This window comes from Lissotriton vulgaris, chromosome 11 (assembly GCF_964263255.1).
Source record: "Lissotriton vulgaris chromosome 11, aLisVul1.2, whole genome shotgun sequence".
Classification (NCBI taxonomy): Eukaryota; Metazoa; Chordata; class Amphibia; order Caudata; family Salamandridae; genus Lissotriton; species Lissotriton vulgaris.
In genome coordinates, this window is record NC_141699.1 from 242,385,769 (window position 1) to 242,529,947 (window position 144,179).

Genomic DNA, 144,179 nt, shown 5'->3' on the forward strand with positions numbered 1-144,179 from the left:
TTCCAGTTTCTTTGAGCAACCTGTTGCTTGTGGTGGTGGATCGTGGATCTTCTGAAGGTGAAGTGGACGCAGCTGTGGTCTGTCCAGGGGAGTCCGGTGGCGTGGCTGAAGGCGATGTCCTTGTTGGAGGAGAAGATAGCGTCGATTGTGTGTCCGGCGAGGTGGGTGGGGGTGGTCACCAGCTGCTTGAGTCCGAGGTTGGCGAGGTTGTCGAGCAGGGTGGTGGTGTTGCGGTCGTTGTTGTTCTCCAGGTGGAAGTTGATGTCCCCCAGGAGGATGTAGTCAGCGGAGGGGAGGGCGTGCGGGCTGATGAAGTCGGCGATGTCTTTGCTGAATTGTGTGCGTGGTCCCGGGGGTCGGTAGATGAGGGTGCCTCTGAGGGTGGTCTTGGGGTCCGTGTGGATCTGGAAGTGCAGGGTTTAAAGGACCTGCACATTCCTCCCACACAGGTATCCCATCTGGCGTATGTTATGGTTACAAAATAAATAATACAGATAGATGTAAAACAATTAGCAGTTCTTAGTGTGTTAATAAATCATGGCTTTCATTGTAAGATTGACTGTAATTAGAGAATCTTCAGGATATTGTGATATTGTTTTTAGTTCACATGTAGGACGCACTGTTTTGCTGGTGTTTTTAATTACTAACAACCCCATCACTCTTTTCCACTGTTTGCTAAATGTTATTTTGTATAACATTAATATAGAAGGAACAACATGGTTAACGTCATCTTTTCCTCGATTTTTTCTTGTAATTTTCCCCTAGATAGATAAAGGCCAAATCAGGGTCTGGTGAGAATGTTCTCATGTTGATCTGAAACCGCCAAACTGCTCAATGTTTCAAACAGTAAACATGGACGAGTGAACTGTTTTTTGGTTCGTCAATGACCAGTATTAAGTTTAAACACCTGTAGAAATCAGTCTTCTCTTATTGCCTGCAGGGTGGATCAAAAGGTTGAAAGCTTTCTGCTGATACGTGAGTCATCAAGTCAAAACTTAAATCCCTTTGAGGTAGGGGAGAGGAGTTGTCCTAAAGGCTAGGGCGGTCGACCTTGAATCTGGGGAACCAGTTTCGAGTCTCGGCCATGACTCTGAATACCCTGTGATTCTGGGCAAATCACGTGGGGCCAGATGTAGGTAAATACTATTTACCTATACCGAATTTTACCGATACAGTATTTAAGAATAGGTAAATAGTATGTAGGTAATTTTTCGGCAAGTTTTACCGAATCTGTAAAAATCAGTATTTACCGAATCGGTATTTACTGATTCAGTAATTGCCTTTCATTCCTATGGGCCTGGAGGCCCATAGGAATGAATGGCAATTACCGAATCGGTACATACCGATTCGGTAAAAGGGGGAAAACATTGGAGGGTGGCAGGGTGTCACTTTGACACCCTGTTGCACCCCTCAATTGTGCATGATTGCACATGTTGCAGACATACATGCCCTAAGGGCATGTGTGTCTGCAACAAGGCACTGAAGCAATTTGCATAAAATTGCTTTTTGTTTTTTTTCTCGTTATTTGCCACCAACTTGTAGTTGGTGGTAAATAACGAATCCTAACATGGAGAGAAGCACTCATTTAAGTGCTCCCTACATTAGGAATTCGGTAATATACCGAATCGGTATATAGGAAATCGGTAATTTACTGATTCCTTAAATTACCGATTCGGTAAATTACCGAATCCTTAATTAAGACCTTTACATCAGAAAAGCCTATTACCGGTCGGTAACGGCCGAAATTCGTTAATTTCGTCCGTTACCGACTGGTAATAGCCTTCCTACATCTGGCCCTTGATCTTCCTGTGCCTAAAAAAATGAATGTGTACTCAGGTAACGCAACTGGCGCTATATAAAACTCTGTTTAAATAAAACTAACATTTTATTAGAAGATTCTTATTTGTATAATGATGATTATTTTTATTTGGAGGAGTAGTTGCAGTAGTAGCAGTAGTGGTAGTAGAATACTGCATAAATTACCCTATATGCACTTCAATTAAATGTTTTTTATTATAACTAGGGGTGTAGGAAACTCACTTAATCTGCTTTCGCGTACCTACACGTAATATTGAGAACATGATTTAAAATTATGAGTAACTACATGAAACGCAAATCCATTACTGACAGTTTTATTTTGCGCAAATTGTTACCTTGTGTCAGTTTTTGACATTAGGACATATCTTTCAATAAACAAAATCTCGAAAATCACAAGAGGCTCTAGCAATAGTAGCTCGCATTGTGGCTGTTCACCTTAATCCCGAATGCATAAGGTAACATTTTACAAAAATCTCTGGAGCATCGCATAATTAGAAATTTCCAGAAATTACCCAGGTATAATTAAAATTTCAACTTGGCCCTAATCCTAACTCTTCTTCCACGTGACTACAGAGATTTGTTTTTAGAGGACCAAAGTTAATGTTTCTGTACTAAAGCTTTTTTTAAAGATTCTATAAAATACCAAAACACATTAAGGGTGTCAGGCACCCATTGTATTGTGCTTCTCACACAAGTGGCGTTTATCTGGCTCCATCAGATCTTAGCATCACTGTGCGAACCGGCCAGGTTCCCACTGTGTGAATGTGCGCACACTCATGCAGAAGAGCATACACACATTTGGGCACACACACAAGCAGTATCTGTTCTACAGGCTCCTTGGATGAATATGAGCCATAGTATTATGTTGAGGCTTTCAATTTAGTTGTATTTACTTATTGTTAAACTTGGTGATATCATGAACAGCTGTCACTGGACATTTCAACAAGGATATACACCATACATGTAGCATATCTGCAAATGTAATTATGGCTTACAACCAAGAGCATATTAGAGCGGATATCAGGCATTAGGAATCCGCAGCTGTTGTTATCATTATTCTGTGTATTTACTGAGATTTAAAGCAAATGCGTAAGTATGTAATACAATCCTATCGTATTTCCTGCTACCAGAGGAGAAAATCCTCTTTGTAGCTGTGTGGGTGACTGCAAAATTAATTCTAAGTAAAAATGAAACCGATCACCATATTTATTTAGACTACGGTAACGGAGAAATTCCTTTGCAGCATATTCCAGCCTTGTAGTCGGATCTAAAAAAGTTGTTAAAATGTACTCATGTTTCTCGGTGAAATGCGCATAACAGATTGTTCAATTATGTTTCCAGTGGAGCATTAATTGTTAATTATGTGAAAAAGACACTTTACCATCCTTCTTTTATTATTTTAAAATAAGTTGTAAAGAGGACATGATTGAACATGAAATACAAAGGCTGGGCATGCTGATGTTACTTAAACTTGCATTAGGTAATCATTGTCTGCGACCACACATTTAAACATGCTTATGTGTGAATGCAAGGAAATAACTCCTGATACTAGGGTGGGTGTAGTTCTGATTTCATGGCCAAGCTGGGAGGCTTCCTATTTAAATCTATAAAATGGTATCTCTCAAGACATACCAAAAATGTAAACAGATCATGCTGTAAAACGTTTATATTTGATATGCGAAACGTGCTTTTATGTAGCACAGGTTCACCAATTTCTTGGCCTTGCTGGGTTTGAGCATCATGTTCTCCGATGTCAGTTGTCCTTTTATTGAAAGACCCTGATTTGGTCGCTTGTTTGTGGCATAGAGTAGAATGTTGGGGGTTTCCTACACGTGTTACACTCATATATTCCTAACAACCTAGAATGCACAGTGAACTCTTCCTCTGTTGCCTCCAATCACAACAGTCCACATACGTTCCTTCCACATACGTTCCAGGGGAGATGCCTTCCTCCAGGGTCCCCAGCAAGTCCACAGTCTACTGTCTCCAAGAAGGCAGCGCTGGTCTGAATGGACATTTCTAACAGAGTCCAAGTCAGTACAAGTTCAGAGTGTCCCTTCCCTCCAGACAGGGGTTTATCCACTCAATGTTTTTGATCAGTCTACAACCGAAGTATGCATCAATACTCCCCTCAATGGCTGCTGGGCTTGATTCCCTCTAAAGACCTCCCCAGCAAAAAAAAAAAAAACATAACAGCAAGGCACACTACGGTGGACACTTTTCTTCATGTAATCATGAACACTATTTCCAAGCCTGGGCTTTCATGTAACGCCAAGATGCATTCTGATTGTTGTTGTCCTGGTTTGCTTTTATCAAACTAATTAGACTTTAAAACATATATTTTTGGTGATTGGTATATTAAAAAACCAGGGCTCTAATGGTGTGTGATGACATGGACTGAAGTGGCAAACCAAATGCACACCCACACTCTGGCCTATCATTGCTAAGAACTGGGGATTCTGGTCATAGAGCAACCGAAGGGTGGATGAACCAAACGTTCAAAGGTGTAATGAAGATGACCAGTATGTAATAAGTGTATTACCTTCCCATTCATTAGTTATCTCAGTCCTTACATTTTTGGGAATGTACCTGAAGAAGAATCCCATGACCCAATACCCCATTCCATCCTGTTATATTGTTATGGCACCATTTTAAATCCCTAGTAACTAGTGGCATTTCTCCCTCAGGGTAAAATGCGGAAATACCCTATCAGCTACCATTGGGGCAAATGACTGAAGTGCCACTTTTAGGTGGGTGCATGGCCCAATGCCAGTGTGGCATTTCCACCTCTTGTTTTGCCCAAATTAAAAATCTGTGGTGTCTAGTGTTTTTTGTATCCCCTCAGGGGTAGATTAGGGGCAAAGCCCCAAATAGGGGCAAACCTCCTATCTGCCCACCAGGGGGAAGAAAGAGTTTGTTCCGCTTTGTGGGGTGGAGGAATGGCTTTATGCCAGGGTGGGCTATCCCATCCTTTTGTTTGTTGTGGCACAACATTGAAATCCCTGATGTTTAGTGGATTTTCGACCCCCGGGTTGCAAACTTGGGTGAAAACCCCCCAATAGGGATACATTTTCTATCTCCCTCAGAACAACTGTATTGCTCCTTTTTTGGGATGGAGACATGGTCCGAGGCCAGGATGGGTCTCAACTACCACGTTTTATGGTTTTCTTATTATCTAGTAGGCTTCCTGCCCCCGATATTGCCATCAATTTGAATCCTGAGACTCTATTGCCCCCTTTGGGGATGGGGGGATGGTCCAATGCCAGGATGGGGTGCACATCCCCTTTTTTCCACTGTGTAAAATCCCTAACAACTAACAGGCTTTTTACCTCCTCTTGTGCAGATTATGGGCAAACCCTTCTGTCTGCCTTGGGGTGGGTCAGAAAGGGTCCGTTGACCCTTCTCGAGATGGGGATATGGCACAATGCCAGGGGAGGCTGCCCCTTTCCTTTTGTTTGGTAGGACATAATGTTGATATCTCTAGAGTCTAGTGGACTTTCTACCAGGACTGATTTTGGAACGATTCCCCCAATCTGCCACTCAGTGGCAGAAAGACTGATTTGCCTCTTCAGGGGTGGCGAGGCAAAGCGTTATGCCAGGTTGGCTACCACACCCCTGTATTTTGGGCCAATGTAAAATCCCTGGTGTGTAGTGGGTTTACAACTTCCCCTAGGTTGAGATTTTGGGTAAAACTGCAATCGGGGTAAACCTCCTTTTAGAAATGGGGTCTCTTGTTGACAGAGGAAGGTACCTTTGTCCAAGTAGGGACCCTTGCTTCTTGTCAGGGTAAGGGGGATACACAGTTTAGATAACCCATGCTCACCCACTTGGTAGCTTGGGATGAGCAGACAGGCTTATCCCAAAAGCAATGTGTAAACTATTTGTACTCAAAACACACAGTAATACAGTGATAACACCACAAATGGACACCACACCAGTTTAGAAAAATAAAGTATCTTTATCTAAGCTCAACAAGACCAAAATGATAGAAATCCAACATACATGTAATAAGAATATGTCTTTTTAAAAGGTTTCAAGCAAGTTTGTCCATAGGAAACTTGAATGCTTGATTTTTCACAGAGTACCTGTAGATGCATCAAAATTCACAAGGCCAAACAGCTGCAGCGCAGGGATGTTTCAAGAAACAAAGGGATGCATTGGTTCCTGAGCCTTGGGGAGGGGATGCATTAGGTTCTGCTGTATACAGGAGAAGTGATGCTTCGAATCTGGACTGTAAGTGGAAGTGATGTGTCGATTCCAAGACAGTTCTGGTTTGCAGGTGATGGGTTGGGAAAAATGTGACCCACAGGTGTGATGCATGGAAATCCAGGATGCGTTGGTGATCGATGCAGCAAGCGGTGCTGTATCGGGTTCTTCAGCCACGATCCCGTGATGCATCAGTTCTTGCAGTTGCAGGCGCTGCGCCGTCTCTGCAGCAGCATGGCGGCAGTGTATGGAGATTCTCCCTGCACAGCGGTTCTGTGTTAGAAAAACACTGCAAGAAGGGTGATGCATAGATTTTCCTAGTTTCTTCAGTTTCGTCTAGCTTCAAACAGCAGTCACAACCTCCAGAGGCCCAAAACTGAAACAGGCACCTCGTGGCAGGTCAGAACTCTCAGCAGTAGAGTACAAGGGAGTCAGCACACGCAAGCTCTTGGAGATTCTTCTTCAAGCAGGTTCTCAACAAAATTCCAGTCTTTGTCCTTTCCCTAGTAGAAACAGCAACTGCAGGCCAACCCCACAAAACACACAACAAAGGGGCAGTACTCCTCCTCATCGCTCTTCAGCTCTTTTCCTTGGCAAATAATCCTCTTGATTCCAGAAGTGATCTAAAGTTCTGCAGTACTTATGGAAAGGGGCGACCACTCGGTCCCCCCGAACGTATGGCAGAGTACCACGATCCCCCCGGGAAGCCATCTTGGGCGGGAGGCGAGTCTCGGCTGGTATGCCCGAAGCGGCGTAGCCGGGGCGCGCCTTTTCCCGCCCTAGAGTGGGTTGGCCTAGACACTGACGCGGCTGGCCACGCCCTCGGGGCAGGCAGGGGCGGGTTTACGCCCGCCCTGAAGACGGATAAAAGGAGAAGCAAGATCCGAAGGCATCCTCTTGTTCCTGTGCTCTGAAGCTGCACCTCCTCGCTGCACGTGAGCTCGAGACGGAACGAAGAGCCAATTTTGAGCGTTGTAATCGTTCTTGTTTGTTTTGCAGATACTCTGTTGGAGAATGTCGAAGAAGGCGGGAAAGCGCATGACTACTGAACAGATGCTGCGCGTTCTCATGAAGGAGATGACCGAACTAAAGAGGCGAATGGATGAGAACGAGGAAGGGGGACCGAACCGTCCTTTGGCGGGAGCAGCCCCGGGAGGAAAAAATAAGAGGCCCAGGAGGGGAGCAGCGGGAGACGACATCCCGGGTCCCAGTGCCCCGCTCGAGGCACCAACTCCCGTGCCGAAGGAAGGGAATCCGATTCCCGTTGTGGTCACCCCCGTGTCCGAGGAAGATATGCCGCCCGAGCTGGCAGCACAATTGGCAGCGTGGTTGGGAAAAGGTAGCGAGGGCGCCACGGCTGTCGACGCGCAGGAGCTAATGAAGCAACTGCGTGAGTCACGGGAAGCAGCGAAGGTGTCCACGCCGGCTGCAGCAGTAGAGAAGCCACAGGGGACGGGTTCAGTAGCAGAGACAACGTCCGGTGCAGGTAAGCGGCCATTGCCGATTGCGAGGGATGAGTCGGCACCCTCTCGTCGGGAAAAATTGGGTCAGCATGTTCCTTTGGCTATTAAGGAAAAGATATGGGCAGGGGAGTACGTAAACATATTCTCGTTGCTTACTGATCACTATGAGATGGAGCATGTCAAGGGCCAGAAGGAGCTCATGCATCCGAGTGTTTGGCGCGCAAAAATGGCCGCCTTTAAGGTAAATGAAAACATTGGCAATTGGGGCCAAGCGTGGGGGGTTTTTACATCGATCTTGGGGGAGCGAAGGCCCGATCTGTTACCCGAATTGCCGATTTATCAACAACGAATCATGGGGTACTCGGTATCACACGAGGGTAATCATTGGTTCTGCTATGATAACCTGTTTAGAAAAGCTAAAGAACATGATAAAAACTTAACATGGGATTGTTATGATTCTGTGTCATGGTCCAAAATGAAGGAGACTGGTATGTTAAAATTGCCATTAGTGGGGAGTATCGTTGGCGAATCTTCCCGCCAGTATGCGGGGACGCCCTTTCGGTCAGGTGCGGGTACAGACAATTACTCGAAGCCTGCCGGTAACACAGGAAAAAGGGGGGTTTGTTGGAACTTTAACAGGGGTAAATGTACTAGGCCCCAGGGATCGTGCAAATTTAGACACGAATGTAGTGGGTGTGGGCAATCATCCCATCCTGAGTCCACGTGCAGAGCCAAAACGGGTGATAACGGGGGTAGAGGAGGCGCCAAACAGGTCTAACATAGTCCGAGGGGCGCCTTTACCTACCCCGATTGATACCTTGGCAATGATTCCTTGGCTCAGCGAATACCCGGATCGTGCTTCTGCTGGGGTGTTGCGGAACGGGTTTTCTTATGGTTTCCGCATCCCAGTGGGGGACTTTCAAGGTGCAACGAAATGTAAAAATCAGCTATCGGTCTTTCAGCATACGACTGTGGTACAGGATAAGATCAGGAAGGAGGTTACTCGAGGTCGAGTCGCCGGTCCGTTTAGTGTACCACCGGTTCCTAAGTTTGTTTGTTCCCCTTTAGGTGTGGTCCCAAAGAAGGACCCGGTGAGTTTCGGCTGATACATAATTTATCAGCCCCACGTGGTCTTTCCGTAAACGAAGCGATAGACCCGGAAGTGTGTTCGGTGCGGTACGCATCCTTCGATGAGGCCGTAGCCATTTTGAATCGCCTGGGGCCCGGGGCGCTGATGGCAAAATCTGATATCGAGTCAGCGTTCCGGTTGCTCCCGGTACATCCAGACGATCAGCGTCTCTTAGGTTTCATGTTTCAGGGTCATTATTATATGGATAGGTGTATGCCGATGGGGTGCTCTATATCTTGTGCCTATTTCGAAAAATTCAGTAGTTTTCTACAATGGGTCTTCACAAGGAAGACGGGTTTTCAAAATGTGATGCATTACCTTGATGATTTTTTGTTCCTGGGGGCAGCCGGGGACCCGGAATGTGGGCAGGCTTTGGCACAGTTTTGTGTCTTGATGAATCAGTTGGGCGTGCCATTGGCACCAGGTAAGACTGTGGGGCCTTCCACTTGCCTCGAGTTTCTGGGGATCGAGTTAGACTCCGCAGAAGGTTGTTTTCGTTTACCAGCTGATAAAGTCTCAAAGTTCAGGACATCCTTGCAGATGTGTATAAGGGGTCCTAAGGTTAAGCTGCATCAATTACAGCAGTTAGTTGGCCAGTTGAATTTTGCCCTGAGGGTTATACCAATGGCCCGCCCCTTTTCCCGTTCGATCGCTCAAGCCATGGTCGGCCTGAAGGAGTGCCATCATCGCACAAGGCTCTCGGCAGAGGTACGCCAGGACATGCACATTTGGTTGGCATTTCTGGCGGATTTCAATGGTCGAGTCGTCTGGAATAAACCAGCAGTGTCCTCTGAGGAGCTGGGGCTGTGGACAGATTCGGCAGGGAGCATAGGTTTCGGTGCCATATTCGGCACAAAATGGTCTGCACAAAGGTGGCCGACATGGTGGCATGACAGTGGACTGACAAGTAACATTGCTTTCCTGGAACTTTTCCCCATTTTAGTGGCCCTGAGAACTTGGCCCGAAGGGTTCAAAGATCACTCTGTGGTATTTTGGTCTGACAATATGACCGTGGTCGAGTGTATCAATAGCCAGGCAGCACGATGCAAATGGATTTTGAGACTGCTCAAGGAAATTGTTTTACTTTGTATGCAATTGAATGTGCTATTCAGAGCAAGACATGTCCCAGGGGTAATGAACCAGGCGGCTGATGCACTGTCTCGTTTTCGTATGCAGGCTTTCTGGGGTTTCCTTCCAACAGCGGACCCGGAGCCGGCACCCTTTCCCGAAGCTCTCTGGTCTCTCGGTGCCCCGAACTTCGTAACCTCGTGGGAGAGAGTTTAGCACCCAGGACGAGGAAGGCATATGAAGGGGTGTTCCGGTCCTATTTGGCCTTTTTGGGTACTGATAGGGAGGAGCTTTGGGGCCAGGAAGAGTGGGTGGTGGATTTTCTGATGTCCTTACATCGGGTCGGGAAATCGGTGGCCACGGCTCAGAGGCATCGGGCTGCCATTTCATTTGTTGCTAGGGCTCACGGGATCCATGACCCGACAGCGTCTTTCGTTGTACAGAAAGCGCTACGGGGGTGGCAACGCCTTGAGGGTCGCAGAGTAGATGAGAGGCGCCCGATAGGTTTGGATAGGCTGGCCCAGTTATTATCCAGACTCCCTGCTACGTGTTCATCTCAGTTTGAGACAGTATTATTCCGAGCCGCTTTTACGCTGGCATTCCATGGGGCTATGCGGGTAAGCGAATTAGTGGCGAGGAACAAGCAGGATGTGACAGGAGGATTGTGCCAGGAGCACGTCCAGATCAGAGGGGAGACGATGACGGTCTCATTTGTCAGGTCCAAGACCGATCAAAGTGGGATGGGTGACTGCGTAATCATACGCAGGATTCCCGGGTCCTCCATGTGCCCGGTAAGGTGTCTAGAAGATTATTTAGCACGAAGGGTGGCATCATGGGGGGGGACCTTGTTGAGACACGCTGACGCCACCCCACTGACAAAGTTTCAGTTTCAGCGGGTGCTTGCGATGTCGATTGCCGCTGCGGGCTTGAACCCGGGCGAGTTTGGGACCCATTCCTTTCGGATAGGGGCTGCTACAGAAGCTACAGCCAGGGGTCTGGATGTTGAACAAGTTAAACGGGTGGGGCGTTGGTCCTCCAATTGTTATAAAAGGTATGTGCGGTTGCACATGTTGTGAAGCTGTAGCAATGTACTCACGCTTCTTGTTTTTGTTTGGTTTTCAGTTGCGCAAGCCTACGAGGCGGGGCGGACTTTGCAGTCGACCCTACACCGGGCCAGCGGTCAGACATCACCGGCTGTGAAAAAGGAGGTGTGGGTTGTGGGCCACTCATACGTGAGACGTGCCGCAGACGTATTCAAGGCAGGTGATATGATTCACGTAGCTGGGGAATACGGGTACAGTGTGTCCTTCTACGGAAGAGGCGGTCTCTGTATTGACCAGTTTCAATCATTTTTTGAGGGTTTGCTAGGGCGGACGAGGTCACCGCCGTCTGTAGTGATAGTACATCTTGGGGGTAATGATTTGGTTACCACTGGTAGACGACTTCTTCTTGAGGCGATGCTTTCCACTGTAAGTTGGTTAGCGAGGAGAGTTCCAGGGTGCACAATTGCGTGGTCCCACATGATCCCACGAAAAGTGTGGCGGGGGGCTATTTCGGTTCATGCTTTAAATCATTCTGTTAGGAAGCTTAATAACAAAGTGAGTAGGTTGTTCCGTTCCAAGACACTGCATGCTATTTCACATGGGTGTATTAATGATGACAGTATGTATTTGGGGGATGGAGTGCATTTGTCTCGGGTGGGGAATGAGTTACTCATAGGAGACTTCTTAGCATGGCTGAAAACGTTACACCATGACCTTTAGGTAGGAGTGTTGTGGGGGGTCCGGATAGCCGGTCAACTATCCGGCCTGTGGCGGTAAGGTCATGATCGGTGAGCACTAATTGGAAGATCCCTATGAGTGGGCGTCACCCAGCACGGATGGGAGCGCTCGGGGGAGGTGGCCATTGGCCCCTCAACGGGGAGGCGGTCCCTTCTAAGGATGGGTCGCCGAAAGAAGAGGAAAGGCGGTCAAGGCCCCTTCCTGGGTAGGAGTGGTTACAGCCCCCTCCTGGGGAATTTCCCGGGGCCAGGACGTCTGCGACGGCAGATATGGTAAGTTGTGTGGGGTTTGGGGGGGGGTCTACGCTACCTTCTAGATACCTCACACGAGTCCTCGTACGACCTCTAAGTGGCGTCGAGTTTTATTGGGGCCCCCGTCAAGTCAAGGGAAATTGGTAATTGCACTTGAGGTACGCCTCTGGGCCGCCCCTCACAAGTGAGGGCGATATTTCTGGGTTAGGGATCTTGACACCGGTTACGACCTTGCCGTTGGCCCTTAAACGTTAGGATGTACAATTTCAAAATTTCAAGTAAATGTTTTGCAGGATGTTAGTTCGGCTAGGAGAACCTTTGTATTAGAGAATCTGTTAAGGTTAGCCAAACATCGCAATGTGGTAATGAAATTGTACATAATATGAAACTGTTTATTTAATGTTTTAATTTTGTTTCATATTTTAATAAATACGGCCGGGGGGGTTACTCCCTCCCGTCTTCCAAAGACTTCAGAACTGTTTCCGGTTTCCCATCCTTGGGGAGTGTGTTGAGAGGGGGTGGCGGGTATCTCAGCCATATGGAAAGGGGCGACCACTCGGTCCCCCCGAACGTATGGCAGAGTACCACGATCCCCCCGGGAAGCCATCTTGGGCGGGAGGCGAGTCTCGGCTGGTATGCCCGAAGCGGCGTAGCCGGGGCGCGCCTTTTCCCGCCCTAGAGTGGGTTGGCCTAGACACTGACGCGGCTGGCCACGCCCTCGGGGCAGGCAGGGGCGGGTTTACGCCCGCCCTGAAGACGGATAAAAGGAGAAGCAAGATCCGAAGGCATCCTCTTGTTCCTGTGCTCTGAAGCTGCACCTCCTCGCTGCACGTGAGCTCGAGACGGAACGAAGAGCCAATTTTGACCCACCCTCCAGCCCCTGATGACAGCAAGTGGTTTTTGAATAAAGTTGATGGATAACTCTGATTTTCGTTTACAGGTTGTGGTATTATCGTGATGATTTTGAGTATGTAATAAAGAATGTCGATTTGTGTTACGTTTTGCAAATAAAGAAATTCTGCTTTAGTGTTCATTGGTAAGCATGCTTTTAATAAAAGTATAGTTGCTACTGTATTTTTAGTTTAGTCATTTAGTTAGCATTGTCGTATTTATTTTGGTCGGGCGGTAAGGTCATGATCGGTGAGCACTAATTGGAAGATCCCTATGAGTGGGCGTCACCCAGCACGGATGGGAGCGCTCGGGGGAGGTGGCCATTGGCCCCTCAACGGGGAGGCGGTCCCTTCTAAGGATGGGTCGCCGAAAGAAGAGGAAAGGCGGTCAAGGCCCCTTCCTGGGTAGGAGGGGTTACAGCCCCCTCCTGGGGAATTTCCCGGGGCCAGGACGTCTGCGACGGCAGATATGGTAAGTTGTGTGGGGTTTGGGGGGGGGTCTACGCTACCTTCTAGATACCTCACACGAGTCCTCGTACGACCTCTAAGTGGCGTCGAGTTTTATTGGGGCCCCCGTCAAGTCAAGGGAAATTGGTAATTGCACTTGAGGTACGCCTCTGGGCCGCCCCTCACAAGTGAGGGCGATATTTCTGGGTTAGGGATCTTGACACCGGTTACGACCTTGCCGTTGGCCCTTAAACGTTAGGATGTACAATTTCAAAATTTCAAGTAAATGTTTTGCAGGATGTTAGTTCGGCTAGGAGAACCTTTGTATTAGAGAATCTGTTAAGGTTAGCCAAACATCGCAATGTGGTAATGAAATTGTACATAATATGAAACTGTTTATTTAATGTTTTAATTTTGTTTCATATTTTAATAAATACGGCCGGGGGGGTTACTCCCTCCCGTCTTCCAAAGACTTCAGAACTGTTTCCGGTTTCCCATCCTTGGGGAGTGTGTTGAGAGGGGGTGGCGGGTATCTCAGCCATATACTCCATTTTGTCTTTGTTCTTCTATGTGCAAGGGTCTCTGAGCCCAGTCCAAACCAGTTTTGTCCTCACTTGCGCAGTATGACCACAGGGGGTAGAGATAGCATTATGCAAGCGAGACAGGCCCTATTCACTCTACTCTAAATACTGCCAAGGTCTATTCATCTAAGTTCTGAGTCATCCAGGAAGGGCAAGGCACACCTCAAACCCCCAGTGGCTATCTGTAGTGAATGCATATCCCCAGCCCCTGTTACTCCAAAACCAGACTGACAATACACAAACAGGCAGAGGCACACAGAATGATTAAACAAGAAAATGCTGACTTTCTAAAAGCGGCATTTTCAAACAAACAATTAAAAAACCCTCTTTAATAAGAGATGTGTTGTTAAATACTGAGTTCACAGAGCCTAAACTTTATTTCTCTATCTTGTCCCAATGGGAAATGTTACTTGTAAGAAATTACAACGTATTTCCCATGTTATCCTTTGGGGCAGATAGCCCTCTAATAGTGAAAAACGAAATACATTGTATTTCACTATCAGGACATGTCACACACACCAGTACATGTCCTGACTTTCACCAACACTGCACCATTGCCCATGGGGGTACCTTGGGCCTACCTAAGGGTTGTCTTACATGTAAGGAAAGGGAAGGTTAGGGCCAATTGTAATAACTATTTACACATAGAGCACTTGCACTTTGACTTTGATCAGCAGTGGCAAAGTGCCCAAAGCATTTAGGCTTGCAAAAGAAAAATCCAGCACTGCATCAAAAATTATTATTATTATTATTACCGAATTTTGTACCGCGCACGGTTACCCAGAGGCATCCCAGCGCTTATAGAGAATCAGAGCAAGCTGCCTATGTGAAGCATAAAATACTGGTGGTGGAAGCAAAAAGTCAGGGGAACCATGCCAAAGAGGCTTACTCTAACACATCTGATCTGTCCCCTGAGCCATAAATACTCTATTGCCCCTTGAGGGGTTAAGAGCATGGCCCGATGGCAGGTAGGCTTCGCAACCTCTTTTTTAATTTAAATTCCATTGTGGCTAATAAGCTTTCTGTCCACTTTGGAAACCAATTTAGATAAATAATTGGGGGGACAGAAGGAGTCAATATGCCCATGGGGCGAGCAAAAGCCTATGACCCAGTGTGCTGCACCTCCTCCAAAAATAAATCCCGTATGTCTAGTGGTGTGGATCCCTTCGTCTGGCTCAGCCTCTGAGGATGAAGGGAATCACTAGGTAGGGATGTGTTTGGTAAGCTAAGATTCTCCCCTTTCCAATGATATCTCCTCCATCAAAATCAGTGCTCATGGAGCTGTGATATGCCCCCGAGCACTGATACAAGTGAAAGCTCATTTCAGTTTCACTTTCTTTCTAATGGTATCAGTGCACAATGCAAGCTGATTTTCATTACAAAATAAAAGCTTGTGCTGCTGAGGTCCTTGCCTCCAGCATCCTGACCTTAAAAATGAAAAATCCCTATGTTTCCAACACCAGAAGGATTCCCTGTCTTTAGTATTTTGACCTTAACTGCGCATCAACAGCATCCAGCTTGGTGTGCTGGTGCTGTTGAGGTCATTTCAATTGTGTCCTGTGGTCAACTCATATGAGGGGATATTTTGGTAAAATATATTTAGGACACAATGCTTATGTCAGATTATATTCTGATAACAATATTCCAGTACTACACAAGCGAAGGAACATCCAGGGATAAATGAATTGCACAGTAATATCCAATTCCCACTTGAGAGATGCCAGTACGTCAGGAAGGCACTACAATGGAAAACAATCCCACCATGCAGTCATATCGGAAAATGCCACTAAATTAATACATGACAGACTCAGCACCAAGGACTAGTCTCACAAGGTGTTCTAGAGAAGGGCACCATGACTTGACAAAAGAGGGGCAATGAAAGGAGAACCCAACACATTGCAGCTAGCTTCTCTAGGTTGAGGATTGGAGCTGCATTAAATACATCAAAAGCCAATCATGATACAGGCCCTGCAAGTACATCTCAGTTCAGCAAACTGGCAGCCATTGTCATCCTAACAGGAACCATGAGGAAGCCCCTACCAAAGGGAGCACCACCATGAGACATGCCAGACAGGCATTTCAACAGTCACAGTACTCAAAACATAGGAAACAGATTTCACATGTAGGATGGTATGGTCAAAGAACAAAGGCAAAAGCAAAACCAAAGGCACACACTCAAGAATGAAACCCAAGAACTGGGACAACAGATCTACAAGGAAATAATTCAGGGTATTCACAGGCAGGGGCAAATAAGGATCACTAAATCCAGAAGGAGACCCAGACCAGGTCCTGAGCTTGCACCAGCATTCAGACATGAGAAGACACCGACAAGAAACATAGACAGACAGCCCCCAACTGAGCCCAGAAAGGAGCAAGGAATCCTGCACATTATAGAAAGTCAGGCAACACCAAAACCCACAAAAGCAAAGAAAGAGGAACGTTTAGCCTGTAAGGAGCTGCCTTTCTGTGCTCCCCACAATCCAAGCCACAAATGCAATGTGTGTAGCTGTGTGATTACATAATCGTATAGAGTGTGATGAATTGGGTACTGACCCGATTCAGCCATCTAGATTGTTTGCTTTTGGAACACCTAGTTGTTCAGTCTCTGCTGTGAATGAGTCTCACTAACTTTGCCATAGTCAAATGAATTTGAGTGGTAAAGCCCAGTGCTTGCCTTTTAAAATGAGTGTTGTCATTGTGCCACTGGTGGAAAAAGTGTCTGCACTAGTTACATGTGATATAACGTGCACACATAAATGTGCACCTGTGTGCTGGCTGAGCAAGTGGGACTACTGTCTAACTCAGCTTGTTATCTGCACACCGTTAACCTGTTGCAAATGGCGCCTTTAATACATTGATTATGGTCTGTACAATCCTTATAATTTAACTGGCTAATCAAGAGAATGCAACCTCATTGCTTTTTGAGTAATGTGTGAGTCTATATTGCGTTACTGCATTCACACAATTGGTGAAAGTTGAGCCAGAATATCAATTTCACATTGGTTTCAACTCGGAGAATAGGTTAACAGTTCATTCTACAGGTAAACAAAACCATACGTGCAATATTCATTTGCCCATATTTGCACTCCTTCCTTTACTTTGGAAATTGCACTGTTTTCCAGAGTCAGCCCCACATGAGATTGGACTTTGAACTATCATGCTGGGACAGTATAATTACTCTTCTTAGGGGCAGTTAGATCAAAGTCTTCCCTCTGAACAGGCCAATTTGGAGGGGATTAAGTATGTCCATAGGAGAGGGAGAGTTGGAAATCTGCAAGGGATAATTCATAACCACTCACTGACAAGCTGGGCATGCAATGCCCCAGAGAAAGAAAAGGGAGCAGCCAGACAACTGGTACCACTCACAGGTCTAGCTTCTTTTGATGTTTTAAATGAAGGAACAAGTTTGCTGCATCAGTTAGGTGAGGAGTTAAGAGCTCTAGAGGAGTTGTGGAAAACCAAGAGATTATTCTGCCAAATTGACATAACCTATCATGCAGTGCAGGAGGATAATTGTTATGAAGAGACAACCAGGATAAATTGACCCTTCACAGTTGCACCTGTGTTTGAAGTAAAGTGACAATTTTCACTTGTACTGACTTGGATCTTGTTGGACTGGTCTCTCCAGGGCTTGAAGCTCTGGCCTCCTCACTACTTATGAGGGACAGTAGAGGGTGTAATGAATACCTGGGAACCCTGTGGGAGAGGGTCATTGCCCTTGGAGGGATGGCCCAGAATGCTGAAAGACGGACAAGTAGCATGCAAGTTGCCAGCAAGTCATCAACACTAGAGAGTGCAGGCAGACAGTCTGATGTGCATTGAACACCACAGTGTACTATTGCTGGAGACCCTGGGCCAAGGTGACCATATTTTGGAGCAGGGGGCAGGAGGGAAAGTCCCATTCTAAAATCAGGCTCCTGGAAATTAAAAATAATTTGAAGTTGGGAGGCCTTGTATAAACACTCTGGGACGCCGCAGAGTACCCCCAGGAGCAAACACCATGTGTGTTGACCCAGAGGCTAGAGAAATACTCATCCAAAGTTTTTGCTATTGTGCAGCATGTTTGGTCCCTGGAGCAGTGCACTGAGGCTCGAGGGCACTGCTGTGTGTGATCAGCCCCATGTGAAACTTTGAAATTTCTCTGGGGTAGGCCAGGGCCCTGGGGTTGGGAAGTATGGTGCTTCACACTATGAGCATCTATTCCTCTATCCTCTGGGAAGTACCAGTGCCCTGGTGGTAAAAAAAGCCCTTCTCTAGCACCGCACAGTCTAATCAAACATTGCACCTTGGCAATGCCAATCACCAATGATGTAATGTAATGTAATGTGTCTTGGAAAGCGCACTGCTGCCCTGAGGCGTCGTGGCGCTGTAGACCGCTGGGGAACCCGTCCTGGCTATCCCTGTGAGATGGTCCCTACTGGGTATCTCCAAGGTGAAACCAGGCATCCCCGGCGAATGTGGGGGGCCGTTATAGAGATAAGGCAAGCTAATGCCCAGAGTTGCCGAGTGTGATCCCTGGTTAGAGTAGGCACCAAGGCAAGAATTATCGAGTCCCCTGACCCTGGTCCACGACCCTGGCACGTCGGGAATTGAACCCTGGTCCCGGGCTGTTCTCTGCTTCCGGGTCTGCCGCCTCTAACCAGTGAGCCACACCACTCCGTGATCTGTTGCCTAGGGAGGCACTGGGCCTCAAAACGCCGGCCATGAGTAATCTCTGTAAAGCGGTTAAAAAAACTCTGCAACCCTACACAGAGTTCCGCGAGCATACGGAGTTGCTTGTTTCGAATGCTCACGCATGCTCGTGAGACATTTCCGGAGCTCTACAATGCGGATTGCGTGTTCGGGTGCAAATATCATGCGAACTCTACCATGCGGTTGCCAATGTGCGCGTCCATACTCTTTGTACGGTTCTGGGGTCTGTTTTTCATCCCTCTCCAATCTTTTCAATCCTTTGCTCTTACACTTTTTTCTGATCTTTTTTATTTATTATCTATCCCTCTCTCTCCTTAAGTGTATATTTTGTATTTTATTTCTACTTTTACTTCGTTTTTTGTACTGTTTTTCTATTACTTGCTTCTTTTTTTACTTCCCTACTTCTTCTCCCGACTTTATTTTTTACTTCTACATTTTCTTTTCCACCCCGCCCCTCCAGAACCATGGCTAAGGGTTGTGTGACCAGAAGCGGCCTTCCTTGCGGAGAACGGAGCCTTGAAGGGGTGCAGGCCCTGGCCCTGTTCTCTGGAGGAGGCAGCACTTGATTTTTTTGTACAGCACCACCTCCCCTCAACCTTGGCAGCAGGCCAGCCACAGACTATGGGATCCAGAAGCATCACTGCCCCTGGACGAGGGTGGGCAGAGCAGTGTTTCAGTGCTCTGAGGTCTGGCACACCCACCACAGTTGACTCACCGGTGGTACGGCATCCTGGACCAGGAGCAGGACCTGCTGGACCTGCTAGGTGTTGAAGTCGTGGGGCTTGGTGATTAGCTAATTATAATAATATTGTGTGTTCTGTTCTGTGTTATTGCAAATACTATTTTTTACCAAAAAGCGAGAATGCTGCTGCTTACATGCAGGTAAGTTACATTTGAAAATCTTATATTATGTGATTGTTATTCTTCTAGACAGGTGCTCAGCACTACTAATCTTACTTGTTTGCAAATTTGCGCTCGTTTGAGGGGTTGATTATGTAAGAGAAGTTAGAGAAACTAAGTTAGGTAATGCTACAGAGACTCCTTTCCTTTGTCCTGTCACTAAGGTAGTGGTGGTAGGTAGGTAGTTATTATAGTTAGTTACTTAGCATTAGCTGGTAACTCTTTAGCGGTCCGCGTGACATGTTCTCTGTAACTTGCTGCTGATTCCAGTCCTTAGTAGAACCTTTTGTAGTTTGTTAGTGAGTGAGTAAGATAGCAACTCATCAGCACATCAGGGGGAAGAGCTTGCCTGGCTCCAAGATGGCCACAGTGTAAGAACGCTCCACTAGCCATTTCAACAATCCGACATATTTCCTTGCATCCCCGGATTCCTGGGCTCCAGTAATTACTGCCACCAAGGCTGGTGCTTACAGGCTACCGATCGAGCCCAGTAAAGAAGAAAATGGGTACTCCTAACTGCGGGTGTGGAGAGTGACACCATGCAGCCCACGCCCCCTTTTACCCCAATTAAGTGGTGCGATTGGATGCTAATAAGTTGTGAGAAAGGGGTGGTACAAGCGCTTGAAAAAGTAGGAGTCTCTCAGACAAATGGCCTCTATTATATATTCTAATACACAAAATGAAAGGGGGCACCAAAATACTAAAGCTAGACTAGAATGGCAAACTGATCTGGGAGCTGCGCTAGAGGATAACGTGTAGGACACTAAAAAAGTGTCACTGAATGGCAGGCACCGATTAATCCATTTCGAATTTCTCCAAAGTATTTATTATACGCTTGAGCTACTACTTAAATATGGACTATGTGATTCGGCAGCCTGGAAAGGTGTGGTGCAGACCCTGCTGGGTTTATGCACTTGGGATGGACGTTCCCCCACATAGCTAAATATTGGGAACACATCTTTCAATCATTGAGCGAAATCTGTGGCCTAGAACTCACGCTAAACCCGCTAATGGCTTTACTGGGATATATAGGAAAGTTGCCCTAATGTGTCCGAAGATTGATTGATATAGGATTACTGCTAGCTAAACAGAGAATTGCCATTAAGTGGGCAAGGGGACCAATTCCAACTGTTTCTGATTGGTCCAGAAACATGATATATTGCAATTCGCAATCGGAGGTATACAGCGAGCTGCTCCCACCCTGGAACCGACCGAAGAACTTCTGGGCCTTTTTTCAGCAGTATTTGGATGGAAAGGAAACAGGAGAGGCGGAGAAGCATGCGATAAAGTCACGGAATTAGGGGGGCTACAATAGCCCTCAAATGGTGATAAGTAACAATAGAAATAGTTAACAGGGAAACATCACTTACAACGCATTTATTACAACGCACTACCATTACAACGCAACCATTACAACGCAAACCATTACAACGCATTGCGCTGGGGGGCGCTCTACGATAGGGAATATATTTAATTTACTATCCAACACCTTCCCTACTATCCACGGGGACTGGAGTTGGAATAGTAAATTAAATAAATCACTATCCAGCGCTTAAAAGCACTATGCGTTGTAGTGGTATGCGATGTAAAAACCGCGTTGTAACAGCAGGCGTTGTAATAGCCTGCGTTGTAATGACACCAATCCAGTTAACATAATTTGTTTCTGGTTGACACACATACTACCCCAGACGGGGAAAATTGCATGCTTGAAGGATGTAACAAATTATTTGTCAATTGGCTCTCTAGGTTGGAAGTGGAACTTTGCACTGACAATGATTTTGCAATCTCACTAAAGCAGCCATCTAACCCCTCTCTGTCCCCAGACCGGCCATCAAGGATCCTCAGCGCCAAGATGCTCCTTCCGGAGCGAACGCCGCGCTTTACAAATACCCATACAAATACAAATACAAAATACAAATTACCCATTATAGCTTATTTCTATGCACTGTTTCTACTATATTATATTGTTCAATAAAAAAACAAAAAACTCCTCAGCACATCAGCAGCAACCAACTTACCAACTAGTGTATGCAATGTGCATTTTTGAGGAATAAAATAAATGGAAATGCAGACTGAGGGCCATATGTAGGTAATCTACATTTACCGATTTGTAAATACCGAATTTTACCGATTCGGTATTTACGAATCGGTAAATGCTATGTAGCTAAAAATTTGGTAAAAATGACTGAATCGTTAAGATTTGGTAATTACCGAATCAGTATTTACTGATTCGGTAATTGCCATTCATTCCTATGGGCCTGGAGGCCCATAGCAAGGAATGTCAATTACCGAATCAGTAAATAAAGATTCGGTAAAAGGGGATAAACGTTGAAGGGTGGCAGGGTGGCACTTTGACACCCTGTTGCACCCCTCAATTGTTTATGGGTGCACATGTTGCTGACATACATGCCCTAAGGGCAACATGCAACATGGCACTGAAGCAATTTGCATTAAATTGCTTTTTGTTTTTTTTCCATTATTTACCACCAACTTGTAGTTGGTGGTAAATAACAAATCCTAACATGGGATAAGCACTCATTTAAGTGCTCCCTACATTAGGAATTCGGTAATGTACCGAATCGGTATTTAGGAAATCGGTAATTTACAGATTCCTTAAATTACCGATTTGGTGAATTACCGAATCCTTAATTTCGGCCCCCTACTTAAGAAAAGCCTATTACCGGTCGGTAACGGACAAAATTTGTTAATTTTGTTACTGACCGTTAATAGTCCACCTACATCTGGCCCTTAGTGATCAATTGGCCCATCAAAGGGGGTTGATTGCGATTGAGATCGGAACTTAGAAGAAGCAAATATAATTTTTGGCAGTTCATTCTAATGTCTTTGGAATAGGTAGGCAAAGTGGTACTTAGGTTTAGGATTCTGGAATCGGAATGGAACACTGGATTAATTAATAAAATAACTAGACGGTCCACGATCTCGATACTACTAGTCGGTTAGATAGGTAAAGTTTATTGCAATTGTCTTTCCTGTCAAAAAATCTTTTTAGAGTGTTTTTAAAAATATTTTATTTGTTTCACACCAATCAATTTTTGACTCTTTATTATATCTTACATGATCAGCATCTAGGGGCAAGAAGACAACGGGGTCTGAGGCAGGAGCTGGAGATGCCGCCCAGGGCCAGGATCGCTCCTCTATAGAAGGCTCTGCTACTGGCCCCAGTAAGTCCTCCTGTTGGTAATATTAATAATTATATTTCCCTAACTTTTACTGCACCTTCTTTTTTCGAACTATAATTTCCGTTTCCTAATTCAATTTTTACCAAATCTTCTTGAATCTGTTTCTAAATTCTTGTCCTCCATGCATTACCTAACCATTTAGTTATTATTATATTTCTAGTGTCTGTAATTTTTTTTACATCAATATAACTGCCTGAGACTCTGTGCGACTATTAGTCTGTCTGTAGCTTGACCGGTTGGCCACTTTTTCTTTTTTAAAAGTTTTAAAACTCAGATTTACCAATAGCTCTAGCCACTGAGTCTAGTCCTTTGGGTTGTCCTCTTTTTGAGAGGCTTTTTGAGAATTGCCACCAACAAAGTACCCAACCAGATATTTTACTATTTTTGATAGGGGGCAAACATACTACTGTCTATTTCTACTCTAGGACCCAATTTGTACTAGTGATGTGTGTGGTGTATGTATGTATTGTATTTTCAATCATGCTATTGAAAAAAAATTAGGGGGAGGCGTATATGGCATCCAAAAAAATGTGTCATGTTTTTTTCTAGGCATACTGACTAGGCCTGGGTGGTACATTTGGTTCTGTTCGCGGAATTTGCGGAACTTGGGTAATTTCGCGTTTCGCGGAGAATGCAAAATTGCCCAAAATTCTGCGTTCCGCGACTTCGTAACATTCTTTGCTTGTTCGCGCTCGCAAATCCGTATTCGCAAGATATTTCCCCCCGAGCACGCGAACAGTAAAAAAGCATTGCGAACAAGCAATTCTGCGTGTTTGTGGAAAATTCTGCATGTTCACGGAGATTTTTTACCATTTCGCCGAGATTTGCGGAACGGGATTACGCAAATTCCGCCCACCCCTGATACTGACCACCAGTGCCGGGGCCAGCGACGGGGCAGGCAATGCCAGACAGGAGGGAGCAAATGCTGCAGCTGCTACATTGGAGGATGAGCCAGCAGAAGTGGCGGGCAGTGGTAAGTTATATTCTTTATTTACTGACAATACACACTCGCTGCAAGGGTGTACACCATACTGTTGAGAGAGACTAAGTTGTTGTGAACAATGGTTGAGGAAGACACCCTTTACTCAGCATTAGCAATAGTATTAGTGGCATGAGTTGAGTAATAGATGGCCTCTTCTATCTGACTTCAACTTAGCTGGGAAGGTTTTATGAAGAAGACTTTGGGCCCGATGTAGGTAGGGCGTTACCGATCGGTAACGGCCGAAAATACCGATTTTTGGCCCTTACCGATCGGTAAACAGCCATCGAGATGTAGGGAACGAAAAACATAAAGAATCGGAGTGAAAACCGAATCGGAATGAGTACCGAATGGGAAAGAATCCGATACGTACATACCGAAAATCGGATATGTAACGAATCGGAAAAACACCGATTCGGATGCAAAGACCGATTCGGTCCATGTACCGAATCGTTAGTGACACCGAATCGGAAAATCACCGATTCGGTCCATGTACCGAATCGTTAGTGACACCGAATCGGAAAATCACCGATTCGGTCCATGTACCGAATCGGTAGAAAGACCGATTCGGACATGAGCCGAATCGGAAAACATGCCGATTCGTATGAATCGCCGATCGGGAAATTCCCCGATTCCGACAGTTGGGGAGATGTAGGGAGGCACAGAAACACCGAAATCGGCTCAAAATCGGTAGAATTCACTCGGTATTTACCATGGATTGCAATCAGGTGGTAACCAACTCCAACCCATATAAACAGTCCCAAAATGCATTGCAACTTGCAGGATGGCAGCTTTCTATGTCATTGCGAGGCGGCTACGGCTACAGCAGGAAGGACAGAGGGAATGGCTAAGAAATGAACAGGTCTACAGACAGAGGATAACCCTGTTCATGCTCACAGAGGCAGAGATACTACAGAGATACAGGCTGGACTCTGACACCATACTTGAGCTCATCAGGGATCTCAAGCCATTCTTGGACCACCACACCCCAAGGGCACACGCCATCCCTGCGCACATCCAGGTGCTATGCAGCCTACACCTGCTAGCGTCTGGCAGCTATCAAAGTGGTGTAGCAGCAGCAGGAGGGGTGAGCCAGAGCAGCCTGTCAAGGTTCTTCCACACATTCCTTGACGCCATGATACACAGGATGGACCAATACATCTCTTTCCCTGCAACCCACGCAGAACTGCTACAAACCAAAGCTGACTTCTACCAGATGGCACAATTTCCCCAAATCATCGGTTGCATAGATGGCACGCACATTCCGATTTGCCCACCAGCGGACACCGAATACATATACCGCAATCGCAAGTCTACACACACCATCAACGTGCAGGTGATCTGCAATGCAAAGTGCACCATCACAGACCTGGTAGCAAAATTTCCAGGGAGTACCCATGACTCCTATATTTTCCAACAGAGCGGCATATATGCACGGCTGATGGCTGGCGAATTTGGAGAAGGATACCTCCTAGGTGAGACACATCATCAGACCCCCATAACACATAGTAGGTAGGTGGAATACATGTATGCATGTGTCTAATGTGACCCCTTTCTCTTCCAGGCGACAGTGCATATGCCCTCCGCTCATTCATACTCACCCCCTACCTCAACCCCTCCACACCCAGCCAAAGGAGGTATAACCGGGCCCACATACGCACAAGGAATGTTGTCGAACGGACCTTTGGCATCTGGAAAAGTAGATTCAGATGCCTGCACAAGAGTGGAGGTGCAAGGCAGTATACCCCCATCACCTGCTGCAAGATCATAGCTGTATGTGCAATGTTACACAACCTTGCGGTGAAGAAGGGCACTGAGGTGGAGTTGTCTGACTACGAGGACCATGACGACGACGAAGCTGTGCCACTGACACAGCCAGCTGGGGTGTGTACGCCAAGTGATGGCAGATACAGACGTGAGGAGATCACTGAGAACTATTTCTGACTGAGTACAGATGCAAAGACAGCTAAATGTTGATTGGAAAAAACAAATTTTAATAGTGTTGCAACACAGTTACAGCACTGATGTGCAACAAAAAATGGTGTATGGTAAATAAAATAAGTCCAAGGTTCTGGTTTTTTTGCCCGCTTGCCAGACCCACTGGGGTGTCCCTCAGCCCCCTCTGAATGCCCCGCAGCATCAGCGGAGCGCCTGGTGCTCCTCCGTGGCTCAGACGCAGCGCTGGCCGGGCTGCTGCGGCTGCTGCTGTCCCCAGCATCACCCAGGTCCAGGGCAGGATTGGAGGCGGTGTTTGAAATAATCATGGCCTCCATAGCCGTGGTGATCCGGGCCATCCCCCTAGTAAGCTCAGCCGTATGCTGACTAAGGACAGATTCCTGGTTGGCGCTGTGATGGCACAGTTGTGCCGTCGCCGCTGCAAGGCGGCCCATGGCGCGGTTCAGCACCCGGGCATCCCGCCTGCGCACCAGCTCATGCTCCTCCTGTCTGCTAGATGAGTGGGTGATGGCAGTGGTTAGCCTGCCTAACCCTGCTGCCACCTCCTTCTTCGATTCCACGACGGCCTGGAATCCCTTGACCAACTCTCCCATCTGCATGTTGTGCTGCAGGAGCTGGCGTTGGCAGGCCATAGTGGATCTTGCCTGTTGCCTCTGAATTTTCACCATCTGTCCCTCCAGGCCCAGGAATACACTGCCCTCCCGTGCTGGTGCAGCAGTGGTGGTGATGTTACGGCGCCGGGCACTGCTGCTTCCGGCCTGCTGAGTGGGCTGGGGTGCCACTGGTGGGGGTGTGAAGCTGGCCGGTCCCTGAGCCCCTGCTCCCAGGACAGGTTGAACAGGTGGCAAGGCCACGGTTGTGGCAGGAGCTGGTGTAGGCGGAATGGTGTCCCTTGTAGGGGAGTTCTCTGGGGAGAACTGCAAGGGGGGTGTGCTGGCCATTACTGGGGAGTGCAGTGCATCGAAGTCAATGACCAGGACTCCCTCCATACCTAGCCCTGGGGTGTCTCCTTCCTCCTCCTCCTCCTGGCCAGCCTGGCTGGTGCTCGGCCCTGCGACTGCAGTGTCGGACGGTGCTGCTCCCTCTGATGCCACTGTTGTTCCGCCTGATGGGGCCCCTAGGTACAAAGAAGCATTTGTAAACTGAGTGCCGATGTATTACAGTCAGTACAATTATAGCATTCCACATGTCCTTGCATCTCCTTACACTGTGTCACACTGTTTCCTGTCTTGTGATTCTGCACTGCCATATTTAGCTAACTTCTGCTGACTACATGTACCATGATGCTTGTCTCTTGTATGTTGGTGACAGTACTGTGCTGGGGTTTGCCTATGCATTGTGTCTAATGGGGAGGTGTCTGGTAGGGTGTGTCATGATGCGCATGCTTCTTACCTGTAGCTTTAGCTCTCGCAGAGCTGTCCAGGGTCCCGATTCCACTGACACTCTCCCTCTCAATGGTGCTGGAGACCAGGTCCTCCAGCTCGGTGAGGGGTGGCGCTGGGTTCGTGCCTCCTCCAGTGAGTCCAGCCTGCCTCTGTATCTCAGCCATCTTCCTCTTAGTGAGGCTGCGGATGTCATAGTATCTCTTTTTCAGTTCTTCTACAGACCTGGGGGTGACACCCGCAGCATTCACCTTCTGGGCGATGTCGGCCCAGATTCTCCTCTTGGTGCTGTCTGGCACGTTGAGGGACAGCTTGCCAAACAGCTGGCGGTGCACCCTCACCACCTCCTCGACCAGCACCTGAAGTTCGGTGGTGGTGAACTTCGGCTTCCTCTTCTGGGAGGACTTCTGGCTTTCTGACTGCTCTGCCATGTTCTCCAGTTCAGTTGGCAACCTCCTACTCCCACTGCTGCTAACTGTGAGTGTTGAGCTCAGGCTGGCTCTCCAGAAACTTCTTAATTAGCTGCACCTGCCAGTGTTGCCACTCCCTGTTTGGGTGGGGGAGGGGGAGCCACCTCATTGGCTGAATCGGCTTTTGCCGAATCGGCTTTCACCGAATTGGTAATATCCGATTCGGTAGAATCCGATTCGGTATTATCCGATTCGGTAAAAGCCGAATCGGTTCCTTCAATGCATTCCTATGGGCTTTTTCGCCATGGGTGTGTTTTCATGGCTACGAATCTATGATTGCCGAATCGGATTTTACCGAATCAGCTTTTACCGAATCGGTATTCGCCGATTCGGGACTATCCGATTCGGTGGTAGCCGAATCGGTAATTTCCGATTCGTTGTTAGCCGATTCGGTACTTTCCCATTCGGACCGAGCCGATTCGGAACGTACCGATTCTCATTACCGATGCCGACCGATTCGGTATTCATTCGCTTTTTTTTCCCTACATCTCGTTTTCCGATTTCAGAATACCGATTCGGCCCGCCTCGGTATTTTGAATTCGGAAAATCGCGTTTACCTACATCGGGCCCTAAGAGTCTCATTTATGTGGTTGTGCCGTAGGGAAGCACAGCAGGCCTTCCTGCTGAGCTTCCCTATGGCAAATGAAAAAGGAAGGAATGCGTTGTATCTATAAAATAACGTGAGTCTGCGACATAATTGTGTCTGTCTAGGCTGCAAGCTGATTGAGCTGGCATTCCTACAAGGTTAATTTAATTAAACAAGAGAGAGACGAAGAAGAAGACTTGACTACTCCATAGTGCCTAGAAGTAATGCCTGAAACACCCACAAATTTTAGAGGCCGAGGAAATGGGAGAATACCAAAAATGTTATGTACTGTGCTTGCTAGTGCTACTGTGCTAATATAATTAATTTTGTCCTCTGTTTTCTAAGAGTATTGGTTACAATTGTCTTTTTTCTTTCTTGATATAGCTACACCTTCCCAACTGAAACCACTACCAAACAGGAAGGAGTTAGCAGCTATGGCCCGGAAACAGAAGCTGGGGGCTGGTAGTTCTTACCTTCTGGCAGAGGAGGAGGAGGCATCAGCAGGTGCAGCCTTATACAATGCCCCGGGCCCCAGCCAGGCCTCCCAGTGCCTCCTGTAGTATGGCGCTGTGGCCTGGCAGCCACCCGTCGTACTTCTTCTCTGTACACTGCTGTCCACCCCTGTGCATGGAACTGTAAGGCATTTAAGAGCCACATGCTCCTCCAGATGGCACGCCTAGAGGATCGAATAAAGGCTCTGGAGAGTAACCGGCGAGCACGCCGCTAGAACTCCATCGCCTTGCCCCCTTTTTTTAATATGTTTTGGTGGGTGGGAATTGGGCATTGGGGAAAAGTTGGGGTTTGTTTATGTACAGTGTAATGGACATTAGACTCTTATGGACATTGGTTGGGGTTAGGGAGATGGGTGGGTTAGGTGTTATTGTTTTTATTCATTAGTTTATTTGTAGGAGAATACATTTTTTATAGTTTACAGATGATGTAAATGTTTTGTGGGGGGTTACTCTTTTACTTCACACAGTTTTCTTTGCTGCTGCAGGCCAGTGCCAGTTTTTGATTGAAATAATCTGCCAATAGTGTAACACACCAACAGATAGATACGGTACCCTCACTTGTGACTTGTCCTACTCGTACTGTCAATCTCTCTTCCTAGTCTATGCAATCTGCAACTAAAACCCCTATAGAATCAGAAGGGTGTGGGTGTGTGAATTAATGAATTAATTTGTAACTTCTTCTATTACCTGTGATCAATGTTTATTTATAAATAGGTGAAGCAATGGCTGCATAGTGATGGTTTGGTTTCCCAATGTGCCATGGTGGTGGTGGTGGTGGTGGTAGTAGTAGACACTGACAGTAGCATTTGCAAAAAAAAAAAATGAGACAGTCAGTCACCTGAGGGAGACTCGGGAAAAAGTAGTAGAAGTACAGTACACAAGAAGACTGCCAAACGAGAAACCATGATGATAATAAGCAATGCTAAAGTAAAATAAACCAGAAGGGCTAGCCTATGACAAGTTACAAACGGAAGTCGACTCTAGCTATGATGATAAAGCAGACAAGCGCCTTTGTAACCTTTAGTGCTGAAACTAGGAATATGATTGATGACTCAATGATGGAAGCCAATCATTCTATTATGATGGATTCTTTAAGTTCCTCTGGAAAAGAAAATCAAATATCAAATACTGTGTATGGGTGGGCAATTGAATATTGCCATTGTGGGTTAAAGTGAAGTATATATATAGATATACTTAATGCAGAAGATCTTCACCCTGCCTTGAGTTAGCGTTGCTTTCACCACATCCGCCCCAGCAATTGTGCGATCAATATTGGTGTTAATTGAATGTAGTCACACCTCAATATGAATCACACAGCCCTGGGGAAGAGGGTTAGGGTTGAATGAATGGTTGGGAAGGGGGTTTGGGGAAAGGTTTGACAAATACAAACACTACACTTGGACAAAACACAATCTTGGCAGCCAACCATCATAAATCTGTTAAGGGAGAAAAAGGTAATGCATGCATCATGATGATTTGATGAGTAATACTAGACCAGTAGTACAGGGCAGTAGTATATTTATATTATTATGCAATTGCCTTGCCTGTCTGCCCCAGAGAGACCCAAGTTACATACATTTTATGTTCTGTTGTACCAGACTTCGTATTCATAAAATATCAATAGGAGTCAAATATAAGCAAACATAATAGTCATCAGTCGTAATGATTAGGAGAAAAAATTAATCAATTGAAATGACGATACAATAATTATGGTCAAATTGGGAGTTGCATCTCGGCATTCCTCTTGGTCCTACCATGAACTGTCCGTCCATCAAACTTGGGAGCCTGCCTGGTGGATGCAGTTTGGTAAGGTAAGTATGAGTTGTTTTTCCCGCTGTAGCACAGGGTAAAGGTCAGCCTATAAATGTAGATGGAAAAACAAAAAGAATATTGAGAAATCAAGAAGAAAAGTAAAGTTAAACAGCATAAATTAAGGAGGAGTGCAACAAGAAAACTTTCAGAAGCAGTCTGGGTAAATCATGTCTCCTCTGTTTCCAGCAGTAATCTACAACAAAACCCACCCAACCTCCACTTAGCTTAGATTTGAGCCAGACATCACTGAGCACACATACACAGCAACATATTAAGTAATAAAATCAATGCACCGCTGTCAGTCATACCACCACACTCACCTCCACCACTTCACAGACATGTACGTCTGGTCTAGTTGTTTACTTTTATGCCATTTCATGAAACGTCCGAGTTATTCCATCAATCATCTTCAATCCTACTGACTGACTGCGAGAATGGCATGGTCATCATGGTGTCCAAATCTGTAGTGTCCCAAATGAGTCTAGAATCAAAAATACAATGGATTGGCCTGCAGTAGTACAATTTTGTTATTGAACAACAAGAAGGGAAACATTGACTTAAGTCACTTTTTTTGTGTGTCAATTAAATACTAGTAGACATCAAAGCAACAATATAAACACCAATCACTCAGAGTCAGCGTGCAATGCATGCAATCATCATGTACCTGTTCTTCTGGGGCAGTACCTCTAGGCTTGGAGAAGGAGGATACATACATAGTAAGGTTCTTTGGAGGGACTCAACAAGGTAGGCACATATCTCACATGTGATGTACAATTCTCCATCCAATGTCTGGCTTGAGGAAAATAGATTTAGGGCGAGTCAGGACTCAGATGAGTGGACTCACTTCTTCACTGACTGCACACAGTTGCAACTCCACTCCAGTAATAAAAGAGTAAGATGGTGGCTTTTGTTTTGTTATGATTCAAACCAGAAAGACAGTGAGACACAAATAATAAAAGTAAATAATATTCCTTAGCTATATATTTTTGGGGGGCTTTTATTGGGACGTCAAAGTAAGAAAGAAAGTAATTCGAAAGCCTAGTTGTCAGGGAATAAGAGCTCATCCTCAAACTCAGGTGGTGCACCCAGAAACGGGTCATTTATCCTGCCGTGCTACTTCAGGTATGGTGTAATCCGGATGTATAAAGTGCTGATTCATTTTGATCATGATACACCTCTACACGTTTTGGGGAGAGAGACTGTCTGAACGGGCCCAGCAGCATTGAAAAATGCACAGAAGAGACACTTGCGACAGGGCAAGCCGGATAGTTTTTGCCAGACTGCTGAGCACCGGCCATTGGCACCTTTTCCCATACCAATACAGCAAAGTAGACTACTGCTGGGTCATCCAGATATGCCTGGACCATCTGCTCAATGCTCATGTGTGCTCCACTTTGCTCAGCATCTTTTGTCTTTGCCTCAGCACTGGACTTAAGCCCTTGCTGTTGAAAACATTCCTGTGCCGATATTGGGGCTGATGCTCCTGTTGTTGTTGTTGATGTTGTTCTTGGTGTTGGTGGTTTTGGCTGCTGTGAGCCAACTGCACTGTCCTCATGCACTGAAGTTGAACTTAAAGCTGGCTGCCCTGCAGTACTTGTTGTGCCCTGGGGTAGCGTGCCTCTAATTCCCAGCCAATATTTTTCTAAGTCACTGGCTTTCACAGCTATCCAAGTTTTGTAGTTGGCAATATCACTGTCTGAAAAAGGAATGAAAGTGTGCAGTAATGGTTTGTACCTTGGATCCAGAAATGTGGCACACATGTAATGGTTGGATGACACAATGCCTCTTTGCACCCTTGTATTTTCAGATAAGCGAACGGTTAAGCTGTCCACCAACTCATATGCTTCTTTTTTTCATCCACACTTGTGTACATTGCAGACACCCCCTTCAGCTGTTCCTGTTGCATGTGCAACAATGGGCTAGCTTGGCTCATAGTAGAGTCCTCCTTGCTGACTTCACATGTGAAGACCTCAAAAGGAAGTAGCATCTCTGTCAGGCTTTTAACTAGGCCCATTGGCCTATCTCAATGATCATACCTTGCACAGTAGCAACCCCTCTTTGCAAGACGTATTCATTGATTGGGCTGTACTGCTCAAACAGACGTTCAAGCATGTAATAAGTTGAGTTCCAACGTGTTGGCACCTCCTGGATGAGGGCTTTAACTGAAATTCTATTATCACATTGAATTATGCTCAGCTGCTGCAGGCTTTAAAACAATGGCTGAAATGTGTACAGATTCATCTGCAGATGGTCAGTAAGTTGCTGACTCGGTCTTCTTTTTTCAGAAAGTCTTGAACAATGATGTTAATACAGTGCGCTAAGCACAGGACCCTGATACAGCCACCATTGGCCATGGCCTTAACTATATTACTGCCATAGTACGTGGCAACAAAACCAATTTTAAACCCTCTTAGTGGCAGCCATTCAAAAACCTTCCTGCCAAAGTCTTTCAAAATGTTTGCAGCAGTATGTGGTTTCTCCATGGTGAACTTGGTTAGCATGTTTCTGAGCGACATTTAAAATCTCAGCTGTGTCAATAACACCTGCTACAGATATCTTTTGTCTAAACCTCACAAAAGAGATCTATTGTGCAGTGATGCACATGTAATCAGTGGCTTGGCAACTGGTCCACGTGTCTTTTGTCACGTTGATATTGTGAACAGTACTCTGCTGCAAAGCTTGTCCAAGTAATTGAGCATGTTGTGATGTAGTGCTGGAACAGTAACTCTGGTGAAATAGGACCAGCTGTGAACCTTCCATTTTGGGCAGATAGCTGCCACAAATTTAAGTTAACCCACCCCTTCCACAAAAGAAAAAGGGAGGAGGTTCAGCGCTACCATGTTAGCCAGCTTTGCATTGTACAAAAGTGCGTTGGGTGGTTGCGCTCGTAGTGCCCCTCCGACCTAAAACATGCTGAGAATGGTAGCCTGGATTTTTCTTTTCTGGTGCCAATGATGCAGGTGACTTCTTGATGCCAGATTATAGGCTCAACGCACGTTGCGTTACTCTATTGCCTGGGACCCCTAAGTGTCTCAGCCTGACTCTTGTGTCATTCCGATGTTACTGATGATGTGAGCGGTACCACAGCACTACTGGGGACAGGGCTGCTTTGTGTAACAGAGAAAATGTCTCCCTCTTGTTGACCTTCCACCATGATCGGATCTTCTTCTTCATCCCCTCCACCAACAATGTGTACAGTTTTTAGGCTGCTAAGTTGCGCCTCCCACTGGATCAAGTGGTGTTTTCTCAGATGGTCTGTTTGGTCTCCGGTATTAAATATGGCTGCAAAATCTGTTCCGCTCATAGAATTGGCAGATTTTCAGCAATTTCGTGATCCGTGAATCTTGCGAAATTGCCGAAAAATCCGTAAATCCAATCGTGGTTGGACTTACATTCTAGCAGGATGCTCCTGTCACCAAAATTAAACCTCCACAGGAAGCACTTACAGAGTTAAGGCAGATAATGGCGCGGGCAAGCTGCCAGAGTTGAAGTTGCTTACTTGTTGCAACTATTCTCTGACCCTGTCCTGACCCTAAACAGCCGGGTGCCCGAGGCAGGGTCTGAGAATAGTTACAAATGGCGCGGGCAAGCTGCCAGAGTTGAAGTTGCTTACTTGCAACTATTCTCTGACCCTGTCCTGACCCTAAACAGCTGGGTGCCTGAGGCACGGTCAGAGAATAGTTACAACTAAGTCATGCCCGAGTTGAAGCTCAAATTCAGAAACACATCCATCAGCCCAAAACAATCGTGAGCCTTGTCGAGGCAGGGCAGGTGTGCTTTCTCCCCATATCTACTGTTGAAAATTAGCTGTGATGCTGGATTGAGGCCTTTGCATCCTTGACTTTCACAAGCGCAATCCCCATGCAGTTCCTGTGACCAGCCGCCATAAGTGTGGCAGGGTATGCTCAGACGTGAGTCCCTTGCTCACTTTGCCACTGGATTCAAGCAAGCCGGGCTGAAGACGGATGGAATGCCAGAAACCGGTCCTCGGAAGCTTGTTTCCGGTCCAGGGAAGACATGGCTTGGCAGTTCGGGCTGGACTGCTCCCATGAGACACAGGGTCAGACTGATTTGCATATAGCCATGTCTGAACTGGGGTGGCAGAGTGGGCTAAAGAACGGTGATGGATTAAACCCAGATCTTTTGACTGGGTGTGAGTGTTTGATTGATTCAGATGCTCCGTCCATCACCACCCCCTTTTGTACCACCTGACAAAGTCAATAGGCATAACTTCTATTACCTTCACTCAATAGTTTGTGTTAGGAATTTAATCGGTTAATGTATATTTCAGGGTCAAGGTTTGGTGTACACAGACATTTAGAGATGTCATTATCTCAGAATGTACTGGGTACATTTAGTGCAATACATGAGCTGTGGAACCTTTCTCATAGTTCACCACTAGTTGTTTACAAGGCTCTTGACAAGGTGTCACCACATACATTTCCACCTACCATCTGTGTATGCATTTGTAATTGTGTAGTATTTATTTACATTTGTAATAAAGTATTTTTCCTTTTTTTTAAAAAAGCACTGCCTTGTTCAGTGCTGAGTCTCTATTCCGCAGCACCTTCCCTGTATTGGGTTCCTCTGACCCTGATTTCTGACATAGGGAAATAACTCTAGTCATCTATGTACACTTATGGGAGAGGCTAGGAAGAACCTCAAATAACCACTGTCTTACCATAAGGAATGGGCAACAGTTAATGTTTTTGGGTTGGCAAAAATGTGGTGTGCCAACTTAACGAGAATAAATGTATTGTGTGATTAGGTTCAATAATAGCACTCATTTAGGATGTCCACATACACTTTATACCATATACAGACTCATTGCGGGAGTCTTTTCCTTATTTCTAGTATTCAGCAGCTTTAAAGATGGCACTTATACCGGACCTTAAATTGGTGAATATACCATAAGACATGGGCCAATGCTAGTGTTGTTTTCTGCTTACTTATTTTGTTTTTGGGTTGGCAAAAAGCTGATGTACTACCTTAATGAGAATAATTGCATTGTGATTAGACCGTCCTGCTCATCAATGCCGCTCGTTTAGCATGCTAACATACACATTATATCATATACAGGCTCATCGAGGGCAGTCCTCTCCTTATTTCTAGTATTCACCAAACAGGCATTCACAGAATTCTGGAGGTATGCACATGGACAGATGAAGTAAGTGTAACGCACGCTTTGGCTATTTACCTGTGGGAAATCTAACATTGTGTTTACTGAGGTAGATACTTATTGAATGTTTTTTATTTATTTTCAGCAATACTCTTTTCCTATGGTAATCTCATATTTGATTTGAATCCATGTTCTTTTGTGACTTTTGAGCCGATAAAGTAAGTGGAGTTAAGAAACATGTCTTTGGGTGATACTTGACTATTTATATACACTTGTTACGTGGACAGTTTGTATAATAGTGCCTTTCATGTTTTTTAATTTGAGATACATTATTAGATTGGAACACCATTGGTGTGAACAGCTCAGACATATTGAGATTCGAGTTTTGAGTAATTTGAGCACCATAGGTTTCAATTATAGTGATGAGACACGTGAAGTACGCTTTTTGTTTTGAATGAACACATTAAATATTTGGTTCATTTCACATTGTGGGATGATTTATTTTAAAGTAGGATTCATATTCTGGTTTTTCAAGCACACTTTGGTACTTATAGGACATAGTATAGTTGGTCATTGATGGATCTGAGGATTCACCCAATTGTGTCATACACTTTAGTTTACTTAATATATTTGTTGACAAAGCTGTTACAATCCTGGTGTTTGGGAAAGAAATCTGACTATAGGGAATCTTTTATTTAAAAAAGTTTGGAGAACCTCTGGAGTCTTTTTAGACGATGGCTGCGAATTCTTTTGTATCTGGACATCCGATTTTAATGTGTTATATTTGTTTATGTATTTTTCAGCCCTGAGGAAGATGTGTCAAAAGGAGCCTGACGAAACACGTGTTGACTAGAGGAAACTGAAGAAAATAAAACACCTACCTTTTAATACTAGGAATAAGTGTGCTCATGTGATCTTTTACTTGCTAAAAGAGAACTAATATTCGCTTAGCTTGCTGCTAGGAATTTTTAACTTGACTGCATTCTAATTTAGAAAAAAAAGATATCCTTGTGCGTTACTGATATTTGTACCTAAACAGAAGTAATGGAAGCAAAATAAAGATCGTCTCCATTTTTTGAAATTAGAAGACTTGCACTATGCTCCAGTTAAATAGATACAGTGAGACTCCTCCAAATTTGTTGGCTTCGTCTTTAATTGCAGGAAGTGTGGAGGGTGGATGAGGAGGGAATATAGATGTATCATCCACATAATCAGCAAGTTTACAAGAGTGGCCATTTATAAATGAGGGATGTCAGAGAGTGATCTAGATAATTCAGGTAAGGTTCAAGTTACAGTGCAAAGAGCTGGGGTGAGGCACAACAGCCTTTCCGGGTGCCTCTTAAAACATTCCCAGTTTTTGCCCATAACAAATCAGCTAGCTGTTATTGCCCTATGAAGGGCGTTAATCCTATTGATTGTTAGAGGACCAAATCCTAGATTGTCCAAGCCCTAACGAAGGAAAGACCTTGGGACAATGTTGAAAGCCTTCTTGGCATTGTAGAGTATAATACCAGCTTTTGTCCCTTGTACAGTTGCTATCTCAAGCAAGGAGGGGACCTGAATAGCATGATGCTTGGCATCTCTTTGGAGTACAAAGCCAGGTTGCTTGGGATTGACCAGTGTGGGATCCAGGGTTATATTTTTGCAGATATTTTAAGTCTTCATGTATTAAATGTCGAAGCTGGCCCTCTCTGCAGGGCCACCCCAAACCTTTTGCCTTAACCTTCCATTCTTTTGCTGAAATTGTTTGTGTTAGCCTTTAGACTCTTTGCACCTTACTACTGCTACCAGTGCAAAAATGCTTGTGCTCTCTCCTTTAAATGTGGTAAGATTGGCTTACATATGTTTGGCCTATTTAAGTTATCCCCTTGAGGATTGGGATACCACATACTCAGGGCCTGTAAGTGTATTGCTAGTAGTGGGCCTGCAGCACTTATTGCGCTAGCCACTTAAGTAGCCCCTCTAATCATGTCTCGCACCAGGCCTAACATTGCAGCCTGAATGCAATTTAAACTGTGAAATTGACCTGGAATATAACCCCCTTGCCAAACCTTAAACTCCCTATTGATGACATATACAGCACTCCTATTGTGGGCTCTAGGCAGCCCATATGGCAGGATGCATTGTAATTAAAAGGTTGGGCATGTACATATTTTACATGTCCTGGTAGTGAAAAACTCATAAGTAAATATTTTACTACTGTGATACCTGCCTGTCACTGGCAGGATGCATTGTAATTAAAAGGTTGGGCAAGTACTTTCATATTTTACATGTCCTGGTAGTGAAGAACTCATAAGTAAATATTTTACTACTGTGACACCTGCCTGTCAGTTAGGATACAATTTTGTTCCCATTATTACATTTAATGAGCGCTAATGTCTGATCGGGGACAGATAATCATTTCTTGTTTGGTATCCAATTGTAAGTAAATAATACTCTTTAATAGTAAAGTTGACTTTTATATTTTAAAAATTCCACTTTTAGAGATTTAATAAAGTAGATAAGAGTGCCCACAAGGGATTTATTTACACAATTACATTTATCCTACTTTTTTAAATTAATTATGTCAAGTTATGACATCAACAATGACATTCTCAATTATTCAAAGGTCAGTCCAGAAAAAGAATTATTACTTAAAGGAAAATAATTTTTCAGAAACTGGTGTGTAGATTAATATTTTGTATTCAAAAAGTTAATATTTATGTATTTATTAATTTTGAAAGTTTTATAGAGCGCGAACAAGATCCTTGCGTATATCAGAGCGCTTTACATTGAATAAAGTTCTTTATACACCAATTAAAAGCAAGTTAGAACAATCTTAGAAACACATTGACAACGGTTATGAACACATTTTACATATCTTGAGGGACCACAAGTCAATGTGTTGTCCATCCCAATTCTAAACTCGGTATTTGAAACTGTCTAACAAAGTAGAACTTAGGGGCTGATTAGGATGGCGGTCGGACTTCAGTCCGCCCGTTATCCCTGGACCATCCACCATACATGCAGCCCTGATTAGTATGCAACCACCACCCTCGTGGTCGCATTCCACAAGTTAACTATGAGGCGTTTGCTGCTCACTGCAGCACCCACCGCAAAGTCCAAATGACATGATGTGCATTCCCATGCACAACGTGGCAGGTATCGCCCGGTGCCTGCCACCTTGTGCATGGCAATGTGGGGGGTACCATAGGTACCCCCAAGTGCAGCCCCCCCGTGACCTCACCCCCCCAGGGGCAGCAACGGGCCCTCAGAGCGATTCACCGCCAGTCTTTCCATGGCGGCCTCGCCACCATGGAAAGGTCTTAACAGCAATACATCCTGATATGGATGGCGGTGCACCGCCACCATACTAGGGGCCAATTCCGCCCAGCCATCAATCGGAACAATAGCCGACCGGCAGACACACTTTGCATCCACCGCGAACCCCCCCCCCTCCCGCCGTGGCAATATGGCAGCGGGTTTGACTTGTTACAATGTTGTGACGATTGCCACTGCCGGCTTGGTGGTGGCGAATGTCACAACATCATAATGAGCCCCTAAGTTACAAATCGCACATTTGACAATAGCTTTTTAAAGGAAATTGGGCACTACACTGACATTTCGGTCTCTGTAGATGTTAGTCAATGAGATCATCTTCAGGACAGTTATTTTTTCAAGAGGATGGGAAAGACTCCTCCTATGAAGTATTAAAAAAATATAATAGCTAAAACATTTTGATTTAATTGAACATCACCTGAAAAAATCATACAATGCCTGCAAAGAAATAAACATGCTTAAAATAACGTGTACATAGGAGACCCATGTCCCAATTTTAAAAGACAATGCTTATTTATGGAAAAGGTACATAGAAGAGAAATATTATTTTCTAGTGGAAAGAAGATCACCCTTCACAAAAAGATCAGAAAGTGATACTTGTTCATAGTCAGGCATGGGTAAAAGTCGCTCACCTAATATTCCAAGAATGAAAGGTAGGAGGTAAAGGGTTGCTTCAAGAGGAGTCACCAATATTTACTGTACTAAAAATGAAGAATTGGCAGAAATACATTATATAGTCACCAGAGCATGGCTGTAGACGGTCCATATGTTTAGAATACTTACACAACTGATTACGAAGTCAAAGGGAAATGTAGAGTCCCTTTTGGCAAAAATCACAGGGACAAGGTTTCAGGATTTCATTGATTTTAATTACTCATTAGATTAGCCATTTTCATATCCTTATCGGTCCAATCAGGCACTTTTTCATGGTTGATTCCGCAACAAAGTCATTCATATCATGATTAATAACAAAGATTTTTCAGAATCAGTAGACATCATTGCAATTTGTTGGATGGTTTGACCCGTTACTGTAAGATGCTTTCAATATGTACACAGTCCAAAACAATTTAAAAAAATCTGCATTCTCCTTCTATGTAATGTCATCATTGTAACAACAAGCAAATTACAGTTGCTGTTGTCTTTTGTTGAAAATTCTGTCAATCATTTACCTGGTATTGTACTATCTTGTTTGACAGATAAGGATATAATAATGGCTAATCTAATGAGTCATAGAATTCAATGAAATCCTTCATTGTTTCTCACATATATTTCCTACATTTGGGTTATTAATCTTCCACATGTGGAGGTATATATTCAAATATTGTGTGGCATCTAAAGTATGCGAAGAAAAATCTGCTATTTTATCAGTAATGAGCATAGTTGCAAGTGATCAACTATGGTCTCACCATGCAGCTGTCCATCACTAGTGAAAGAGATTTCTAAAGGCATTGTTTTTTTACCAAGATTTAAATTGGATTAAATACTGATCACAGAGTTAAATAATGGAGGTTCTTGAGCTTGGACGATTGAGCTGCTTGAAAGTAATTGTCTAATATAAGGGCCCAAATTTATACGAGTATTTGTTTCTAAATGTGCTTTTGTGAGTTGCTTACTTCCATATTACATTATAGCCTTATAACCTGCCGTATAGAGCTATACCAGCTATTAAAGGCCCTCTCCAGTGCTTTATAAGGGAGAGGGACTTTAATAGGTGGTATAGCCCAGCTACGAAGGGCTATAAGGCTATTAGAACATTCTGACACTAGAGGGCAGAATGTTCTAAAAAAAAGAACAAAGCCTTATGGGAGCGTGAAGGGATTGAAATCCCCTCAGGCTCCCTGAAGCCTTTGTTCACAGCCACGGAATGTTGGAGCTCCAGGCTTATACCAGCCATTATAAGCCCTGAGCACTCCATTGTTTTCAATGGAGCTCCCAACATTCCAATGTTCTAATTTTTATTAAAACATGAATACGATTTTCGTTCTGTATTTTTATTGATACAATTCATAATACCTTTTAAGAGCTCGAAAAGGATAAGCGTAATATGCATGACTGTATTTCCTCATTAACAATTAGGCTACATTCTTGTTTCCTCAGTGAGTAATGCAAAGTTACAGAGTCTGAAAGTCTGACCATCTTTACAAGCAATCCTCTGGCGAAGTGCTTCCTGCATACAAAAAACATATTTTGGGGGGTGAAATTCTTCCACAAAAAGTGGATTGGTAAGCCTTCCTTTCAGCAAAATATGTAATTAAATTCATCTAGGAGTATTTTACTTACTTTCTTATATTTACTATCTTCCTCTTCCCTTGGCTACTGTCTATTGTAATGTTTTTTGTAAATCTTTATTACAAACGAATGGAGAGGGTTGAAAAGAAAGATGAATAGAGGGGGTTGAAAAGATAAATAAAAAGTGAGGCTTGCCAACTCAGATAAATAGCTAGATGTGCTTAGGTAGATAAATAGATAGAAGACAGGTGGGTATGTAGCTGCACCTTTTGGAATTATACGGGGATACTCGTAGTAAGCGATTTGAAAAGACACAAAGGTGGTAGGCAGAGTGTCATTGCCTGGTAATGTAAAACTGTAAGTAAAAATTGGTTGCATCCGTAATGATGTGACCATGTCGCAGTCCGACGCTGCAAGAGCCTCTTTGATATCGCAAAAGGTTGTGATAGGAGTGAAGCACCACTCATTCAGTGCCCTTCACAGGTAATATGCTTGCTCCCTTGCGTTCATAGTGGAAACAATGCTTTTAGGCATCCCTCATGTTTGTGGAGGGTTGCATGCAAAAATTCGGTAAGGATCTTTAGTGCAGATCTAAGAAGCTAGTAGTCTAGCAAGGCAAATAAAGTATAAGGAATCATCATAAAATGTAAGAAACTTGTCAACAAACTCATTAGACTGCCATGTGGCATTTGTGAATCGCATTCTAGCGCTTGATAATTAGTTAGATTAGACAGCGTTAAATGTTCCTATTTTGTTACTTTTCTGCATACAAGTGTTATCATAAAACTGTTGACATTTATACATCCTATTGATTCAGCAGTTGTTTATCTATGATGTGTGAAATACTAGTTTATAATTGAAATTATTTTGAAAGATTTCATGCGTGGGCTGGAATTTGTTTTAATACTCTGTTCCCATTTTATCATTTTAAGGTTCATGAACATCTTCTGTTTATGAATACTTTTGCAAAATGAATAGCTCTATGGTTGGTTCATTTCATTTAGTATAATAATGGGCATACAATATGTGCCAAGATGAAATGACACTTGTCTTTACTAATATAAAGTTGTTCATTTTACTATTACATTGATTGGACTAATGGTATTAAATTACAAAAATTGCAAATTGCTGCCTAACGCAAAGCCATAATGTACTTAGACAAGAAAACTGACAAATATTGCAGGTCAAACATGGGAAGGCTCATATTAAAACATATTACAGTCACAGCAGGGATTGTAATTAGTGTTGTATACTCTTGTAATTGGGTGTATGTTATTATTACAAACAGATTTCCCCATTCCGGGATCAATGAACCAATGCGTTTAAATATTCAAATGTTTGTGTTCCGTTTATACATCAAAATCCACTCTCATGAATGTAGCATGAACCTTGTCAGATGGACAACAGGAATAGATTCACATGGTCTCTCATTAGGTAGACTATAAAAGGAATATTGTCTGGATCACAGCCATCTATATGATTCAAATTAATGAAGAGCAATCATATTGACTTAATGGTTATGCAAAGTTGTGTAAACTGTAAAAATCTGGCTAAAGGTATATACAAATGCAATACTATATATGTATTACCTACTAGCGATGGCCACTAAGTAGTTATAGTGAGGATGTAGTTTCCATAGGAAGAGCGTGTTTTTTCATTTTGCAATAATTTTAGTGTTGCTTGTCGAATGCTCTGCAAATGTTCAAACCTAGTATGACCCTCACTCCAGTTGCTGTCCTAAAAGTATTTTGGTGATACATCAAGTCGGGGGAGGAAAAAGGGTGGGTCCCAAAATGCATTTTTCCTATGTTAATTCTTATAGGAAATTTAGACACAGCTACAGCCTGAATTGCTGAATGGTATTACATCAAATTTGGCAGGAAGATTGTTAGAAATGTGGGTCTATAGTTGGCAAGGGTTTGCACCTTTGTCCAAGTAGGGATCCTTCCTTCTAATCAGCAGAAGAGAGTTACACTCCTAAAATAACCCCTGCTCACCCGCTTGGCAGCTTGGAACGAGCAGTCAGGCTTATTTTAGAGGCAGTGTGTAAACAATTTGCACATAACCAACAGTAACAAAGTGAAAGCACTGCAAAAGGGCAACACACCAGTTTAGAAAAATATCCAATATTTTTATATACTTAAGACAAGATCAAAAATGATAGAAATCCACAACACAGTACTTAGAAATCTTTAGTTATCAAAATAGACTTTAAATAAAGTTGCTTGAAGTTGATAGCACTGTCTGCGGCTATCACAGCATCATGAACAACAAATCCAAACAGGACTGGCTGACCGCAGTGTCGCGGGCCAGCTACTGTGTTGGGGAGACTAACAAAACAGTACCTTTAAAAATGCAGGGCAGACCTCTCATTGAGCTCTGAAAGCACAATGTCCATATGTGTCAGTTCTGGAGGTCGGTGCAGGAGTTGTCGAGCCCTGGAAGTCACACGCGTTGCAGAATAAACTCCTCGCAGTTGAAGTCAGGAGCGCTGGCACCGGCAGGTCTTGGGGCTGCCATGTGCAGTGCAGTGGTGCAGAGTGCAGTCCCATCAGGTCACGGTGCCGGCACCGGCTTGGTGATGGTCGTCCAGCGGCGGCAGTGAAACTAGGGCTGCGATGCAAAGTGATGCGAGGCTCGTCGCATTGCTGACAGGTCACGGTGCAAGCAGCTACATCGTAGTTGCTCAAGTGCTGTCATCAGCTGACGAACTGGAGTTGATGTACCGGCGATAGCAGGCCAAGGATGTGTTGGTGGATGAGGACGTTGCACCATGTAACTTATGAGCAGTGCCCTCGAACCACAGTGGATGCAGCAGCGTCGATGTTGGCGTGAAGCAGCAACGATGTTGGCACAAAGCGGTGTTGTTGGGAATGACAGGGCGATGGTGTGAAGTGAGGCGGTGTGGAGTGCGGCTGCCGAGCAAGCAGTGGCTCATTGGTGGCGTCAGGTCGCGTCATCCGTGAGACCAGGTCTGTGGTGCGGCATTGCTGCGGTGCCCTCTGCAGGTCCATCAGGACAGGGAGTCGGCAGCGGTGTCGTAGACGGTGTCGGGTTACTTTTCTTCTATTGCAGCACAAAACACACAGTCCCAGAGCTGATGGCAGAAGAACTTGAAGTCTTTGCTGTTCCTGAGACTTCTTGAACATAGGATAAGCTCTACCTCAAGCCCTCGGAGAAACTCCAAAAAGAAGTTTGTAGAAAGTTCAGTCCAGTCATTTCACTGCCCATGACAGAATTAACCACTGCATGCCAACACAGCAAAGCACACAACAAAGTGGCAGTTCCTCCTCACAGCTGTTCCAGCTCTTCTTCTTGGCAGTCTTCTTCGTCCCAAAAGAGTTCTAAAGTTTAGGGGTTTGGGTCCCACTTTTTATAGCCCAAAATCCTCTGTTCTCTGGGGACAGAGAGTGTCTCTGCCCAACCAGAACCTGTTCTGTCCTCTATGGTGCAGCTTCCTGGCAGGAGGTGGAGACAGCATTGTCAGAGTTAGACCAGAACCATTCAGGTGAAAGGAAATCTCCTCCCCTTACTCTAAATGCAGCCCAGATCTATTCAGCCCATCCCTGACCCATCAAGATTCTCTGGAGCCATTGCTCCTCCCTAGCCCCTGTCATCCGAAAGCCAGACAGTCAATACGCAAACACAGCAGAGGCACACTGAATGGCTGAGCAAGAAAATACCAACTTTCTAAAAGTGGTATTTTTTTAACACAGAATGTAAAAATCACCTTCACTAAAAGATGCATCTATAGATTCTGAGTTCAAGCATACTAAACTATATTTTCTGACCTTGTTCCATGGGGTAGTTATGTTTATAAAATGTTATAAGTAAACTCCCTATGCTGTCCTATGCGAACAGGTAGCCTTGCAATAGTGAAAACTGATATTGGCAGTAATTCTCTATCAGGACATGCCTCACACACCAGGGCATGTCCTACCTTTCACTTACACTGCACCCTGCCCACAGGGGTGCCTTGGGCCTTCCTTAGGGGTGACTGACGTGTAAGAAAAGTGAAGGTTATGGCCTGGCAAGTGGATACACTAGCCAAGTCGAAATGGCATGTACCAGACTGCACACAGGCTCTGCAATGGCAGGCCAGATTTATTTACAGGCTGCTTGAGTGGGTGGCATAACCAGTGCTGCAAGCCCACTAGTAGCATTTTATTTAGAGGTCCTGGGCATACAAAGTGCACTGTACTAGGGACTGACTAGCAAATCAAACCAGCTAATCATGGCAACATCAATCCATAAAATAATTTACAACAGGAGCACTTGCACTTTTACACTGAAAAGGCAGTCAGAAAGTGAGCAGAGATACTAAAACAGCGAAAACAGAGTCAAAACCTACCCACAATTGGGATTTGTACCTCAGTTACTAGGAAATATTCAGAGTGATGACCTCTCTCTATATAGGTTCTACTGTCCATAGTCTTGAGTGACCCTCCTGTTTTTGTGCTCTTGCACTGAAGAAATCATATGACTACATCGTAATATGCACACAAATTTGTGTGAGTTTCAAAATGGGCCAAGACAAATACCAATTTTGTGACTCACTTGAGACAGTTTTATGGACCAGTACTGTGTTTATGTGCATTTGTGACACACTGATGGACTGTTCAATTCACAATAAGTCAGAGGTTGTCAATACCCAGCCAGAAAAAAAGCTTAAACAATTCTCAGAAGTCAAAAGGGTAAAGCAAATAATCATTTCAGGCCTTTGAAATGTAATGTGAAAAACACTTAGGAAATGTACCATTCATTATATACCTTAGTGTAGGAAAACTGCATTAGATTTTTCATTGTGTAGTGTGAGTACTTTATTGAATGCATGTTTTCAGGCATTTTTGAGCACCTTCTTAAATATTCTTATGTACTGAAACAAACTTTTTAAACGGTTTATTGTTGTGGCTAAGCAAATAGTATATTTTCCATAAGTAAAACTGGGGATGGCTAGGATAAATAGTGTACTATTATTTCATCATTTATGTTTATACTTGTATAATTTCCAGTCAACTAAACCATTACTATGTATGTTCGCTATTCAGACATTTCTGCTAATTTTTAAACTTGCACAAACCGATTCCACATATGAGTTGGATGTAAATGTTGCAGAATTGAAGATGTGACTGATTGCTTTTAAGATTCAACATATGTTATCATATAGATAATAAATCAAGTAGGCATCACTGAGAGATAGCACAGTTTTAGATCCTGGGTCTACAACAAATGTACTATTATATTTGTAATTTGTATTTAATTTAAATTTTAATTTGATTTTTTTGTGATGTAATTACATTTTGTATTCTATATTTTTTAACTATTTGTTTGGGTTGTAGTGTTTATTGCGCCATTGTGTATGGAGTGCTTTCTTTTGGTTATGTATTCATATGATTTTAACAATTATTAACTCATTAAATTAGTCTAAATAAATTAAACAATTATTAAATAAATGTTGGGTTTATTCACATTTTATGAACTGTAAAAGCAAGAATATGGGTTTCCATTTTGGAAGGGTGTTGTAGTTTATTATCATTTAGAGGATGTATTTATATACTTAGTGAGGGATTTAATTGTCAATATTTTATTTTCATATCTATTTGTGACAATTTAAATTTAAGGAAAACAATTTGGGGTTCAATATTTTACATGTCTAAAGCTTCTATTTAAATCAATATTTAATTGTTTACATTTAATTTACAAAAAAAGTACAATATCATGAGTACAGATGTATATTTAAAGTTCAATATCAATATATTTATATTATTATATTTATGATAAATAATAATAAGCATGTTTTCGATGGCATATTTATTTAAATATTTAACATTTGTATTAGGTTTTATGGCATTTCTGTTTCAGTTAGGGCAGGAAATGCACTCCCTCTCCTAATATTTGAACGGTCCTTCCTGTCGATGGGACTGGATTTAGAACACTAATTTAGAACCTCCAAATATATTCTCTTTCCCCAATTTTGTGGTACTGAAGTAGATTGGTAAATGTGAGCACCCAAAATATATGCACTTTTTCCAATGTTAAGAGGACTAGAGCTAGAATGGTACGCCTGACAAACCAAATATGTGTAGAATAGTAAATCATCCCCAACTCCTGTCCCATTGCATACTGATCTACAATTATGTGCAAAATTGGAGCTAGACAATTCAATTTGCCATTTTAATTTCTTGACTTTTCTTTTGTTTGGAACAGTAAATTAATTCTCTGTGGCTATTTTTAGATCTGTAGATTATGAGTTCGATTTCTAGCAGTTATAGAAGTGTCATGCTCTTATATGAAGATGAGGAAATGTCCTTCCTCTCTGAAAGCTTTGATAATTCCATCAGTCTTTCTAAAGAACGATCATTGTCTCTGAATTTCAGCACCACACTCCACAAATGTGTTATATTGCTATCAAAGGTCCTTTGCATCACTAATGTCCTTTTGTTTCACATAAAAGGCCTGCTGTACTCCCTTCTTATTTATCTAATTCCGATGTTCATGTTACCATTTAAATCAATTTTGCAGACTGTGTTCGGTCTTGACTTCACAAAAATCACATAAAAGGAACTCATTAAGCCAAATAAGTAATAGCCATGTTTTCAAGTTATTCAATGATCCTATTACATCCTGTCATCTAAAGTGACTCCTTTTAGCCATAAGTGATATCCTTCTCATCGTCTTGAACAGCTTCTTGAAGTTTGGCATTTTTACAGACCTCTGAAATGTAGTGTTGGGAGACCTCTTCTAAAGAATCCTGTCCTGGTGGTCAGTAACAAGAACAGTCTTAGACAGATCTTATTTCATTGCATGGGCACAATTCTGAAATAAGTATACCAGCATCACCTTCACCAGATTATTGATGAAAGGGAAACTGCCATGCTAGTCCTTTCAGACACATTTTTCTGGGTGGATTTTTTATATAGCACAAACTCGACCAGAAGGTATCAGAGCGGTTTACATGAGCATCATTGATCTACAGATGGACACATTCATTTTGTTAGGCACAGGAGGCTTCATTTATGAAAAGTGATGCATCTCTGCGTGAAAACAGTGATGCATCACTTTTTATTGCGTCCTCCTTGCGACATGCTGGATGCGTCATATTTACAGTATGACGCTTCATGTCGCAAGGAGTTACAGATACGTCAGTATTTCTGACGTATCCGTAGGTGCAAAAATGACGCATTGCTTGAGTGTGTCACAAAAGTGACGCAACTCCATCAATGGGTCATTTCACACGGGCAAGTCCCATTTCAAATATGCGTGCGTCAGTCTTTTGCCTGCTGTGATGCAGGCGTAAGATATTGACGCATTTGCGTCCTAGAATTGATTTCACTGTGTTACTTCTACAAGGCTTACTTGCGTCAGAACACCCACCCTGCATACATTATACCTGGCACAGGTATAATGTGGAGCAGGGGTTTACAAATTGATGCATCTACCTAGATGCGTCACTTTGTAAATATGACGCAACATGGCACATTTTTTACCCTGCTGGTGCGTCACAAAAAGTGAAACTACGGCGGCAAAAAAGGGACGCAAGTGCTCATAAGTAGGCCCCAGAAAGATTAACCACTTCAGTGCTGATGACGAGCCCAGGCTCGTCATGCAGCATGGTGCTCGTGTGCTGGTGATGAGCCTGGGCTCGTCATGAGCTGTGGAACGCTCACACGCGGGGATAATTCCCCCGCTGTGCTGAGCGTTCCATTGCGCGGGCGGGCTCATGACGAGCCCAGGCTCATCAACAGCATACGAGCACCGTGCTGCATGACGAGCCTGGGCTCGTCATCAGCACCGCGGTGCCGTGCACGGCCCCCTCCCCCCGTGCCGCAGGGGAATTAGCCCCGCGGCGAAGGGGTTAAGTGATTTGTTCCCCAGCTTCAAGGTCTGTAAAAATATTTTTGGGACATGGATTATAGCGTGAACTAAAAGTGCATTCATTTCATATTATAGGCCTACAAATGTCGTTCAACTCAAATACAGCACCGCCTTCAGGAGAAAAGCTTCTTTGCTTCTGAGTTTGGTCCAGTCAGCAACAAACTTTGTACATTTAGGCAACTCTTTCTTGAACACCTGGAAGATGAAACCGTGTCCCATAATTTACTTATCTGTTTATGATATGTAGATATGTAGATATAGAATGCAGAACTAGAAGGTCTTTCTACTGATACTCAAATCTTATCTGATGAGATGCAATTTTTGAACTGACCTCCAGCTGATACGAGGAATTTCTAGAGCTAAGCAATTTTGTATGAATCCTGCTTGAGTTGTGTATAAATATGGCAGAGTAACGTTGATCCATTTGCATTGTACAATTGCCTCACTTTGTGCAGGTTGTATGGTGTTTCCCGCCAGCGTAATAAATGGCTTAAAAAGTCTGCCTCCAATTCCTCGCACTTTAATTTGTTACTAAAAGGTAAATATTTAGTTTTCTCAGGTCAATCGCTTTAGCCACTAGGCAACATCCACAATTTCATTCTATTCACAACAACATCCACAAATTCTTTCTTAAAGCCCTGGAAGCAGTGATTCCTGAAGTGGATAAAATCAATCATTTCAGAGAGGACATAAGTGGTCACTGTTCTCCCAAATTCTTCCAAGACATACAACATATACTGCTTGGCCCTGCATGAGTTGATCATTGTTACAAAATGGGATTTCGGGTTGGCTAAGGTTTGCACTGAAGCCAGGCAGGAACCACCACTCTAGTCTAGTAAGGATAAGGGAGTTACACTCCTAAAATAACCCCCTGCTCACCCCCTTGGTAGCTTGGCACTAGCAGTCAGGCTTATCTTAGAGGCAGTGTGTAAAGCATTTGCACATAACCAACAGTAATACAGTGTAAGCACTACAAACGGACACCACACCGGTTTAGAAAAATATCTACTATTTTTATATACTTAAACAAGACCAAATACGATAAGAATCCACAGTAACGTACTTTAAAAATAGTTGCGTTGTAAGATGTCTTAAAAACAATCAATCAATCAAGCATTTGTAGAGCGCACTACATACCCGTGAGGATCTCAAGGCGCGGGGGGGGGAGTGGGCTGCTACTGATCGAACAGCCAGGTCTTGAGTAACCTTCTGAAGGTCAGCTGGTCTTGGGTCTGTCGTAGGCTCAGTGGGAGGGTGTTCCAGGTCTTGGTGGTGAGGTGGGAGAATGACCTTCCACCGGTGGTTGTTCTGCGGCGAGGTGGGAGAATGACCTCCCGCCAGTGGTTGTTCTTTGGATGCGTGGGACAGTGATCAGAGCGAGGTTGGCGAAGCGGAGCTGGCGGTTGGGGGTGTAGCAGGAAAGTTTTTTGTTGAGGTAGGCTGGGCCGGTCTTGCGGAGTATCTTGTGTGCGTGGACGAGAAGCTTGAAGGATATCCTCTTGTTAACAGGCAGCCAGTCCAGGTTTCTCAGGTGGGGGATGGTGTGGCCGTGGCGTGGTATGTCAAGGATCAGTCGTGCCAAGGCGCATTGGATGCGTTGCAGTAGTTTGGTGAGCTTGGTCGGGGCTCCTGCGTAGAGGGTATTTCCGAAGTCGAGTCTGCTGCTGACGAGGGCCTGGGTGACTGTTCTTCTTGTATCTGTCGGGATCCACCTGTCGCTCTTGCAGAGCATGCGGAGGGTGTTGAAGCAGGAGGAGGAGATGGTATTGACTTGCTTGGTCATGGAGAGCGTTGAGACGAGGATGATTCCAAGGTTGCGTGCATGGTCGGTGGGTGTTGGGGCTGCCCCCAGTGCCGTCGGCCACCAGGAGTCATCCCAGGCTGAAGGGTTGGAGCCGAGGATGAGGACTTCCATTATGTCCATGTTAAGTTTCAGTTGACTGGTCTTCATCCAGTCGCAACAGCCTTCATTCCTTCGTGGAGTTTGGCTTTGGCGGTGATGGGGTCCTTGGTGAAGGAGAGGATCAGTTGAGTGTCGTCGGCGTAGGAGATTATGTTGAGGTCGGGCGACGTGTGCGAAAGGGGCCATGTAAATGTTGAACAGTGTCGGACTGAAGGTGGAGCCCTGGGGAACGCCGCAGATGATCTCGGAGGCTTCGGATCGGAATGGGGGAGGCAGATGCTCTGGGTTTTGCTAGAGAGGAAGGAGGTGGTCCATTCCAGGGCTTTGTCTCGGATCCCTATGGTGTTGAGGCGTGCCTGTAGTGTGCAGTGGCATACGGTGTCGAAGGCAGCAGAGAGTTCCAGGAGGATGAGGGCTGCAGTCCAGCAGTGTCCTGATGTCGTCGGTGGCAGCGATGAGGGCAGTCTTGGTGCTGTGGTTGCTGTGGAACCCTGATTGGGAAGGGTCCAGGATTCTGTTTCTTCAAGGTATCGGGTTAGCTGTATGTTGACGATCTTCTCAATGACCTTGGCTGGAACGGAAGCAGTGAGATGGGCCGGAAGTTCTTGAGGTCCCTAGGGTCTGCCTTGGGTTTTTTGAGTAGGGCGTTGCTCTCAGCGTGTTTTCAGATTTCTGGGAAGGTCGCGGTCTCGAGGGAGAGATTGATGACGTTGCGCAGGTGGGGTCTGATGGAGCTGCTGGCTTTGTTGAAGATGTGGTGCGAGAATGGGTCTGACGGGGAGCCGGAGTGGATTGTGCTCATGGTCTTGAAGGTGTCATCGATGCTCATGATGGTCCAGGCTAGCAGGGGGTTGTGGTGGATGGTGTGCAGAGAGTCTGTTGTGTTGCTGTCTGTTGGGGCTGTCTCGGTGTTGAGGTTGTTGTGGATGTCTGCTATCTTGTGGTGGAAGAAGGTGGCGAGAGAGTCACACAGGGCTTGCGACGGCGGAATGTTGTCGGTGTTGGAGCTTGGTTGGAGAGTTCCTTCACGATGTTGAAGAGCTCCTTGCTTTTGTGTGCATTGTTGTTGAGGCGGTCTTTGAAGGAGGTCCTCTTGGCCGTCCTGCTGAGGTGATGGTGGTTGCGGGAGGCATCCTTGTGGGCTGCGTGGCTGTCCAGAGTTTGTTCGCTGTGCCATTTCTTCTCTACTTTCCGGCAGGCTCACTTGGAGGCTAGAAGTTCTGGGGTGAACCAGCTGGCCCTCCTGCTGGTGTCTCTGTGGTGGGGTTTCTTCAGCAGGGCGAGGGTGTTGACGCAGTCATCGATCCAGCATCTGAGGCTGTGGGCAGCGTCGTCGGTGTTGGTGGGCTGAGAGCGAGGTTTGCATGTAGTTGCCCCACTGAAGACCCCGCCCAGGAGACCCGGCAGCAAGAAGGCCCCATGGTTCACCGACGAACTCAAGAGCTCCAAGAAGAACTGCCGAGCCCTCGAGAAAGCCTGGAGAAGGGAGCCAACACCGGACAACATGACCACCCTCAAGCTTGCCACCCGGAAGCACCACCAGCTGATCCGCGACACCAAGAAAACTGCATTCAAGGACCGACTGGACAGCAACGCACACAACTGCAAGGAACTCTTCAACATCGTGAAAGAGCTCTCCAACCCCAACGCCGGAAACAACGACATCACCCCATCGCAAGAACTCTGCAACTTCCTCGCCTCCTACTTCCACAACAAGATCGCGGACATACACAACAGCTTCAACACCCAACCGACGAACGCCACGTCCGACACGACCGAACCACCGCCCCCCACCACCACCCTCCGCGCCTGGACTCCTATCAGCACCGAAGACACCGTCCGCATGATGAACTCCATCCACTCCGGATCTCCGACCGACCCCTGCCCTCACCACGTCTTCAACAAGGCCGACGCTGTCATCGCACCCCACCTGCGGGACATCATCAACACCTCATTCGACACCGCCACCTTCCCTGAGAGCTGGAAGCACGCCGAACTCAGCGCTCTACTCAAGAAACCAACAGCGGACCCCACCGAACTCAAGAATTACCGCCCCATCTCGCTCCTCCCGTTTCCAGCCAAAGTCATCGAGAAGACCGTCAACAAGCAACTGGCCGCCTTCCTCGAGATAAACGGATCCCTCAACCCCTCACAATCTGGCTTCCGAGCCAACCACAGCACCGAGACCGCCCTCATCCCAGCCACCGATGACATCCGAACCCTGATGGACAACAGAGAAACAGCGGCCCTCATCCTCCTAGACCTCTCCGCGGCCTTCGACACCGTCTGCCACCGCACCCTAGTGCAGCGCCTCTACAACGTCGGAATCCAGGAGAAGGCACTGGAATGGATCATCTCCTTCCTCGATGGAAGAACCCAGAGAGTCCGCCTACCACCGTACAAATCAAAGGCCACCGAAGTCATCTACGGCGTACCCCAAGGATCTTCGCTGAGCCCAACCCTCTTCAACGTCTACATGAGCCCCCTCGCGGCCATCGCACGCCAACACAACCTGAACATCATCTCCTACGCCGACGATACCCAGCTGATCCTCTCCCTTACCAACGACTCCGCCGCCGCCAGAGCCAACCTTCACGAAGGAATGAAAGAGGTAGCCGAGTGGATGTCGACCAGCCGCCTGAAGCTGAACTCGGACAAGATGGAAGTCCTCATCCTAGGATCCTCGCCCTCCACCTGGGACGACTCCTGGTGGCCCCCCGCCCTAGGAACCGCACCCAAACTGACCACCCACGCAACCTGGGCTTCATCCTGGACTCCTCCCTCTCCATGACCAAGCAAGTCAATGCAGTCTCCTCGTCGTGCTTCTACATCCTGCGCATGCTACGGAAAATCTTCCGGTGGATCCCCACCGAGACCAGGAAGACTGTCACCCAGGCCCTCGTCACCAGCCGACTGGACTACGGCAACGCCCTCTACGCCGGAACCACCACCAAGCTCCAGAAGAGACTCCAACGGATCCAGAACGCCTCAGCCAGAGTCATCCTTGACATCCCACGACACAGCCACATCTCAGGACACCTAAGAGACCTGCACTGGCTCCCGGTCAACAAGAGAATCACCTTCCGTCTCCTTACCCACGCACACAAAGCTCTCCACGATCAAGGCCCGAGCTACCTCAACAACCGCATCAACTTCTACGCTCCCAAACGACACCTCCGATCAGCCAGTCACGCCCTCGCCGCCGTCCCCCGCATCCGAAGAACGACAACAGGAGGAAGGTCCTTCTCCTACCTGGCCGCCAAGACCTGGAACTCCCTCCCTCCCGACCTGCGCCTGACCCAAGACCACCTCGCCTTCAGGAAGAAGCTCAAGACCTGGCTGTTCGGGCAGTAGCAGCACCCCCCCCCCCCCCCCCCCTAGCGCCTTGAGACCCTCCGGGTAAGTAGAGCGCTCTATAAATGTCTATGATTGATTGATTGAGTTGGTCTTCGGTGATTTTTATCCAGCAGCGGCGAGGGATCTGTTGGGAGCGGTTTTGTGTGGTGAGTTTCTGGAAGTAGAAGTGGATGCAGCGGTGGTTGGTCCAGAGAAGTTCAGTGGCGTGGCTGAAGGTGTCATGGGGGCTTGCGGAGAAGATGGGGTCAATTGTGGGGCCGGCAGAGTAGGTAGGCATTGTGACTAGTTGCCTCAGTCTATGGTTGGTGAGGTTATCAATCAGGGTTGTCGAGTTGCTGTCGTTGTTCTCCAGGTGAAAGTTCAGGTCTCCAAAGAGGATGCAGTCGGTGGAGGTCAGGGCATGCATGCTGAGGAAGTTCCTTGATGTTGATAGCTCCGTCCGGGCTATCACAGTGTCGTGAACAAACAAATCCAATCAGTTCTGGCTGTCTGCGGCGTCACGGGTCAGCTGCTTTGTCAGGAAGACTCGCCAACAGTACCTTTCAGAGATGCAGGTCCTCGATGACCTCTCTTTGTCATGCCCGTTGCAGGTCGATCTCCTCTCTGATGGAATCAGGAGCACTGGCGTTGGCAGGCGTCAGGTGCCTGGGGTGCAAAGTGCAGCGGCGTGGCGAGCGCTGACCACAGGTCACGTTGAGAGTAGCGGCTCTGTTGCGGCATCAGATGACATCGTCTGTGAGACCAGGGTCGCGGTGTGAGATGAAGGCGGTGCTCATCACTGTGCTGGCAGGTCGCGGTGCAGCAGCGGTGTCACTGTCGCTAAAGCGCTGTCGTCTGCTGACAACTGGAGTCGATGGCACCAGCGTCGGTAGGCCAAGGCTGCAGTGTGGAATGGTGCATCGTATAACTTTACGAGTGATGCCCCTGAACCACTGTGCAAGCAGCAGCATCAAGTCCGGTATCGTCAAGAATACCAAGGCACCGTCATGAAGAGAGGCGGTGCTGAGTGCGGTGCCCAGAGGTTGCTATGCGAACAGCGGCTTGGTGGCAGCGTTACCAGGTGTTTGCCGGTGAGACCAGGGTCATGTTGCGGCAGAGATAGTCCTATTTCTATGAAGATGAATATGTTGTGCTGCCGTGTTTCGCATTCCGCATCACGTAACTCTTTTGCTCCGTTTTCCAAGTGAGTCAACAGCTATTTATAGCTCACAGACTTTTCAGCCGGGTAGCGTATTTTGACTAAAGACATTTGTATCCTTGGAAGCAGGTGAGCATGCCATGTGAGCAGGAACTTTCTTGTTGGGGTATATGACTGCCCATGACCGTTGTGTTGTTACGGCACGTACTTTGGTCCATGTTATAAGGGATAAGGGCCGGGGTTCAAACAAGAACCAAAGGGGTTAAGGGAGTATGGTAATTTAGATCCGTAGTATCCCGGCAAGGAGGTTTAGGTACATAACACTAAAGATATCTTCAGACGATATTGTTGTTGTGAGGATAATTTTGCCCCTGATATTTGGTAGTATATGAAGTTCTGGTCAGATATTAGATATATCCTCATTGGTAAATGACAGGGGTACATCTACCTGGTATAAATGATGGCACACTGCCGTTTTTTAGAAGAACTATACTGGGTAACAATGAGGTTACAATGTGTACCCCTTGCGATGAGGTATTAAAATGGATATTCTTTCTTTTTATTCTATTTCAGCAAAGAGGATTTGTTGGGCAGGAACTCCAAAATTCTAGTGAATGATATTTGAAAATTCAACTTTGGAAAAGAAACCTATGAGGCAAAATGATAATAAGGTCTCCGTCTCTATTTTCACACTACAATCCTTGGTTAGTATCCATGGAAACAAGTGGCAAAACTGAATTACCTTAGACACAGAAGTTAAGTTCTGGGGGCCCGTTGTTGAGCTGCATTTTGACAGTGTGATGCTTTCTTTTATTTAGAAAATGTTGGGCTTTCTCCCATACGTGTTGGTAGGAACAAAACATGTTGAATTGCGCACTTTAAAAGGAAAACGCCTTGGGTAAGAATATGAGGGTGTTGAGTACAAAGTATATTTTTTAGAAAACCCTTATATGCGGATATAGCATTAATGGCACAATTTATTATCCACAAAGAGAGAGCGGCAGCACTCTCTGTGAGTAAGGGTAGGTGCCTCCTTTGATAAAAAAAAAACACATGAATAGCAGCTTTTGGCCCTGTCTCTACAAATCCTCTGATCCTGTGAGTAATTATGAGGATATGTTTTATAATGAATTATCTGATCACGAAAAAGTGTAAGGATTTATCAAGGTGATAGGGTCTACTACACTTTTCTTCTTCCCTGTTTTGGGGGGTATGATTAGTCACTATAATGTGATGGTTGTGATATATATTTTACCAACATTGGTGGCTGGTATTCTGTTGCTTTTCCATTCTTTTCACTTCTGGTCACAATGCGTTATCCTTTGTAAATGTTGGCATGACGGATGTTTTGGACTCCCATTTGCGAGTAAAGGGTGGGATAAATTGGGGGGGAGTTCCTGATTTAGAGATTTATAGTATGTTTACATGTTCGGTCCAATCAACAAATGATGAGTTTAAATTTGGGACTTACAACCGTGACTTTTTGTATGATATTTTAGATCCCCCGGTTGCTGTTAAATTGATGTGGGTATCTGGAAAGGCCCTGATGAAGGTGGTCTAACTACTCTTCATATACCGCCAAAACACGCGTCATCCCTATGCTCAGCCTTGTGCGTTGAACATAAGAATCAATCTGGTCGTGCAGGCCCTTTTTGTCAAACATAACCTCCACCTTGTTCAGATACTGTCTGTATGAAGTTTGTGTGAGGGTGTATGTCTTTGAATGGTTGTGATATGGATGTATTTATTTGAATTAGTCCAGGGGGTGTTTTTCTTTATGTGGATTTGTATATATGAAGTTGTTTCATGTACATGTTATGCAATTGTTGAAGTGATTTAGTTTTTTTGTACAAGCTCTTATAATCAGTCTTTGTCTATTTATCAAAAAAATATAGAATGAAAAAAGAAAAGTAAAAATGAAATGCTATAAAATATAGAAAGCAATGAAATAATCAAAATAATAGGACTTGAACTGTTAAGTGTCACTGTTGTGATTATATGTATGAGATACCCCAAGAGAGATTAAGTCTCTTATATAAGTAATAGGTAAGCTACGAGGGAGCATATGTAGTGCAACCTGCTCATTCTGGCCTACGGGGAACAGGTAGCCTTGCTATAGTGAAAAATGAAGTAGGCTGTAAAATTCACTATCAGGACATGCCACGAGGGCACAGGGCATGTCCTACCTTTTACATACAATGCACCCTGCCCGTGGGGGTACCTTGGGCCTACCTTAGGGGCAACTCACATGTAGAAAAGGAAGGTTGGAGGACTTGCAAGTGTGTGCGCTCGCCAAGTCATCACGGCAGCCCCAGGCTGTGCACAGGTTCTGCGATGGCAGGCCTGAGTTACACTTTACGGGCTGTTTGTGTGGGTGGCACAATCCAGTGCTGCCGCCCGCCAACAACATTTGATTTATGAGCCCTGGCACATGTAGTGCACTTTCCTAGGGACTGATACATAAATCAAATATACCAATTATGGAAACACCAATCCATTACACATTGTATACAGAGCACTTGCAGTTTACCACTGGACCGCAGTGAGGAAAGTGTGCAAAATCATTACACCAGCAAAAACAGAGTCAAAACCGCGAGGTCAGAAAGCAAATATTCAGGGGAAACATGCCAAAAGATGCCAAGTATAACACATGTCCCCTCCAGCTGAAAGTAGGGAGAACTACCCACCCTCCTAGGAGTTCTCTTCCCTAAGGCGGAAGAACCTGGACAGACCATCTGCGTTGGTGTGTTCTGTACCAGGGCGGTGTTTTTATCTTGTCTCCTTATGTTTTTATATTGTAACACTTGGAAGAAATGTATATGTTTGTATCCGTATAATACTTTATGTACTGTTTAGCATGAATACTTGTATCTTCCTTTTTTAATAAATGTGACTTTCTGATACAACTTTTTGGTTTTGTACATACATATGTCTCTGAGGATATTGTAAAATTGTTTAAAGCTAAAACTGTTTCACAACAGGTGTCTGATACTATTGGTCTGATCTACTACACAATTACTATAAAATAACCACAGAAAGGAAACCCGCCTCTTTTAGTGTTCTGCCGTAAAGTCCATCCCCTGTAGGGAAATGGACCACCTCAGCAGTTTTAGATTCTCACCCCTCATTTGCATTAACCATCTGCGGACCTGTGGTCTGTCTGCACCCGGAAGTGAGACCCAAACAGGTATGGTCTCAGCTACTTCAGCACCCAGACTACAGCAAAAACTTCCCTTTCTATGGCACTCCACCTCTGTTCCCTGGGGAGCAGTCTTCTGCTAAGGAAGACTACATGATGATCTAGGCCCTCTTCGTTCAGTTGTGAGAGCGCCGCTCCCACACCATGCTCTGAAGCGTCAGTATGCACAACAAATTCCTTGGAGAAGTCAGGTGCCTTGAGCACGGGCGCGTGCACATGGCCGCCTTCAGGGTATCGAAAGCTTTTTGGCAAGACTCAAACCTGATCACCTTCCGGGGCTGCATCTTGGGAGTCTGCTCTGTTAAGGGGGCAATGATGGTGCTGTAGCCTTAGCAGATCTCCTATAGTAGCCGGTGAGACCTAAAAAGGCCCTCACCTCTGTCCGGGGGGGCTCCCAAGCCTGAATGGTATCATTGTTGGGTTGTAGGGGCGCCACCTGGCAGCTTTCTACCTGGTATCTGAAGTATACCACCGAAGCCTGCCCAATCTGGCACTTACTAGCCTTGATCATGAGGCCTGCACCTTGCAGAGCCCTCAACACTTTCTCGAGGTGCTGTAAATGTTCTTCCCAGCTCTAACTGAACACAGCAATGTCATCCAAGTCGGCAGCACTGAAATCCTCCATTCCAGCCAATACCTGATTGACCAACCTCTGAAAGGTGGCAGGGGCATTCTTCAACCCAAAGGGCATCACCCGAAATTGGAAATGACCTTCTGGGGTTGAGAACATTGATCTCTCCTTGGCCCCATAGGTTAAGGCAATCTGCCAGTCCCCAGACGTCAAATCAAACGTGCTGAGGAACTGGGCTGCTCCTAATTGATCAATGAGCTCATCAGATCTGGGGATGGGGTGCGCATCAGTCCTGGTGATGGCATTGAGCCCATGGTAGCCCACGCAAAACCGAAATTCTGGAGTGACACCGGGTGCAGCAGCCTTTGGGACCAAGACCACTGGGCTGACCCAAGGACTGTGCGAGGGCTCAATCACCCCTAACGCCAACATCTTAGAGACCTCCTCCTTGATGCTGGTCCTGACCCGATAAGTCAACCTGTACATTTTGTGCTTTACAGGAAGGCTGACACCAGTGTCCATGTCATGGGTACACCAGTGAGTAACACCGGGGGTCAGAGAGAACAGTGGGGTGAACTGTCCCAGCAACTGACGACAGTCCCCCTGCTGCTCTTTAGCCAGTGCAGGAGAGAGGATCCCACCCTCAATTGACCCATCATGCCCCTTGGTAGACAGGAGGTCAGGGAGAGGCTTACTCTCCTCTTCTACCCCATTATCTGTCACCAAGAGCATACTCAATTCGGACCTCTCGAAGTGGAGCTTGGACGGTTAACCTGAAGGACCCTCAGAGGGTTCCTTGGAGTCTGCAAATTCACCAGGTAGGTGACGTCACTTTTGCGCTCCACTACCTTGTATGGCCCAGTCCACTTGTCCTGCAAGGCACAAGGTTCCACTGGGGCCATGACACACACTTTTTGCCCAGGTTAAAATTTGATCAGAGTGGCATTCTGGTCATACCACTTCTTCATTTCTTCATGGCTTGCTACTAGGTTCCCCTGAGCGAGTTCCGTGAAGCGGGCAGTCTGGTTTCGGAAGGCCAGCATGTAACTAAAGACATCCTGGGGAGTTTTCCTGGAAGCTGCCTCTCAGCCCTCCTTCACCAATCTTAGAGGTCCTCGGACAGGCTGACTATACAGGAACTCAAAGGGGCTGTACCCAAGAGATTTCTGGGGCACCTCCCTGTATACAAAGAGTAGGCATGATAAAAGGACGTCCCACTTACGCCTCATGGGTTTGGTTAGACCCTTGATCATGCCCTTCAAGGTCTAGTTGAATCTCTCCACCAGACCGTTTCCTTGGGGGTGGTAAGGAGTGGTGAACTTGTGGGTTACACTACACTCCTTCCACAGCGATGTCATACACTGGGATATGATATTGGTACCCCGGTCATAAACCACCTCTCTGGGGAATCCCATTCGGGAAAATATCCCCATTAACACCCGGCCCACCACTGGCAACGTCATTGTCCTGAGAGGCATTGCTTCCGGGTACCAGGTGGCATGGTCCCCCAAGACCAGGATGTAACCATGGCTGTCTTGGGATCCAGTGGCCCCACAATATCCATCCCTACCCTTTCAAAGGGTGTTCCAACAACAGGAAAATGTTGGAGAGGAGCTTAGACCTTCCTCATACTTTTACCAGTTGCCTAACAAGTTTGGCAAGACCTACAGTGGGCATCTGACTGCCTTCGCATTTGGCGCCAAAAGAAGCGGGTGACAATCTTGTCAAAGTCTTGTCCTGCCCCAAATGTTCTGCCAATGGCACGTCATGAGCCAGACCCAGTAGGAAGGTCCTGAAGCACTGGGGTACCACTATCACACGGGCTAACCCAGGCCCAGCGGCCTTAGGCTCACTGTATAGGAGACCATTCTCCCAGTAGACCAGATGTGACCCGGACTGATTACCAGCTGCCTGGTCTGGAGCCTGCCGCCGAAGACTCTCCTGAGTAGGGCACTCGCTCTGCTCCCGGCAGAACTCCATCCTGGTGGGAACCCCTTCTTGCTGCCAATGGGTCAGCTCAGAGATGTCTCCCAGTTTGGCTACCTGTTCCCCTGTAGGCCCAGGGGTGTCCCTCTCAAGGTCCGCCTCCTCCTGATCCGAGGGAACATCAGGGGACGGTTTCCCGTGCCCCCTGCCCTTTCTCTTGGCAGGGACTTGGGCCACTGTTTCAGCCTGCAAGTCCTCTCTATCACCCTTTCTGGCCGCCATTGACCGAGTAGACACGCCTGCCCACTCTGGAAACCCAAGCATATCCAAGTGAGACCTGAATTCAACATCCTTCCATAAGGAATGTTCCAGGTCATTACCTAGCAGACAATCTACAGGCACAGTAGGGCTCACAACCACCCTCAAGGGACCTGAGAACCCCCAATTCAAAGGGAACCTGTGCCACCTTACACCGGTGCTCAGAGTTGTCTTCAGCAACTACTTGGTGGAATGCCCCTGGGACTACCTGCTTCTCAGAGACCATGTGGCACCGGACTGAGGTCACACTGGCTTCAGTATCTCTGAGAGCCTCTACCCTTTTCCCATTAAGGGTCACCCAGGTGCTATATTTCTTTGTGTTAGGGGGCACCTGGTCTCCTGGGACCATCTCACTGTCCCCTAGTAAGACAAGGGTCATTTCTGCGGGATACCCACCCTCCAGTCAGCACCCCTCCTCCCCATGCACTACACTAGCCAACACCTTGGTCTGTACAATGGTGGGAGGCTATATCCCCTTTGGGCACCTGGGGTCCCCCTTCATGTGACTCACCTGGTCACATGCATAACACTTGCGGGGGCCGGTCTCAGCAGGTTTCCCTGTAGAGACCCCTTTCTTCTTATCACCTGGGTGATGGGAATCTTTACCCTGGGTACTAGTTTGGAGCCCTTTAAGGAACTCCTGACTTTTACCCTTGCCCCCCCCCCCACTTTTCTGCTTGGGACCCTGATGGAGAATGCACCTTGACCTCAGAGGTCAAGGAAAAGAGCAATGAATAACAACAGAGAAGCCCTCCTTGAACCTCCTACTCCAAAACCACTGTTAGAAAGACTCACTTTTGTGAGTAACTTTAATACTAGGAGCAACAGTATTCAAAAAATCGTGAGGCGACACTGGCGCATTCTCAATCATAGTAAGGACAAGATAGCGCAGCCCCTATTTGCGTTTAAACGGGCCAGCAACATTCGGGACCGGCTTGTGCACACACGCCCCAAAGAAACCATGAAGAAAATTGGCGATACCCTGTGGAATCTCCCTCCGGTGGTGGGGCACCACCCATGCGGCACTTGTTCTGTTTGCCCCCAGACAAAAGATACAAGTGAGATAGACATTGGTACCAATAGACCATGGGTGCAGTGCACTTTTAGCAACTGCAACAGCAATAACTTAATCTATATGTTGACATGCAGCTGCTCTACTAGATATGTGGGTATGACAACCCGAAAAGTCCACACGAGAATGTTAGAGCGCAAGAGCTCTTTTCGCTGCAAGAAGTCCCACACAAAACTCACAAGACACTTCTTGGAGAAACAACACAATGAGACTGACTTCCAATGGACAGTCCTCGAGAAGCCTTTTATACCTGGACATATAAGTGATGTATCAAGTTACCTTTTCTTAAAGGAACAAAAATGGATTTATAAGCTCCAGACTGATACCATCGGATTGAACGACGATATTCCCTGGACTCTGTTATAGGGATCCATTTGAGGGATCAGTGTACTCTAACATGACCTCAGAATAAGCCCCCGCTTCCTATGTACTTAGACATACATTTTACCACCTATTAGAGATGTCATAGATCAATGCGGTGTGGCTTTAGGTTCATTACCATAGTGAGGACCTAAGTGAAGAGATACAGCGTCATATACCATCATGACTATTAGTGACCTCATTATCATGACATTCTACATTAAAAAAGGTGTATATGTACCACAGGGATAGTGGATTCTGTACCACCAGGTTTAACAAGAGGATGCCCCTCTCTTTATTTGGTGCCCTTTGCTGTGGGGATACATATTGAGTGGGCATTTGTACTATGGATGTAAATATTTAACAATGCCTAAAACCCTATGGGTTCAAATACCGTATTTGTAAGACTGTGAGCCACAGAGCTGGGTTGCTAAACATTGCTAGAAGCGTTATTTATAATTAAACTACCACAATGGCCGACATGAGGTCATTGTGTAGTTCAGAGTATAAGAGATCTCGCGAGATCTCGACACGAGACAAAGTCCCTTGCATTTGGGAAAGCGCTGTCCCTAATGCGAGTGGTTGCGCGACACACCCAGCGCAAATGCCGAGTGCATCACATTATTGGTCACGTTGATTGGATCGCTGCCATCGATCGGAGCTGGTTGAACGACCGGAAGCTGTAATAGACCCTCGATCATCACTGTATAATATCATGTAACGAACTACCAAAATGGGGCTGATGACCTCATGCTGTAGTTTAGAGCGCAAATTCCCGCAAAATTTCGAGTGTAAAGTAATGCACTTTTAACTTTACAACAAACGGGGTTAATAATAATGCTTTCTGGTTATTTGCTACCAATTCAGCAGAGATAAGCACTGGGGATGGTAAAATAATCGCTCTTGAGAGTAAAGAACTGCCATTTATTATTGCTATTCTGACAAGTGAGGCGAAGGGTTACAATACCAACAAACCCCGAGTTAATTATTTAAGAAGAGACCATCTACAGGTCGGTGCCTCCCCCAAGACGCAGATGTGAGCTTTGAGGTACCGACGGATAGGTGAGTCTATAGCGGATTCATTGTATGAGAAGCCACAGGAAGCTCAGTATGGATAACACAGCAGAAAGAATGTTGTTGTTAGAGTCTGCAACTCAGTAGTAGTCCCACTATGAATAGATAATTAACCTCTATGAGGATATATTTGTGTTGGAAGGTAGACCTGGGAGTCCAAGGGGCTGGGCACACATAGTTCAGTTACTAGAGTCTCCTCACATGCTGGTCCCTAGATGTAAGGGGATCTAATGGACAGGAATGTTGGCCACTGGAATAGACTGTGTAATTATGCTCTATGGGTGCTCTACTTCTGTTTTACCTCTTATATTTATGTAGTGCGGGGCCTCGTAGAACCTGAGCAAGGTCCAGGTGAAGTGAGGTCCATTTCCCTACCATGAAGGGTGAGCATAAATACAATATTTTCTTTGAAACTGTTTTTGGTTAAACACATTGTATAGGTGATTGACATAGTAAGTTTATAAATGACTATGCATTTTCCTCCACAGAATTCGTATTTCCTATCTGACATGGAGGGTTAATGTCATTGGTTGGTACAGGTTGTATCGTACTCAACCCTTTTACATCCTACTTTTTCACTTTGGTGGTGGTGGTGTTTCTTTTGTTTCATCACTACTTAGTGCAACTATTGTAAGAACAGAGGCCCTGACGAATGCCATGGGATAAAATACCCGCTAGGCAGAAACATGTTGGCCCGTTATTAGACAGATATTTGTTGACTGTCCTTTTTTTGCACTGTTCTATGTTTTTAATTAGGAGGTGTGGTTCGTCCGTAGAATAAAGTTAGAAATAGGAGGAAACTCCATCCTATTTTAAAGTCACTATTTTTTCTGTTGCACGGTTTCTCACTTTACCATCAAAGATCAGCCATCATTGTTGGTCTGTTTGTATGGGTGGACCAAATCCTTGACCAGCAACTTATGGTGCGGCGCTTGAAGTCCCAATGATCAGGGGACTAGCCTGATTTGCACCGGGGTTTGGCCATATGATAGGACTGATCATTGAGTCAATTTGATGGTAACCCTTTGCTAATTGTTTTGGATTTGTCAACCATGTATGAATGATCTGTACCGTGTTGGTCTTTCCTATACATTTAGTGTTCACCTTGTTTTGTAATAAGCTGTCTTGATGTGACTTATCCACCCCGAGATTCTGTTAACTCGGATTGACAGTGCAGCCACATAACTAAGCTGGTAGACCCCCCTGTTTTTTGTGTTATACATGTGAATCTCAGTAGCCAGTCAAATATTCCCACTTCTAGGCTGTTTATGTAGCATGCTATGGGTAAGAGCCTTTTTGAAGGCGATGTGGAAGTAGATGGAACTTTAAGCACTGCCGTGATAAGTAAAAATGGGCTTAGTACTGCGCTTTGGAGCTTTTAGGGAAATTTGTGTTTGGTCTGAAATTAATTTCTCCATGTGGTTACAGACTGGACCGATTCACTAATGGTTTGTGTATGGTAGTCGTAACGGATAATTTTAGAACACCAACAGCCTCTATCCAAGTATATATGCTCATGGCATTAGCCTCACTCTTTGCCCTCAAATGTCCCTCAAAGTAGAACATGGTGGAAAGTGCTAGTGTATAACTTGGGAGTAACTCTTTTTCTGATAATGCAGTAAAGTGCACAATACTCAATTGCGCGTAATTTTTCACTTTTATACAATTAAGTCAAAGGTAGACAGTTTCTGTCACTTTATAAAGCCGACTCATAAGAATATGTATGAAGAACAAGTGCTCAAGAGTGCCCGCTTCTTTAGGGATCTCTTTACTGCCTTTGGGGCTGCTTTAGTCACAAAGACCCAGCTTTCCCAAAGGCTGCTGCTATCATCTTCTTTGTGGTGCTCATAAAAGACTGCCTTGCATGACATACAGCATTGCACTGTGGTGCCGAGGTCAGTATGCACTATCTAGCACAGTATTTGTACTGAAAGCATCCCCTTCTAGTAGAAATTCCTACGTGCAGGCAAACGCAGAACCATCCCACAAATTGGATGTGTGCTACACCCTACAGCTGACATGCAATTCATCATTTTTTTGAGAAATTAATGGACAATCTATGACCCAGTTTGCATCGCTTTTGCACTATGCAATGTGGTGCAAGAGCAACGCAAACCATACATCAGATTTTCGAAGCTGAGGCTCCACAAATATAAACTAACGCAACGCAGCGCAAATCGCTGTGTTGCGGTAATTTGCTCTGGGCAGTCAGTCCATGGGCATTGTGTGAGTGTTCCCAAACAACTCCTGTGGTTTTTGAAGCATTCCCAGATTTAAAAGACATTGTACACCTGGGAATGCACCGAAACTATGTATCTCCCTAAGGGAGGTGTAACAAAGCGAAATATGTTTATTTCAAATCAATTCTTTCCTCCTCCTATGTGTGCTGCGTTTTGCCGCATACATAGAAACAGGGGCAAGCATCTCAGGATTGTTTTTGTGCAGGAGGAGTCCCTTCCTGCACAAAAACACTCCTGAATACAACACTTTGGGGTGCAAGGGTGCCCGCATTGGCGCTAGGCTGCCAAAACGGCACCAACGCATGGGAAAAGGACCGGAATGCAACATATTGGATAAATAAATACAGCACATTCCTGCCATTTCTCTGTGATACAGAGCAGCACAGCAAGGTGACGTGCTGCTCTGCCCTGCTCCACTGAAATCATGAATATGGCCGGATTTCTTTTTTTTATTCCTGCTTCAATTAGGCATTGGTTTCTAGAACAAAGCCTGGTCTGCCTATTTTAGTAGTTTGGACTTTGCTTCATAACCTGAGGGTGTTTGTGCTCATCTTCCCCAGTAAGGTCCCCTTGGTGCAACGAAGTGCACAACAGCAAAAAGTTTTTTGATCCAAGAAAAAGGGCACCTTTCTGGCTCAAAACACTTTACGTGCTGGATAGCAGATAGCATTAAGGCCGTAGTAAATTTGGGCCAAAGTATAATTTGTCCAAGGGTATGCATGGAAGTGATTTAAGGAAGAAAAAATTCAAACTCAATGGCTGAGCTGCAGGCTAAGTGCAACACAATTGCTTCCCTTTTTTTGCTGTTATTAGCTATTTAAAATGTATAAAAAAGTGCCTAACACTGTAAGCTTTAAAATACACGCTGAATAGTACTGGATGGAGTACTGGAGGCAAAAAAAGCTACCAAAAAGGATTGATTTTATCAGCATTACACGAGCTTGTACATGAACACCCAGCAGGATAATGGAGCATGTGTCTGTTCACATACACGTGTTTCTTGAGCAGGAAGACCCCTGAGAGCGATACAGAATGTCACCTATACTGGGAATGCTGCTTCCTGTTACATGTCTAAAGTGCAGCTGCGTCTGCTGGGATCAAAAATATGAATTCCAATCGCTTTCAAAAATGCATTCATGCATTCATGTTGCAGACAGCTCAAGAAAACCGGGGAAGTCCCTGCATCACAGCAGGCGTCTAGGTTCGGCATGTTAGAGACGTCCGTGCAAACAGTTTTTGAAGAGCTCCTCCAGGGGGTTGGATTTGCGAGCTGCCATGTCTCGGAATGAACCTGATGCATAACCATTTTTATTATTTTTATTCTTTTTTTGTACTCTGTATTGTTTTATGAATGACGAGCCAGGCCCCTGTGGGGGCATAGGGATCTTCAGCAGAGATGAAAACCCTATGTACAGAAAGAGTGTGGCTCCAGGAGCCGTAACGCATTGCTTGGTGAGGGATTAAAGTCAAGTCTCGGGATAAATGAAATACATGTGATGAAAAATCTATAGATTTTAGACAATGTGTGTGACGTTATGCAGAGTTGTATGCAGATTTCGCCTTACTCATTACGCCCAATGTTAGCCTTGCAATTTTATGAATGGCTGCAAACATGGGGACCTATATACAAAGGCATTTTGGAATATGTACAGTAGTGCTCTTGTAGTACTGTTTATGCACTTTTACATGCCTATGTGAATTGGCCCCAAAAATCTACAATGGGGCTAAAATGAGAGTGTCTAGGGAATATTCACATGTGGTTAGTAAACATAAGAAGGATAATACCTTTACTAATAGGGATTTTACATTTTTCTGTACTTGTTTTAATAAGTTATGTCGGCGTACGTGCAAGTATGTAAAATAGTACGACGGTGATAACACAGGTAATTAACAATTGGCTGTCAACAATTTCTGAAGAATGTTTGTGTTATATCATACCATGAACTGCTTGAGGATGGTCAAAATACTGCCGATATAAGTTGATTGCATAAGTAAACAAAAGAAATCCAACTTTCAAAAGTGAAGGGGAGAGAGTGATCAATAAATGTAGAAGCACCCAGTGTTTTGTAAAATACCCCTCACACACCAAAAGGCCCCTTGGTGTCATGCTTCATCATCGGGGTCTTCGCACCCCTCTATCAGGATGCGGCGTGCTGCGACCTACGGCTACGCGGGAGCACTCATAGTGTTGACTATGTGTGGTGTACAGTGTGTGGGGTATGTTTTTAAGTGAGTGGGGGGATGTGTAGTGAAAAAATTCAAAAGTACCTGGCACTAGAGTATAAAAAGAAAAACAATTTTATTCTGAACTCTGGCTGGTACTGTTAAAAGAAGTGCAGGACGAGGTCAAGGCTTTTGTATTAATGAACAGGACCTCTGGTGTGCGTTGTTGTCGACATGTTTCGGAGACAGGCTCCTTCCTCAGGACGGGGGCACAACCTCCCCTCCCTACTCACGTCTTAGTTTATAAAAAATGTGTATTTACAGAAAAGTGAATTTTTATAAGTAAAGGCTAAGTGTGCCTACAGCGGTCTGCTACAAGCACAATGACCTGTAGAAAGACAAAAATAACACCTAATGGTTACCCATGTAGCGGGTAGTTCAAACAGGTGCAGTCACCTGGAACCATACCATTTGCTTATTAGTAAGCCTGTTAAAAAAGGGGACTCACAACACATACAACATAAAACACATAAGATACTAGGGTTTACTGTAAGTTGTATTCATACTTGCGAAGCTTCTTTGTAGGCTTCATGAGCAAAATAGGAACGTCGGGGTGTTGCTCCAATGGCTATCTGTAGTAGAGAATGATGCAGCTTTAATCATTCATTCTATCTCACTTACTTATGTAGGAGAGTACAGGTGGTCGTTGTGTACTAGTTGTTCAGTATTATACTTACAAGGACAGGACGCTCTGATCGCCGCCTTACCCCTCACGCTGCTCCGCTGGTGTGGAGTGAGGCTATGGTCATGGTTATTTATACCCTGTTCTTGTAATTGGGCGGAAGCAATTATGTATCCATATATGGGTATTCCACCAATGATTACATGTCCATATCCGGAGCATCCGCTTACCGACCATACAGGGCGTTCGTATGTAATTGAACGCGCGCCTGCATGGGATCAGCGTCTACACCCAAATGAGGTCTTTTTCCAAGCATGCGCACCGCTGTTCCGTCGTTCTTGTGCGCACGCGTATTGGGAACCAGTGTGTCTGTTCCATTCGCATGCGCATTGAACACACGCGCATCTCACTGAATGTTTTCAGTGCGCGCGTGTCAGTTCTGTACCTGATACATTGATGTAATGAAACGGGTGAACAGAGGATATACAGCTATGGGCTATTCCAGTTGGTTATGGGATTGATATATACTCATATATACCGGATCCATCACTTTAGTATGTGTTCTAGTCGAGTGATGTTTGCAATGGGTATGTTGCCTGGCTGATTCAGATAGATCATTATAAAAGGGCATTGGTTGGTATAACTGACTGAACAGGGCAAATCAGCAGTCCTCAGTTTACATAATGTATATTATGCTGGTAGTTGACTCCAGGGTACATTGTCGTTGAGCCCATTTAGATGGGTACCCAGTCTGAACACCCAACGTTGTTCCTTTTGGAAAAGGCCGACATCCGAGGGTAATTGCTCTATGACAGTCCATTTTAAGTCATTGACGCAGTGTTGTGCAGTTAGAAAATGCGTTGCCATTTTGGTTGTGCTTTTTTTACATCGCACGTTGCTTTTATGTTCATTCATTCGCGTTTTTATGGCTCTTGTGGTCATTCCCACATACTCAAGGTTACATGGGCACCTGATGAGGTAGATTACGTTTTTGGAGTTGCAGTTCGAGAATCTCCTTTGCTCCCATGTAGTACCATTGCGAAAAGTGAGTCTCGTGCTTTTTTCTGTCAAATGGCAGCTGCTGCAGTTTCCGCAGGGGAAGTGACCCTGGACGCCTATAGATGGTTGTAGGGCTACTGTAGTTGGTTTTGGTCTGGTGTGTACCAATATGTCTCTCAGGTTGCGTCCCCTGCGATGTGCAAACATAGGTTTTTCCAGATCCAGTTTGCCACATGTTAGTATTCTCCAATGTTTATTTACAATTTTGGACACTTCTTTTGACATGGTGTTGAATGTTGTTACACAGATTGGTCGTTTGTTCTCTGTGGGTTCCTTGATTCGTTCCTCGAGCAATGCTTCTCTGTTATTGTTTTTTGCCCTCTTCATTGCTTTGTCGATAATTCTGTTGGGGTATTCTCGTTGTCTGAGTTTTTCTTTGAGGTCGTTTGCCTGCTGTTTAAATTCAGACACATCTGTGCAGTTGCGCCTTAGGCGTAAAAACTGTCCATATGGCAGATTTTCCCGTAGGTGTCTCGGGTGAAAACTGTCATATCTCAACAGGCAATTTCTAGAGGTTGGTTTAAAATGAGTAGTGGTTTTTAGCAATCCTGCATCTGCATAAATGTTTAGATCCAGAAAGACCAATGTTTCGTTTGAAATGGTGCTCGTGAATTTCAGGAAGGCATTCTGATTATTCAACCATTCCTGAAAACTCTCAGCTGGTTGTCGATCACCCTCCCGGATGACCAGGACGTCATCGATGTACCTCCTCCAGCATTTTATATTCGACCTGTATGGATTCTGGTCATGGAGGATCTTGCTGGTCTCAAGATGGTGCACGTAGAGACCACGTAGAGACCAGCCAGGCTCGGAGCAAAAGTGCTTCCCATGCTGGTCCCGTGGCATTGGAAGCACTTTTGCTCCGAGCCTGGCTGGTCTCTCTAAAATGCTGGAGGAGCACCATTTCAAACGAAACATTGGTCTTTCTGGATCTAAACATTTATGCAGATGCAGGATTGCTAAAAACCACTACTCATTTTAAACCAACCTCTAGAAATTGCCTGTTGAGATATGACAGTTTTCACCCGAGACACCCACGGGAAAATCTGCCATATGGACAGTTTTTACGCCTAAGGCGCAACTGCACAGATGTGTCTGAATTTAAACAACAGGCAAACGACCTCAAAGAAAAACTCAGACAACGAGAATACCCCAACAGAATTATCGACAAAGCAATGAAGAGGGCAAAAAACAATAATAGAGAAGCATTGCTCGAGGAACGAATCAAGGAACCCACAGAGAACAAACGACCAATCTGTGTAACAACATTCAACACCATGTCAAATGAAGTGTCCAAAATTGTAAATAAACATTGGCGAATACTAACATGTGGCAAACTGGATCTGGAAAAACCTATGTTTGCACATCGCAGGGGACGCAACCTGAGAGACATACTGGTACACACCAGACCAAAACCAACTACAGTAGCCCTACAACCATCTATAGGTGTCCAGGGTCACTTCCCCTGCGGAAAATGCAGCAGCTGCCATTTGACAGAAAAAAGCACGAGACTCACTTTTCGCAATGGCACTACATGGGAGCAAAGGAGATTCTCGAACTGCAACTCCAAAAACGTAATCTACCTCATCAGGTGCCCATGTAACCTTGAGTATGTGGGAATGACCACAAGAGCCATAAAAACGCGAATGAATGAACATAAACGCAACGTGCGATGTAAAAAAAGCACAACCAAAATGGCAACGCATTTTCTAACTGCACAACACTGCGTCAATGACTTAAAATGGACTGTCATAGAGCAATTACCCTCGGATGTCGGCCTTTTCCAAAAGGAACAACGTTGGGTGTTCAGACTGGGTACCCATCTAAATGGGCTCAACGACGATGTACCCTGGAGTCAACTATCAGCATAATATACATTATGTAAACAGAGGACTGCTGATTTGCCCTGTTCAGTCAGTTATACCAACCAATGCCCTTTTATAATGATCGATCTGAATCAGCCAGGCAACATACCCATTGCAAACATCACTCGACTAGAACACATACTAAAGTGATGGATCCGGTATATATGAGTATATATCAATCTCATAACCAACTGGAATAGCCCATAGCTGTATATCCTCTGTTCACCCGTTTCATTACATCAATGTATCAGGTACAGAACTGACACGCGCGCACTGAAAACATTCAGTGAGATGCGCGTGTGTTCAATGCGCATGCGAATGGAACAGACACACTGGTTCCCAATACGCGTGCGCACAAGAACGACGGAACAGCGGTGCGCATGCTTGGAAAAAAACCTCATTTGGGTGTAGACGCTGATCCCGTGCAGGCGCGCGTTCAATTACATACGAACGCCCTGTATGGTCGGTAAGCGGATGCTCCGGATATGGACATGTAATCATTGGCAGAATACCCATATATGGATACATAATTGCTTCCGCCCAATTACAAGAACAGGGTATAAATAACCATGACCATAGCCTCACTCCACACCAGCGGAGCAGCGTGAGGGGTAAGGCGGCGATCAGAGCGTCCTGTCCTTGTGAGTATAATACTGAACAACTAGTACACAACGACCACCTGTACTCTCCTACATAAGTAAGTGAGATAGAATGAATGATTAAAGCTGCATCATTCTCTACTACAGATAGCCATTGGAGCAACACCCCCACGTTCCTATTTTGCTCATGAAGCCTACAGAGAAGCTTCACAAGTATGAATACAACTTACAGTGAACCCTAGTATCTTATGTGTTTTATGTTGTATGTGTTGTGAGTCCCCTTTTTTAACAGGCTTACTAATAAGCAAATGGTATGGTTCCAGGTGACTGCACCTGTTTGAACTACCCGCTACATGGGTAACCATTAGGTGTTATTTTTGTCTTTCTACAGGTCATTGTGCTTGTAGCAGACCGCTGTAGGCACACTTAGCCTTTACTTATAAAAATTCACTTTTCTGTAAATACACATTTTTTATAAACTAAGACGTGAGTAGGGAGGGGAGGTTGTGCCCCCGTCCTGAGGAAGGAGCCTGTCTCCGAAACATGTCGACAACAACGCACACCAGAGGTCCTGTTCATTAATACAACAGCCTTGACCTCATCCTGCACTTCTTTTAACAGTACCAGCCAGAGTTCAGAATAAAATTCTTTTTCTTTTTATACTCTAGTGCCAGGTACTTTTTAATTTTTCACTACACATCCCCCTCACTCACTTAAAAACATACCCCACACACTGTACACCACACATAGTCAACACTATAAGTGCTCCCGCGTAGCCGTAGGTCGCAGCACGCCCCATCCCGATAGAGGGGTGTGAAGACCCCGATGATGAAGCATGACACCAAGGGGCCTTTTGGTGTGTGAGGGGTATTTTACAAAACACTGAGTGCTTCTTCATTTATTGATCACTCTCTCCCCTTCACTTTTGAAAGTTGGATTTCTTTTGTTTACTTAAGTATTATTGTGGAGCGCGAATCCAACTATCTGCTCTACCTCCCTCTTGTGTTTTTGAATAAGTTGATTGCAGACATTTTGACCTAGGTGTTGTTTTACAGTGGGTCATCATCAGGACAATGTCTAAGACACTTGTGGGAGCAGCAACTCCAAAAAAGAAATGAGAAGAAACTGGGCTAGAAAGCACAGAAATAGGGTATGTCTGAGGAGCTGAGCTGTAGAATAGAAAATGGTGGGCTTACCCTCACATGACATTTGAAGCAGAGCTAGAGAAAATTAAAACAAGGGTACAAGTCAGTGTTTTAAAAGAAAGAGTAAGCCACAAACGTGCCTCTCCTCACGCTAATCAAAGACGTTGTGGAGCCAAATAGACATGATTAAATTCCTAGTAAGGAAAAAGCAAGAAGATAACAGTATCACTAACAAGCATTTACAATGCAATGGTCTCGGCAGCATTAAAGGTAGAGCTATTGGCATTGCTCATTATTTTATTTTTTTAAATCATAAATAAATGGCATTGTCATTTACATTGCCAATAGCTTCATCACGTGCATATGCAAGACCTATTGCATTAGCACCCACACACACAGTAAGTAGTAGAGTGAGAAGTCGATAGTGAGTAGGAGAGAGTTATTAGTAAAGAGTATTAGAGAGCGCAACAGAGCTATGTGAATAATAACAGCTGTGCATCATCAGAGCTGTGTGAATACCTGCGTCAGCTCCGTGCCCGAGGTGCATCGTCAGAGCTGTGTGAATAACTGCGTCAGCCCCGTGCCCAAAGTGCATCATCAGAGCTGTGTGAATAACTGCGTCAGCCTCGTGCCCGAGGTGCATCATCAGAGCTGTCTGAATAACTGCGTCAGTCCCGTGCCCAAGGTGCATCTTCAAAGTTGTGTGAATAACTGCGTCAGCCCCGTGCCCGAGGTGCATCATCAGAGCTGTGTGAATAACTGCGTCAGCCCCGTGCCCGACGTGCATCATCAGAGCTGTGTGAATAACTGCGTCAGCCCCGTGCCCGAGGTGCATCATCAGAGCTGTATGGATAACTGCGTCAGCCCCGTGCAGCTGTACAAATATTAACTCAGAGGTTTTGCGTTTACTCTTTTGCAAAGATTAGGAGGAAAGCAATTAAGCTGCTGTGGAATTTGTTTTGCCTTTAAACTCGGGCTCCTGACAAAGAAACAAAGACAGTCTTCAAGCCTTCATTTAGACAGCCACTGCAAGCCACTTCCTGATTTTGAATGATATCAATGGCAGATAAAGAGAATAAAAAGCAGTATACCTAGATGATAAAAATATGTATGCAGTGCAGATTTATAAATCGGTTATCACAAAATAAATTAGCTCATAAGTGAAAGGATACAATTATTTACTAGTCTGTTCATCTGATCCCTGGCCTTTTACTAGGCGAGTTATTCCTGGGCGACCTGCCTTCCTCCTTGGAGAGCTGTGCTGACGTCAGAGCAGCTATATCTGAAGGCTCTCTGTCCTCCCCTGCGCCTGTGTGCTCCGTGCCTGCCCGACATTCCGACGCGCGCCTTGGGATTGGGTCCCGCCCGTGAGCTGCCTAAGATACAAGCTCACGCACGCGACCCAATCCCAACACGCGCATCTGATTCCGCCTTTGCATAGACAATGCTGCGTGCGTGGCCAGCTCTTGTCTCCACTCCTTGTCGGGTCTTGTTGGCTGAGCCGACGACTATGGTTCTTTGGGGAGAACGCGCTTCGCGCGTTTCTAGCCGAGACCCAAAAAAGGGAGGAAATCACAGGGATAGCCTGGGAAGTTTCATGATGCCCTGTACTCACTCAACAAAAGTCCTAAAAGGAAAATAAACCACAAGGAATAGCACTACTGAAGGGCAGACTTAGGTAAAAGGGGCCAGTGAGATGGCCTGTGTGCCCAAAACACACTTCGGTGGTACAGCAAGTCAATACAGCAGAGCACATCATCACTGACTGTCAGGCAGAACGGTGTGCAAATCATGAACGCATTTAAGAATGGAATTGCGCGGGATCAAAGAAGATGTGCCAATGCCGTCACCTGCCAAATGACTGGACTAACATCTGTCAAATTTTGGAGCAGTAAAGGATGAATCAAATAATGAAGGAACATTCGAAAAATATTTGAGAAAGTTAATGATAATTAAAAATTAATATAGAAAATAAAAAAGATTTAAGTCAGGTGTAGACATGGAAGTAAGATACAGTAGGATTTAGGGCCTGATTAGATCATGGCGGAGGGGAATACTCCATCACAAACGTGACGGATCTCCCGTCCGACGTTTTATGATCCAATAATATTCTATGGAGATCGGGGAGGGGATATCTCTCACATTTGGTACAGCGTATTCAATCCGTAAAGATCTAAATCAGGCCCTTAGTCAATCATGACAGGATCAAAGTTTGAAGCAAAATGTATTGAAATCATTATATTTAAGACAATGAAACTGCATGAGACAAAGGAACCATGAAGGTTTACTTTGCAAGGAAAGGGATAAGATAACAGTGTTCATTTAACAACAGACATAAAAATAAAAGCTCATAAGTCTTTAGCCACAAATTAATGGATAACATGCAAGATAAGTCTATTTCTAATGGTTCGTGTAGTGTAGACGCCAGGCAGTTTGTAGATTGAATTGAAGGTTTAATGAAGCAGTACGTCTTGCAATGAAGGGGAACTGGAGAAACTGACTACAGTCAGAATGCAGAGCTCCAATAACTACATCACATTCCAACTCCATCATACTCCAAGCCACAGGCTGCACAAAAGCACAATTCGTTTTATCCTTATCCATAGAGTTCAAGGGCAGATGTAGGTAAGTATATTTTACCGATTCATAAATACCAAATTTTACCGATTCGGTATTTATGAATCGGTAAAATAGAAGGGGGGAGATGTAGGGAAAATCGGAAATTGAATTACCGATTCTGTAGGAATCGGTATTTACTGAATCGGTAAATACCGATTCGGTAATGTCCATTGATTCCTATAGGCATTGAAGCCCATAGGAATCAATGGGCATTAACCAAATCGGTATTTACCAATTCGGTAAATACCGAATGTTGCAAGGGTGCAGGGGGGGGGTCACTTTGACACCCTCTAGCACCCTGATTCCAGGCATGTGTGACATGTGGCACACAGACATGCCCTAAGGGCATCTCTGTCTGTCACATGCCACATGTGCATGCACACCTGGAATCGGTATTTTACCACCCAATTGGATTGGGTGGTAAAATACCGATTCGGTAAGGCCTGTGGGACTCAGAAGAGTCCCACCTACATCTCAGAATTACCGAATCGGTAAAAATACCGATTCAGTATTTTACTGATTCGGTAAATTTACCGATTTGGTAAATTTACCGAATCGGTAAAATAGGCCACCTACATCTAGAATAGCCATTTACCGGTCGGTAAGGGCCGAATCGTCCGTTACCGGTCGGTAAATGTCGACCTACATCTGGCCCCAAGTGTTCAGTCCATCTACATTATATGCTTTGTAGTTGTCTTATGCAATGTCCCCTTCTTGTGCTTTATAACTGTTTTACATCGCCATAGGGGAATCAGGAGTTTTTTCTATCGCTCATTGTGCATTAAGATTGTTCATTATCTAGGTGCTAGAGATGTAATCCCTTATCCTATAGTCTTTGATGTTTTTTTTTAGTGTGTAGCTGCTGAAATTGTTCTTTGAAACGTGTCAAAATTATGTTTTTCTAAAATGGTCTTAACAAGGAACTTCTCACAAGTATCACCTTTCTCATATTGTTATATACTGCTAGTGTAAAATCATTACTTCGAGCTTCCCTTACTTCCCTGAATCACGTGAATTTATGCCCTTACAGAAACATATAAATTGTTACATTTTAAGCTAAATAAGTACTTTAAAAGTTATACAATAAATTAATTAAGAGTTAGAGTTAATTTGAAATTTATTGTCATTTAATTTATTTAGGTATAATGTGTTTGATATTACTTTTCTTTATTTCAAATTGTTTTAGAACATTTTTATGCTATTAAATATATTTTTTTTTTTTTTGGTGGTCAACCGTTTATTACAAGCTTTCACAATGCACACAGCTATATCGCCTACAACCCTGAGGCCGGCAGCAGCAACAATTAGGAGTGAGATGTACGGACACAGCCACAATACCGACAACCCGGGGGTTCGGTGGCGTTCAGTAACGGAACATCAAGCATACAGTGCGTACATCGGAAAGCAGAGTGTGGCAATCTGGACGGTTGGACCTTTTTTTTTTGTCAGGAATGCATGCAAGATACTTGACTATCGGATGTATACTTTTCTCCCAAAAGAAAAAACCAAATAAACAATAAGGGAATAATTACAACATGACATAACGAATCAGAAGGTGTCACATTCAGTCATCGCTAGTGGAGGTATCAGTCACCGATCCTATATTCGAGACATGGTCAGAATAGAAATGGGGACCATCGTCAATGGTATGTGCCAACCGAGGCACTCGGGCCGCACATCCAGTCGGCAGCACAAACACACTAGTGAATTAGGGAAGTCCAGTCGGAGCAAGATGCCCACCCAGAGAGAGGAAGGGAAGTAAGAAGAAAGTGGGGTGGGGATGGAGGGGTAGACAACCCTAGTGCACGTCGACCAGAGTTCAGTGAAAGCCGAGCCCCCCCCTTCAGCCGATGCCCTCAGGGACCCTCGCAGGGGCAGGTGTAGCCTGGGAACCCTCAATGGCGGTCGCTATGTATGCACGGTAGGGGCCTCAGATGTCAACCGGTCGCGACGCAGAGGGGACCATCTCAGAGTATTCAGAGCTGTTTAGGTTGCAGTTTGCCATGCTCCTGAGCCAGGCGCTATGTAGGGGGGGCGTCGGTCGCACCAACGCAGTGCAATCTCCCGCTTGGCCAGCAAGAAGCCCAGCCCAGCTAGCTTGCGCACTGTTTTCGGAAAGTCCGCAACATAACCCAGAAGGGCTATTTCCGGTACATGGGCCAGTGGCAAACCGAGTATTGCGCCAAGTGTCACGTGCACTCGGGACCAATAGTCATGCAGTTTGGGACATGTCCAGGAGAGGTGTGCGAAGTCAGCGAATTGGCCGCCGCATTTGGGACAGTGCTGTGAGCGCAATGGGTCTATTCTGTGGAGTCTCGCGGGTGTAAAGTATAGCTGTCGCAGAAATTTAAAGTGCAAAAGCTTGTGCTTGCTGTTAAGCGAAACAGTTTTGGTCGCCCTGCAGCACCATTGCCACTGGTCGTCTGAGATGGGGTAACCAAGGTCAGCTTCCCAGGCAGCCCTCACCGCCTGGTCGCGAGAGGGAAGGAGATCACAGCACATCCGGTATAATTTGGAGACCAGGTGCGCACTCGAGGGGTGTTGGATGATGAGGGTGAGAGGCGTCATCTCCTCGGGGGGGAGGGGAAACGATGGGAAGGACGCGCGCAGTAAAGAACGTAGTCTAGTTAGGACAAACGAATCCATGAATGACCTATCCGTGAACCTGGGGTCCTCAGTCAGGGTGAACGCGTGTCCCTCCGGGAAAAGATCCCCGATCGAGGCAATGTGGAATTTGGCGAAGGTGTTACACACCACTACCTCCCCGGTTATCGGAAGCCAAGTGGCGTTAGGAAGTGGAAGTGCCGGAGAGTACTGATGTGGGAGGTCGACCAAACGCCTCAGCCTCCCCCATGCCCAGCACGTGGTGGACACCGTTTGGATGTCCTTTGGGTCTCTAGGGAAGCCCGACGGTAGCGTTGTGGACAGGGAGCCAGGCAACACCAAGTCGGCTTCAGGTTTCAGATAAGGTATCCTGGCGTCAGGGTGGAACCATGGGTAAGCGTAGGCGCACTGCGCCACAAGGAAGTAGGGGTAAAAGTCAGGGACGCCCAGCCCGCCTCTCTCATATGGGAGAGTCAGTACCCGCCAGGACACTCGGGGGGTCTTGTTTCCCCATACCAGCGACAGGAGCAAAGAGCGGAGTTGCGTGAAGAAAACCTTGGTGAGGGGTATGGGAATATTGTTGAACAGGTACAGAAATCGGGGTAAAACTATCATTTTGATGATAGCAACACGGCCAGCCATGGATAACGGGAGCCTGGTCCATTGCTCAATCTGTCCCTCCAAGGCTGCCACAGCAACGTCAATCTGAGGATGGCCTCCGTCTCCATGTGAACATGGATGCCAAGGTACTTTACAGAGTCATGGCACCACGTAAGAGGGAAGGAGCAGGGCCATTCGACAGTGCAGGGCGTCAACGGAAAGATAACTGATTTGTGCCAGTTAATGCGAAGGCCAGAAAATTTCCCAAAGCGGGTGATTTCCAGAAGGAGCGGCTCCAGGTTGGATTGTGGTTGCCTAACGTAAAGGATGGTATCGTCCGCATATAGCGAGACCAATAGCGGGCCCGTGCGGAACTGGAGGCCGCGGTGTAGATGCCACTCCTGGAAGTGTCGGACCAAAGGGTCCATTGCAAGAATGTATAATAGAGGGGATAATGGGCAGCCCTGCCTCGTGCCGCGGCCCAGTCTGAACTGGGCAGTGAGGGTGCCGTTAAGGCGGAGTCGGGCGACCGGTAGAGTATACAGTAATTCCACTGTATTGACCAGGCACTCCGGAATGCCCATGCGGCGCATCACCGACATCAGAAAAGGTCACTCTAAGGAGTCAAAAGCCTTCTCTGCATCCAATAATATCGCAGCTGCTGGTGTATCGGGATCCACCCTGTGGAGGACCGAGAACAGTGTACGGAGGTTGAGGGATGTGGAGCGGTGAGGGATAAAGCCCGACTGGGCCGGCGAAATTATGGTGTCCATCAGAAGTGAAAGTCGCATGGCCAGAACTTTTGCAAGGATTTTATAATCAAGGTTAAGGAGGGACAGTGGGCGGTACGAGGTACAGAGGGTAGGGTCTTTGCCCGGCTTCGGCAACAATACAATAACTGCCTCTCTCAAGGTAGGGGGGAGGCAGCCCGTGTCTAGTGCTTCTGCATACATTTCCACCAGGTGGGGGACCAGTAGTTCCCTGTAAACCTTATAAAAATCTGCGGTAAACCCATCCAGCCCAGGCGCGGATGAGCTTTTCATAGAGTCTATGGCCTTCTCAACAGTGTCCGCTGTTATGGGGTGTGCCAGAAAGTCAATCATCAACCTGTCTAAGAACACCATAGCAATCTCATTCAAGTAATCTCCCCTCTCCGTGTCGTCGTCCGTCAGGGTGGAAGTGTAGAGGTCGGTATAGTATGATAGGAAGGCGTTGCAGATTTCTGAGGTGGTGTGTACCATGCCACCCGCCTGCCCCCTAAGTTCAGTGATGTAGGAATTTGAGCGGGGGGGGGCGGAGAAGGTGGGCAAGCAGTCTGCCGGGCCTATCCCCCTCCCCATACTGCCTGGCAGCGTACGATCTCTCCATGAAGCGAAGTTCCCTGTCGGCCTCCTCTCTGAACTCCACCACAAGTTGCAAGCGTCTGGCCTCCCTGTCCTCTGTGTGCTGGTGAAGTTGCTCCAAGTCTAATGCCGCAATGTCGCGCTCTAAGCGTGAAAGGGTGGCCCGCACCTCCCGAAGCAGTCCGGTGTGTCTAGCGATACATACCCCCCTGATGGTCGCTTTGAACCCCTCCAAGAGCACAGCGTGCGTGTCCACCCTGCCCTCGTTTAGCTCAAAGTAATCCACTATAGTCTCCCTGATTGCTTCAGTGAAAACTGGATCTTGTAAGGCCTTTCCTGGAAAGCGCCATAACCTCTCGTAACCCCCTTCCTGCGGGACCCGAAGCTTAAGTACAACTGGAGAATGGTCTGATAATGTGCGCGGAAGTGTTAACAGGTCAGTTACCCACCCTACCAGTTCAGGGGATACTAGCCAGTAATCAATCCTGGTCCAGGTGTCATGGAATGCTGAGTAGTGAGAATAGGTCGGAATGGTAGTGTGCAGTAGCGCTTCAATATCGATCAAGGAGAAATGTGTGCAGATATCTCGCAATACGGGGTGGGCGCACGGTCGGGAGTCTGGGGTAGTCGCCGTGCTATCTCTCGGGGGTTCAATAGGAGGTTAAAATCCCCGCCCATTAGAATCAGGCCCGGGTCAGAAGCCAACAGGTGCACCAGGATATCTCTGAAAAAGGCGGGGTGTCAGTGTTAGGACCATATATCCCAATGAGAGTGACTTTTTGTCCCAGTAGGGTGCCAGTGATGATGACCTATCTGCCGTCCGTGTCGAGGACTGTATGGTGCGGCCGAAATGGGAGCCGCTTGTGGATGCAGATCGCCACCCCCCTGGAGTACCTGTTGTAATTGGCAAAAAAACGATGCGCGCCCCAACTCCTCGCCACCCCAGACGTCGAGCCTGCTGACAAATGTGTCTCCTGAAGGAAGATAATATCGATCTTGTGTCTGGATATGTAATTAAAGACCTGTTTGCATTTTCTAACGTTGTTCAAACCCCTAACATTCCAAGACATGAGGGACAAGTCAGATGGGCCCTGCTGCAGTCCTAAGGCAGGCATGACGACATCACAGAGTTAAATGGATCGCAGCATGACTCGATAAGGACCAAAACAGAAACTGTAGGGACTTTCAGACACCTTCGCTCAGCAAAACATCAAACACAAAAACCCCAATCCCACCCACCGCCCAGCCTCCTACAACACCCCAAGAGGACCACCCCACCCCACACAAAGGTAGAACATAACAGCATGAAGAGCGAGGAAGTGAACGGAGGACGAACCCCCGAAGTGTAGAAGAAATTAAACCAAACTCAGGTAAATCGGAAATCGCCAGGGGGGGCAGCGACGCCTCGACATCCAGGCAGTCAGGACACTTTTGTGAAGTGGGTAGATCAAGAAGGCACCAGTAGCGATGCCAGTGGATCACCATTGAGGTGCGGTAGCCAAAGTGAGCATGGCAGGCGTTAGCCCTGCCCAGCGTCCGTGAACAGGTCTATGCTTCGCTGAGAGTCACCCTGTGGCGGTGATTGCGCCCTTGAGGTGTCCGAGTGCTGTGAGCCTCCAGCTTTGTAGGTGCGACAAAACTCCTGAACTTCCGTCGGCGAGTCAAAGATGCGAGCCCTGCTGGCCACTTCCACCCTGAGGCGAGCAGGGTAAAGCATGCCGTATTTCAGGCCCAGATTGCGCAGTGTAGCCTTCACACCTGTGTATTTCCTCCTCGCTTCCTGGACCATGGCGGTGAAGTCAGGGTAGAACGACAGAGAGTCACCTTGCCATCTGACCTCGCCCTTCTCACGGGCGGCCCGCAGGGCCGCATCTTGATCCCGAAAGTTCATCAGCCTGGCAATTATTGGGCGAGGTGGAAGGCCCGGCTGTGGTCTCGGGCCCAGTGAGCGGTGTGCCCTCTCCACCACGAATCCCTGAGTAAACTGGTCTCTCCCAAACAGTTCAATAAGGAGTTTTTCCACGAATGTGTCCATGCGGCCAGTCTGAGTCGATTCCGCCACTCCCAGATTGCGAAGGTTGTTGCGTCGTCCGCGCGCCTCTAAATCCTCGTTCTTAATGGCAACTTCCTTCAGGATTTTCTCGACTCTTTCAAGGCGTTTCAGCGTCTTCGAGCCAGAATACTCTATGTTGGAAATGCGAGCCTCTGCGACGTCAAGGCGGCGGTCATATTGATGGAGCAAGGATTCGCACGTAAAGCGACTTGCTCTCACTCATGAACCGCGTTATAATGTATAATCATATTAATCCTACTGTCCGTCTTGTAATTAGCATTTTCCCCCACACACGGGAGTCCCCACGAGGCTTGCCTATGTGTCTTTTTCATTTCTCACAAAGCTTGCACTAAAGAAATGGCCGCTTCGCTGAAATTCAGTCTGCGCATGCGCCGGTCATACCCATGTGATGTGACGCACTCGCATTCTGGAGGGAATCTGTGCTCATGCGCACTGTTGCAAACATGGCCGCTTGTCTCTTACCACGCTCTACGCTTGCAACTGCTGCTTTAGCCTATCTGTCTTTTCGCACTAAACTTTAATACTATTGCTGTTATAAAGTAAGGGATGTGTAGAATTTATCATGGTATACAGTGTGATCATTTTATGTGTGATTTTAATTTGTTCTCGCTTACTTTTCATGTATCACGTCTCTGGGGCTGGAAAAATCATAACCGGCGCCATGATGAGGCTCCTCTGAGTATTGCCATGTGACCTGGGAGAAACTCTACTGCGCAGAAGCTGAAATAAGCCAGCTGGCTCCTGAAGCCCAATGCGCCTGAGAACCCAGCACAAGACGATGTAATTCACCTTGAAACCCAGAGACTTTGTTGCCATACCTTGTACACTCGTATTTTCTATTGTATTCCTATGGATGGGAACGTGAACCCAAGGGGCGGATAAGCAAAATTCAAATTCGTGATGGGAACGTTGAATTCTAGGAGGTGACAATGTCCGAGCCACCTCTCCTGACCAATCACAATATGCGAAACTGTCACTTGCAACATTGGTGGGTGGTCTAAGGGTCCCCAAAATTGTATAATTACCCTAGTGTAGCTTAGGAAAATTGTCCGACTTGTCCGAGTAGCAGACCTGTCACTGACCCTACGAACTCTATAGGTGCTCAATCTAGAGTGCTGCGGAGCACTCTGTCCTTACTTTCCACAAACTCCTAGGGGTGGAAATAGTCCTAAGTGCTGGCGAAGCACTTTGCTGGGGAAATTCGAAAACCCAATCGGGGTTACTGGCGGATTACTTGCAGAGAGGGGTAACGCAGGCGTTGCTTCCGAAGCTGTGGGTGTTGGTCGTACCTTGGTGAGCCCAGTCCTGATCCCAAATCCTGAGGGGTATCCTGTCCTGACTACCCGTGAGCTGCACCTGCTCGCAATCTGGCATTCCTTTTTTCTGAGGGTCCTTGTCCCCGTCCTTCCAACTGACCCGTGGCCAGGGTTAGTCCTCATTCCTGATTAGGTAAATATTAGTCTGGGGGTTTGCGTCTTTCTCACTTACTCTCCTTTTCCTTAAATAAAGTTTTGCCTGTGATATTGCTCTATCTCCTTGAATGCAAATTATATGCAATTTTATTAGAATTGTTCCACCTTTCTCCCCACCTGTAGGAGATTATCAAACTGTCACAATTTTAGTATGTTCCTGTTTTCCCTTCCCCTTAGCATGGTTGCAGTGAACTAAGTAAAAATAGTATAAGTACCTTAGTCTATATATACATTTTAGATCTCTCGTTTAGTTTGACTTGTGTTGAATAGTGTGTTTCACTAAATGCCCTTATCCCATATAGGCATGGGCGGAAAATCCGTTCCGCTCGCGGATTTTGCGGATTTTCGGGAAATCCGCAATCCGCGAGATTTGCGAATTTCCCACAAAATCCGCAAATCCGCGAGCAGCGGATTTTGCTCGCACTGCTCGCACTGTTCGCGTGAGTTCGCGCCCCGCGAATAAGTGCAAAATTGCAGAAATACGATCTTAGCAAAACTGAAAGTAACTACTTACCAGGTTCAAAAGTTCAGGCTCATCATTAGTAGCCATTTCCTGTAGTGCTTCCTGAGGGGCCCCTCCAGAGTTCAGTTGCCAGTTGAAACTATTATGTGACCCTGCTCTGAACCTCAGAATAGTTACACATATGCCACAAAGGTCCTGAATTACAGCTAAGGGAGACAAGCAGGAGCCAGGCTGGAAGTTAAAATCTATTAATCAGCCCCTAATTCATTATTGTCAGTTGGGGCAGGGCAGGTGTTGTAACTAATTTTGCAACAATGAAAGCACTTAGCAAGTGCAAAAGATCACTAATCAGGGCGCACTAAGGAAGCAGGTGCCAGCTAAAAAAATATTCTGTGACACATTAATCAGCCCCAAATTAATTCAGGTCACTTGAGGCAGGGAAGGTGTGCTTTGCTTTGCCGAAAATAATGTACACTGGACAACCAGAGGGTGTGGTGATGAAACAGAGGGTGGCATGGGTGGGCCAGAGGGTGGCATGAGTAGTCAGAGAGTGGCAGTGGTGACAGAGAGTGGCAGTGATGAAGAAGAGTGTCCCAAACAGGCTGGACACGTAGAAACAACAAGTTCGCGAAACTTGCGACCCGACAGGTAAGTTCGCAATTTGCGAAAGTGTACAAAACCCTCGCGAACTGGCAGAAACACGGGCGAATACAAAAAAAAAAAAAATCCGCAAATTCGCGGGAATTCGCGGATTTTGCGGATTGCGAATCCGCAAATCCGCAAAATTCGCGAACGCGAGATCCGCAAAATTCGCTCATGCTTAATCCCATAGTGTCCACTTATACTCAAATGGTTCTCGCCCTAATTCATAGTTACATTTTAGTTGTGATCCTAATGCTTGATGTGTTATTTTGTATATTGCTTATCCTAACCTATTCACTTTGAAATCTTCATATAAATTTTCAAACCCATCAGGTGTCTGTGGTTAATTTTACAGATTATAATGTGGAAAATGTATGGTGGTATATAAAGTGTATTTTCTTCTAGGACCCCTGTCACCTTTTCCCTGCTAGCTCCTGATCCGTCTGGAGTAATGTGCCTGTGGTAAGTCAGGTACATGATCGGCAGTGGTGAAAAGTCAACCACAAATTACTCATAGTAGCGCGTATAAACTCACCCGGTTCACGCCAAAACGCGAGTCATTGGTTTGAATGTGCACGCCAGGGCCCAGTGCGTGTGAGAATCGGGAAACCCAGTGACCCGGGTGAACTGCGCGCTCTATCAGTAATTTTCTGGTAGCAGAGGTAATGGTTAAGACTAGTTAAATTAGGTAGACAGGATAGTTGATAAACAAACTGTGAAAATTAAAATGTGCTGCTAAAATTTCTATGCTGCTGATTTCTCTATTTGCATTTTTTAAATATTTTGCGATGTTTTAAGGATTTATATGACAGTGTATATGATTTTGCATTGCTGCTATAAATATTATATGTAATATTAACCAAGAACTGTTTGTACGTGTTCAGTGTAGTCCGAATCCCCGGGGAAGTATATAGCTAACGGTGAGTAGAATCCGATAAGCTGGAAAAGTCACGTGTTTCGAGTCATTAGTGTAGGGTGAAGAAATACCTGGAAACACTAATTAGGATCTTTTCATATCTGAATAATTGATAGCCACGAGTCCTTTGTATAAAACTTCCCTTGTGATATCACCTAGAAAGGGTCACATGTGGGAGGAGTAATAGGGTCTTCGAGGCTTGTCTGGTAAGTAAGATAGTTCGCTGGTGAAATCCTGGCTCAGTACATATCCCCGACTAAGGTGGATGAGTCAGAAGAATAACGGGTTCTATATTACTAGTGTGAAGGGACAGGCAAAGAAGTCTATCCAGAGTGAATGAAAAGTAGACAGAAGTGGTTTACTTGTAGTGAGAGGAAATTTTTCTACTTATTTAGAACACTCAAACATAGTGGCAGACGTTGTGTGTTGGTTACTAAGTTTTGCGCTCGCACTTTAGGAAGAGTTAAAAGTTTCCTTTACCTTGTGAAGGAGGGAGTCGGGCGGAAGGCTGCTCTGACGTCACTCCGTGCCGCGCTGGTATTGGTCAGGACAGCGGGTGTGTAGTGAAGCCGAATTTGTAAGGGAGGGGTGAGTGCCGGAGCGTGGGACTTGGTCTCGCGAAAGGCCGCGCACCCATTGGATAAGGATTTTTGCATTCACAGTGTTGATTGGTTTCTACAAAATAAGAGTCGCGCTAGCATTGGAAGTACCAAAGTAAACAAAATTAATCAGGCCGAGTTAGAAGCGAGCCTGGAAAGGCATATGTGGTATCCCGAGTTCTTACCTAATCCACAGAACTCAGGCTTCTATAAGGAACAGATTATACGAGGTAGACCGCACATGATGTATGGAATAAAGAGAAAAATGTCATTTGCCGACAAGGTAAAGAATTTCTTTAAAACAGATAAGCCCATTAGAACGAGAGAGGGTGTGATCATTCCTCCACCGAATACTCCTGCTTCCTTCATGATGTTTGAAAAGGGGTATCATACCTGTGTGTGGCTAGAGAATTGGGCAAAGTATACTGCAGATGACAGAGTTCTAGCATTTCCTATTGATGGTACCTTTAATGGTAGGATCCTGTTTAACTTAAGGACCCGCATGAATGAATTGCATCCCAGACCCAGATTGACCCAGTACGAGGCCTGCCTTAGAAGAGTGGGAAATTGAGGCTTTGGAGAGAGATAGACCCCGGATGGACAAGGGAGTGAGTAAATGGTATCCGAGGGTCCATAGAGAAACCAAAGAGCAGAAAATGAAACAGTGGAGACAAAGCATGATGACAGAGGGATTGTTTCCAATGATGGGGGTATTAGAGCAAGGAAAAGGAAAAAGCACAGAAAAGACCCATCACATAATGCCCGTAGGGGACTCAGAAGATGAGCACCTAGAAGATTTATTGATGAAAAACCCCCCTCCCTATGCAGCCGAGTCTGAGCCTTTGAATTCACCAAACCCGTTTGCCAAATATCCCAGATGCCGGAGGGATAGCGAGACAGATGGAACTGGTACAGACAGTAAAACCAGTGAAGGAGATGGGTTTTGCAGACCAAAATCCGCAGTCCCGAATTATCAGCCATTTGGAGAAGGACCGCCACGATTGGTCACTCCTACTGCCCCAAGTATTTACCCTCCCTTGGTACCTCAAGTTTTGCATGACAATCCCACAGGAAAGGGTTTGAGAGAACAAGAAAAGGAAGCCCTGGCTAGGCAGCGAGATGATTTAGTCCGGACCATAGCCCAGATACATCCCCATCCAGATTCCCTGACTATCCCAGTAACCATTGGACCCGCTATTCCTCTTTATAGGGATAACCTGGCTAGTCCTCGTCCTCCTGTTATCTCCCCAATAATGCCTACTCATAGCATCCCACCCCCGAGAAAGGAAGTATTCATAGATTATGATCAAGAGAGTGAATGTGAATCCGTGGTTCTGATGGATTTGCCCATTAGAGAACCTAGGACTAGTATGTCGGGGGCAAGAAGTCAGAGTAGGCCAAAAGAGGTGTTGATTGAAGGTGCATCTGGGGTTAGGAGTGCCACAGTAGTATCACCAGAAGAATTAGACAGATGGACCAAAGAGTTGGAGAAAGAGACCACTTCCCAATCCAGACCGTTAGAGATTTATAAACTAAGGATAGAAATAGAAGAGATGATGGCTGGAAACATAGGATTAGAGCGCCTAAACTCGTACAGTGAAGAAGAGTTACTGTTTATCAGTAAAAATCTTACCCGAAATGCTAGGTTGCTCCATGAAAGGATAATGGACACAGCCACTGAAATGGGAATCGATGTCAGTCGCTCCAAAATCCTTCAGAAACCCTACAGAGTAGATTTTTCAGATAAAGACTTAGAGAGCCTAAATGTGGTAGGGAAACAGATCCAGATAAAGGAATTATTGAAACTCTTGCAGAAATGGGGAGAGGTGGGGAAATGAAGAACCCGGTGGGCAAAGAAAAAGGAAGACAGCAGGGCTAAGTCTCAAACTTCAGAATTCGTGTTAAAAGAAGTAACCCCGACCGAAAAATTGTGTCCCATGAGAGAGGTCCCGGGAGGAAAATATGTCCATGTCCCTTGGTCCCGACAGGATATTGTGTCATTTACCAATGACTTCCCAAAATTACGGGAGAAGCCTGTTGACTGGTACCGGCAGGTTGAACGATTTATAAAAGTTCAGAAATGTCTTCTGAAAGACCTAGATGGGTTTTTCGACATTGTGGTCCCTGTAGATTTGTGGACCGACTGCAAAATTGAAATTGATTGGCCTAGCGAGGAATATGCGAGAGACGAGAAAACAGGAGCTCCCGCACCTGAAGTAATGAGGAAGTATGAGCAAGTCATACAGTACCTTAAGAAAAAGGTGCCCGCAAAGGAGACAGATTGGACCCGAATAGATAGAACAACCCAAGAACGTGATGAAACTGTCCATTCCTTTTATGAAAGGTTACTGCAAGTATTCAAAACTTACAGTGGTATCGATAATGTGGACATGAAAGACATGACCCATTTCAGTTATAGATTCGTGCTAGGATTAAGGCCTGAGATATCTCAATGGATTCGAGATAATAAAATAAGTTGGCAGGGAAAACCCATAGATGATGTCCTGAAATATGCAAAATACTGCGAAGATGAAATCGAAAATAAAAAGAAAGCCCTCAAGGAAAAAGTGATGTGGGCACAAGTAAAATTGGCTGAACAGCAAGAAAAACATTTAAGTAAATTGAATTCCAGTAATAATGCTCAGAATGCCACTGCTGGGGGAGGAGGGAAGCCCTGGGCAAAATTGAGTCGGGAAGAGGCTATGAAGAAGTTCCCCTGCCACGGGTGCGGCCAGTTAGGGCATTGGAGAGACGAGTGTCCACACCTGCAGGCCGGTAATGCCCCTATAAATGGTTTAAATCCACAGGTGCAGAAAGAGGGGACAAAAAGGAACCAGCAACAGGTAAAGCTACCTCCAGTACCTCGCGCTCCTAGACAGAATTATAAAAACCAGGGCCAGCAGAATGAAAGGGCGGAAATATGGGAGGGAGAGAATGGAAGCAATGCAGCTATTCCACAGTACCTGTTGAATGATTCTTTCCTCTGTGATGAACTAGATTGACGGGGCCTGAGAGGGGAGGACAAGGAGTGCATACTTGGCGCCTCCTTACCGGTAGACCAGACTGGACCATACATTGAAGGGAAGGTTGAGGGAAACGACATCACCTTTCTGTTGGACACTGGTGCTACCCGGTCCACTGTGAGAACAGTGGATGGTCCTAACCTACCCCTCTCGGGAGAAGCTATCCAAGTAGTGGGTGTCTCAAATCAGATAATAAGTACTCCAGTAACTGAGCCTATGGAAATCTCCATAGGAAACTTTAAAGAAATGCACAGATTTGTGGTCTGTGATTCTAGTCCTGTGAACCTGTTAGGACGCGATTTGTTGTGCAAAATGAACTGCACCATCTTTTGCTCACCCAAGGGCGTCGAGGTTCAGACCCCCGATGAAGATGGCTTGTACAAACTAATGTTAGTAAGACCTGATGCTGACATTAAAACGTTGTCAATTGAAGACTTGCCTGAAGAGCTTCAGTTAAGAGTAGTTCCAGAAGTGTGGGATTTCTCGGGAAAAGATGTAGGCTTAATGGCAAATGTGGACCCAGTTAAAATAGCAATCAAGACAAATGCAATATATCCCAAAACAAGACAGTACAAAATGAGTGCAGAAGTAAAGGCAGGAGTCGCAACTGAAATTACCCGATTGCTCGAAGCAGAAATCATAGAAGAAGTAATGAGCAGTCCCTGCAATTCGCCTATCATTGGGATTAAAAAGCCTAGTGGGAAATACCGAGTAGTGCAGGACCTGCGCAAGGTAAACCAAATTGTTGTACCTTGCTGTCCCATTGTGCCCAACCCTGCAGTAATCTTGTATCAGATTCCTTGGAATGCGGAATGGTTCACTGTCATTGACCTGTGCCATGCATTCTTTTCCATCCCATTGCATCCCGAAAGCAAGTTCCTTTTTAGTTTTGAATTTGACAGCCATATCTATGTCTGGAATCGTGTCCCCCAGGGGTACACTGAAAGTCCCTCGATTTTCAACCAGATATTAAAGAAATGTCTTGAGACCCTAATAATGCCCGGAGAGTCCGTTGTGGTACAGTACATAGATGACCTTTTAGTGGCATCTAAAACTCAAAATGACTGTGTCACCGACACCATCGCCTTGTTGAATCACCTAGGAAAGGGAGGACATAAAGTATCCCCTGACAAATTGCAGTTCTGTAAGAACTCAGTAAAATATCTGGGGCACCAGATAGAGAAAGGGATCCGAAAGGTCACCACAGAAAGGATCAAGATAATTAAAGCAATGGACCTACCCCGAACTCAGAAAGAGGTGAGGATGTTCCTAGGAGTTGTGGGGTACTGCAGACAATGGATTGTGGGCTTCGCAAATCTAGCCAAACCTTTGATAAAAATGACCAAGAAAGGAGTGGAAGACCCAGTCAGTTGGGACAGCGAAAGCATGTCCGCATGGGTAACATTGCGAAATTGTCTATGCACCGTACCTGCATTAGGTATGCCAGACTATTCCAAGCGTTTTGAACTATTCTGTGACACCAGAGAAAATTGTGCGCTCTCAGTCCTGACCCAGGAGCATGGACTGGTCAGGCGTCCTGTAGCGTATTTCTCAGCCACTCTAGATCCGGTGGCTGCTGGACTGCCCGGATGCCTGAAAGCAGTAGCTGCTACTTGCGTCAGCCTGGAGCAGAGTGAGAATATTGTCATGGGACATCCTGTCACCGTATATGTTCCACATTCTGTTGTAATCCTACTGACAAGAACCAAGACCCAGTATCTCACACCTAGTCGGCTGACTAAGTATGAGAGAATTTTGATTGGTGCTGAGAATGTAACCATTTCTCCGTGCAATATCCTAAACCCAGCAACTCTGTTACCTGTTCCCCTGGATATAGACGACGAAGGTGAAATGGAACATAATTGCATTGATCTAACAGAATTCAGCACTAAGCCCCGTCCTGACATCAGAGAAGTAGCATTGCTTGATGGGGGTCATACAATGTTCGTAGACGGCTCATGTTTAAGACATGAGAGTGGGGGTCTGTATGCTGCCTATGCTGTTGTCACGTTGACAAACACCATAGAAGCATCTTACCTATGCGAAGTGAAATCAGCCCAAGTAGCTGAGCTCATCGCCCTGACAAGAGCCTGTAGGAGGGGAAAGAACAAAAGAATAACTGTTTACACCGACAGTCAGTACTGTTACGGGGTTGTTCATGACTTCGGCCAACTGTGGTTACAAAGAGAATTCATGACTTCCTCAGGTACCCCTATCAGAAACGGAAAGGTGGTATAAGAATTATTGGAAGCTATTCAATTGCCCAAAGAATTGGCTGTGGTCAAGTGTGCGGCTCACAGATCAGGAAATGATGATGTGACAGCCGGAAATAGATACGCTGACCAAATTGCCCAATTTTGCGCCCGACACCAAATGTCCCTCCAAATTGGGTTGTGGGGTGGACACAGCTGCCAACTGATGTTGTTTGATAATGTGTCAACGTGGGATGAATTGAAAGACTTACAACAGTCAACAGGCAGGGAAGAAAAAGCTAGATGGAGTGAAAATGACTGCAGAATGAGGAATGACGGTGTGGTGGTAGACAAAAGTGGAATGCCCGTGATGCCCGACAGTCTGATAGATCCCATGGTCCGAATGATACATGACCCAACACATATGGGAAGGGATGCCATGTGTCGTGTGTTTGACAAGGTGTTCTATAATTCAAAGTTCAGGAACCAGGCGGAAAGGCTTTGCCAGAGGTGCCTAGTGTGTCAGCAATTCAATGCAGGAAAGAGGACTGTAGTAGAGCAGAGTACCATCGGCAAGGCAGTAGGTCCTTTTGTCAGAATGCAGGCAGACTTTATAACAATGCCCAAATGCAAGGGATATAGATATATCCTGGTCATAGTTTGTCTGTTCTCCCAGTGGGTGGAGGCCTACCCAGCTAAGAAAAATGATGCCCAAACTACAGCCAAGCTATTGCTTAGGGAGTTGATACCTAGGTTTGGGATCCCAGAGACGATTGAAACGGACCAAGGTGGGCATTTTGCCAACGACGTCCTAGAAGAGCTCTGTAAGGCTTTTAAAATGAAGCAAAGATTGCACTGTGCCTACCATCCCGAGGCATCTGGGGTGGTTGAACAGATAAATGGCACGCTAAAGTCCAGACTGGCGAAGATGTGTGATTCCACAAAAATGAACTGGACAGACGCTTTGCCCCTTGTGCTGATGAGTCTGAGAAGTATTCCAAATCGAAAAACAGGCCTGAGCCCCCATGAGGTACTAATGGGGAGAGTGATGCGACAAGCATGGGTACCTGGACACAAACTGCTAAGCATTACTGATGATTTGGTGCTAGAATACTGCAAGCAGCTGGGTGACCAAGTGCGTTCTATCTCCCACCAGATTGGAGAGACAGAAGACGAATGGCCCAAGACTCCAGCACATAAGCTGCGACCAGGCGATTGGGTGGTGTTAAAGAAACACACCCGGAAGAGTTGCCTTGGACCAAAGTGGGGAAAGCCAAGACAAGTGATTCTTGTCACCACTACTGCTGTGAAGTGTGCTGGTGTGCCGAAGTGGATCCATGCCAGCCACACAAAGCGGGTAACCGGAGAAAACGCGACTGAAGCTGAAGGCAGCACCGCTGAGGAGACTCCTGAGGAGAGTCCGGATCTTGCTGACATCGAACTGCCGAGCACAAGTCGAGACGTTGAGTGGTACCCTGCCGACGACCAGGTTCACGATCCAATACGAACCAGGAAATACTCCTATCTAGACAGTGAGTGGGATAGTCCAGGTGAGACAGAACTAGAAGAAGAAGGTCAGGTCAACAAGACACACATCACACCTGATCAGGAAATAGGCCAAGTAGGGACAGATCAAGACGTCGACACTCCACCTGAAACTCCGGAGTCTGGAAAGGGACAGATAGTGGTAAGGGCTGAAGTTCATGCGGAAGACAGTGAAGAGAACGAAGTGCATGAACCAGAGCAGATAGAAATAGATGAACGTGTTCAGGAATCAGACTCCAGTTCACCTAACAGCAAAGAAAATCTACAAAGCGAACCTGAACAGGACCAGTTTGAGGACCAGGCAGAAGAAATAGATGCAAGACCTGGAACTAGTCAGACAGGGAGGGAAATAGACTCTGTCAAGCACAAAAATAAAAATAAAAGAGTGCACGAAGAAGGTCAAGTGTCCTCGACCACTGAAAGTCGCAGAAACAAAAGTACACCCAGGTACGTCAAAAGGCTAAGACTCCGAATAAAAACAGTCGAAGAGAAACTGAAAGACCGTGAAAGGGCTGAAAGTGAAAGAAAACCAGCCCGAGGCAAGTTTCTGAGAAAAAGCGACAGATTGAAGAAACAGAACAAACTGTATCGGAGCCCCGAATGGACATACCTGGTGCTGGAAGAAATTGATGAGCCAAATCACAGTGGGAAAAGTGACGAGGAGTCCGTCACTGATCGGAGTTCGGACGAAGACCCTCCTTGAGACGAAACAGAGCGAAGCCTTGGTGTAAAGAAAAGAAGAGGGGTTGCAAAAGCCACCTGTAAGCTAAAATGTCTGATTCAAGCGTAGCTGGGAGATCCAGATTTGGGTGTTGTAAAACTTGCTGTAAGATATGCTTGTGTAGTATAGCAATGCTAATAGTAATGTGGATAGGATTAACCGTCTTTTTACCTTTTATGATAAGTAAAAATCCTAACCTGTCCCCTACTGAACCAGAAATATTAGACACAGACGTTGCACAGACTGCAGAAACACCACGAAGCTTAGAACGACATGACACTCCAGTTAGGCAAAGACACGCACAACAGAATTTAGAAGCATCAGATGAGGGTGAACTGCACTTTCACAAGATGAGAAACCGGACGCATTTAAATGTTTTGCTAACTTGTTAGTGCATTATGTAGAAGCTATGGAAATAGAAGACTGTTATGTCTTCATGAAGCTACCCACATCTGTAGCTGAAGGTGTGACATATCACCACTTGCCCCTAACTTACGGAATTTCTTGCAGTATATTAGCTAGCTTGTTTTATAGAAGCACTTTGCAGTACTACTATTCAAATGCTGACATAGTGTTTTCCGAACTTCCTATTAGAGGGCATCTGAACCTTGTCCACGTTAGAAGCGAGGTAACCCGTTATATGGGTGAATATTTCCTGACTATAGGTGACATAGACTTAGATGAAGCACGACAAGAAAATCTGACCTGTTCTTTGCAAGGGCAGGAAAAGATGTTTATAAAAATGGCAGACCGAAGGAGGGAAAAGTTTCAAAGAAAGGCAAATGATGAAAAGGATAGAGTCCCTAGGTGGGCTGAGCACATGGATAACACCTCACAAGGCGAAGCTAATCCCGCTTTGTTGCTGGATTTTGAACGAAAAGGAAAACTTTGTCTCCATAGAGAAAGGACAGAATACTATAACAATGTATTAATTGGTTTGAGTTTGAGTTTGAGTTTAAAAGTTCTTGTTAAGCGCACGTATACCAGCGGCTTCTTGGCGCTATAGCTAACGGGGACTGAGGGTGGAGGTAGGGAGGTAGGGAGGTCAAAACGGGCAATTAGTCAAGGGATTTTGTAAAAAGATGGGTTTTGAGACTTTTACGGAATTGTGAATAGAGGGGGATGGAGCGAAGTTCAAGGGGAAGGGAATTCCAGAGGGTAGGGGCGAGGACAGCAAATTTAGATCCACCCCACTTCTTTCTCCGGAAGCGTGGGATGGTAAGGAGGGACTGGGTGGAGGATCGTAGAGCCCTAGTGGGGACATAAGGGACGATCTCAGAGGAGATGAAGGCTGGCGCCGAACTGGAGCGGGCCAGGAAGGTAATGCATGCGAGCTTGAATTGAATTCTAGCTCGCACGGGGAGCCAGTGCAGTGATTTCAAAAGAGGGGTAGAGTGGTGGAATTTAGGGAGATTGAAGGCCAGGCGGGCCGCCTGGTTCTGTATTTGTTGAAGGCGACGCAGGCTGTATGCAGGAATGCCGGCATACAGGGCGTTCCCGTAGTCCAGGCGTGAACATAATTATAAGGTAATTGGAGGTTGGGGTTTCAAAAATGGGTCAGAACCTGTGTTTCCCGGAATATATTACATATGTGGGAACAAGGCTTATTTCAAATTGCCGGATCACTGGTATGGAAGCTGCTACTTTGGCATTGTTTTCCCGAAAATATACCATGTGAATAATGCTGCTGGAAGCAATGATGAAGATACTAATGGCTTAGTGCGTAGAAAACGTGAAAGTGTAGGAGAAATCATCGGTGATATTTTTAGTGCACTGATACCTGGAATGGGGGTAGTTCTGAACACCCACAGAATTTGCAAATTATCTACAGTAGTGGATCGGTTATCTACTGACACTGCTGCTGGATTCCTGTTGGTCAATACTGAAATGGTTGCGATCAGATCAATGGTTTTGCAGAATCGCCTTGCTCTTGATACCTTATTGGCAAAAGAGGGCGGAGTCTGTAGAATGCTGAAGGCGCAACATTGTTGCACCTACATTCCTGACAAAAGTATCGAATTAAAACAATATGTGAAGAACATAACTAATTTGGAAAAAGAGCTCAAACCATTAGAGGTTGACAGTGCCTGGACGAGACTGACTGGAGGTCTCTCCTCTATAGGTAGTTGGTTTTCTAACCTAGGTAGAAACATTCTGTGGAAAATACTGATGCCAATAATTGGAATAGGTATGATTGTGTTCATAATTTTCATCTGCTGTAAATGTCAAAAGTGCAAAAGAAAAAATGTAAACAAAAGAGGGGTGAAGAGAAACATTGATGAATTAGAATTAGAAGAATTAAGGAATGAAATCTACAAAAAAGTGAAGAATCACCACTCTCATAGAGAAGCTGAAAGAAAAATCAACAATAAGTTCGTTGAGATAGAAATGAATGATATGGAAGAATGAAAGTTGGCATCTGTTTCCTTTGTAGTGATGATAGTAAATATCATCAAAGAGGGGATTGATGGAGCAAGGATTCGCACGTAAAGCGACTTGCTCTCACTCATGAACCTCGTTATAATGTATAATCATATTAATCCTACTGTCCGTCTTGTAATTAGCATTTTCCCCCACACACGGGAGTCCCCACGAGGCTTGCCTATGTGTCTTTTTCATTTCTCACAAAGCTTGCACTAAAGAAATGGCCGCTTCGCTGAAATTCAGTCTGCGCATGCGTCGGTCATACCCATGTGATGTGACGCACTCGCATTCTGGAGGGAATCTGTGCTCATGCGCACTGTTGCAAACATGGCCGCTTGTCTCTTACCACGCTCTACGCTTGCAACTGCTGCTTTAGCCTATCTGTCTTTTCGCACTAAACTTTAATACTATTGCTGTTATAAAGTAAGGGATGTGTAGAATTTATCATGGTATACAGTGTGATCATTTTATGTGTGATTTTAATTTGTTCTCGCTTACTTTTCATGTATCACGTCTCTGGGGCTGGAAAAATCATAACCGGCGCCATGATGAGGCTCCTCTGAGTATTGCCATGTGACCTGGGAGAAACTCTACTGTGCAGAAGCTGAAATAAGCCAGCTGGCTCCTGAAGCCCAATGCGCCTGAGAACCCAGCACAAGACGATGTAATTCACCTTGAAACCCAGAGACTTTGTTGCCATACCTTGTACACTCGTATTTTCTATTGTATTCCTATGGATGGGAACGTGAACCCAAGGGGCGGATAAGCAAAATTCAAATTTGTGATGGGAACGTTGAATTCTAGGAGGTGACAATGTCCGAGCCACCTCTCCTGACCAATCACAATATGCGAAACTGTCACTTGCAACATTGGTGGGTGGTCTAAGGGTCCCCAAAATTGTATAATTACCCTAGTGTAGCTTAGGAAAATTGTCCGACTTGTCCGAGTAGCAGACCTGTCACTGACCCTACGAACTCTATAGGTGCTCAATCTAGAGTGCTGCGGAGCACTCTGTCCTTACTTTCCACAAACTCCTAGGGGTGGAAATAGTCCTAAGTGCTGGCGAAGCACTTTGCTGGGGAAATTCGAAAACCCAATCGGGGTTACTGGTGGATTACTTGCAGAGAGGGGTAACGCAGGCGTTGCTTCCGAAGCTGTGGGTGTTGGTCGTACCTTGGTGAGCCCAGTCCTGATCCCAAATCCTGAGGGGTATCCTGTCCTGACTACCCGTGAGCTGCACCTGCTCGCAATCTGGCATTCCTTTTTTCTGAGGGTCCTTGTCCCCGTCCTTCCAACTGACCCATGGCCAGGGTTAGTCCTCATTCCTGATTAGGTAAATATTAGTCTGGGGGTTTGCGTCTTTCTCACTTACTCTCCTTTTCCTTAAATAAAGTTTTGCCTGTGATATTGCTCTATCTCCTTGAATGCAAATTATATGCAATTTTATTAGAATTGTTCCACCTTTCTCCCCACCTGTAGGAGATTATCAAACTGTCACAATTTTAGTATGTTCCTGTTTTCCCTTCCCCTTAGCATGGTTGCAGTGAACTAAGTAAAAATAGTATAAGTACCTTAGTCTATATATACATTTTAGATCTCTCGTTTAGTTTGACTTGTGTTGAATAGTGTGTTTCACTAAATGCCCTTATCCCATAGTGTCCACTTATACTCAAATGGTTCTCGCCCTAATTCATAGTTACATTTTAGTTGTGATCCTAATGCTTGATGTGTTATTTTGTATATTGCTTATCCTAACCTATTCACTTTGAAATCTTCAAATAAATTTTCAAACCCATCAGGTGTCTGTGGTTATTTTTACAGATTATAATGTGGAAAATGTATGGTGGTATATAAAGTGTATTTTCTTCTCGGACCCCTGTCACCTTTTCCCTGCTAGCTCCTGATCCGTCTGGAGTAATGTGCCTGTGGTAAGTCAGGTACATGATCGGCAGTGGTGAAAAGTCAACCACGAATTACTCATAGTAGCGCGTATAAACTCACCCGGTTCACGCCAAAACGCGAGTCATTGGTTTGAATGTGCACGCCAGGGCCCAGTGCGTGTGAGAATCGGGAAACCCAGTGACCCGGGTGAACTGCGCGCTCTATCAATGTGCTTGCACTTTAAAGCCCATATCTGCAAGTTTTTGCTCCAGCGCGTCAAAGCGATTGTCCAGAGCCTTGAAACCAGCCCTCATTTCGGACATCATGGTTGCGACCATCGTGGCGGCGCTGTCCAGTTGGGTAGGTGGGATCGGATCCGTGGTGCCAGAGGCTCCGTCACCTCCCGGAAGTGGAGTCTTGTCAAAACTAAGTTTACGTTGGTTGGGGTCTCTTTTCCCCATGGCGGCCGCAATGGCGTACTCCGCGTGGGCCCGGTGGATGGACAGGCAGGATGCAGACGGGGAGACCCGGTTCAATAGTGAGCAGTCCAACACACCGCACCCGTTGGTTCTGGCCGGGTGGATCGTCGGCCACACTCGTGATGCGATGGCAGCGTGGAGGCGATGGGTCAGGGCCAGTAGTGTGGCAGCCAAGTAGTCAGGGTCAGCAGGGCGGCAACCGGCCTAGTGTAGAACCTCCAGGCCTGTGTGGATGGCTATAGAGGCCTCTAGCAGCAAGTCCTCAGAGCGCCCACCGGGCTATGGGCAGGATCACTGGGCAAGGGGGCGGCCCAGGGCGTGAAAAACGCCTAAAAGAAATCTTTCTGCGCCTCTCCAGTGTAAGCATCGGGTGAGGGGAGAGCTTAGCAGAGGGGACCAGGCGGGGCCGCTCAGGCCCGAGGCAGACCCGCACCTAGAGCACCCACCCCCGTCCAGGGGACCCCTACAGGCGCCGGCGCCCGTCCTGCCCCACAGTCCCCGCCCCGGGCAGCCGTCACGCGAGCCCCTGGCTCCCTCACACGCACTAGGCCGCAGGCCGCCACGGCGCAGAACCCGGAGCCCACGCAGGTGTACCCCCAGGCAGGCAACCGCGGGAGGCAGTAACAGGCCCTCGGCCCCCACAGCGGACCCCAGATCGCGGGCGCAGTGCCCCAGCGTGGCACTTACCCGAGCTCCGGGCGCAGTGAGAGCGGCCGCCGATGGGGTGGCGGCCCGCTCCTCCGTCAGTAAGGGTCCCCACTAACTCCTCCGGACTCGAACCCCGCGCCGATCGGCAGCTAATCGCCGCCGCAGAAGGATGGGTGAAGGGAGAGGCGCTAGCAGCGTCTCCGGCTCCCAGGATGTCGTGCTTCATCCGCCCGGACAGCGGAGCTTCAGGCAGAGGTGGCCATCTTGGTCGCCTCCATGGCCATGCCCCATGCTATTAAATATTTAGCATTTCCTAGGGCATGATTTCGGTTTTCACTGTTACAGCAACATACCATAATAGCAACATAATTCATTACTTTACAATTGATATGGTTCTGGATCACTATATTTTGCCTTAAAGTGTACAGTGTAAGTGTAAGGGTGTTAGACTTGGCATCTTTTGGCGTGTTTCCCCTGAGTTTTTGCTTTCTGATCTCACCGTTTTGACTTTTTGCTGGTGTAATGATTTTGCGCACTTTCCTCACTGCTGATCAGTGGTAAAGTGCAAGTGCTCCTGTTGTAAAATGTGTTATGGATTGGTATATCCATGACTGGCTCATTTGATATATGTGTCAGTCCTTAGTAAAGTGCACTGTGAGTGCCAGGGCCTATAAATCAAATGCTGTTGGTGGTCTGCAGCACTGGATTGTGCCACCTACGCAAACAGCCCGTAAAGTGTAACTCTGGCTTGATTGCAGAGCCTATGTGCAGCCTAGGCTGCCATGTTGACTTGTCAAGTGCACACACTTGCCAGTCCCTAAACCTTCCCTTTTCTACATGTGAGTCGCCCCTAAGGTAGGCCCAAGGTACCCCCATGAGCATGGTGCATTGTATGTAGAAGGTAGGACAGGCCATGGCGTGTGGCATGTCCTGATAGTGAATTACAGCCTTCTTCATTTTTCACTATTGCAAGGCTACCTGTTCCCTATAGGCCAGAGTGGGCAGTTTGATTATAACATCCTATAATCCTAACTGACTCTGGGAACCTGGTAGAAATTCAAGTTTAGTATGCCTGAACTCAGAATGATAAAATACATCTTTTAGTGAAGTTGGTTTTAACATTCTGTGTTTGAAAATACCACTTTCAGAGAGTAGGTATTTTCTTGCCTAACCATCTAGCCTGCCTCTGCGAGGTTGTGTATTTTCTGTCTAGGTTTGTAAGTGACAGGGGATTGGGGAGACTCCAGGAGACAGGGTGCATCGACCCAGGGTTGAATAGACCTATCTGCACATAGATGGGTGGGAGGAGTAGCACCTGGGTCTGAATAGGGCTGTGCCTGCCTCCCACAATGCAGGCTTCACCTCCTGTGGTGCGTCTTATGTCCCTGGCCTACACTGTCAAAGGAAAAGCAGGAGTGTTGTAAACAAAGTGCTCCAAGAACTGGTTTGGACTAGGTACATGACCCTCTGCCTTCAGCGGACAAAGAAATTGCTTGTATAAATATTGGGGCCCAAACCCCAAGACTTTAGAACTCGCTAGAATCAAGGAACCTGCCAAGAAGAAGAGCTGGAAGAGCTGCCAGGAGGAGTACTGCCCCTTTGCTGTGTTGTTGCTTTGTTGAGTTTGCCTGCAGCTGCTGCTTCTGCCTTGGGCAGTGAAAGGACTGGACTGAACTTTCTCTACTTGTTCTGAGTAACTCCAAGGGCCTGAAACCGAGCTGGCCTCCTGTTAAGAAATCTCAGGGACTGCAAAGACTTCACCAACCTCTGGTTACTGCTCCTGAAACAGTTGTTTCAGTTGCCACAGAGAAGAGGGAACTGCGACCGACTCTGTCACCGACTCCGTCGCTGGCCTTGTGTACTGAAGGCACCGCAGGCCGTACTGTCTCCCCCTGCTCGGCTAGCCTTGGTCTCACCAACACCGTCTGCACCATTGTCACCAAGCCGCTGCCTTCACTGCATCGAGATGCACTGCAGCCCGCACCACCCCGCTTCACTTTGTTGGCCTGGTCTCACCGACAGGATTGCCACTGGCTCGATATCTGTGACCGCCTCGTCATGCACAGCTGTCTGGCTCCGCCAGTGCCCATTCCCGCCAACCGGCTCTGTCACTCACATCGCAACCTGCCAGCACCACATCGAGCACTGTCTTGCCCTGCACTGCACGCCTTGGTCTCACCAACGCCGTCTGCAGGATCGTCACCAAGATGCTGTCTGCACTGCATCGAGAGGACACCACACTTTGCACCACTTCCACTTTGCACCGTAACCGCGACGGACGCCACGACCGGCTCTGTCACCTGCACTGCAACCTGCCAACACCGCATCGAGCACCATATCGCCCTGCACCACAAGCCTTGGTCTCACAGACGCCGTCTGGGCGATCGTCACTGAGATGCTGCTCGCACCGCATCGAGAGGATACTGCACCTTGCACCGCTTCCACATTGCATCGCAACCGCGACGGATGCCAAGACTGACTCGCACCACTGTGTGAGGCGCACTAAGAAAGGTACTGTTAACGAGTCTGTTCATGCTGTTGCGGGCCCATACCGATGCAATCAGCTGGAATTGCGAGACTCTTGTTTTCAGCATCGCTGTAGGCTTGGGCCAAGCTGCCGACTCGTACAAACTGTGTTTTCAATGTATTTTTGCCATTTAAAGACATCTTGCGAACTAGCTTTTTGAAAGTACTGTATTGTGGATTTTTATCATATTTGGTTTTGTTTTACGTATCTAAAAATATTGGATATTTTTCTAAACTGGTATGGTGTCCTTTTGTAGTGCTTACACTGTATTACTGTTGGTTATGTGCAAATGCTTTACACACTGCCTCTAAGATTAGCCTGACTGCACGTGTCAAACTACCAAGGGGGTGAGCAGGGGTTATTTTAGGAGTGTAACTCCCTTATCCTGACTAGGAAGAACGGTCCCTACTTGGACAAAGGTGCAAGCCCTTGCCAACTAGAGACACCCATTTCTAACAAAGGGCAATTTTGTTTCTTTTATATCATGGCACAACTAGAAGTGTGAAATTGAATGATATATATTGAGAACAATAAATAAGAGAAGAAACATGGCAGTTAGGGACAAAATATTAGCTTCAGGCATGATAGTGAAAACTTCTACAGCGCCAACTAATAACACTAAGATAATTCTCGTACCACCAAATCCGAACATACTTGCAGTAGAAATGATTCATTAAAACATGTAAGATGTGCCCCCAATTCTTCCACTTGGGTATGATAGCACCCCAGTTTAAATGCATCATGAAGTAATACATATGTGGCCTAGAGTTATGTGACAAAAAAAACATTGTATATGGAGATTTTTCATTCTATCACCATCGCCAAAAAAACACTGGAAAACAACTTATGAAACACCCCTTATAAATATGCCTGTAGACCTGAAAAGGCTGGAATCAAATGTTTTGAATTCACTAACTTCTGCAAATGATTGTACTGTGACCATAAATCCTCTGACTTACGTGCTTTTAGTAACAACAAGAGAACTGTGATACGTTTATTTTTTATGTATCTACAGTTGTGCAATATCCTGGTGGGGCTGTGCCATTTTCAAGATGAAACCAAACATGGCAAAGCCAATAGGTTGGCATTGGCAACCACCCTTTTGGCTTTGTCAATGCTTGCTTTGTTTTGTCATTGTTTTTCATACCTTAGGGGTAGCTGCCGGCCCCTCATAATTGTTTCCTAAAAGAAAAAAAATTGCTGTTGGTCTTACAAACTGCACACTGCCAAATTAGTCTCTGGCACTTAAGTTAAGGGCACTTATTTGTGTATGGATATGGTACTTGTAAAAGGTCAGAATGCCGTCACTCAGAGAGAAGTTAGTCAATGGCTGACGTGGGCTGATACATTGCCCCAATATGTATTCTGTAATGAGTGAAAGAATATATGAATTACACAATTATAGAACAATGGACGATGAGGAATGGCTGAAAACCCAATAAGGAAGCATATTATTCATATAGTTTTAGTATAATCAAAAGGTGATTGTGAATGGCAGAGCTAAGGAATGAGAGAATATGCAGATTGTGAGAAAGATGTTGGCCAGCTTGAATGTCCTTACATGTGGCCTTGGAAAAATATCAGGGATAGGAAGATGCAATGTTTGTCATGTTAGATATCTTACAAATAGCAATCCTGTGTTTTGTTTTTCCTCCTCCCATCCTTCCTCTTGACAAGAGCATATATGACCATGGCTGATATGCACACTGTAACAAATTGGATTATTATAAAGGGTGATTGACTTCCCACGTCAAAGATAATCATAACGCTTGTCAAGGTGAACCACTAATTTCACTAATTTAATCTAAGCCCAACCCCCTGATATAGCCATGGAATAGAGCAGACAGAGTTAACTTAGAGGCAATGTGTACATTTATGCAGTAAGAATTCAGCACTAAGATGAAATCACAACAGAATAAAAATCCCAAGCTGATTTAGATAAATTGAGAATATATTAATAAATACATTTTAAAAATCCTATCCGAAGAACCAGAGATATACATCTTTAAAGTTGTAAATAAAAAATAGCACCAAAAAGTGTTAAACACCAGCATCTGTCAACAGGTAATGTTAGACTGAGACTTACCTGGGATTTGTGGCTGACCACGATTGCACGCAGGTCAAATACAAAAAACAGGTTCAAACTGGTCAGAGGATTTAACTTGAGTCTGAAAAGTGAAGCCCAAAACTTTCAGTGGGGCAAGGCGGCAGCTGCAGCTGGTGAGGGTTTCACAACGTGGCTTGTTGAATGATGTCCTAGTGAAGATGTCGTTTTTTAGCTGGAAAGATCAGACTGGGAGGAATCCAGATTCAAGCCCAAGGAAGATCCTGCGCTGGCCAGATCCTTCTGGTGCCTTCGTCTGGTCAAGATTTCTTCATTCACACTTAATCAGTTCTTTGTAGCTTGGATTCCTCCAGTTGGGAAAGGCAGCAGGCTTTTGCCGAAGAAGGCTTCATGAAGATACTTTCGCCATGGAGTCCCACTGAATATAGTGTACTGCAGTGGAAAAGCTCTGAGCAAGGGAAACCTGGATCTTCAGGCCAGTGGCAAAGCACCTTGGCTGGATCAGCTTGCTAAGTTTGTACTGGTCCTCCAAACGTCTTTGAAGCTAAAATGGTCCTGAACCCCATGTTTCTCAGAATGTTAGGGGGAGTACACTTTGATACAGCCAAAGGTCCCAGAACTTCTAGAACAGCACTTGACTCACTCCAGCAGGAGCCACTAGCAGCATCCAGGGCAGGTTCATTTGGAAGTGTTCAGATGGGCATTGCATGAAAGGCATTTTGTAGCTTGTTGTGTCCCTCTTGTAGCTTGTTGTGTCCCTGAAGCTTGAAGAGGAGGTCAGCCTCATGACCGTTGGAGTGCAGTTCTTTTTCTTGGGGACAAGAGAGAGCAAGTCCTGTCATTCAGGGCTCTTCTCGGGTCCCAGACAGTAGGTTCAGTCCTCTTCTGATCTTCCTCATATTCAGCAGTGTCCTAAGGAGGATACTGGGGGTGACACATTTAGTCATCACACCAGCTTGTGGTTGGCGGTGTCTCTTGGATTCCCCCTAACAAATTGGGTAAAAGTTCTCAGGGCTTACCCTACCCACCTTTTAATACATTCCTATGTGGCATGCTACAAATGATCCCACAGTGCCCCTCTCTGCCTAAATCCAAGATGGTGGCGCTCCTCTCCCCTTGTAAGGAACTTGTATGCCCGCCACAGAGATGGCCAGGCAAATGAGCAAGCCCTCCTTTGGGGTGACTTCAAACCAGTTCTGGGGACAGCTCACTCCCCACTGTGATTGGATCTGGCTGGGGAATAAAGTAGGGGCCTGCGCAGGTGTTATCTAACATCCAGCTGTGGCAGGAGACTCCTCTTTGCAAGATAACTAAGTTCCTGGACTCCACCCAAATGGTCATTCTGCCAGGGAAACAGAACAACCTCCCTACAGTACACAAAGACATTTCTAGGTGTTTCCTAGTCAAATATAGCATAATTAAAAATATTAATTATGCACCCTCTTTTTCTTGTATATGGAACTGCCAACCTTGCAATAATTAAAATAGCTTTTAGATGCTAATCAATGTAACAACGTGTTTAACATTAAAAATCTATATGTCCTACTTTTAAATATCATGTACCCTGACTTATGGGCTAAAAGGCCTGATTGAGGTGCCTTTTTTTTTTATATGTGGAAGGAAAGATTTTAGGTCGAATTGCAATTTGAAAGCTGCTTAAATCAGGCTACAATGGTAGGCCTGAAGTCATGTTTGCGCTCCTCAATTTAGTGGATGGCTGGTAGGTGTTGCAATCCAATGTTGGCATTTAACTTAAAGGCCTTATACCATATAGAAGAGACTTCTAGTTAAGTTTAATATGTCAAATAGGGCTATGCCAATTCAACCATATTTAAAGGGTAAAGTGCAGAGACACTTTACTACTTGTTAGCAGGGGTAAAGTGCATAAAAACGATGGATTTAGGCACAGATCTCTGTACTGCGGTGAAGGTTTGACATTGTTCAACATTCTTTCCATCAATTGTTCTTTTTGCATTTGTCACCCGAGTAGGATGGCTATGCCCAGACATCGGTTCTGTGCTCTCCATGCCACTGGAGTCAAGTTAGCATGGCTGTTGAGGGTGGAAATCCTGAAACCAGTCCCAGGATGCTTCTTTTCACTCCAGGGGGGACCTGGCCCGGCAGTACGGGCTAAACTGTTCCCACAGGGACCAGAGTCAAGACTGATTTGCATGTGGCTGAATTTAAACTGGAAAGGAATGGGGAGCAAAGAAATTATGGATTAAGGCCCAGATCACGGTACTGGGGTGAATGTTTGACATTGTTCCACATTCAATTAATCAATTTTGTTTTTGCATTTGTCACCAAGAATGGGACGGGTTTGCCCAGACGTGAGTCCCGTATTCTCCTTACCACTGGAGTCAAGCTAGCCTTGCTGATGACGGGTGAAACATCAAAACCGGTTCCAGGATGCTTGTTTCTGGTCCAGGGAGGTCTTGGCTTGGCATTATGGGCTGGACTGTTCCCCTGGGGAGCAGTGTCAAGACTGATTTGCATATGGCTGCATTTAAACTGGCATGTCATGGACAGAAAAAAATGGCTTTAAGAACAGATCCCTGTACTGGGGTGAAGGGTTGACATTGTTCAACATTCTGTCCATCAATTATTCTTTTTGCAGAGTTCTACTGCCAGCAAAAGCATTTAGGGCAAACATCTGGGATACACCAAACTAAATATAAATGTGCAGGAACTAGTATAACGCTGATAGACATCCATGGAATAGATTTGTACACACCTAGTGGCAACATGCTTTCACCTAAAAGGAATTCAATTAAATGAATAAGATATATAGGAAACTATTTCCCTCACAGCATATCCAGAAAACAAATGGGTAGGAAATGCTCACATGTTTATGCTCACATCCTTATGGTATTTTAGGAATATTTTACTCATCTCTATTCTACACCATATCCCATAAAGTTAGCAGGTTGAAATCTATTCTGACAACATTTAACTATCTCCATCACCTGTGCTATCCTTTTCAATCCCAAAGTTGTTAATACAGCAAATGAAGATGGCTTACCAGATTTGCTCTCATATGAACTCCTGGAAGTAGTAGGTGAGAAGAGGAAGCCCAATGCTCTGTTCTGGCTGTGAATAGAGGAGTTGAAGTCTGCAACGGACAGCAGACCTCCATCCCTGCATTTGCTCTCCCAAAAAAAGAGGCATTTGTACAACATCCAATATCCTTTCAAGGATTACTGTTTGACAACATATCAGGGAAGCAGACAGAGGCCCTCTTGACCACTGCCATCTCCCCCCCCCCCACAGCAGCTGAAATAATTGCAAGGAAAGCTGTCCCACAAGGGCAGATTCCCCTTTGCAAATCCCTTATCACCTCAATTCATGGGTTGGTATCTGATCAATGATTTGCTATTGCAACTGCAGTCACAAACTTCTTGTATATTAAAAATGAGGGGGGCATTTGAGATAAAGAAAGGGTTAAAAAACTGCCAAATTGCGGAGTTTGCAACTAAGAAAGGTCTTTGTAAATTTGTCCCAGTTTAAAGATCTGGTAACTGCTCCACAAAGAAGCTTTTGCTATCTCTGAATAAGGCAACATTATCAGAAAGGTCCAATGACTGGATGTTGCTCTAGAACTATATGTTCAAGCCACAGGCCTACCTCTCAACTGGTCATCCAGTGATTACAAAATGCAAGTTTATGAAACTCCATTTTGAATGCTGTCCTTTGCTACTGCACATCCCACTTTGACAGCGGAAAAGCGACTCCACTGCTTGTTGTTTATGCTTGGCCAGAAAAGAGAACTTGGTCCACCTTGTATGCATTTGTACGGCACTTTGGCAGGTGAGGACAGGACTTTTGAGGAAGGACTTCAACCAGCCACTAGCATGGTTTGATCTCTAAATCATGGTAGGTGCCTATTATGTCATCTTGCAAACCAAAGAAAGTACGTAAAGTTTTGTATATCCACTTCTATCCCCACTATGCAACTCGAACTTTGACTATGACAATGACCTGCATTGGCAGGTTAAGAAATAGGCAAACAAACATTGTATTGATATTGCAACTGTTAACTCCTTAGTGACTCTTAGTGGTTATTTTAGAAGGTGCCAAAAAGAATTTGGTTTAGTGCAGTTAGATTATTTATGTCCAATAGTTAAGCAATTCAACTTGCCTTGGTCGTTTATACAAGCCATGATTGTGTAATCTTATCAACTAGGGATGGGTGGAACTTGCGGAGATTCACTCCATAGAAATATGCAGGGTTACGTAAAAACTCAGTGAGATTTTTGTGGCGTTACACTAACGAGCAGAAAATATGCATGTTGTGCTGTGCCAGTAGCATGAGCAGCACAAACTAGACCATGCGGTGCACAAAAGCGAGTGTTCATTCAAGTTGACTTTGCTGCCACACAAATAGAAAATCTACTTGAGTAGCAGCCTACCTCTGACCTCTCACTTCTGCCCATGACTGCACTCATTAGAAAATTTGACACTAGAGTTACCAAATTTTGCTCATATTTCTGCAGCCGTGCAGGAAAAAATTCTGCCATTTGGTGATTGGCTGAATTAGGCTGGAACTCGGCAATACAAAAGTAATGCAGTGTAACCAAAATTCTGCCAGTCCCTATTATCAACCAATAGACACATCACTTGTTAATGAGAAATTGCTTAGCCCTTTTAATATTAAACCTCGGTGGAGCTCGCATGGCTGCGCTATGCGGAACTCCGCAAAGTGGTGAAAAAAGTCCACCCGCTACATAGAGTTCGGCGAGCAGGCGGTGTTGCTTGTCCCACCTGTTCGTGTGACGTTTCCACCGTACAGCCAGACCGATTGTGTGTTAGGGCAGAAATATTGTGCAAACGGCACCACGCAGTCACGCATGGGCACGGACATATTGTTTCTTTCTCTGTTATGGTTTCTGATCTTTTTTATTTATTATCTTTCCCTCTGTCTTCTCTAATGTGTATTTTTCATTTTTTGTACTGTATGTTTTAGTGAGTTTTTGTACTGTTTTCTCTCTACTTCCTCCCTATTTTTTTTACTTCCTTCGCTCTTTTTCCTGTTATTTTTTTTAAACTTTCTACATTTTATTTTCCACCCACCCCCAGCATCATGGCAGAGAAGTGTGCCCTGAAAAAGGAGGCAATCAAGTGCTGCCTTACTTGCTGATGGTGGTGCCCTGGAAGAGGTGTTTTGTTTTTGGAGATGGAAATGGCAGCGCCTGTCTTTATATAGTGCAGCGCCACCGTCCCTCCACCGTGGCAGCCGACCGGGGTCTGGGTATGGGCTCCGGGAGCACCTGCAGAGCTGGCCAAAGGTGCTCCGGGCAGTGTATCACTGTTCTGGGATCTGGCGAATCGACAATCAGCTGACACACCTTTGGTCCGACATCCTGAACCGAGAGCAGGTCTTGTTGGACCTGCTAGGGGTTGTGGTAGTTAATTATTAATATTATTATTACTTGTGTGTTATATTTGTTCCCGAAATAGCAAGAATGCTGCTCACTTGTAGGTAAATTACGTTTACAAATCTTATATAATGTGATCGTTATTCTAGACAGGAGCTCAGTGCTACCTAATTGTACTTGTTTTCAACTTTGCCTTCGCTTGGGTTGATTATGTAAGAACTTAAGTAATGCAGACTAGAGAGAGACTCCTTTCCTTTGTTGTGTCACTAAGATAGTGGTAGGTAGTATTGGTAATTTAGCGGCGGGCATCCTCTCACTTCAGTTCTTGGAACCTTTTTTGTAGCTTGTACATTGACAAGCAACCAACTAATTTGGTGTATGCATGGGTCCATGTATTCTTTTTAAGATAAAATGGAGACTTGGGGAATTGGTACGTCAAAGGTGGTTGAGAGTGATTGTGGATGAGATTGGAACAAAGAAGCAAATATCATTAATTACAATGAACTAGTAAGTCTTTGATATAGGCGGGCAAGGCAGGTTTAGGAAATGTAGGAATAAATATATAGGACAGTCCGCAACAGCGATACTAGTTGAGCTGATTTAGGAAAGTTCAATGTTTTTGCAATTACTGTTTCCTGTCCAATACTATTTTTGGAGAGATTATTTATTTACCACCAATTATTTTTTGTCTCTTTAAATATGTCTTACATCAGCATCCAGAGGCAAGAGATCGTCCAAGGCAGATGCAGGACCTGGAGGTGCTTCCCAAGAAGAACACTCCTTGGCAGATGGTTGTGCTGGCCCCAAGTAAGTCCTCCTGTTGTTAATATTAATATATATTTCCCTAAATTTACCACTTCCTATTTTAAACTATTTATTTCTACCCGTTTCCAAATTTTATTTTTTACCCAAATCCTCTTCGATCTATCCATTTCTAAATTCTAATTATCCCTGCATTATTCTGTTTACTAAGTTATTTTATATTTCCAATGTTTGTATTTTACCTCAAACTGTCTCTGTCTGTACTAGTCTGTCTACAGCTTCCTTTCTTCCTGTTTTTCATTCAATCAATTAATCAGGGTTTTGTAAAGTGTGCTACTCACCCATTATGGTCTCAAGGTGCTTGGGGAGGGGGGGGGGGGTGGCAGCTCTGGTGGGGTCATTTGAAGAGCTAGGTGTAAAGGTCTATTCTGAATTGGTCCAGTGTTGGGCTACGTCAGAGGTGAAGTGGGAGATTGTTCTAGGACTAGGCTGTGATGCAGGAGGAGAACCTTCCGCCCGCTCTGTTCCTGTAGAACCGAGTGTTGGTGGCTAGGGAGTGGTCAGCTGAGCAGAGGTTTCTCTTGGGGGCATGGAAACACAGGCGGTTATTGAGGTATTGTGGTCAGATGTTGTGGAGGGCCTTGTAGGTGTGCATGAGCAGCCTGAAAGTTATTCTTCTTTCGATGAGGAGCCAGTGGAGGTCCCAAACGTGTTGGGTGATGTTGGTGTGCCATGGGATATTGAGGATTAGTCTGACTGCGCTGTTCCTAATGGTATGGAGTTTGCAGAGGAGTTTTTTTGTTGATTCCAGCATAGAGGGCATTGCCGTACTCCAGTCTGCTGGTGATGAGGGCATGAGTGGCCATTTTCCTGGAGTCAGAGGGCATCCATTTGAATATTTTACGTAGCATGCAGAGGGTGTTGAAGCATGTTTAGTAGATGGCATTGTTCTGGTGATTTATGGTGAGTGATGAGTCCAGTATGATGCTGAGGTAACGTTCATGGTCTGTTGGGTTGGATGGGTTTCCAAGGTCAAGGGGGCCACCAGGTGTCGTCCCATACGCAGGGGGTGGAGCTGAGGATAAGGTCTTCCATTTCTCTAAGTTGAGTTTCAGGCAACTGTTCTTCATCCAGGTTGCAAGGAAGTTTGCCTGGTGATGTTGGGTTCCTTGGTGAGGGAGGGGATTAGCTAGATGTCATCGCCGTAGAAGACGATGTTGAGCCCATGGTTTCTGACAATGGTTATGAGAGGGGCCATGCAGATGTTGAAGAGGGTGATGCTGGGGAAGGATCCTTGGGATAATCCGTATCTTTTCTCTATTGGTTCTGAGAGGAAGGGCAGGAGTCTTATTCTCTGTGTTCTGAGGAATGAGCGTATCAAGTCCTGGGCCTTTCCTTGGATGCCGGCATTGTGGAGTGTGGTGGCTATTGTGGGGTGGAAGATGGTGTTGAAGGCTGCTCTTAGGTCCAGGAGGATGAGGGCTGCTGTTTGGCCTTGGTAGAGGAAGGCGGGAATATTGTCTCTAGCAGCAAGGAGGGCGGTCTTGGTGCTGTGGTTGTTGCAGAATCCATATTGGGAGATGAAGTATGCTTGCTGGGCGTTGATGATTCTTTTGATGACATTGGTGGAAAAAGGAAGCAGCAAGATGGGCCTGAAGTTCTTGAAGTCCGTCGGGACAGCTGAGGGTTTCTTTAGGAGGGGTTAGGGGGTTGACTTCAGCACGCTTCCAATTGTGGAGGAAGGTGGCGGTCTCAAATGAGCAATTGATGGTTGAAGTTCAAGTTGAAAGTACTTATAGAGCGCACACAGACCAAGCCGTTTTTTGGCGCTGGGGACATGAGTGAGTGGAAAGATGCCTACTCAGCAAAAGCTTGCAAGAAAAGCCAGGTCTTCATAGCCCTACGGAAGTCCATGTAAAGGACAGTGGTCCTAAAACTAAAGGGTAAAGAATTCCAAAAAGAAAGAGCCAGGAAAGAGAAACTCATGCCCCCATGTTTCTTCCTTCTACAGCGGGGAATGCACAGAAGATGTTTAGATGAAGACCGAAGGTCACGGGTTGGGACATAAGGCTTGAGTTTAGCGGTTACAAAAAGCAGGAGCTGAACCAGCTAAGGCCTTAAAAATCAAACAGCCAATCTTAAAAAAGGAGCATTCAGTGAGTGGGAGCCAATATACATTTTTTAGAAGCGGAGTGATGTGGTGGTGTCTGGGAAGTTTACAAACCAACCTCGCCGCCTGATTCTGGATTAGCTGGAGACGGCGGAGGTCGCACGCCAGTATTCCAACGTACAGTGTGTTACCGTAATCCAGATGATATATAACCATGGCTAGCAAGATGAGTTTGAGTGCCTCATTGGATAAAAAGCAGGAGATTTTACGTATAGTACTTTGGTTGAGAAAGATTGATGAGACCACCGCACTGACTTGATTGTGCATGGAAAGGTCGCCGCTAACTTTAATACTGAGGCTTTTGACGGAAGCTGAGGGAGAGGGGGACGGGCCAAGGGAAGAGGGCCAGAAAGTGGGGGGCCAGGGACTGGAGACACCACCCGTGAGTACAAGCTCAGTCTTATCGGGATTGAGCTTAAGGTAGTTGGAGTTCATCCAGTTGCTGATAAAAATCATAAGTGAAATTTGAGACAGAAGAAGGAGAAGGGGAGATGTTAAAAATAAGTTGGAGATCATCAGTATAATTAAATACTGTGACATCCAATTTTTGGGAGCAAAGATGAGAGGGAAAATATACAAATTAAAAAGAAGAGGATAGAGAGAAGAACATTGGGGGACACCCCAGATGACAGGTTGAGGGGCTGCAGAGAAGCGGGCCAGGTGAGCGTCCTGCTGACGGTTCTCCAAAAATGAGGAGATCCAGGCCAGGGAGTATTCCCGGAGGCCAGCACTCTTGACACGGTCGATCAGGATGGTATGATCGACCGTGTCAAAGGCGGCCGAAAGATCCTGGAGAACCAAGGCCTGAGTGGCATTGGCATCTGCTCTACATCTGAGTTCATCCAACACAGAGAGTATGACAGACTCTGTGCAATGCGCGGGGCGAAAGCCTGCTTGATGGGGATCTAGAACATGTGTGTTCTCAATGAAAGAGCTGAGGCAAGCTGTGACATGGCTCTCTAATATTTTCCCCAAGAAGGGAAGCAAAGAGATAAGGTGGAAATTAGAGGGAGAGGATGGGTCGGCCCCTGCCTTCTTTAAGATGGGAAAAATGTTAGCGGATTTAAAAAGGTCAGGGACCGTCCCCAAAGAAAGAGAGTTGTTAAGAAGTGCCAGAGGGGGATCAGGACAAGCAAAAAAGACCTCTTTTAATAGATGAGCAGGACAGCTGTCGGGAGAACCAGATTTGACTTTGGTAAGTAGAGAGATAACATTTTCCCTAGATATAAGAGGGAACTTGAGAGTTGGGTGAAGGATCAGGGCAATGAAAGTTGGGTGGAGGAGAAGGGATATTGACTTTAATAATACTGATTTTATCAATGAAGTACTCATTGAGAGAATTACAGAGGGCTTGTGAAGGGAGAGGCTTAAGGGTGGCTCTTGCAGATGTGGACAGGTCATGAACGATGGAGAAAATGTATTTGGGCTTGTTCGCAGACAGAATAATTTTTGAGGTGAAGTAGTCCAATTTAGCCTGAAGAATAGCTTTTTTGTAGTCGTGTAGCAAAGTAGGGTATAGTGATTTTAAGGCTGGACAATATCTAAGCCTCCAGCGACGTTCAGCTTGCCTCAGGGCCAGTTTTTTAAATTTTAACTCAGAAGTGAACCATCGGTTGGAGTCATGGAGGTGACGGGTTTTGAGGCGTTTTATGGGGGCCATTTGACCACAAGGTCAAAGGAAAATAAAATTAAAAAGTGGTCGGACCAGGGACATGGGCTAGTAATCAGGGTGGGGATATTCAAATTGATTGACCAGATCTGATCAAGGATGTGGCCATGAATGTGGGTCTGGGAATGTATGTGCTGGGAGAGATTGAGGTTACAGAGGAGATCAGTAAACTCTTTAGAATGGGAGTCCTCCCGAGGGTCAGAGGGACAAAAGTTAAAATTGCCCAGCACCAATAGGCGAGAGTTGTTAACAACAAGCGTAGCCAGCAGTTCCCCTACTGTCAGGAAGAAGAGGGGCATGGACTGCGGTGGGTGGTAGAAAAGAACGCAAGTTAAAGGAACAATAGAGGAGGTGGAACGAACAACAAGGAAATCGACCAATGCAATAGTAGGGAAGGGTATAGGTAGAAACTGAAAATTTGAATGAATTATTAACGTGACTCCACCTTTGACTTTCCCATCCAGACGGTCTGAGCATAAGATGTAATAAGGGTCAGGAATAGCATGTCCGGTGGGGAGTCAAAGGAGAGCCATGTCTCAGTAAGGAATAACATGTCAGGCATAACAGTGTCCAGAAAAGTGAAAAGCTCAAGCTGATGCTTAGCTAAAGAGCGAGTATTAAGGAGATAGGCTGACACCATTGTGGAGGCAAACTGGGCCAGGGGCAACTGGAAAGAAGCAGAAACCACAGCATGAGACTGGGGGATACACCGGCTGACCTGTGAAGGATGAAAGGGACGCCGTGGGGCTAGGGTTTAGGATGCCAGTGCCTTTAATGGGGGAGAGAGTGTGTGCCGAGATAGCCCAATTGCCCCGAGTGCGACTAGTTCTTGAGAGGAATACGCATAGGAATGGACAGAGTGCCTGGCCCCTGACCCCGGCCGGCCGCGGACAGGCACAGACAGGCTTGCCTTTGGCGCCTCTGAGGCGCGCCAGTGGAGCGCCCGCTGTGCGCGTCTGCAGCGTGCGGCGTAACACATGTGGGATAAATAGAGAGCCCAGGAAGAGAAGATGCTGGTGACTCTGCCCCCCAATGTCAGGTGGTGCTCGACCTCCGCACACGCCCTCCGCTCAAAACCTGTGTCGGACCAGGGCTGTGGAGACGAGTGGACCAAGTGGGAGGGTAGGGAAACAAACACCAGAGGTGAAGAGGTACTGCTTGGAATAGAGGTAGTATGACGGCCAGTCTTACGCCGCCCCGCCGAGGAAGCAAAGAAAGTAATTAAAAAAACAGCTGAAGCCAGTAGAAGAGCTGAGGCTAAAAATGTGAGAGGAATTCCAGCACACTCGCATCCACAGCGCACGTCAGTGGAGAAGGCCAGAAGCATTCTGGACACAGGAGGATCAGTGGCAGTGATCCTCCTGGACCTCAGTGCGGCCTTCGACACTGTAAACCACCAGACCTTAATCCAACGACTGGGAGACATTGGAGTAAGGGGCACGGCCTTGAAGTGGCTCATGTCTTTCCTAGATGGTCGCTCCTTTCAAGTCTGGGAGAATGACAGTGACGATACCCAGCTGGTGGTGACCCTCTCACACCCTCACCAAGATCCCTCCGACCTTCACAGCTGTCTCACCGAAATCCACAACTGGATGAACACCTCAGCGCTGAAACTGAATGGGTCCAAGACCGAAATGCTGCTGCTCGGACATAAAGGGCCCTCCTTGCCGCCTAACATCTGGCCCGACTGTCTAGGTGACCCCCCTGCACCCAAGGAGGAGGTTAAGAGCCTGGGCGTATGGCTCGAAAAGGATCTGAGCTTCATAACTCAGGCCATAAAGACGGCAGGAATATGTTTCGGACTCCTCAGGGCATGCAGGAAGGTCTTCCCCCTGCTTCCTGCTACTTCCCGGAAACTATTGATCCAGGGCCTCATCTTGGCGAGGCTAGATTACAGCAATGCAATCTACCTGGGTGCCCCTGAAGCTACATTCAATACTCTGCAGAGAATCCAAAACGCCGCGGCCCAACTACTTACTCACATCCCAGCCAGATACTCGGCAAAGCCAGCTCTGAAGCTTCTTCACTGGCTGCCAGTCAGAGAAAGGGTTGCTTTCAAAGCCCTCTGTCTGGCCCACAAAATTCTCCATAACAAAGGTCCACCCATCCTCAATGAATTCATCACTCCCTACAAAGCGACAAGAGCTCTTCGATCAAGCGGTGAGAACCTCATCACTGTCCCCAGAGTAAAAAAAGCTTGGTCTGGAGGACGCCGCTTCTCGGTACACACGGCCAAACATTGGAACAGTCTCCCCCGGAGACTAAGAACTGAACCTAACCTCCTTCAGTTCAGGAAGGCACTGAAAACTCTTCTTTTCCCCTGATTCTTAGCCCCTTCCGCTGCTGTTCCCTCCTGAATTCAGGTTCAAGCGCTGGGATGCTCAAGGGTTACTACGCGCTCTACAAAAACCTTAAATAAATAAATAAATAAATGTGGGCTAAATAGAGAGCCCAGGAAGAGGTGGTGCCGATGATTCAGCCCCCCAATGTCAGGTGATGCTCGACTTCCCCACACGCCCTCCGCTCAAACAGGCAAGCCTGCGTCGGACCAGGGCTGTGGAGACAAGTGGACCATGTGGGAGGGCAAAAGACCGCAGGACTCCTGGCAGGTGAGGAAACAAATGCCAGAGGTGTCGAGGTACTGCTGGGAATAGAGGTAGTATGATGCCCAGACTCACGCCGCCTCGAAGAGGAAGCAAAGAAAGGAATAAAAAAAACAGTTCAAGCCAGTGGAAGAGCTGAGGCTAAAAATGCGAAAGAAACTCCTGCAGACTCGCTTCCACAGCGGTTCAACGTAGCTCAGGTGCAATGGCTGTAGTGGCCCTGTGGAAGGTGTGTTGTGGGCAGGGGTCTGAAGGAGCTCTGGAGTGGATGCTCTTCATGCTCTTAGGGTGTCTTCTATCATGATTGGAGTTCAAGTAAGTAGGGTCTGTTGGTGGGGGTTGAGGCAGTGCAGAGGTCTTGGGGCCAGATGTAGGTGTCCAAATACCGGTCGGAAACAGCCGAATATAGCGATTTTCATCCGTTTACGACCGGTATTTGGACATTGGTATGTAGGGGTAGCAAAAACATACAGATTGGGTACATTTACCGAATCTGTAATTTTACTGAATCGGTGAAATTACCGAATCTGTAAAATTACCGAATCGGTAAATTTACTGATTCGGTACATTTTACAGATTCTGTAAAATTACTGATCGGTAAAATTACCGAATCTGTAATTTCTTATGTAGGTAGCACTTTAAACAGTGCTACATGGCCTTTAGAATTCGTTATTTACCACCTAATACCATTGGGTGGTAAATAACGAATTCCTGTGTACATGCACATCTGTGCATGTACACCTGTGCCATGTGACACACATACATGCCCCTAGGGCATGTATGTGTGCCACATGGCACACAAGCCAGAAACAGGGATGTAACAGGGTATCAAAGTGACACCCTGTCCCCCTTGGCAATTCGGTATTTTCACCGATTCGGTAATTACCGAATCAGTATTTGCTATTGATTCCTATGGGCTTCAAGGCCCATAGGAATCAATGGCAAATACCGATTCGGGAATTACCGAATTGGTAAATACCGAATCCTACCGATTCGGTAAAAATTACCGAATTTTTACCTGCATCTTTTTTACCGATTCGTAAATACTGAATCGGTAAAATTCGGTATTTAGGAATCGGTAAATAAGATTTACCTACATCTAGCCCTTGGTCTTCGAAGTTGTCGTAGAGCGTCCTGATCTTGGACTGAGGGACACCTGTTGGTACGCTGTTCGGTTTGGCAAATGCCTGTATGATGGAGAAGAGTTCCTTGGAGCTGATGGTGTTGGAGAGGATTTTGGCTTGGAGGAAGGTATTCTGTGTGGATTTGATGATTTGGTCTATTCTGTGGTGGCTGTTTTGTAGGTGCTGTGTGTTTCTGGAGTTTTGTTATTTCTCCATGTCTTTTCCAGTCGTCGGCAGGAGCACTTGGATTCTTTTAGTGCTGTGAACTAGTTTGCTTTCTTCTTGTGTCGTCTTGTAGTCTTTTGTAGGGAGACAAGTGTGTTGGTGATCCATTGGTGGTGGTTGCTTGCCGTGGTGTTGTCATCTGTCGTATTTGGGGGTCGAGTGCTGGTGAGGGCAGAGCTAAGTTGTTCTTCGGAGACTTTGTTTCAGATTCTGGGTGGTATTCTGAATGCGTGCTGTTTCCTCCTGCGAATATGGGGTTGAGTGTGTGTCTTGCTGAATGAGGAGGGGTAGAGACAAATTGCTTCAGTCCTATGTTGGTGAGGTTCTAAAGGAGGGCAGTGGTGTTGGGGTCATCGTGGTTGTCCAGATGGAAGTTTAGGTCTCTGAGTGATATGCAGTCTGTGGAGGTGAGGGCATGGGTTGCGATGAGGTCAGGAATGATGTTGGTGAAAGGAGCGCAGGGGCCATGTGGTCTGTAGACGAGGGTTCCATGGAGCGTCGTTCTGGGGATGGTCTGGATGTGGATGTGGATGCGTTTCATGGGGGCGAGGTGATGTCCGAGTCTGTTTTTGTCATGTGGAGGGAGCTTTTGTGGATGATGGCAATTACTCCTCCGGGGCAGGTGGGGTGGTCTTTTCCCCGGATATTGTATCCGTTGGGATGGCATTTATGATATTGGGTTCAGAGCTGCATTAGTCCAGGTCTCTGCGAGGACGGCGATGTCAGGCATGTGGGTGTTGAGGAGGTCCCAGATTTCTATAGAGTTTCTGTGCAGAGAGTGCACGTTTAGTAGGATGCAGTTCAGTGGTTTGTGTGCACTGGGTCCGGTGGTCTGGGGCTGCTGCTTGGGTCCAGGTAGGTAAAGGTGCAGCAGCAGTGTCTGCAAAGATTAGGCCTTGGGTGTTGTTCAGCGACAAGAGCTGGCAGTTGTTGCTGCATCCAAGGTTGAGAGCATGGAGGGTGCTAGGGTCATAGCGGAATGGGATTGGGGGACTAGGGTCCTTGGTGCTGGCCGTGATTGGGTCACGGATGGGCATAGATTGGCTTGCCTTTGGCGCACCAGTGGCGAGCCCGCTGCACGCGGCTGCACAGCAGCTACCATTAAGTAGGGTTCTGAGTAGGGCAATCAGCTGGTAGGTGGGAGCATCACTCTGGGGGGTAGGAGCCATGGGGGCAGCAGCAGTGGGGAGTGCGGGAAGAGGGAGTGAACCAGAGCCAAAAGAGAAAACCATAAAGGGCAAGAAAGGGAAAGTGGAAGGCAGAAAGAGAAAAAAGGACACAGAGCAGAGCAGAATAGCAGAAGAGCAGGGTGCTCTTCCACTAGACCACCATGGATGAGGCTCAGGCAGGAGATTTTGGGGGGAGAAGGGCCTCAAACTCCTACCTGGCAAGGAGTTCGGTTTAAGGGCAGTCCCTCAATGGAGGAGCTGCACGGGAGATAGCAGTGACACTAACCAAGAAGATCAGAGGCCTTGATCATCTTGCTGCGAAGCAGCTGCCATTAAGTAGGGGTTGGGGAGGGTGATCAGCTGGGTAAACAGTCAAAATATCGAGTTTTTAATTTCGACCTACACTTATATCGAGTTGCTAATATCGATGGGACAGAATATCGATGTCCAGAATATCGATGGCCAGAATATCGACCCTAAGGTAAGTAATATCGAAATCACTAATATCGATAGCATATATATTGATGTAAGTAATTTCGATTTACTAATATGTGTTAGAAATATTAGTTAAGTATTTAAATTAATTGTTATAATATGTGTTTAATATGTTTTTATAATTTAAAAATATATAAAAGTAAATAATATGTTTTACTGCCACAGCGGGTTGTGGGTTTATAGGGGAATAGGGTGGGAAGTAATTTATTTGTAATTAAATAATTATTTTTCAATGATTAATTTATTTTGCAATTAAATATTAATTGGCAATGATTTATTTTAATTGATTAATTGATTAATTAATTGATAATTTATGTATATTTTTAACTAAATGATATGTTTTACTACCACAGCGGGTTGTGGGTTTATAGGGGAATAGGGTGGGAAGTAATTTATTTGTAATTAAATAATTATTTTTCAATGATTAATTTATTTTGCAATTAAATATTAATTGGCAATGATTTATTTTAATTGATTAATTGATTAATTAAATGATAATTTATGTATATTTTTAACTAAATTATATGTTTTACTACTGGAGCGGGTTGTGGGTTTATAGGGGAATAGGGTGGGAAGTAATTTATTTGTAATATTAATTAATTTTGGGTAAAGGGGTATTTTTAGGGTTCAGGGTCAGTTTTCAGTTTTTGGGTAAAGGGGTATTTTTAGGGTTCAGGGTCAGTTTTCAGTTTTTGGGTAAAGGGGTATTTTTAGGGTTCAGGGTCAGTTTCCAGTTTTTGGGTAAAGGGGTATTTTTAGGGTTCAGGGTCAGTTTTCAGTTCTTTGGTAAAGGGGTATTTTTAGGGTTCAGGGTCAGTTTTCAGTTTTTGGGTAAAGGGGTATTTTTAGGGTTCAGGGTCAGTTTTCAGTTTTTGGGTAAAGGGGTATTTTTAGGGTTCAGGGTCAGTTTTCAGTTTTTGGGTAAAGGGGTATTTTTAGTGTTCAGGGTCAGTTTTCAGTTTTTGGGTAAAGGGGTATTTTTCGGGTTCAGGGTCAGTTTTCAGTTTTTGGGTAAAGGGGTATTTTTAGGGTTCAGGGTCAGTTTTCAGTTTTTGGGTAAAGGGGTATTTTTAGGGTTCAGGGTCAGTTTTCAGTTCTTTGGTAAAGGGGTATTTTTAGGGTTCAGGGTCAGTTTTCAGTTTTTGGGTAAAGGGGTATTTTTAGGGTTCAGGGTCAGTTTTCAGTTTTTGGGTAAAGGGGTATTTTTAGGGTTCAGGGTCAGTTTTCAGTTTTTGGGTAAAGGGGTATTTTTAGGGTTCAGGGTCAGTTTTCAGTTTTTGGGTAAAGGGGTATTTTTAGGGTTCAGGGTCAGTTTTCAGTTCTTTGGTAAAGGGGTATTTTTAGGGTTCAGGGTCAGTTTTCAGTTCTTTGGTAAAGGGGTATTTTTAGGGTTCAGGGTCAGTTTTCAGTTTATGGGTAAAGGGGTATTTTTAGGGTTCAGGGTCAGTTTTAGGTTTTTGGGTAAAGGGGTATTTTTAGTGTTCAGGGTCAGTTTTCCCTACTGTTGCACCCACTGGAGTGGGAATAGTAATTATTGTTAAGTAATTATATATTATATATGATTTATCATTTTATTTTTTTATTAAATATGTATTATTGTTTTTTTTAACAATTATTACATATATTTAAATATGTTTAAGTAATTAATAAGTATTATTTACAGTTTTTTTTATGTTATTTTTAATTTAAAAAAAATCGATATATTTAACAACGATATTTTTAACATCGATATTAATTTTTCGATATTTTGGTACTTACCATGTTGTACATAGGGCGTCGATATTTTTGCTATCGATATAATTACGCCGATATTTGTGTAGGTCGAAATTCTGTCTGTCGAAATTCTGTCATAGATCCGATCAGCTGGGAGGTGGGAGCGACACACCAGGGGGGAAACCAGGGGGGCAGCAGCAGCGCGGAGCGTTGGAAGAGGGAGCGAAAAAGAGGTAAAAGACAAAAGAGACAAAGGAGAAAAGAGGAAAAAGAGAAAAGCTAAAACCAGAAAGTGCAAGAAAGGGAAAGGGAAAGGGCAAGGCAGAAAGAGAAAAAAGAGAAAGAGCAAAAAAGGGAAACATGGGTATGAAGGACACAGAGTAGAGCCGAATAGCAGAAGAGCAGGGTGCTCTTCTACTGAAACCACTAGGGATGAGGTGCAGTCATGAACCTGCAGGTGGAGGAGGGCCTCGAACACCTACAAGGCAAGGAGCTCAGGCGCAAGGGCAGTCCCTCAATGGTGGAGCTACATGGTGGGAGAGTAGTGAAACCGACCAGGAACATTCAGCTTTCCATCTCTCCTTATATAATTTGTAGTCTGCCTAGTGGTGGTACTGTAAGACTCAGAGAACTCATTGGACATGGTCACTTACTGCTACAAGTACTGGTACTACTACTCAGCCATACAGATTGCATGCCCAAGTAAGGTATTCTACTTATGTTTGTTTAAATGAGAAGGCTTTCTTTTACTTTCTCATGTCATATTTGCTCAATCAATAAAACAAGAGAGTGTCCATGGTTATGTTGGACACCCCAAATCTGTGTCTTCTTCTTATCTTACACTTTGTATTATTAGCAGCAGTCGATGGTAAACTGATTAGTGGGCACCATGGCTAGAAGGAAGTATGAGGAGGAGGAGGAGGGCGGCCCCATTGCATCTGCCAATAAAGCAGACCTTATGTCCGTCCAATTGACCACTCATTTCTTTTGAAAAACTCAGATTCATCAAATGCTTTAGCCACTCAGTACAGTGCTTTATAGATTTTGTTCTTGAGATACTCTTGATAAATTGCCACCAACACCTAATCTGATAGAACATACTGTCTGTATTCGAATTGTAGTAATGTGTGTGATGTATGTATTTTCATTTTGCTACAAAAAATAAATAAATGTGGTAAGGCGATATGGCATCTAAAAATGTGTAATGGTTTTTCTAGCCGCACCGACCACCAGTGTTTGGGCCACCCAGGAAGCAGCTGCAGCAGCTGCAGGGGGTGATCCAGAGGTAGGGGCGGGCGGTGGTAAGTTATATTGCTTGCTTATTGGCAATATATATTCTTGCTGCAAGGGTGTACACTTTACGGTTGAGACTTGTGAACAGTTGAAGACACCACTCTTTACTTAGCCTATAATGCAGGAGTTGAGTAACTAATGGCTTCTTCTACCTTCAACTCAGCAGAGAACGCTTCATGAAGAGTCGGACCTTGATGGGTTGGTGAAAAAAGAAGTATGGAAGTATGGCAGGAGGAAGGAATGCTGAAATATAATATGACTGGCAGAGAAAGATGCATGGGTGAAAGGATGCATATACTATAGGTGGCTGAAAGGAGGATGCATGGGTGGTTTAAGGATGGATGAAAGTTGAAAGGATGCCTGCCTGGGTCGATGAAAGTGTATGGGTGAAAGGAATCCTCAGGAGGTTTGATAGGTCAAAGAAATATTGCATGGGTGGTTAAATGACAAATGTTTTTTGGTGATAGGTTTGTTGAGAATGGGAGCCATGTTTGGATAGATGGATGGAAGGTATTCATAGGTGAAGATTAATTTGAAGTGAATGTATTTGTTGTCTAGGGTGCAAGCAGAGCTGGAATGCTTTTATACTCCATAGTGCTTAATGCCTGAAACTCTCATCACTTCAAAATCGAATGGGCTGAGGATTCGAGGATACCAGCAAATGTTCTGCGCTGGTACTGTGCCCCTATATAATTGTATGTGTTACTGTTTTGCTTAGAGTATTGGTTACATTTTGTCTTTTTGCTTTCTTGATATAGCTATTCCTGCCAATCCATCATCATTGGGGAGAGGATGCGGTCTAACGGCTAGGGTTGTCGTCCTTGAAGCTGGGGGACCAGGTTCGAGTCTCTGTAACAATGCTCATCATCCTGTGATTCCGGGAAAATCACCTAATCTTCCATGCGCAACAAAAATGTTTGTGTCCATCTGTAACGAAACTGGTGCTCATGTAAAGTGCTCTGATAGCTGATACCTTTGGGTCAAGTGTGCACTATATAAAACTCTGAGAAAAAAATCATCTTCTTCACAACAACCCAGCAAGCAGGAGATAGCAGCTAGAACCCGGCAAAGGAAGCTGAAGGGCATCAGGGTGAATATCAGCTGCTGGGGTTCAAGAGGAGGAGCAGGCTGCAGCAGCTGCATCCCCCAATGCCCCAGGCCCCAGTGCCTTTGGTAGCCCAGTGCCATGGTCAGGAAGCTACTCGACACCATTGAACCACTGCTGTTTCCCCATAGACTCTGTAGAGACTTTCAGCACCACATGCTCCAGTGGGTGGCACACCTGGAAGCCAGGATAGAGGAGCATTTTGACTGATTGGAGAGGAAACTATTAGCCCATCACTAGGCCTCTGTTTCCCTTTATTAATCTTTTGTTTGGTGAGTGGGACTTCTTGGAGAGAGGGTGCGATATATGGGAGTTGGAGGTATTCTTAGGGTTTTTTGCTCATGTATTTATGGGCATTTATGGACAATTATGTTTTTGGACTTTCTTTCAAAGCTTACTTATGAAATTGGTTGGGGTTAGGGGGAGGGGTGGGCAAGGCATTGTAGGTTTTCTAGTTTATATTTGTTAGGAAAGATTTTTTTATAGTTGTAAATATGATTTAAATCTTTTTGGGGGGTTACTCTTTTACTTTATCTGCTTCCATTGCCGCCGGCCCACAGTTTTTAAAATCTACTGACACCAACAAATAGTTATGCAGTACCTTCACGTGTCCTACTGCTCTCTACTCCTAGTCTCTGCATTCTGCAATTATATTAACCCCTTAGGACTTGGAGAGGGTGTGGGTGTGTGAATTTCCATTATATATAGATTACCTATTGCAATGCCCTATTACTGGGAGTCCCAGACTATCTACTAAAAGGACTACATAGAATACAAGTAAAGGGCAACCAAACTAGCCCTCAACAAATCATGGGCTGGCTCTGCTACAGAAATTCTGAAAGAAGAGAGAGGCGCATTCAAAGCAATGTGAATAGTACAAAAGGTCCTAAATGGATCAGGACCCAGACTCCTACAGGATAACTTTACCTCCTATAAACCTGCAAGGACGTTGAGATCATCCTCAGCTAAACTAGTGTGGGTGCCCAGGTTCAGGAAAACCATGGTTGGTGGGGGAGCCTTTCAAATTAAAGCAGCTCAAGCCTTGAAATAGCTGCCTAGCACCCTCAGATCAAACACAGATCTTTTAAGGTTTAGGAATAGCCTCAGTACCTGGCTCTATCCTAAATACATTTAGAACAGATGTCTTCAGATGCCTTCTCGGGTGAACACGGATAGCACCAAGATGCCTGCTAGGTGAACGATGTGCTTTACAAAAGAACAATAATAATAAAATTATTGCAGCTCAACAATGAATCTCCTCTTACCTGCGATTAGATGAAGCAATGGCTGTATGGTTTCCCAAGGTGCCATTGTGGTGGTAGTAGACAGTAGCATCATGCTAGTGCACTAGTTGAATAGTGAAAGTGCCAGATCCAGAAATGAGGTCCCACTCCCTCCTTGCCAAACTCGAACAGTAGGATGAGGAATATTCATTGCAGGAAACTAATTAAATTGAAATAAAAATGTGACAGTCACCAGAGGGAGACTAGAGTACTACTAGTACAAAAGAAGAAGCAAGCCAAACAAGAAAATATGACAAGCAAAGCTACATTTAAATAATCAGAATGGTGGTAAAAGTTACAAAATGAAGTCGATTTGAGCTATAAAATGGATAAGCGTAACCTTTGACACACGCAAATCAGCGCCGGAAGGATAATGTTGCTGGAAATTATGAATGTACATTTCGCATAATGTGCAATGGGGGTAATATAAATATATAATATTGCCAGTGTGGACTATACTTAGATCTGAAGAAGATCCTCGCCCGGCCTTGGGTTGGTATTGCTTTCATCACATCCACCCCACCAAGTGAGTGATCAATTAATGGTCTAAATTTTATTTGGTCACACCTTAATAAATAACCCAGCCCAGGGGAAGAGAGATAAGGGTTTGATGAATGGATGGGAATGGGGATTTAAGGGAAATGTTTGACAAAGACAAACACTACACAATGACATCCTTCATCTTGGCAGCCGGCCATCATAAATCTGCTATGGGAGAAAAGGAAATGCTTGTAAGATTATGAGTATTGGTACAGGTAAACCAAATCAAATTGTACGACTGCCTCCATAAGGACCAAGTTACATTATGTTCTGTTGTCCTGAGCTTTGAAAGATGAAAAATAATTTTTAAATATCTGTCACAAATTGAACAATCGGTACCTGATTGCCCGCCTGGTCCACCCCGGCTGAGTGCCGTTTCTATGGAGGGCATGGCAGACTTCAGCAAGGTCACTCGAATAGTACTTCCGGTCTAGGAAGGGTTGGCCGAACTCTTCCGCTTGGTCCCCTATATTAGACCAATGTGCCTGCATCCACGCAGTGGACGAGCGCAGCGGGCGTACTGCGGTCACGCCTAAGGCAAGCCTGTCTATGCCAGTCTGCGTCCCGGAGACGGCCGGTGCCGGCCTTTCTGCCAGAAACTCCCCTGTTTACTGTAAGCCTTTATGCTACAGTGGGTTGCAGCTTATGTCTATAGGCAGGAGAGCGAGCTGTCGCTCCCTCATACCTATGCCTAAGGACTCTGACACGTTGATCTTCTCCCACTGCGGTTGGTCATCCTCGAATATAAATACAGGGGTGAATCCTGAAATAGGGCTTATGGGTGACCCCACTCCTGATGAGGCAAAGTTAATAGGGAAAAAGCCATTTTAAGGCCTCACTCCTTAACACTCGATCCCTGAATAAACATGCCCACCATATTTATGACTTATTAGTTGATAAGAGACCAGATTTCCTTTTTTTAACGGAGACCTGGCTCAGTGAAACATCAAATCCTACTATTGAGGGGGCGGAGCTTGCCGGCAGCTAAAATGGCTGCTTGAACCCGGAGCTCCGTGCTGCACTGCCCATTATCCTTCATAATCCTGCCAAAGTGCGAATATTAATACCCCAAACCCACCCCCCGGAAGCGTGAACCCACCGGGTCCCCAGCGATCCCAAACTTGCGGTGAATTGGTGCTCCAGTGCCTGGAAGCGATAGCAAGCGGAGCTGCGGAAAACTTGGCCGAGAAGCCGCGACCTCCAGTTATCGCTCCGCTGGCCGACGTGCCCTTGCGTGCGGCGGTGGGTGAGAGCGCTTGGCCCGGCCGCCTGTGGTGGTGCCCTGCTGGCTGCCGAGCCCCACCGTGGATACGACTTGAAATACCTGTGGGGCGAGGAGCGGACACCGAATCGCTCTTGGGGGGTGGCCTGCCCCTGCCAGCAACCTTGAGACCTGGATCAGGAGAGAAAGGATCAGCCCTAACTACGTCGCGGGGAGGCGACTCAGAGTGGCGGAGATCCTGCGGCCTGGGCACCTTGGGGCCGGATTCTGAACATTAGTGGATCTCTGCAGGCAAACGGGAGAAGCCCTGCGGGAACGTGAGGAGTGCCCCCCACAGAAAAACTGCGAACGGCTCGTGACGCTGCAGCCCTGTGAACCCGCGGTGGAGCACACGTGACATCAGTGGTGAGGGGGTCCCAGAGAAGTGGCTTTGGAGCACCACTGCTGTCCCATAGGAGTGGCATTGGTCCATGACTGGGGAGGGATCCCCCCCAAGTGCTTACCTCCTTGCTGCATGCTGACCCGTGTGAGTGACCAAGGGAGACCTGTGCGGGCTGGTGGAGACAATTCCCATAGCGCAGAGAGGAAGCTTCACGACAGCTGAACTTGGCGGTGAAACGGCCCTAGCGATACAGTCACCCCATTGCTCCTGTGTGCTGGACGCTACGTGACATACTGCGATGCTGGGACAGATGTGTGTGGACCTGCGCGGACAGCTGGCGTTATTTACAACCCCACACCTCGGGCCTGCATAGGGCCTGCACACTACTACAGGATCTCCTGGGGATATACTTTGCGCTATCACCCGTTGCGGTACGGTGGTACGGCTGTGACGATGGGGAAGGGGGACAAAACGCAAAGCAGAATCCCTTTTGTGCAGAGACAATTACAAACACAAAGCCCGCTGCAGAGCACAGAGAGTCCACGCAACCCGTGGACGAGCGGGCACCTAACAACGACATCAAGAGGATGGTATGCTCCATGAAACAAAGCCTACAAACCAGCATATCAGCGCTGGGCGCTAAGATGGACGCCATGACCTACAGAATGGACCGGATGGCTGAGCGCCTGGACAAACATGCTGAGAAACACGACATGGCCGAGAAGAGGATAACAGAGGTCGAAGAGGCGCAGACCGAGTTGGACACGGCACACAGGAAGATAGAACACCTGATGCGTTCCCTTCAGGACAAGTCAGAGGACTTGGAGGCGTGCTCACGACGCTGCAACCTTCGCATAACGGGGCTACCGGAGACCATGCAAACTGGCAAGATGGATCTGTTCGTGGAAAAGTTACTCACTACTCTTTTGGGAGATGGAGTGTTCTCTTCGATGTTTGTGGTGGAGCGGGCGCATCGGTCCTTGGGCCCTTGCCCGAAGCTTGGAGCGCCTCCTCGCCCGATTATAGCTAAGTTGCTTAATTACCGGGACAGGGATATGGCCCTCAGACTTGCTAGGTCACAGACCTCACCTCAATTCAAAGGGTCGGCAATATCAATATACCCTGACTTTACTGCGAAAGTGCAGGAAGCGCGCAAACACTTCCTCCCCCAAAAGAAGCGACTCAGAGAACTGGGCCTGGACTATGCGATGCTATACCCTGCAAAACTACGTGTCAACACGCAGGGACACTCACACATATTCACGGTCCCAAAAGAACTGATGCAGGCAATAAGGCGATGGTCGAAGGAACAGAGAAACGATGGCGCGGATAAGCCAGCTGACGAAGAATATAGCCACCTGGACAACCAGAAATGACTGAGTCACCTACACCTGTGACGCTGGTGGAAAGACTGAGAACAGTTGCGCGCTGATTGTGCGGAAGTGGTTGGTGCCCGGGCCCGCTCTTTGGACGGAGAAACACTGTAAAGATAAGTAGAGGGTATAGAGGAGTAACGTTGGGAACGATTGGTTTATATAACTGTACAAGCATCTCTTCTGCAGCGGCCTGCTTTGACATATATTGAACTGAGTGTTATTGGGGGGTGCGGGAGGGATAGACGGACGATGGGGGAATAGTGTGGACATCATTGAACAATCTGATGCACTGGTAGGATACACTGTTTACATTTACGATGGTGCATGGCGGAAGGAGGGGGAAAGCCAGACATAGCGCCTTGAGATTATTGGAGCTAACGGGCTGTTAGGCGACCTCGATCCCCGAGCGCAATGCACTACTGACGTTCTGGTTGCTAAGTTGAGGGAGTTGGTATTGGGATGGTGGGGGTGGGAAGGGAATCTGCATGGCCAAGTTGGGGGAGCCTGCTGTGGGAGGGGGTTGGAAGGGTAGGGAAGTATTCAGATGTGTTATGGTTAGCTCTGCCTGATCGCTCTGTCTTCACTGGTCTTTGAGATTACAAATGCCTTGCACTGCACTACCCCACTACTACGATGGCTGGCTCAGACCGTATAGCAGCGGACGGGGAGGCTGGGACGCTTAACGCCTTGACGTGGAATGTGCGGGGTCTGAATGATCATCGGAAACTCAGAAAAGTCCTGCATTATTTACAGCGACATAAAGTTGACCTAGCACTGATACAGGAGACGCACCTTCCACTCACGAGTAGAATGCTTCTTATCAGGGGTCTGGCGGGCAACTGCGCCGCCACTGGATTCACAACCCACTCTAGAGGGATCTTGACATGGGTTAACCCTAAGTCGAAACTAACACTGTCCTTACTGAGGGCAGACCCCGAGGGCCGATTTCTAATTTCAAGATGTGTAGGGAAGGGTCACGATTTAATGGTGGTTAATGTTTACGGTCGCAACTACGATTCCCCGGACTTTTATGGTGCCCTTGCGCAGCACTGTCATGCATATTCCACTACACAATTAATATGGGGAGGTGACTTGAACTTGGTGTTAGACCCTGTGCTAGACAGGTCCTCAGGCCCCGCACGCAGACCTACAGCAGCAGCATTGAAAATACACTCGGAACTAAATAAACTGGACTTAGTGGATGTGTGGAGAAGTAGGTACACTGCTAGAGGGGGGTTTACTCATTATTCGGCATTTCACGACATACACACCAGCATCGACTACTGGTTGGCGTCATCCTCAGTAATGAGACACATAAAATCCTGCGATGTGCTGCCACGCACCCTCTCAGATCACTCGCTGCTTCTCTTGGTCCTCGAGACACCAGTGAAGAGGATCCCACCATTCACGTGGCGTTTCCCCCGTATTGCCTACTGGATGAGCACTTTCGGGGTGAAATTGCAGTAAAAATCGAACAATTCTTTGACACTAATGTGGGGTCGGTGGAAAGCTTCCAAACAGTGTGGGAAACCTTTAAGGTTTACATCCGAGGTATTGCTATGGCAAAGCACTCAAGTGTCCTCAAGGCTATACGCCAAAGGTTATTACACTTGGAGTCCAGACTAACTGAGTTGGAGAAATCCCAACTGGAGGGCTCAAGTACTGAGGTGGCGGAAGACATCAAGAACCTCATAGCAGAATACAATGAGGAAGCTGACAGACAAGTCCAGCATATGGGGAAGTATGCAACTGCCCGGTCGTATGGTGAGGGAGAGCGCCCGGGCTCCAACCTGGCCAGGATAATGCCTAACTCTAGACGCCCGCAAGTAATATCAGAGCTGGAGGCAACTGATGGTCACCTCCTCACAGTAGAATCAGTGATTGTAGAGGAGTTAAGGAACTATTACTCTGGGCTCTACTCTTCTCGAACTGTGAATAATGAGGAGGCCATAGACGATTACCTGGGCCATATACAGCTGCCCTTCTTAAAGGACTCTGACCGGGAATTCTTGATGCAGCCCATACACAAGGACGAGATCGTGGACGCACTTGCAAGCATGCGATCGGCCAGTGACCCCGGAGCGGATGGGATCACGGTGAGCTTTTATAAGGCATTTAAAGAAGTACTGATTCCTCATTTATCCACACTATTCGATGACATCTGTGTGGAGGGCAGCATGCCACGGTCTATGCGGGAGGCCCTGATAGTAACTATTCTTAAACTAGGCAAACCCGCAAATGCTTGTAGGTCCTACAGACCGCTGTCTCTCCTAAATGTTGATGCCAAGATTTATGCCAAAGTCCTGGCGACACGCCTGGCGTTACTTGCCCCGGAGCTGGTGGCACCGGAGCAGGCTGGATACATTCCCAACAGGAATCTTACCTAAAATATTAGAACCGTATTAGGGACTATGCAGCATGTCAGGCAGGACAACAAGGCCATGGCCGTCTTCCTGGACATGGAAAAAGCCTTCGATTCTGTTGAGTGGCCCTTTATGCTCCGTGTGCTGAGGCGACTGGGACTGGGCGAACCCTTTTTACAACTGGTGGGAGCGCTATATTATCGCCCCACTGCCAGGGTCCGCACGGGAGACCGGGTCTCGGAGTCCTTTGCGATTCGCAGAGGCACTAGGCAGGGCTGCCCACTTTCGCCACTGCTCTATGCGCTGGTGTCCGAACCGCTGGCATGTGCTCTGCAGGAGTATCATGGTAACAAGGGGGTGAACTTCCCTACGTACAAAATTGTCATATCAACATACGCGGATGACACCTTGCTGTACGTCCGCGACCCCAAGTCGAATCTCACTTCAGTATTACGGGAGGTGGTACGTTATGGCGCACTCTCCGGCCTCCGAGTCAATTGGTCAAAATCAGTGGCCTTCCCCCTGACTCCAAAGACCACTCCGTTTGATATGGAGTACCCGTTACATTGGACAATGGAGCCGGTCAGGTATTTAGGGATTATGCTCCACACTGACCCGAAACTCCTAATTCGCGAAAACTATGGAGTTGCATACAGTAAGCTGGAAGATGACATAGAAAAGTGGATCAACCTACCGACGTCCCTAATGGGACGTATAGCAATCATGAAGATGGTGATCCTACCCAGATTCTAGTTTCTCTTTAATAACATCCCGATTGTGCTGTCAAAGTCCTTTTTTAATAACCTGACACAGCTCCTCATTAAAATCGCCGGAGGGTAAACAGGGGAGAGTGAAATCGACGACCCTAATACAGCCGTATGAAACGGGGGGATTGAATGCCTCAGACATGGAAAGGTACTATAGAGTAGCACAAACGTCACATATGCACACGTGGATACACTGGAAAGCGACAATACCGCATGTCGGTTAGAACGGCTATTCGCAGCTCCGCTCCCACTCCCTGCCACGGTATTTTGCCCGCCTGACCGCAGACTTGGCATATTGGACTCGATCAAGTCCACTAACCACGCTTGGAATGCACTGCTGCGAATGCAACAAGGCGCCTTGTTGTACTCCCCCCTAATGCCCATTGAATGGGCACTATGGCTGTCCCCAATAGCGGAAAGAAGAGTGCTCCAGGCTTTGCGTAAACTGGGTATCATTACGGCGGGAGACCTATTCCTGAACGGCCTAGCGAAAACTTGGGAGCAGGCTGCAGAGGCTCCGGCCGCGGCAGTGCTAATCCTACGTTTTCAATATCATAGGATTTGTAGCGCTTCGCAGGATCCGCCGGAAGTGCCGGAGCTCACCCACGTTATTAAATCTCCCTCCCCCCCACAAATTAGTCACAAACTTATTTCGAATGAACAGAGAGTGCGACAAGCTACATCACTCGAAGGCTAGGACAGCCTGGCAGAATGATCTCCGCATAACAATAGATGACGGCATGTGGACATATTGCTGCCAAAACACCAGAAAACTATCATTAAACGGCAGACATAGACTGATCCATTTCAATTTCCTCCAGCGAGTATATTACACTCCGGAGAGGCTACATAGGTATGGGCTCCATCAGTTTGCCGAATGCGAACACTGCAATGCCCCGATCGCGGACTTCATTCATCTATCGTGGTAGTGCCCGGTAATCCAGAACTTCTGGGACAGGATATTCATTGAAATGAGCAGGATCCTAGAAATAGAGCTGCCGATCAACCCGGCCCTGGCACTCTTAGGTCACTCCAGGGGCCTTCCCGTTGCGGTATGGCGACTAACTGATATGGGTATGCTGATGGCTAGGCGAGTCGTAGCAATGTGCTGGATGAGGGGCCCATGCCGACCACCACGAGGTGGGAGCGGGACATGCAATATTGCTGCACGTAGACGGAATGCTACAGTGAACTACTCCTCCCACGAATCGCCCAAAGAATTTCTGAAGCCTTTACCGAGACTACCTCAGGGTTAAAGAAGCTGAGAAGACATTGCCCGTGGAAGTCCCAGAGGGACAGGAACGTTTAAGCGGCGAGACCCTTGAACGCAAAACGCCCTGATGCACGGCGAGGGTAAGATGTCGAGATCTGGCGTGAGGTGGTGCAGTGGTCCTTGATAGCGGATGTTGCACACAGAAGCGGCACAGCAGAAGGAACCTGATTCAACATAGGAGTGATGACCCAGCCAACCAGTAGAACAGTTGCATGATCAAGAGCTTAGGCCCACACCATACTACATTTCACCACAGATGTGGAGAGGCGTACAGCGGAGCATAGTACTACATTTTAGATAAGGTAGAGTAGGGGGGGGGTCCTGGAATAGGAGTAATGGGGTGTTGGGGATTTATGTTTGTTAGGAACCTCATAGGTATCACGTCATGTGTGTGGCTGCTGAATGACCCTGGGGACGGGAGCGGCGGGGCGCAGATTACACTCCCACTTCTATGGTACAGCGCATAGTGCGCGGTAGGTCTCACACAGATGCCCAAAGGTGCGAACATGATATTTCTTAAGGCGCTGCCGGACCCCCGGGTTGTCGGCTAATAGGCTGTGTAACATTGATGTTAAAAGCAATTCTGCTCCTGTTTCCGCTGCCTGCCTCCAGGTCGGGTTGTGGCTAAATGCTGTGTATATCAACTCTACATAAAAAAGGTTTTTTCAAACAAAAAAAAAAATCCTACTATTGCCATGACCATCCCCCCCTGGCTATTCGATGATTAGGAAGGCTCAGCCGGTGGGCTTGGGTGAAGACATTGCCATAATTTCTAAACAACATTTCTCATTGCCATAATTTTAAAACAACATTTCTCCTGCTCCACGGTCTTCACAGATGATATAGCTGGAGCCGAAATCTGGGGTCACACATAAGGGTATCAGCGCATCAATCTTTGGCTGGCACCCCTATTTATAGACCCTGCGGTCAGTTTTCTGGATTCTATTAGCAATGCGGTCTTACCTTTCGCCAGTAAATATAAACATTGCATAGTTATCGGCGATTTCAATATTCATATGGATAATTCCACCAAACAGGAGCCCACTAGATTATGAGATTATGAGATTCAATGGATTTCTTTAAAAGGACACCCTACGTCCATCAAAACAACCCATGAGAGGGGCCATACCTTGGACAAGATTTTCTCAACTGATAAAATAGTGACTTCCTCTCCAGTCCCCTTAGTATGGTCTGATCATTCTATCATTGGCTTTACTTTTGCAGCACATCCACGACTCCCAAGGAAGGCCATAGTTCTGTCGTTTTTGATCTTACAGCCAAATTACTGCAGATGCCTTAACTAACTACTGCCCTAAGCAGCCACCCGATCCCCTTTAATGGCATTATGGAGGAGGATGTGGACGGTCTGGACAATTGGCTCCAGTGTCGCGTAGATGAGCTTGACTCCTCCTCCGACCTGCTAAGGTATTGTGTGCCTCAGCTCCATGGTTTGCGGTGGTCCTTAGGAAAAGCAAGAACGCTTGCAAATGCCTAGAGAGGACATGGCAAAAAACTTTGACCCAGATGACAAAATAACTTATAAACAGACATTGAAGGGGCGCTATAAAAAAATTGTGGAGGAAAAAAAAATGATTTCTCTTTTCAAAACATTACACAGGCTGCGACGCAAAGCAAAGAACTTTTAAAAACAGTTAAGGAGTTTTCTTCCCCAAGTGTGGTGGCAAGGCCGTTCACGCCGACTGAGGCCTGGATTAGCCACCTAGTCTCCTTCTTCTACGAGAAAATCTTAAAAATTTAAGACACTTTCTCTTTGCTGCCCCAGGCCGATGGTGCAAATCAAGCAGTCTCCACTCTGTCTACTTAACAGGTGGCCCGCATCTCTCTCAGTTCCCTCCCATACCCCTGGAAAAATCACTGGATATTATGAATGCCTTTAAATCAGGCTCACCTTCTGACCCATGCCCAGACACAGTGCTGGCGTCTATAGCAGAGGTAATTAATCCTGCGTTAAATCGGATCCTAAATGCCTTCTTGTTGTTGGTTTTGGCTGCTGTGAGCCAATAACACTGCCCTCAGGTTTTAACTTGAAGGCTGCCCTGCAGGACTTTTGCCGTGGAGGAGTTGGCCTCTAATTCCCTGCCGATCTTTTTCTAACTCACTGCCTTGCTCAGCTATCCATGTTTTGCATTTTTTAACATCCCCATCTGATAATGAAATGAAAGTGGACAGTAATGGTTTGAGCCGTGGATCAAAAATTGTGGCACAGATGTAATCTTTGGAGGACACAATGTCTCTGTGCGCCTTTGTATTAGCAGACAAGCGAAGGATTAAGCTCTCCACAATGTCATATGCATTTTCTTTTCTCCTCCACACCTGTGTATATTGCAGGCACCTGCTTTAGCTGTTCCTGTAGCATGCAGAGCAATGGGATAGCTTGGCCCTTGCCACTGTTGTCTTTGCTGCGTTCCAGAGCGAACAGTTCAAAAGGAAGCAGCATCTCTGTCAGGCATTTGACTAGGTCCCAATTGTCCATTTCAAAAATCAAGCCTTTCACAGTTGAATCCCATCTTTGCATGACATATTCATTGATAGGTCTGTACTTCTCAAACCGGCATTTCGGCATGTAATAAGTGGGGTTCCATAGTGTTGGCACCGCCTGGATGAGTGTTTTAACTGGCATTTTATTATCACGCTGAATGACCCCCATCTGTTTCAGAGAATTACTTGAATGGCTAAAATGAGTGTAGATTCTTCTGCAGGTGGACAGTAAGTTACTTACTTGGTCTTCTTTTTTGAGAAAGTCCTGTACAAGGATGTTGACACAGGACCTTGAAATAACCACCATCAACATGGCCTTAACCATATTACTGCAATTGTCTGTGGCAACAAATCCAATCTTAAGCCCTCCTGGTCGCAACCATTCAAAGACCTTGTTGTTAAAGTCTTCTAAAATGCTTGCAGCTGTATTGGATTTCTCCATGGCAGAACCCGCTACTGCTGCAGGTTTCTGAGAAGCATTAAAAATCTCAGCATTGTCAACACCTGCAGATATTTTTTTTCTAGCCCCCACAAAAGATATCCAGTGTGCAGTGATGTCTGTTGTCAGGTGGATACTGTGAACAACATTCTGCTGTCAAGCTTGTCCAAGCAATTCAAGCACATTGTGATGTAGCACTGGAACAGCAACTCTGGAAAAATAGGACTGTTTGGGTATCTTTCATTTTGGGCAGATGTCTGCCACAAATTCAAGAAAACCCACCCCTTCCACAAAAGAAAAAGGGAGGTAGTCCAGAGCTAACAATATAGACAGCTTTGCATTGTACAAACGTGCCATTGGGTGGTTACATTCAAACCGCCCATCCTACCTAAACATTACAGGAATAGTAGTCTGATTTTTTTTCTGTTCAGATGCCATCTATGCAGGTGACTCCTTGAGAGCAGGCGGTGGTTGACTCAATGTGCTTTTCAGCAGGGCAGTCAAAGTTCTCTGTTACCTTGGTGTCTCGACCTGAGTCTTGTGCCATAGCAATATTTCTGATGTGGGCAATACTTCTGCACTGCTGAGGAGAGGGCTGCTTTGCGTAATTAAGATGTCTTCCTGTTCTTCACCTTCCACCATGATCAGATCAGATGTGGATTACCTGCTAAGCTGATTTCATCAACAACACTTGCAGTTTTGTTGCTGCTAAACTGCGTTTCCCAACAGATCGTATGGTGCTTTCTCAAATGGGTCCCTTGGTACCATAGATTGTACCAAGCTTACCCCGACTAACACTTGCTCCGTAAAGGAAGATTATATGGCAATGTTCGCCGCCTTCTAGTCCTAAATTAGATAGCTCAACTTCTAGTGCCAGAGCCAATGTCAGGTGAACTGGTGGTAGGTGGGCGTTTAGACGTTTGACTCTCTGCAGTACCTACTTCTACTGAGGTGGTTGTGCATGTAGATCATTGCCAGGACTTTGCAAATATGGCAGCTGGCTGTGGTTGGATCTGTGTTGCCACTGCCACATCTCTGCCGGTGCGTTGGGATGGGGTAACGTCCGTCTCCACTGGGGCTTGGATAACATCGATGGTGACTGGCTCGTCATCATCCTCCTGTTCTGCATCTTCGTCCATTACACTAAGGCTTTCTGGAACCTTCCTTTTTTCTAGCCTCATCTTGTGGCGTGTCTCACTCTCAGACTGAGGGGGGATCCATGGGGGCTTAAAAAAGAAGCGGATGCACCACTAGCTCTCTTTTTTCTAGCTGGAGATCTGTAAGTCAATGGATCTTCTGGAGCAGATTGTTCTACTTCCTCAGCATGAAGCTCAATCTCTTGAACTGCTCCTACTTCGGGAGGAAATACTATTGGCAGTTGTGGGAGTTTTCCACTTCTCTGAGTTTCCTGTACTACCTTTCAATAGAGATAAGTCGATTTCATCATCACTACTTGTTGGTGGGGCTTGGGCCAAGTTTGGGGTGAGTCCACTGATTTAGAGGTGCTGCTCCTAGCTTGCTCCCCAGAGGTTGGGGCAACAGGCACATTTTTTTTTTGTTTTCCAAAAAAGCTCTGGTGGTAAGCTTCTTCTTTTTCTCACTGGCCACTTTCTTGATAGCCGTTTTAGCAACTTTCTTTGGGGCCATTTTGAAGCTGTCAGTTAGCAGTGGCACTTAGCTTCACAAGCTGAAGAGATGTCTGTGATGTGTTGGCCACTCCCGCATCATGCCCTGCACAGGCCTTCTTTCTGGCAGTACTATGGGTGATGATGTCTCCTGTGCACCTAAAAGAAAATAAGCAAATAGTAGTACAGACAAACACACTATAATTAAATGTGGTCACTGGTATACATAATTAAAAATGCAGTGTATGAATACGGAAAACCACACCAGCATGAACTTTAATGGTGACTGACTGTACAGTCAGGAAGGATAAGAGAAAGTAAACACATCAATATACTGATGAAACTGTTTGATTTATGTGGTTCACATGACAGATGTCACTCATGTGTGATGTGTCACTCATGGAGGTGCAGCTGACAAATGACAATGGATGGAATAATCCCTAGACAACAAGTACTATTGTGCACCTACAGCAGACAATGGGTTCACTTGATTGATGCCATATGTGGTGGAAAAGTGGTAACTAGGAACCCCAAAAAAATATAAATCATTATACAAAGAAAGACAAAGAAGAAAAAACATATATGCAATTTACCAATTAATAAAATAATTGGAAAAAATGGACATGTAAAAAAACCATAAGTGAAGTTATCCTCAAAGATATACAGGCACATGCATCAAAGCAAAAACCGGTCGCAAACGGGAAGATTCTCTGAATCTGCCCCTTTGTGACCGATATTTGTCCATTAGGGATGCATTATCCCAAATGCAAAACTCGTAATTTAAGGAATCTCTAAATTGCGATTCCTTAAATTGCCATTGCATTTAAGGAATCCCAAATTGAGATTCCTTAAATGCAATGCATTAAAGTAACACAATTAGCGATTTCGCTAATAGGAGTTGCAAATTACCATGAAGTTGAACTTCATGGTAATTTGCAAAAACTTTGAAAAATGCCCTTTTGTGCATTTTTCAAAGTTTCATGTTGCGCACACACATGCCCTTAGGGCATGTGTGTGTGCAACATACGTGCACAGATCAATTTCAGGGGTGCAACAGGGTGCTATTTTGACACCCTTGCAATCTTGAAATTGAATGAGCAATTCATTCCTATGGGCCTGGGGGCCCAAAGAATGAATGGACAGCATTCCTTAATTGCGACTAGCAATTTCCAAGTCGAAATTAAGGATTGTTTAGGAATCGCTATTTTTATAGCGATTCTTACATGCATAGGCTTTTGCGAATCCTTAATTGTGATTCCTTAATAATCACAATTAAGGAATCGCAAAAGCCTACTTTGATGCATGTGCTAGATAATAAGTTATTAAACTGCTATCTCATTGCTTAACCAACCATGCAGCCTATGGCAAAGGGTGGAATTTGGTTGCACACACAAAATGGCCATCCAGTGCTACATTGTCATCAACAACAACACCGAGCAGGAAGACATTGAGAACAAATAGAAGACATGCAGGCCTACAGGGCAGGCACACTGGCTGCCTAGCCTACACAAAAAATGGCCAAGAGCCGACCACATGATCACAACAAGAGAACACACGCAGGTCTATGGTGAAAGCACATTGGCTGGCTAGTGGTAACACAAAATGGTCACCAGTCACATGGTCACAACAAGAAGCTGGAGGCATAGAACAAATAACGCATGCAGGCCTACGGCAAAAGCACACTGGCTGCCTACACAAAATGGCTGCGAGTCACATGGTCACAACAAGAAGCTAGAGGCCTAGAACAAAGAACGCATGAGGGCCTTTGGCAAAATCACACTGGCTGCCAACACAAAATGGCTACCAGCCACATGGTCACAGCAAGAAGCAGGAGGTCTAGAACAAAGGAACGCCTGCAGGCCTATGGCAAAAGCACACTGGCTGTCTACACAAAATAGCCACAAACCACATGGTCAGAATAAAAAGCTGGAGGCCTAGAACAAAGAACGCATGTAGGGCTATGGCAAGCGCACATGTGCTGGATACACAACATGGCCGCCAGCCACATGATCATTCACAGCAAGAGGCAGGAGGCTTGTAAAACCAAGAGCACATGCAGGCCTAGGGAAAGTCCACTGGCTATACAAAATGAGCCCTGGCCAGTGGCCACATGGCATCTGGAACAAAGGCAAATGGTGGCCTGCTATGACAAACAAGATCACATCCCCATAGACGTGAGGTATGTCCCATATTTGTATCTCTGTTATGAGATTTGTCCTGCTCAATAAAGTTTAAATACAATTTTCTTTGGTAATATCCAAGTTTGTTTTATCTTTGTTTTACATACTGGGGAAATTATACTTCATCTCCCAAAATGCATCAATTATACCCCGCTTTTTATGTATGACATGCAAATATCCCAATGCATTTTCGCCTCAATTGGCCTTCATCTGGGGAATATCTGCGAACCAATGAAAAGGGTGCTGCTTAATATACAAGGACCACGGGGTCATAAAGAACAATATGCATGTGGTTAATACGAGCCTGTGGGTGCATTTTACTTTTACCGGTGCTTACTGCCTGTTTACAATGGTGAAAACAAGAGTGGGTTAAACATGATTCAAGTTTTAAACTGTGTGTTACTGTGTATAAAAAAACTGATAAACTTTAGTGAATTTGATGAGGGACACATGATTAACGTCTGCCTCTCGGTAATACATCCTCTATGGAGCTCCAGTGAATTACGGTAGTCGGCGTGTGACTGTTAGTTGTTAAACTGACTACAGTTAAACATCTATGGTGCTCGAATCGGTTGTGACATTTAACGCGCTAAATATCGGTGGTCAGCGTGTCTCTTTCAGTAGTTAAACTGACGATTAATGCTGTAGTGTTTGGATCTGTTACATCTATCGCTTCGCTGCGGACAAATTCTTGTGACCGGCTAGTGCCTTTTTAACAGTTAGGGTGACTGTTCTATGGTTCTCAAATCAATTATAGTGTGCCGCACGTTTACTTACTGATCGTGCCCGGTGTATGTAGGTTCCGATCCTAGTGCTTTCTGCATAAGGCAAAACGGAAGTTATTCAGAGTGTTTAAAGGGAATGTGACTACGTCGACGCTTGACATAAAAATGGGACTGATATGTGAATCCTTAAGAGTAACAATGGATACGTGTTAATGTTAATGTTAATGTCTGCCCTCTAGATAGTTTAAAAAACTACATACAACCCAGTGTGATAAGGCGAACTGGTTAAACAAATGTTTTTGAATACATGTGATGTGGAGAAAAATATAGCTTATTAAGCCTAACTATGAATTAAAAATGGGTGCATGAGTTGTAATGATTTGATGCTACATGTTCTTTTCAAGATAATATCAGTTAATAACAACTTGTCAGCATGGTTTGTCCATGATAAAGTCAATCAGAGATAACATTGATATTCCATACAATCATTCATCCCATGAGGTTTCATGGAGTTCAATAGGCGTATTCAATGAATATCACAATGTAATAATGAATTATGATTATCTTTTCCTTCCTCTCTGTTACTAGTTTCCAGTAAACAGAAATTCAGTCGACTAATCTTATGGCTCTCTATAAAATGACTGGCCACTGTTGATTTCAGATTTTTGGTTCTTATGTTGCTTTTATGCTTGTTGATAAGAATCTTGCTTTTTCTTTCAGTCTGTCCCACGTAAATGTTCCCGCAGGGGCACTTCCATTAGTATATTAGATTGGATGTGTAGCAAGGGGCTGTCACTTTTAATTTAATCTCTGTCCTATCATTGGGTGCGTTATGTATGCACCGGTGATGATATTATTGCAGTTATTACAAATCCAGCAAGCTACAGTCCCTTTATATGAGATGTTGCTCTGTTGTGTTGTTGGATTTTTAATGATCTCTCCCAAATGGTTTGCCCTGGTATAAGCAAAAATTGGTTCCTGTTCAAAGATGTGATTAAAGTCTGGTTCCAACCGTAATACTGACCAATGTTTTTTATGATCCTTTTGTAAGAACCACTCATAGTAGAGTATTTAGAAACCAGAATCATCCTGTCTTTTGTAACTTTTTCTTTAGGTGTTAACAGTTCATTTCTGTAAATTGTTTTGCATCGATTCTCAGCTTGCTTGAGTATATGTTCTGGATAATCTCTTGCTTTCAATTGTTGTAACATGTTGTTGATGCGTATCACTCTGATCTCTGGGTTTGATACAATCCTTTTCACTCTTAGTAGTTGAGTGTAAGGCGTATGATTTGTTAGTGATGTTTGATGGAAACTACCATATAGGAGAGTATTGTTCCTGTTTGTTTCATTTCTGTATAGGTCCGTCTCAAATCAATTGTTTGTTTTTGTAATCCTTACATCAAGAAAGTTCATTGACTGTTCTTGGATTTCGTACGTGAATTAGATTCTTTCATCTACCTGTTTGAACTTACCTAGTTGATTAAACAGTTCTGTAGATGACCGTTCCATAAGATGAAGATATCATCTATGAATCTAACAAAAAATGTCTGTTGCGTCTTCCTTTCTGGTACTGTTAATATGTGCTGTTCTTCAAAAATTCCTAATAAAGATATTCACGTTATGTGGGGGCATCCCAATTGCCCATTGAAGTTCCAGTCTTCTGTAAAAACCAGTTGGTCGCGTATGTGGGGGTGTCACAATTGCCCAATGAAGTTCCAGTCTTCTGTAAAAACCAGTTGGTTTTCCATTTGAAATAACTGTGCAATAGAGTGAATTGTAGTAATTCCATTAGGAAGACTTTGAGGTCTTCTTCATAATCACTGTGTAACAACGCTTGCTCTGTGGCCTCTATGCCCAGTTGATGTGATATAGATGTATATCATGATTTTACATCCACTGTACACAATAATGGTGTTTCATCCTTTACATTGGGTGTGGTATTGATTTTTATCAAAAAATCTGTAGTATCTTTAATGAAGGTTTTTAACTTGGTGACCAAAGGTTTTAAATACCTATCCAAGTACTTGCCCACTGGTTCGTGAAGGCTTCCTCTTGTTGAGACTATTAGGTGGAAGGATGTGTTTGTTAGGCTTTTGTGTATTTTTGGCACTATATATAAGGTAGGACTCCTGGGGTTAGTTTGAAATAGATATTTCTTGAATTTCTCATTGATGGTTCCGCTATCTACTGTTTTTTGAACAATGTCCTTCAATACTTCTGTGAATTGTTCTGTGGGATTGAAGTCCAGTTTCATATATGTGTAATCATCTGATAAATGCAATTCCCCTTATTCTTCATAATACCTGGTATTCAATATCACCAAAGCTCCTCCCTTATCCGCCTTTTGGCAAGTGATAATGGTTGTGTTTGCTATGGATTTTAAGATTCCCAGTTATGTTTGTGTTAAGTTCTTTGATTTATGTGGTTTTTAAAAGTTGAGTTTTGATAAGTCTTGTCTGACTAGTGCCTCAAATGTGTCCAGGCTCTTATGGCTGATGGGTGCCATATACGTGCTTTTAGTTTTTAATCCTTTCAATGGATCTTCTGTAGTTGTTTCTGTACGTTTGATCACTACATTCTCGAAAAAGTGCCGTAAGCTTAGTGCAGTTCCAATTCTGAAAAATTATTATCTGAAATATTGATGACTGCGTTGTTCGTTGTGTCCCCTTCTTGTCCTTTTCCTTCTTGGACGTTTTTGTGTGTGTCAGGGATGGTTCTTTTTCTTTTTCCTTTTCTTGTTCTCTTACTCCGCCTGGGTCGTCCCCATTGGTGGGGCCTGATTCTAAAAAAGGAACAGTTGTAGTTGTTGAACTTGATGCTATCACTGGTATGGATGACTCCTTTGCTCCATCAGATTGGCTAGATCTTTCACTTCCAGAAGAGGATGTGTCCATGTTTTGATTATATGGCTTGTTCTGTCGGCGTTTTGCGTATATCTCAGCCCATGTGTAAACTTCCCCCAGTTTGTAGTCTATCGTATCTCTACGAAATGTTTGTATTTTTCTCTCATTTACTTCTTGGCCATGTTTTGATAATTTATTATTTATGTCTTCCAGAGTTTTAGTCCAGTCTTCAATCAACATCGATTTCTCTAATTCGGTTTTAACTGTAGAAATTTCCTTTGCGAGTTCCTCTAAAATGTTTGATAGTTCATTAATGATTAATAAAATTAAATCTAAGGAACATTTATTCAAAATCGCGAACAAGCGGTCCTTGAATTGCAGTACATTTTTGCATAGTGATGGTTTTAGCGGGATTCTTAATCCCCTCTGGATTCTTTGAACCTTATGGTATTTAATCATGGTACTGTCATGTAGTCTCTGATTGATTTCTTTCTTTGATAAATACAATAGTTGGCAAATGTTTTGTTCTTTTGTACGAGTGAGTGTGAACTCTGTGGTTTCTTCTTGTATAAGTGCATACATTTTGGTTGCTACATCTTTTGCAAATGCAAATGTTTGAGTCAAGTTGGATATTTGTTCATATGCCATCTTGGTTGTTAGCGTACTCCATACTGTGCTCAGACTTGGTAAATATTAATAGTTGAGTAGTGTGTGCACAATAAAGTTTTTTCAATGGTATATTGTTTTATTTGTGCTCCTGGGTATCACTCTCTGAACCAGAGTGT